The 143,566-nt window shown below is 50.8% G+C and overlaps 1 protein-coding gene and 1 pseudogene across 1 annotated transcript; one reads left to right on the top strand and one right to left on the bottom strand.

Moving 5' to 3' along the window:
• Window positions 1-37,822: 37,822 nt before the first annotated feature.
• KLF13 (KLF transcription factor 13) lies at window positions 37,823-89,346 on the bottom strand. Its single transcript, XM_008017194.3, has 2 exons — window positions 88,002-89,346; window positions 37,823-43,622 (listed from the first exon to the last, which is right to left on the bottom strand). Exons 1-2 carry the CDS (start codon window positions 88,576-88,578, stop codon window positions 43,333-43,335), a joined length of 867 nt encoding a protein of 288 aa, XP_008015385.1. The 5' UTR covers window positions 88,579-89,346; the 3' UTR covers window positions 37,823-43,332.
• LOC140710430 (uncharacterized) lies at window positions 50,017-52,066 on the top strand (annotated as a pseudogene).
• Window positions 89,347-143,566: the final 54,220 nt, after the last annotated feature.

Raw genomic sequence — 143,566 nt, 5'->3', positions numbered from 1 at the left:
TAGTAAGTAGAAGCATGTTTTTTGTAATTCAGTATGACAATTTTTGCCTTTTGAGAATTGTTTAATCCACTCACATTTGATATTATTATCAATATAGTCAGATTTATGTCTATTTAATTTTGTCTTACATATGTCCTGTGTTTTTTCTGTTCTTCCATCGCTGCTTTACTGCTTTTTCTGCAGTAAGTAAATATTTTCTAATGTAGCATTTTTAATTTCATTAGGATTTTTTCCCACTATATTTGTACTACATTTTTTAGTGGTTGCTGTAGGGCCTACCATATATAATTAACTGATCATAATCACCTTGAGATTTAAACGAGTTTAATTCCAGTGATCTATTAAGAACACTATTCCTATAAAGCCCTGTTCCATTTCCCCCATTTCTGTGGTATTATTTTTATACACATTACATCCATTAATTTTACAAACTCAGTGATACATTGTTATAATCATTTTCTTAGCCCATTACATGTTTACTCCCACTTACCTCCTTTGTGATGTTATTGGCAAATATATTTCACATATATGTTATAGGCTCAACAATGCATGATATACATATTATTTTATATAATTGCCTTTAAAATAAGTATGAGACAAAAGAGAAAATATGCATTTATAGTGTCTTTTTAAAGGATAGTAACTTTCACTGATACTGTTTTTGTGGATTCAAATTACCATTTAAGGTAACTTGCTTTAAACCTGAAGTTTTTTTTTTAGTATTTCTTGAAGGCAGGCCTAATAGCAACAAATTCTCTGGGTTTTTGTTTGTTTTGTTTTTTAATCTAGGAATTTCTTTATTTTGTCTTCATTTTTCAAATACAGCTGTGATGTATATAGGATTCTTCCTTGATTTTTTCTTTGAACACTTCAAATATGTTATTTCACTGCCTTCTGACCTGTGTTTTGTTATAAGTCAGCTGCTAATGTATTTGGGGTTCTCTTTTAAGTGATGAGTCATTTTTCTCTTGCTGCCTTTAAGATTTTTTCTTGTCTTTGGTTTTCATCATGATGTTTCTGTTTGTAAATGTTTTCTAATTTATCCTGTTTGGAGTTGATTGACCTTTCTGAATGAGTAGGTTGTTGTTTTCAATAAATTAGAGAAGTTTTCTGCCACTATTTCTTTGAATATTTTTTTCTACTTTCTTTCCTCGCCTTCTGGTACATTGTTATGTATATGTTGTTGTGTTTAATCATGTCCCACATATCTCTGAGGCTGTCTTTTTTTCTTTTCCCCCATTCATTTTCTCTCTGTTCTTCAACTTGAATAATGAGCTGACTGTGGTATTGTTAGGACTCTCTTTCTGTCTCTGGCCACATCCAGATGTGAAACCACTAATTGCTCAATGATTGTACTCTTGTTTTCAAGAGTGCTTTGGGGCATTGATGCCTCTACAAAGACATCCAATCAAATTGTGATTCCTTTGAAGGAACCGTTTCTGAGGTCTAAGCTTCATATTTTTCCCCAGGAACTCAGAAGTGCTCCTCCCAGCTGTCTTGTTCCTCAGTTCTGTCCTGAAAACTAGCCAGCCTGGTTTAGGCTTTCTCTTCATAAATTCATGAATCTCCTTTCAGAAGCCTTTCACTACAATTCACACTGTTCTCTAGAGGCCCTCGGGTTTAAACTTCTCCACATTCTGTTGCACAAGAAGTCAATTCCAATGAGAAGAGATTGGAAATTATCTGTTTTATGGCCTTCTTCTCCAATCAGGCAAAATTTTTAAGCAGGAGCTGGAGGTGTGGAACATGACAAGTTTTTCTTTGAGTGACACCTAAACATGTAGAAGTTCCTCCTCTTCTTTGCTTTTTAAAGTGGTGATTTTAAAATTTTTAATTGCAATTGTGCATGACTAGTAGCAAATATAATTAATTTTTATTTATTCAACTTGTATCCTTGTATCTTGGCTAAACTCCTTTATTAATTCTAGAAGTGTTTTTTTTTCATAGTTTTTTTTTTTTTTTTTTTTTGGACTTTTCTGCATGTACAGTCATGTTATCTGTAACTAGATCTCGGGTCACTGCAAGTTCTGCCTCCTGGGTTCACACCATTCTCCTGCCTCAGCCTCCCGAGTACCTGGGACTACAGGCGCTGGCCACCATGCCTGGCTAAACTTTTTTTTGTATTTTTAGGAGACGGGTTTCACCGTGTTAGCCAGGATGGTCTCGATCTCCTGACCTTGTGATCTACCCACCTCGGCCTTCCAAAGTGCTAGGATTACAGGCGTGAGCCACCACCCCTAGTCCAATATTATTTCATTTCACATGTAGTGTAAGGAGCTTATTATTATATTCCCAATTATTTCCTCCATCCTTTCTGCTATTGTCACACATTTTACTTTTCCATACGCTATAAACACATGATACATTGATCTTATAGTTTGCTTGAGACTGTTGTCTTTTAGAACAATTAAAATTAAGAAAATTTTAAATAGACTTTATTTTATGTACATTTGCTTCATTTCCAGAATACTTTATGTTTTTCTGTAAATTCAGGATTCTGCTGGTATCATATTTTTTTCTGCCTGAAGAAATTCCTTTAACATTTCTTATATTGCAAGGCTGCTAGTAGTAAATTTTCTCAGTTTTTATTTATCTGAGAAAGTATGTCTTCTTCATTTTTTAAAGATATTTTGCTGAATACAGAATGCTGGGATGACACTTTTGTCTTTCAGTAGTTTAAACATGTCACTTTATTGTAATCTGGATTGCATTGCTTCTGAGGTGAAGTGCACTGCAATTCTCGTCTTTGTTTCTCTGTATGTAATGTGTCCTTTTTCTCTGGCTGTCTTCAAGGTCTTTTCTTTATTTTTGGAAATTTGAATATGACATACATAAGTGTGGTTTCTCTCTTCCTTCTTTCCTTCTTCCTCCCTTTTCTTCCTCCTTTCTCTCGCTCTCTTTTCCTGCTTGGTGTTATCTAAGTTTCTTGAATCTATGGCTTGGTGTCTGTCATTATTTTTGGAAAAATTCCCAGCCAACATTTCTTAAATATTTCTTCCCCCTACTCTCTTTCTCTTCTCCTCTTGGGATTTGTATAATGTGTACATTGCATCATTTGGTATTGTCCCACAGCTCTTAGATGAACTGGTTTTTTGTTTTTTTAGACTTTTTTTTTGAGATAGAGTCCTCTGTTGCCCAGGCTGGAGTGCAATGGCACAATTTTGACTCACTGTGAACTCCGCCTCCTGGGTTCAAGAAATTCTCCCACCTCAGCCTCCTGAGTAGCTGAGATTACAGGCATGCACCACCATGCCCAGCAAATTTTTGTATTTTTAGTAGAGACAGGATTTCGCCATGTTGGCCATGCTGGTCTGGAACTCCTGACCTCAGGTGATCCACCACCTCGGGCTCCCAAAGTGCTGGGATTACAAGCATGAGCCACCATGCCTGGCTAGTTTTTTATTTTATTTTATTTTAACTGTTTGTTGCTCTTTGTTTTTCTATTGACTTATCTTCAAGTTCATGTTGATCCTTATCTTCACTGTGTCTAGTCTACTGATGAGCCAGTCAAAGGCATTCTTCATCTCTCTCACTGTGTTTTTCATTTCTAGTATCACCAGTTGATTCTTTCATACAGTTTCTACCTCTCTCCTGAATCATCCACCTGATCTTGTATGTTACCAGCTTTTCCTTTAGAGTCTTTAACACACGAATCATTACAATTTTAAGATCCCTGTCAGTTCCAACATATCTTGGTTTTTCATATGGCTCATAGTTTTTGTTTAAAAACAAACACTTAACAGTAGTAACAGAGGTAAATAATTTTCATACTTGGAAATGAGCACACCTTTCCTTCTACATCTTTAATGTGGGAGTTCTATTAATCTAGTCAGGAGTTGAGTTTGACTTGAGATTTAATGTTGCAATAATCATTCTCATTATATAACAGACTTCAAATTCTAATGTTACCTTGTGTTTAGAATGGGGACTATTTTGCTAGAATTTTAACTTCCCTTTCTCATAAGGATGACACTGTTGGCACTCCTCCATCCCCACATTTTAAGTTTTTTCCCATGGATGGTGAGGGACAGGGGAGGGATAGGGGAGAAGTGACCTGTACCACCACTAGGAAGGAAGCTTTCTTGAGAGTCTCCTTGGTCTTCCCCGTGATTACCTGGTGAAAAAAATTCATCTTTTCACTTCATATGTGCAATTTATATATTATATGCAACATATGAAATCTATTAATTGCTCTATTAATTTTATAACCTCCTGTCTTGCAGAATTCTTTTATTTTTTTCAGGCAGTTTTACCAACTATTTTACAACTTTGTTCTCTAGGGTTTTCCAGATGCACCATTTTGTCATCTGCAAACACAGATGCCTCCTGTTCTTTTCTCTTACCTGATTGCATTGGTTAATATATTAAGTAATAATAGAGCTAAGAAAATGTTTGCCTTGTTCCTAACCTTAGTAGGAATGTTTCTAGTGTTTCCTCATTACATAAATCAGTGATTTTAGCATGAGATATATACATAGTTTATCATGATAAGGATGTATCCATTCATTTTTTCAAGGCTATAAGTACAAATGGGTGTTCAACGTTTCCAAAGGCTTTATTGGCCTCTGTAGAGAGAGTCAAGTGATTTTTTTCTCCTTCAACTTATTATTATTGAATAATCTTTGAGTTCCTGGTATGGAATTGCTTTTCACTGCAATATTGATTTAGTTCTGTAGTTTGGGGAAGTCTTTATTTTTCTTTTTCTTGATTTTCACTTTCTCATGACCAGAGTATTTCTCAAGTGTATGTATTTCCTCAGAATGAGTTCATGGGTGGTTAACTTTTAAAATATTTTCTTACAGATAAAACATTATTTTTGCTTTCATAATTAATAGCTCGGCTTACTGTATCATTTTTGAGACAAGATAGTTTTCCCTCCAGCCTTGAAGGAAGCCTTCTATTTTTCCTTAGCACATCGTGCTGCTGAGCTCGTTTCTCTGCCAGTGACCTGTGCCACCCCCTCCTCTTGTCTTTCTAGTAGTTCATGGCAAAATACCCAGGTATTGATCCCCTCTCTTCCTTTCACTTCTTTTTTATAGAGAAGAGGTCTCCCTATGTTGCCCAGGCTGGTCTTGAACTCCTGGGTTCAAGCGATCCTCCCACCTCAGCCTCTCAAAATAATGGGATTACAGGTGTGAGCTACCACACCCAGCTATCTTTTCTCAATCATCCTATCAAATAACTTGAGAAAGTTTTAATTTAAAAACTGTTCCTCCTTTTTTAGCTCTGGGAAATTATTCCCCCAACATTTCTTTATTTCCCCTGTAGTAGACAAAATAATGGTGCACCAAAGGTGTCACATCCTAATCCCTGGAACCTACGAATATGTTATCTTACATGGAAAGGGACTTTGCAGATGTCATTTAAAATCTTGAAATGGGGAGATTTTTCTGTATTATCCAGGGAGCCCAATGTAATCAGAAGAGTCTTCATAAGAGGGAGGCAAGAGGGCCAAAGTCAGAGAAGATGATGTGACATCAGAAGCAGAGGAGCGGGTGGGGCAATGATGGAGGCAGGGGTCAGAGTCCGAGGGAGAGATCTAAAGGGGATACACTGCTGGCCTTGAAAATGGATGCGTCCACAAGCCAAAGAATGCTCTAGAAGCTAGGAAAGCACAAGGAAACAAATTGTCCCTTAGAGCCTCCAGAAGGAATGCAGTCCTGCTGATACCTTGATTTTAGGACTTCTGGCCATTATAGCTGTTAAGACAATAAATTTATGTTGTTGTAAGCCATTAAATGTGTGGTCATTGCTTACAGCAGCAATAGAGACCACTACACTTCCCTCCATTCTTATTTTTTTCTGTTCATTTTTCTGAACTCCTAGCAGACTTTTTTTTTTTTTTTTTTTTTTTTTTTTTGAGATAAGGTCTCATTCTGTCACCCAGGCTGAAGTGCAGTGGCACAATCTTGACTCACTGCAGCCTCTGCCTCCTGGGTTCAAGCGATTCTCCTGCCTCAGTCTCCTGAGTAGCTAGGATTACAGGTGCCTGCTGCCTCACCTAGCTAATTTTTGTATTTTTAGTAGAGATGGGGGTTTTGCCATGTTGGCCAGGCTGGTCTCGAACTCCTGACCTCAGGTGATCCGCCTGTGTTGGCCTCCCAAAGTGCTAAGATTATAGGTGTGAGCCACCGCGCCAGGCCTATCAGACACGTTTTGACACCCTGGATTGACGCTATGCATCTCTTACCTGCCCTGTCAGACTCTTCATCTTTTTGTCTTCTTGCCCTATAGTCTGGGAAGTTTCTTTAACTTTTCTTTCCTATCCTCCTCTTGATTTGCTTTTAATTTTTGTCATCACATTTGTAATGTCTCTAAACCTTTTTGATTCCCTGATTTGTCCTTTCTCTAGTTTTCCATTCTTGTTTTGTGGATGCAATATCTCCTCAAACATATCTGAGATGTTAATTATGACTATTTTATTCTATTCATTGCCTTTAGTATCTATTTCTTCCAGAGACAACTGTTACTTTTGTTCCTCTTGGTCCTTCTGCCTTGTGACTGTTTTCCTTCGTTGCCTGTTATGTACACAGATGAAAGATAAGATTGAGGCATACAGACAGCTGCCAAGGGTTCCCTTTGTGGTTCCAGGGTCTGTTTACTCAGCAGGCCGCTCCCCTTCCTGGGAAGGCTGGCTTGACTTCTGCTTAGCCGGGTGAGTCATACCTGGCAGCCCTCACCAGAGGGTACCCAGCTTCCTCATCTCTACAAAAAGACCAAACTGACCAGGCTTTACTCCAGCAGATACTAACCCTTCTCCTAAGTTCACTTCAATTTCCTAGCAATATGTTTTCGTCAGTTCAGGTTGTTATAACAGAATCACACAGCCAGGGTTGGTTATAAACAGCAGAAACTCATTTCTCACATTTCCAGAAACTAGAAAGTCTAAAATTAAGGCGCCAGCAGACTTGGTGACTGGCGAGGGCCTCCTCCTGGTTCTTAGACGGCAGTCTTCTTGCTGTGGCCTCACCTGGCAGAAGAAGAGGTGGGGTTCTCCGGGATCTTATTTCCTTTTTCTTTTGAGACGGAATCTCGTTCTGTCGCCCAGACTGGAGTGCAGTGGAACAATCTCAGCTCACTGCAACCTCTGCCTACCGGGTTCACGCAATTCTCCTGCCTCAGCCTCCTGAGTAGCTGGGATGACAAGCGCACAGCACCACGCAGGCTCTTCTTTTCTAAGGGTACTAACCCCACTCACGAGGGCTCTGCTCTCATGACCTGGTCACCACCCAAAGGTTCCTCCCCCTAATACCATCACACTGGGGTGAAACTCAATGTATGAGTTTTGGGGGGAAATGTTTCCATCTACAGCATAAGCATATTATTGGTTCTATCCTACTACAAAACAGTACTCTTAGTCTCTTTGAGGCATGTTGGAGCCTGTGATTAAAGCAAACAGCTCCCCGCACTGTTCCACGCACAATCTCTCCATCCACTCTCCAAGAGTGAAGTCTCCAGCTTCCTCTCTTCCCAAACCGTGGACCCTGAGCTTGCAGCCTTTCTGTGTCCGGAGTTCATTCCTTCCCGTGAGTTTGCGGTACCGCAAGAATGAAGTCACGGACCTTTGCAGTGAATGTTACACCTCTTAAAGGTGGCATGGATCCAAAGAACGAGCAGCAGCAAGATTTATTGCGAAGAGCAAAACAGCGAAGAGCAAAAGAACAAAGTTCCCACAGCACGGAGGTGGACTGGAAAGGATTACCGCGCTGGCTGCACGGTGGCCAGCTTTTATTCTCTTATTTGTCCCCACCCATGTCCTGCTGATTGGCTCATTTTACAGCGTGCTGATTGGTCCATTTTACAGAGCACTGAATGGTCCATTTTACAGTGTGCTGATTGGTCCATTTTACAGTGTGCTGATTGGTCCATTTTACAGAGCACGGATTGGTCCATTTTAGAAACCTCTAGCTTGCCACAGAGAGCTGATTGGTGCGTTTTACAATCCTTTTGTAAGACAGAAAAGTTCTCCAAGTCCCCACCCACTCCAGAAGTCCAGCTGGCTTCACCTCTCATTTCCAGCTGGTAGAGGTACCCTTCTACCCAAGCCTCCTCCTTTCTGCCCTCCTCCCTGCCACATACACTCACTCCTGCACACTTACTGAGCTCCAGTGCCCTTTGCTTTGGTTTATAAATCAACATCATCATGCCTGCTTTTTATTTTCTGGAAGTCCATGATAGCCACGGGCCCACTGGTAACTTGCCTGTGCCCCACTCTCCTTCTCAGCTCTGCTTGGGTTATGCTACTTGGTCATGTCCAGGGAGTTCAGACAGGAGAGGGAAGCAAACGAGGTGTTCAGTCTGCTCTGTGGGCACCTATGTCGACACGCTTAGTTATCATTGTACTTGTGGTAACATGCCAGTGTGCAGCAGGAGTCCTCTCCCTGACAAGGACAGAGCCTTCCCACAGATGAACTGCCTTAGTGCAGCTGGCACTCCAGTCTGGGATCACTTATAACCACTGGCTAACGTTTTTCATGAGAAACATAATTGGCTGTAAACTCTCTGAGGGTGGTGAATCAGTTAGGACTATCTCTGACTATGGGTTAAAACAATCCTAACATAATAGTGGCTTAAGCAAGAGAGCAGTTTACTCAATGTGGGAGGCAGGAAGTCCAGGTCTGTTACAGGGGCTGCACTGTGATGGGGACTCAGGCTCCATCTATCCAGTGCTCATTATCCTTGTGTGGCTTTAAATACCCTTGTGTGACTTCCATTCCCACGATGACCCATGGTCCAATGTGACTGCTGCAGCTCCTGCCGTCATGTCCACACTTCAGCCAGCAGGAAGAGAAAGAAGGAGGAAGGGTTCATCCACTCATTTACAGGTTACTTCCTGGGATAGAAGTTGTTCATGACACCACGGCACACCCCATCAGCCAGAATTGGTCTAGATAGCCACATGCCGAGCTAAAAATCAAGGCTTTCATTATTAAAGATGGGAACATGTATGGTGGGGCCTCTAAAGGAGCCCCAGCCGACAGCGTCTATCTCGTGTGTGATTTTATTCCCCCAGCTAGAGACAAGAATTCTGGAGTCATGATTCGATTATTTGCCGGGCACCCAGTTTCACTGTAGCCTTGGACTTGGACTATGTTGCCCAGAGTTATCCAGACCAGAGCAAAAGATCTTGCCCAAAAACTGCTTCACAGCAGAAAAGACACTAAAAGAATGAGGGGGATCAGCAGACATATCTATACTCAAAACATTTTGGGGATCAAGATAGACTGACAGCTGGAATTGGCAATCAAGCCGTAGAGAGAGAGCCAATGGGAAGCAGCTTGTGTTCCCCAGGCCTGGGCTAGCATGCCCTTCCTGGCATCCATTTTTCCTGCTGGGCCCCAAGGGACCTGGCCCTGTGCGTCAGTTCTGCGGCGGCAAGGGATGCTAGCGAGGCTGCTTACGAAAGAAGAAAACAGTTCATGAGTCCCACTGCCTGTCCCTCCAAGGCAAACACTTTTAAAAGTATTTTTTTTCCCCCACATTTTAGCATTTCATATTCTGATAAGGCCCATATACTGCTGTTGGCTGAGCCAGAACAGCCTACACATCCCAGGGGAAGGAGGACCTTCTCTGACGGAAACAAGTCTAGACTAATGAGCCGCAGAACTCAGTGTCTGGTGATAAGCTGAGAACACTGAGCCTGCCTCCCCAGGCTCCACCTGGGGCTCTGTGCAGCAGCTGCTGCTGGAGACGGCTCCTCCGCGCCTGGCGGTGGGACAGCAGGGCAGCCCCGGGTCCCAGTGCCGCTAACAGCCAGGTGGGACCTGAGCATGAGACCCTGCGCCACAGCGGGGACATTCAGGCTCTGTGGACTTCCTGAGTGTCTTCTTCACATTAAGCTGTCACACATTTCCTGATTGGAACTGTCTCTCTGGGTCTTTGTCACTGGGACCACTTGGGAACCCTCTGACTGAGTCTCAGCCCAGCCTTATCTCCACGGTATCTGAGGTGCCCCAAGCACACAGCTTTCATCTCCTGCCCCTAGAGGTGCCCCTGTGGGGCAGGGTCTCCAACCAAGAGCTCCTTCCAACCTCCCGTCCTCATCTAAACCTCATTCTCCTTTCAGAGGCTGGCAGGGGCACGTCTCCTCCCAGAGGGATCTCCATCCAGGAAGGCCATGGACCCCACCCAGGGTCAAGAGGCAAGGGAACAGCAGAGCCTGGAGCTGAACCCACATCTGCAGCTCCCAGGCCTGGCCCCCACAGTCCTTCTGTGGGCCCCCGGATAGCCTCGCTCAGAGGCTGTGTCCTGGACGTGCGGCGTCTCTCCCACTGGGGCGGACATTGGTGCTGCTCACCCAGACCCCACTTCTCCTCGGGCAAGCTCTGCATCCTGCGAAGTGGATGGCGGCAGGATCTGCCTCCGAACGGGCTCTTCTGACGTGGCGATTCTGGCAGTTCTGCTGAGAGGTGGGATTTCCTTTCTTCCCCTTGACTCTAGGCGGGCATGCGTGCCACTCTGGGTACGCGATGCTGTGTGGCTTCTGAGGCTGGATCACAAATGGTGAGTCAGTGTCTGCTGGTTCTCTCAGGACTGCCCTTGGAGACTCAGCCCTCATGCTGTGGGGAAGCCTAAGTGGGCCATGCAGCCAGAAGACAGTGAGAGACCTTGGAGCTGGACTGCTGAGTTCAGGTCCCTGCATCAGTGTGGCCTTGGGTAAGTCCCACGTCTCTGAACCTCAGTTTCCCCATTTGTAAAATGGGCATAATATAGTCTTTCCCGCTGAGTGTTATTAAGAGGATCAGATTCCAACACGAAGGGCCCAGCCCAGCCCCACACACCAGGTGGACCCACCCAGTGCTGGTTCCTGCTCCAGAACACAGGCTCTCACCCCGAGCACAGGCCTGCGCCCAGAGGGCGGGATGCAAGCCTCAGGCACACCCCTGACCCCTGCTCCCCTCAGAGCAGGCAGCCCACCACCCACTTCGCCCCTGCCCGTGCCTTGCCCTGACTCAAGCCAGCCGGGACGTTACAACCCCCAGGGGACAAAAAGCAGGCCCAAGGGACCCTGGGCAGGTGGGCAAGGACTTCATGAAAAGGGCATAACTCTGCAGTCTAGAAGATTTTGTCTCAGCCGGGTGCAATGGCTCACACCTGTACTCCCAGCACTTTGGGAGGCTGAGGTGGGCGGGTCACCTGAGGTCAGGAGTTTGAGACCAGCCTGGGCAACATGGAGAAACCCCGTCTCTATTAAAATTATCAAGTTAGCTGGGCGTGGTGGCGCATGCCTGTAATCCCAGCTATTTGGGAGGCTGAGGCAGGAGAATCGCTTAACTTGGGAGGCGGAGGTTGCAGTGAGCCACGATTGCGCCATTGCACTCCAGCCTGGGCAACAAAAGCAAAACTCTATCTCAAAAACAAAGAAAAACAATTGTTTCTTCATCTATCCACAGGACACATTGCAGCGCCTGCCTCAGAAGGTCACCTGGTGACATCAAAAGATGATAGCGATGCGACGCTTCCAGGTGCTCAAACCCACATCTTGGGGTGAGTTCATCTTGCCCCTCCCTCCCACATGTCACAGCCATCGCATCCAGCCAGCCAGCCCTTCACAGGCAGTCACCCTGCACCCCCAGCACAATTGACTCTGGTCCAAGGCATGGTCCCTTCTCTCCTGCATCTGCCGTCTGCCTGGTCTCTGGGCTTCCACCCTCTCCCTCAGCCCTCCTCCGTCCTCCCCCACCCTCCACATAGCACAGTCATCCGGGTAAAACCCGAAACCCAAGTTGGGGCCTGCCACCCCTCTGCTAGAAGCCCCAAGGGCTTCCCATTCCCCTGCAGGGCACCTCACCCCAGCTCTGGCCTCCCTGCGCTGCTCCAGCCCCCTGCCTTGCCGCCATCCCAGCTCTGGGACCGGCCACCTTCAGCTCTGGACCTGGGATTTGAGTTCTCCCTGCCTGTGGCACACTTCGTAAGGCTTGCTGACTCACTTTTTAAGGCTTTTATTTAAATGTCATCCACTCACGGAGACCTCCCCGAGCAACCTAATTAAACTGCACACCGCTCCCTCCACGTGGGGTCCCCTTCTGTCCTGCACTGTTTTCTGTTTCGTGGTTGCCATCTGACACGATGCTGAGGATGGTTTCTCGCCTCTCCCCAGTTAAAACACAAGCATGAACACGAAGGCGGGGCTTTCCTGTCATCTGTGTCACTGCTCTCGCTCCGTGGATTCCCTGCAGAAAATGAGAATACCCTTTCCTCACTGATGAAGGCCAGGCGGAGGGCGAGCAGAGTGGGGTGGAGCAGGAGCAGGACTCGTCTCCTGGCAGGATGTCAAGAACCCCATGGGGAGGTTCTAGTCTGGCTTGGCCTGAGACCATGTGCTGTGGCCTCTGTGGGTCCAAGCAGTGCTGACGGCAGCCTGGGGGTTTGAGTCACCCTCCCTAGTGGGAAGGCCCTGGGTGAAGAGCAGAAGTCAAAGTCAAAGGGGCAGCTGAAGCTTTGAAGAGCCACTTCGCAAAGGGGCCTAGGAAAGAAAAAGGCACTAAGGTGTAGGCCCAGCATGGCAGAAGCCCTAGAGCCCAGAGTCAGGCTCTCAGCCCCTCCCTGTGGCCCACCCTGGCAGACGGGGCAAGACAGGTGTGCACATGCACAAAAAAGCCCTAAGCCAGAAGACCCGCCCTCCCAGTGGCTGGTGCCCCTCTGCCCCACAGCGACCCACCCCACCCTGGCACATCCACCCAAGGTGAGCCAGCTCTGACTCTAAGACCACACCCTTTATCCTGCACCCAGCCACGGGGCAGAGGTTAGTGCAGGTTTCAGCGCCCTTGGACTTCATCTGGGAGTAGAGGGGGCAGGTCTAGGCCTGGACCTGGAGCAGTGGGTGTCAAGGAATCCCCAGGGATGGCCTTATCCCCTGTGTGGGCAGGATGGCTCTGGGAAACCAAGGGCAGCGTGTGGTGGTTTGGCACAGCTGACTGCAAAAAACTCAGAGATAGGCTGGGCGCGGTGGCTCACACCTGTAATCCCAGCACTTTGAGAGGTCGAGGCAGGTGGATCACCTGTGGTCAGGAGTTTGAGACCAGCCTGCCCCACATGATGAAACCCTGTCTCTACTAAAAATACAAAAATTATCTGGGCGTGGTGGTGTGCACCTGCAATCCCAGCTACTCAGGAGGCTGAGGCAGAAGAATTGCTTGACCCTGGGAGGCGGAGGTTGCAGTGAGCCAAGATTGCGCCATTGTACTCCAGCCTCTGGCAGAAAACTCCGGAATGCAATTCCCTACCATGTGGGTTGCCCCCCCACCATTTGTGGGGCTAAGGGGCCCCTTGTTTTCAGAGAGAGCTCAGCTTTGCCCAGTGGGGTCTCTGCTCTGCTTCTCCATCTGGTACTGACATCCTCCAGGGCAGCCAGCACCATCCTCTTCACTGAGGCAGGATGAGGGGCTCCCACTCTGCCAGGGACACTCAGGATGCTTGGGGCAGGGTGACACTGAGCTTCCCTGGGCACAGGCTCCAGGGAAAACCTAGTAGATGACACAGCCCCGCCCAGTGGGGCAGATCAAAGGGAGCTGTGTGGGCGAGCACTCGGCGACTGTAGGGCTTGCCCAGGGCTTCTTGGCCTGGCTGCAGGCTCTTGCCGCCCACAGAGTCCTGTAGCTGCTCTGCGGGAGAGGGAGGAGGGCACCGTGCATGGTTGACTCTTCCTGCTTCTGGGCTCCGACAGCCTTGGCCTCCTGCTTGATCTTTCCAGGGTCTAGGGGCCTGCTCCAAAGTGAGACACTCCTGATGTGGTGCTGTGTCTGGGGACAAAGGAGGCTTGGAGGGACCTGGTGGCCACGTGGGCCTCGGAGCCCCACGCTTGAGCCCCGGGATGGGAGGGGTTGCTCCTTCTCCACTGGGGTCCAGGAGCCAGTGGGCTCTTGCTCTGGGGGCACCCTGGGGGCCAGGCAGCAGCACCAAGCATGCCCCTGAAACAGGCGCTGGCCAGAGCCTGGGTGCAGGCTGCGGGGTTGGCCCCGGGCCAAATCGGCTCCCTCTTTGCCCACCATGCTCTGCTCCCTTCCACTACACACAGAATGCCAGTGGCTGCTTTGGTTTGGTAGCTTCTGCCGCCACCCCCACACCCCTTCTAAAATCGTCAGTGCTGCCCTGTCTGGTCTGCTGTGTCCTAGTGCTGCCCTGTCCCCTAACACCTGGGCTGTTTCCTTGCTGTGATGGCCATGGCTGTGCCTCTGAGGCCTGGGCTCCTTTCAACTAAGGGGTTGGGGAATCTCTGAAAACACCACCAATTATGGCCCCGCCCAAGCAGGAGCATCCTGTGCTTTGTGGTGGGAACGTGTCCAGGCAAAGGCCTTATCCGAGAGATCAGGTAAATTACTGGGTAACCATCGCAGCCTGAGCACAGACGCAGGCCTAGGAGGCTCCTTATTAGGCTAATTACCAGCTCCTGGGCTGCCGAAACTGCGTAAAACCCAAGATAAACTCAGGGTCAACCTGGAGAGCAGCTGGGAGGTGGTGTTTTCCTGGAGAGGCACTTGCCAGAGGCCCTCAGGCTGAGGCCTGGGAAAGACAGAAGAATTCCCGGGGAGAGTGGATCACCCCCCAAAACCAGAGAAGTCTGCAGACCCCACATCCAGCTCCTAACTCCGACGCCCTCCACGTCCTTATCTGTAAATTTCGTCCCTCTGACATTTATGATATGCCAGGAGCTGCTGGCCACTGGGTATGGTTGAAAACAACATAATAATAATAATGTTACAAAATCAGCTTCACACTGTACAAAGAGTAGCTCCTTTAGTCCTCAACAAATCCATCTTCATTTTATAGATGGGCAAACTGAGGCTCAGGGATGTTAAAGGACTTGCTAGCAGCTGCGAGAGCTGGAATCAAGAGGCAGCCCTGACCCTAAAGCGGAGACAGGCCCAGGAACTTCCCAGCGCCCCTCCCTTGAGGACAGACGACGTTGGCAGACCACGGACCCTCCTGCTCCGAGGCGTCCGGGCCTCTTGGCCTGCAGCCTTTGCAAGTGCACGTCACTGAGGAGAGGGCGCCACCGCCCCAGGCCTGAGAATGGCTGGCAGTGGGCGGGGTCAGCGGCTCTCTGGGCTGGTAATTATGCTCCGGGTAATTATGCTGGCGCTGGGCGTGGCCTGAGCCGAGAGTGAGGAAGACTGCCTGCTCTGCCACATGCACCCCTGCCCTGCCCTTCCCCGCCCTACCCCACCCTACCCTGAACCTGGATACCCTCTTGGCCTCAGGGCCTCAGACTTGTCCCCAACCCTGCTTTGCCTATTTCCCCCTGGGAAATGACCCCTGGCAAATGTTCCTGTGGCAAAGTCAAAGGAAAAACCTGGACTGGAGGAGGGAAAGTGTCCTCTGGGGGCAGGGTAGGGACAGGCACCAGCCCCTGACCCACTGTTGAAACTGCCACTGCAAAATGATAACCCAGACAGTGGAAGAGATCTGACTTAACTAACTCCATCTTGCTTTGAACCTCCAAGCTGTCCTTGTTCATTCCTGGGCGTAAGTTGAACTAACTTTGGGAGAAACTTGGTTTATAGTTTGTAGTTTAAAACAAAGACAATAACATCCTTTTCCCAAAGCAGACCTCCTTCTTGCCTAGGGACTAGACTGCCTTTGCGGGACTAACAAATTAGCCAAAAGATTAGAAATTATGGTTTAGGAGTCATGCAGCTGGAGGCTACAAGATTCTGACTTTCTCCAAGTTGCTTCTGGGGATAACATCACTATTGTAAAGTCTAAGATCCCTAAGATAAGTGCTTGAGATATTTTGCAGACCCTGCACTCCACGGATCAGCTGGCGCCACCCAGGTCAATAAACTGGTTCATCTGATCCTGTGGCCCCAACCCAGGAACTGACTCAGTGCAAGAAGACAGCTTCGACTCCCTATGATTTCATCCTTGACCAACGAGCACTCCCAACTCACTGGCTGCCCCCTACCCACCAAATTATCCTTAAAAACTCTAGGCCGTGCATGGTGGCTCCAGCCTATAATCCCAGCACTTTGGGAGGCTGAGGCAGGTGGATCACAAGGTCAAGAGATCGGGACCATCCTGGCCAACATGGTGAAATCCCATCTCTACTAAAAATACAAAAATTAGGCCAGGCACGGTGGCTCATGCCCGTAATCCCAGCACTTTGGGAGGCTGAGGCGGGTGGATCACGAGGTCAGGAGATCGAGACCATCCTGGCTAACACAGTAAAACCCCGTCTCTACTAAAAATGTAAAAAACTAGCTGGGCGTGGTGGCGAGCGCCTGTAGTCCCAGCTACTAGGGAGGCTGAGGCAGGAGAATGGCGTGAACCCACGAGGCGGAGTTTGCAGTGAGGCGACATTGTGCCACTGCACTCCAGCCTGAGCGACAGAGTAAGACTCTGTCTCAAAACAAACAAACAAACAAACAAAAACTCTAATTCCCCAGTGCTTGAGGAGACTGATTTGAGTAATAACGAAACTCCAGTCTCCAGCACAGCTGGCTCTGAGAGAATTACTCATTCTCTATTGCAGTTCCCGTCTTGAGAAACCAGCTCTGTTCAGGCAGCGGGCAAGATGAACCCATTAGTGGGTTACCCTGTCTCCCCAAAACATAGCCCAAGGCTTTCACAGGAGACCCTTCTTGCCCCACCAGGCTCTTCTCCGGCCCTACAGCCCCTGGCTCGGCCTGATCCCTCTGCACAGAAGTCCTGCCATGCCCTGTCACCTGGTCCCCCTCTTCTTTAGTGTCCCACATCACCCTCACAGCCCCCAGGCTCTAAGGCCCAGCATCTCACTTGGGGCTTGTGTGTTCCTCATGGGCTGGGAAGCCTGGCGGACAGGGATGGGGACTTAACTGCACCCCTAGGAAAGTCCTGCCAGGCCAAGACAAGGCCAAAGGCAGGAAAAGACAAGGGGCCTCTGCCTAGGGGGCTACCCCCTGAGTCACTCAGAAATTCTACTCTATCCCCAAGGTCCCGTCCCTGCAGCTCTGGTACCACCATCCCAGACCTGGGGTATTAAGAAAAGGAAGGGCCACATCAACTTCCAAACTGGATCCAACCGGCTTAACTAGACTTGCCCATCTCCTTTTGTTCCTTCTCTTTTTCATGAAATAAAAAGAATGAAGAGATGAGCTTTGGTTTTATAGCAGTGATTCTCAGGGTGTTGTGGGGCCCAGCAGTGGCAGCAGTACCTGGGAACCGGCTGGAGTACCCGGGCCCACCGCAAACTCACTGAGTCAGACACTGTTTAATGAGCCCTCCAGAGAAGCCTGATGCTGGCTGCAGTGTGCAAGCTCCTGGCCTCAGCCTCTCTCTCTCTCACCCTCACACATGACCCCACCATTGCTTCCTTCAGACCAGGAGCTCAGGAGTTCGGGGGCCCCGAGGGCATCTCCCACTCAGAATCACTCCAGGGCTTCCCTCCAGGGCCTCCCATCTGTTCCCCTCATCTCTGAAGCACACCCAGGCTGACTCCTGGAGCTCCTGATCTGGCTGAACGTTGCCCTCACCAAAGACCACACCCAGGTGCGTGGGCAGCTTCGGGTCAGACCCCCTACTCAGCTCACGGGCTAGGAGTCCCGGTCCTATGGACACTTGCCTTTTGCCTTTTAACCAGGCTGGGGGTTACAGATCTATCTCAGTGTCTGGTCTTCTTTCTTCAAAGGCACAGCCAAGCATCTGAGCAGGGACAGAATAGGGCGCTCTGCAACCTCTGTCTGCTGGAGACACTGGGAACAGAGAAGGTCACGGAGACATGGGGGTGACTTCCACAGTAAGGTGCCCAGACCAGCACTCCAAGAAGCCACCGTACACTGCTTGGGCACCCTGACCCTCCCTCCACTATCTCAGTTCACATGTCAGTGCTGATGGGATGCCCTTTCAGGGCCCCACTTGTCCCCCATCCAACTAACCAGGCTGAAAATGTAAGCCTAGTTACACAGTATGCAAAAAGCTGCAGGAGCTGCCAGCCCCCCACCCACTCCGCAAGACCCAAGCAGAGCCCCGGAGTCCTTCACTGGGTCCACTGCTTTGCCCACCCTCCCTGTGTCCCCATGTCCAGCCAAGCCAGCCATCAGACAGTGTCAGTCCCCCACACCAGGTGTGCCCCTGCCCCTGAAGCCCACAGACTGTGGTCCTTTCTCTACAACCCAGTGCCAGCTCTGTGCATCTCTTGGGTGGTGTCTTTTCCTTTGGAGTAGTACCTCAAGTCCCTGTGGACTCCCTGACAAAGGAGACCTTCATCCCTTGAGGGCAGAGTCCTCATTCACCTGAATGTGTTCTCCCTCTGCCACCCTCCCGGCACCGGCCACAAGTCCAGGCACACAGGATCCCATGAGTCAGAAAGATTCTTTTTTTTCTGAGACAGAGTCTTGTTGACCAGGCTGGAGTGCAATGGAGTGATCTTGGCTCACTGCAACCTCTGCCTTCCGGGTTCAAGCAATTCTCCTGCCTCAGCCTCCCGAGTAGCTGGGATTACAGGCATGCACCACCACACCCAGCTAATTTTGTATTTTTAGTAGAGATGGGGTTCCTCCATGTTGCCCAGGCTGGTCTCGAACTCCCCACCTCAGGTGATTTGCCCGCCTCAACCTCCCAAAGTGCTGGGATTGTAGGGGTGAGCCACCACGCCTGACCTGAGACTCTTTAAATATAGTAAACTGCATTTGAACATTTAAGTTTTAATTTTCTTTTTAAATAGTTCAATAGTCTAAATAACATTAAAAAAAAAAAACTTTCCCAAGTATGTAATCAATTAAGTATATTAAAATATGATGATTCATATTTTCGAAGTGTTGTGGTATTATATATGAACTCAGATTTGGGGCCAGGCATGGCGTTCATGCCTGTAATCCTAGCACTTTGAAAAGCCAAGGCAGGTGGATTGCTTGAGGCCAGGAGTCTGAGACCAGCCTGGGCAACATGGCAAAGCCCTGTCTCTACAAAAAATAAGCCAGGCCTGGTGGCATGCACCTATAGTCCCAGCTGCATGGGAGGCTGAGGTGGGAAGATCACCTGAGCCTGGGAGGTTAAGGATGCAGTGAGCCATGATCATGCCACTGCACTCCGGATTGGATGACAGTGTGAGACCTTGTCTCAAAAAGAAAAGAAAAGAAAAAAAAAGAACTTAGAAGTTAAAATCTCAAGTCTAAATTAATTCCTCAATTTTAACCTTAAATTCTTATTACATGGTTGGCCTATGACTCTAACGGGCCACATTATCGAAAACATAACAAATGCTGAGAAGACCAGGCGCACGTTTTACAATGTTCAAATTGCGGGTTTGATTCTCCTTAACATCTGGATGAACAATTCTACAATGTTGTCATCAAGATGGTATCAGAGTTACCTTTCCAAGGAATGTTGGGTTAGGTTCCTGGCTGGTGGAGTGTTTAACATCTGGAGTGGCCCTGCTCACAGCCAGGCAAGAGGCTGAGCCTATGTCACGGCTGCTTTGCCAATTTTGTTCACATGGCAGGAGAGGAAGAGCCCTCCTACACAAGTTCCCTGAACACTGGTCACACGTCACCTAATTCCTACCTCTTTTCAATGACATTTTCTAGCTCCACTCTGGTGGCTGCACACTTCTGTGTCCCACTGGGCAATTTACTGCTTCCTTTACTTCCAGTGTGTGTGTGTGTGTGTGTGATTTTTTTTTCCAGGCCTTCCCGTCTGTTAGCAGAGCCAACAGGTATTTAAATGACACTTGTCTGACTCTCTGCAACCTGGTGACACCTGACCATGACCGTGGCTGCTTGGTAATGGTAGGCCCCCGTGCCCTGGTCATCTGTCCCGACAAAGCTGTACCAGCCTCAAGTAGATTGTGCTGTCTGGTGGTTCCAGCTAGGTGTCCAGCAGCATGGACAGGATGACAGGGTGTCCCAGCCCCGCCCTACATCCCCAAAACGAATCTGTGTGAGGAACAAGCCCCATCCACCAGCCACAGGCACCTTCCAAAGCCAGCCTCCCCACAAAACCCCCTGCTCCCCCAGTGTGTTCAGATGGCTCTGCATCCCTCCCTCCAGTCACTCCAGATGTTGAGCTGCGGACCCGAAAAGGGGATCTCCTCAGGCACCGGCCTCTCAGGGGTGTGGGGGAACTGTATGCCCAGGCAAAGAGGCGTGGGAAGCGCCCAAGCCCCAATGTGTTAGACACTGCCTGTGGTGACAAAGAGCAGATGTCCTCCTCGGCTGGAGAAGTGGGCTGGCAACAGAAGGAGGAGGCCTGGGAGAGCTGGTGGCCGACCCACCATCCTCTGTCTTGGTTAAACCAGCCCTCCCTGCTGGGCCTGATGGCTCACACCTGTAATCCCAGCACTTTGGGAGGCTGAAGTGGGCGGATCACCTGAAGTCGGGAGTTTGAGAGCAGCCTGACCAACATGGAGAAACCCCATCTCTATTAAAAATACAAAATGAGCCGGGCGTGATGGCGCATGCCTGTAATCCCAGCTACTCGAGAGGCTGAGGCAGGAGAATCCCTTGAACCTGGGAGGCAGAGGTTGCAGTGAGCCAAGATCATGCCATTGCACTCCAGCCTGGGAAACAAGAGCGAAATTCTGTCTCAAAAAGAAAGAAAGAAAGAAAAAAAACCCCAACCCTCCTAGGGCATGAGTATCACAGGACCTGAGGGGACAACAGCCAGAAAAGCTGGTGAATGTCCAGTAGGCAGAGGATGGAGGGTCGGGGACTCTGAGGCAGACTTCTTGGGCCAGAACCTCAGCTTCACCACCAAGCAGCAGCATGACTTGGGAAACTCAATTCCGTATACTTTGGGGGTTCCCCTCCCCGATTTTTATTTTAACAAATTAATTTTTATGTGATATTATTAAATGAAATTAAATGTCAGAACTGTAGATGAAATGTGCACCCTTGCCATCCAGGAAATGCCAATCAAAACCATAATAAGGTATCGCTTCACATCCATGAGGATGGCTACGAACAAAAAGGTGGACGGTAACAAGTGTCAGGGGATGTGGAGAAGCTGGACCTCTCAGGTATTGCCAGTGGGAATGTAAAACAGTGCAGATGGAAACAGTCTGGCAGCTCCTCAAAACTAAACATAATGTTGCCACATGACCCAGTAATCCCACTCCTAGGTGTATACCCTAGGGAAATGAAAACTTATATCCAAAAATAAATAAATAAGGAAAAAAGAAAACTTATGTCTACACAGAAACTTGTACACACATGTTCATAGCAGCAGCAGTCATAGCAGCTAAGGAGTAGAAATAACCCAAACATCCATCAGTGGACGAATGGACTTTAAAAAATAGTATGCCCATACGACAGAGTACTATTCAGCCATAATAGGGAGTAGGGGCCGGGCACAGTGGCTCACGCCTGTAATCCCAGCACTTTGGGAGGCAGAAGTGGGCAAATCACTTGAGGTCAGGAGTTTGAGACCAGCCTGGTCAATGTGGTGAAACCCAGTCTCTACTAAAAATACAAAAAGTAGCCGGATGTGGTGGCGGGCATCTGCAATCCCAGCTACTCCAGAGGCTGAGACAGGAGAATCCCTTGAATCCAGTAGGTGGAGGCTGCAGTGAGCCGAGATTGCCCCGCTGCACTCCAGCCTGGGCAACAGGGGGAGAGACTCCATCTGGGGAAAAAAAAAAAAAAAACGCAAAGCAAAGGGAGTGGAGTACTAACACATGCTACAACATGGATGAAACTTAAAAATTTATGCTAAGTGAAACGAAACAGACACAAAAAGCCACATATTGTTTGATTGCATTTATATGAGATATTCAGAAAAGGCAAATCCAGAGACAGCACGTAGATGAGTGGCTCCTAGGGCCAGAGCAAATGGGGGAATATCCCGGGGGTGGGAGGGGATAGCTAAAGGGTACAGGGTTTCGTTTTCAGATAGTATTCTATGATTGACTGTGGTAATGATTGCACATGTCTGTGAATATACTAAAAGCCAACGGATTATATACAGTAAAAGGGTGAATTATATGATATGTGAATTATATCTCAAAAATGTCATAGAAAAAATGGCCTAGAGAAATCTCACTTCCACCTCCATCCTCTCTGCCCATATCCACAGGACTTCTTTTTGAAAAAATAAGCAAAGTCTATATAAAATACACACCCACACTCTTTAAAATACTCCCCTCCCCTCCCCTTCCTTTTCTTCTTTCTTTTTTCTTTTTTCTCAATCGCCCAGGCTGGAGGGCACTGGCTTGCCATCTCGGCTTACTGCAAGCTCCGCCTCCCGGGTTCACTTCATTCTCCTGCCTCAGCCTCCGGAGTAGCTGGGACCACAGGCGCCCGTCAACACGCCCGGCTAATTTGTTTTTGCGTTGTTTTAGTAGAGACGGGTTTCACCGTGTTAGTCAGGATGGTCTCCATCTCCTGACCTTGTGATCCGCCCGCCTCTGCCTCCCAAAGTGCTGGGATTACAGGCATGAGCCACCGCGCCCGGCCAAAATACTCCCTCCTTTCTTACTCAGGTAGTATTGTCTTTCATGTGCTGCTTGGCACCTTCCTTTTCTTTTCTTTAACTTAGCAGTGTACCCCAGCGCTGTCAGCATCTCTGTTTGGTGCACAGCGCTTCTCCGTGGAGACCTTAGCCTCATGGACTGTGCCGCCAGGAACAACCTTGCCTGCAGGTTGCTTCCTGTCTGTCCAGGTGATCCCTGTGGGAGGCCCCTGAGATGCAAGGGCAAAGGCAGTCCAGACTTGGCAGGTGCGGCTGCCTGTCCCCCCACCTCCCCACCCACCACCCTCACAGACGGGAGCCCGACCCGGTGCCCTCCAGCCACGCTGCATGCCCTTGACTCTCCACAGAGGCCTCCGTTTGCTCTGTGAACCGGGCTGTGGTAGTAATGAGACGAGTGGATACAGGTCCAGCACTCAGAACGGTGCCTGGGTCATAATGAACACGAGCTCAGTGGGAACTCTCCTCACCACTCCCCTCACCTTCAAGGCCAAAGCAGCGATGCCCGGCTGGGAAAGCTCTGCCTTTGCTTGCTCTCTGGTCTTGGAGCACAGAAGCGGCTGCAGCTGCGACCCCAGAGCACAGCGGGACTGAGCCCCGCGGGGCGGCGTGTAGGGGGTACTAGAGGAGTAGTGGGAGGACCCAGGGACAGGGTGCTGGGATGGGGGCTGGATGGCCGGCACCTTGCCCTGGCTCTGAGACCCCCTGGCGGGTGGGTGCATCCTACGTCTGCGGGGAACGGGGCGACGGGCCGGGGGGTGACGGGGAGGGTACTCTAGCCAGGTTTAGGGAAGGCCTCTCAAGGGAGCACTGCAGCAGAGGCGCACAGGGAGTGCGCAGCACACCTCCGTCACCGTCACCTCTCTCTCTGGACCAGGAAGTGCAAAGGCCGAAGGCCGGGCCGGCGGCTGCTGACTGAACCCCGCATGCTGCTGGGAGGCCCCGGGAGCCCCAGCAGGGTGGGGGCTGGCGGGAAGGTAGGGGCAGGCCGAGTTCTGGGAGAGACCTAGGAGCCAGGTGGGGGAGGATCTAGAGGCCGCTGGAGCAAGAAGGGAAGCCGCTGTGGGTTCTCCTTGGAAAAGGCTCGCGCGCCCGTCTCCAGGCTTGCGGGCTCTCCCAGCCTGCGGTCGGTCTCCGTCCAGGCGGGCATGGTGGGGCTGGAGCGAGCGATGCTGCACAGTCGTGGGAAGGGGATCTGCTTTGCAGGTGGAGCCGGCAGAACTTGCCTCCATGCTCTCCAGGCGTAGCGGACCTGGCCGGAGTCGGACCGCGCACCTAGAGCCGTTCCCGACCCGCCCACTGCAGCCGCCTAGACCTCCCGGAAGCGTCGGGGGCGGGGTGGGGGTCAATCCCAGAAATGGGTGTGGGGCCCCAGATGGGGCTCCTGGCCCAGCCCGGAGCTGACCCGTGTCAGCTCCACCCGACCAGACTCCACTGAATTTCCAAAACGCCACCCAAGTCACTGGGGCTCCTTCCTCGGGGCTATTTACAGGGCGGACCCCCAGGACAGGCCTGAGGGGTCAGGGAGGAAGCACCCTGAAGGCCCCTTCGGGGGCGGGACAGTCGCGCGCGTGGAGGACCCGGGATGCGCGGTCAGGGGCCTGAGGAGCCCAGAGTACTGGGGGGAAAAGGACGCGGGTGGGGAGCGGGGAGAGCGGGGCGGGGCCACGTCAGGAGTGGCGTGGCCTGGGCGGCTCCAGGCTCAGCCCGCCCGGTCCCCGTGACCTGTGACTCGGCGCCTGAGCCCGCGGCCAAGGAGGTGGCGTCTCCCCGGGTCTCACCGAGGGTCGCTGTCCGTGTTACATGAGCTCACGTGAGGAGAAGAAACTTAGAATGCCAGAGTGCAAAGCACAGTGACGATTCTTATCGTTCTCTCCCGGACCACGGCCTCATCCCTGTGTCATCTGAGCTCGCGGTGGGCTGGGGGCATCGCAGTGGACAGAGGGCGCTGCGAAGTGGAGACGACGTCCTGCGGTGGCCGCGAGGGCCTGGGGCTGGCCGGGGTCCGAGCCGGGGTGGAGATGGCGCCGCGGGGGTCGGGGGCGAGGGGGCAGCTGTCGGGTCTGCCCACTCGCTTCGGAGGCAGTGAATGGCCCGGCCCGGCTCAGCGCCCGCGCGGCCAAGGGCTCCCCCGCCCCCGGCCCAGCCGTCCCGGCTGCCCTCCGGGCGCGGCAGTCCGCGCAGGAATCCTCGGCCTCCCCGGGGCCCTCATAGATCCTCCCCCAGGCCGGCAGCTCCCTAATTCCAGGAACTTACTAGAGCCTGGGAAGCCCGGGAAGCGCCTCCCGCCGAGGTCCGCCTCCCCTAGCCCAGCTCCTCTAGGGCTCCTGACTGCCTGAGGAGCGCAGTAACACCCAGACCCCACAGCCCACACAGCCCACACAGCCCCCCCCAGAGTCCCCTCACAGACCTGCCGCCCCACACAGACCCCACAGTCCCCCACAGACCCCACACCCACGCCCCCACACTCAGCCCCCGACAGCCCCACACCTCCTACACCCACAGCCCTACACAGCTCCACATCCAGCTCCACACATCCTCCCTCAGCCCCTCACAGCCCAGCACCCAGCACCACCCCCACAGCCTCCTCAGTCCTATTCCCAGCCCCTCCACAGCACCACACAGCTCCCCCCAAGAGGCCCACACAGCCCCCTCAGCCCCACACAGCCTCCCACGCTCACCGATAGTCCCCCACATTATCCCTCCCCTCCGCCCCATAGTCCCCACAGCCCTCCAACCCATAGAGAAGGCCCATGCAGTTGAGAATGTACGTCCTTTCCTGACTCAACAGCCTAGTAAGGGTCAGGACAAAATGCCATGGCCAAGAGTGCCATGAACAATGCCTGGGGACAGGATGGCCAGAAAGGCTCCCACAGGACATGACCTGTGGTCTGGGTCTTAGGGGATGAGTGAGATTTGAATAAGCAAGCCTGTTTCAGCTCAGGGAGCAGACCAGAAGAGAAGAAGGAAAATAAACACAGGGCTAATGCTGAACACAGAGATAAGGGACACAGAAGCCTGATTCAGTAAATCCACCTTCAACTAATAGGAATTCCAAAAGAAAAGAATGTAGAGGGAGGGCAATTAACAATAGAAGATTGGAGGAAAGCAGTGCAGACCTAAGGAACAGACCTAAGGAGACAAGGGTCTGCGGATGCAGTGCTCCATGGAATGCAGGATCAAGGAAAAAATAACCTGTCTCTAGAAATATCTGAACAAAAGTGCAGAGCGACAGGGAGTAAGATTGGCTGACAGATTTCAAAGATGGTAAAAATAAAATGTTCACTGCAAGGGCTGAGAACTGCAGTGCATCAGATCCCCATCAGTAGCAATAGTTGTAAGAAGATGATTGGGAAGTAATTTTGAACCTTGTTTTCTACACTAGGCCAAATTATGAATCAAGCATGGGGTAGAAAAAAAGATACTGTTAGACCTCCAAGGACTCAAAAAAACAGAAACCCATCCTCCCATGCATCCTTTCTTGGATAGTTACTTGAGGATGTATTCCAGCAAAGTGAGAAAGAAATCTAAGAGAAAGACCTGGGATTGACTCTTGGGTGATCCACCAGGGGGTGATAAAGGGAGTCCAGGGCTGTGCTCCTACCCAGGGACAAGGAGTTGGAGTCGGGGTCCATGGGGTAGGAGAGGGAAGGGGAGGTCTTGAGAACAAAAAGGTGGCAAAACTGAGGCCATGTCAGAGGCACATTATTATTCTGTTATTAATATTATGTGTTAATAAGGAAGAAAGGCAATTTAAAGCTCTAGGGAAAATATATATAACAAAATTCAGCTTCAACTATAAAGCAAACGAACATAGGATAGGATTTTTAGTTCCTGAGGGAGGGCAAAATGAGTTTGCCCCATTTGCTCTGATGCTAAGAATACCTTCCTTGTGTGGCTGGACAGGGTGGTGGTGGTGGTGATGACTTTAGGCCCATAGAGAAGGAAAGGTCCCCCTGGCCCAGCAGGTAGCTGTGCAGTGAGTAACATGTAACAGTGATATGCCCAACTGCCCATGAGTGTAGAGGCTCCCACTGTTGCAGTTTGAATCCACTGGGCTCCACTTTTACTATAGACAAAGCTGCAGAAGTAAAGGCTGAGGAGGATGGTGTTGTGGGACCTAGAGAGAGTGGATAGCAGAGGCCATCCTACTATCACCTTCCATGAAGGGGAGTCAAGACGCAGACCAAAGGTATGGTGGTAAACACAGGGGAGTAAGAGCTAATGTAAAGTTTCAGAGATAACCTGCAGAAGGTTAAAACACTCCTCTAATGTAAACACAGGGGGAGGAGGGAGAAGGTACAGAGGGGAGAGGGGACTGGAGGTAATTACAGTTGATGCTTGAACAACACAGGGGTTGGGACCATTGATCCCCTCCCCCATGAAGTCAAGAATCCCCATAAAACTTTTGACTCCTCAAACATTTAACTACTGATAGCCTGTTGACCAGAAGAAGCCTTGCCGATCACATAAACAGTTAATTAACACATCTTTTGTATGTGAGATATATTATATTCTGCATTCTTACAATACAGTAAGCTAGAGAAAAGGAAATGTTATTAAGAAAATATAAGAAAGAGAAAATATATTTAGTATTTATTAAGTGGAAGTGGATCATTATAAAGGTGTTCATTCTCATTGTCTTCATGCTGAGTAGGCTGAGGAGGAGGAGGAAGAGGAGAAGATGGTCTTGCTGTCTCAGGGGTGGCAGAGGCAGGAGAAAATTTACATAGAAGTGGACCCACGCAGTTCAAACTCGTGTTGTTGAAGGGTCAACGGTATTCATCTTTCATATTAGGAAGCCAGTATATTTTGTCAAATACTCAAAAATCACAAAGTAGGAGGACAAGTATTTTATTGAAGCTGAAGGGAATAACGACAAAAACAAATTAAAAACAGAAGCGATAAAGTTTAGTCCCAAGGTGGTAGAACTGGTGTGTGTGGGGGGGTGGGTAAAGAGACATTCTATCATTCGTTTTTTGTGGGTTTTTTTGGTATTTTTTAACCTTGTTCATATGTATGATTAGAATTCCTGAATTTTAAAAATAAAACCAACAGTCAAATTACTTCCAAAGTCCTTGAACATCATGACTCAATACTCCATAAAATAAACATATTTTACTGTTCCTTTTTCTTTTTCTTTCTTTTTTTTTTTTTTTTTTTTTTTGAGACAGAGTTTCACTCTTGTCGCCCAGCTTGAAATCTTGGCTCACCACAACCTCCACCTCCCGGGTTCAAGTGATTCTCCTGCCTCAGCCTCCTGAGTAGCTGGAAGGGATTACAGGCACGCACCACCATACCCGGCTAATTTTGTATTTTCAGTAGAGACGGGGTTTCTCCATGCTGGTCAGGCTGGTCTCGAACTCCTGACCTCAGGTGATCTGCCCGCCTTGTCCTCCCAAAGTGCTGGGATTACAGGTATGAGCCACCATGCCCAGCCTTACTGTTTCATTTTTTAAATCATTTTCACTGGCACTTTCTCAGTTTTACAACTGCCAGCAACTGTATACAGAGTATGCATTCTTTACCTAGACATGAAGGGAAAACAAACAAAAACAGTTTCTAATGCTTTCCTAAAGGGACAGTGCCAGCTGATAAGAAGAGTAATAACCACCCAGCCCCATCATGTTCAGGCACTTCCAGGTACCAGGGCAGATGACTTCGACTCCTTCCTGACTTGAGGCAGCATCCTTACCTAGTCTCAGATCAATGAAACCTGCTCTTGTTTTAAAGGCCTCCCAGCAGGGAGCTCAGCCTGTCTCCTCTCCAGCTGAAGCAGTTCTATTTTTATTCCACGCTGTTGGATGGCTCGTGTCCAAGCCAGTGGCTGTGCTCCAGGTGCCAGACTCCCTGGCAGCACCCCTATTATGGGACAAAGCTCTGCCTGGTCCAGACAGCAGCCTGGCCACAGCCTGATCACAGGCTAGTCACAGCCCTGTCACAGACATCTGTGCACACTTCAGTCTGCCCATTGTGGGGACAGCCTGCAGGTCTGCCTGAACCTGGCCAAGCCCCGATAACAGGCAGGAACCACATCTGTGAACCAGGTCACAGATTGTCAAATTGTCAAACATTTCACACCTAAAGTGAATACAGAGAAAGGAAAAACAAGCCCCACTTTTCCCACCACCCAGTTCTAGTACAGGCAGACCTCAGGATATTGTGGGTTTGGTTCCAGACCACTGCAATCAGCAAATATCACAATAAAGAGAGTCAAACACGTTTTCTGGTTTCCCAGTGCATATAAAAGTTATGTTTAAACTATACTGTAGCCTATTAAGTGTGCAATAGCATTCTGTCTGTAAAAGCAATGTACATACCTTAATTTAAAAATACTTTTTGCTAACAAATGCTAACAATCATCTAAGCCTTCAGCAAGTTTTTGTCTTTTTCCTGCTGGAAGGTCTTGATTCAATGTTGATGGTTGCAGACTGATCAGGGTGGTGGTTGCTGAGGGTTGGGGTGGCTGTGGCAATTCCTTCAAATAAGACAACAATGAAGTTTGCCACACCAATGGACTAGTCTTTTAGTGATGGACTTCTCCGTAGTGTGCAATGCTGATAGCATTTTACCCATGGTAAAACTTCCTCCGAAATTGGAGTCCGTCCTCTCAAACCCTGACACTGCTTTATCAACTAAGTTTATGGAATATTCTAAATCCTTTGTTGTCATTTCAACAATGCTCACAGCGTCTTCACAAGGAGTAGATTCCATCTCAAGAAACCACTGTTTTTCCTCATCCATAAGAAGCAACTCCTCATTCATTCAAGTTTCATCAGAAAGGAGTCTCAAAGTGGGCTTCAAAATATTCAGTAAGCCATGCTGTAAATAGGTGTGCTGTCCTCCAGGCTTTGTTGTTCCATTTCTAGAGTGTAGGCAGAGTAGATTTAGCGTATTTTTAATGGTCCCAGGATTTTCCGAATGGTAAATGAGCACTGGTTTTAACTTAAAGTCATCAACTGCCTTAGCCTCTAACAAGAAAACCAGCCTGTCCTTTAAAGCCAGCCATTGACTTATCTCTAGCTTTGAAAGTCCTAGATGGGATCTTCCTCAAATAGAAGTCAGTTTCATTTACACTGAAAATCTGTTGTGTAGTGAAGCCACCTTCAGCAATGATCTTGGCGAAGATCTTCTGGATAACTTGCCGCAGCTTCTATAGCAGCGCTTGCTGCTTCGCCTTGCACTTTTATGTTGTGCAGATGCCTCCTTTCTTTCTTCTTTTTTTTAAGATGGAGTTTCACTCTTGTTGCCTAAGGTGGAGTGCAATGGTGCAACCTCCGCCTCCCAGGTTCAAGCAATTCTCCTGCTTCAGCCTCTCAAGTAGCGGGGATTACAGGTGCACACCACCACGCCCGGCTAATTTTTTGTATTTTTAGTAGAAACGGGGTTTCACTGTGTTAGCCAGGCTGGTCTCGAACTCCTGACCTCAGGTGATCCGCCTGCCTCAGCCTCCCAAAATGCTGGGATTACAGGCATGAGCCACTGTGCCCAGCCTAATACCTTCTTTCTTTAAACCTCATGAACAAACCTCTGCTAGCTTCCAACTTTTCTTCTGTAGCTTCGTAGCTTCTCTTAGCCTTTGTAGAATTGAAAGAAAGTTAGGGACCTTGCTCTGAATTAGGCTTTGACTAAAGGGAATGTTGTGGCTGGTTTGATCTTCTATCCAAGCCACTGAAACTTTCTCCATATCAGCAATAAGCCCATTTCACTTTTGTATCATTCATGTGTTCACTGCAGTAGCCCTTTTAAAAGTTTCTTTGAGAACATTTCCTTTGCATTCACAATGTGGTTAACTACTTGGCACAAGGTGCCTAGCTTTCAGCCTACCTCACCTTTTGAAGCTTCCTCGCATGGCTTCCTAAGCTTAACTATTTCTAGCTTTTGATTTAAAGTGAGAGACCTATGACTCTTCCTTTCACTTGAACACTTAGAGGCAATTGTAGGGTTATTAATTGGCCTAATTTCAATATTGTGTCTCAGGGAATAGGGAGGCCTGAGGAGAGAGGGAGAGACAGGGAAAGGCAGGCTGATGGAGCAGTGAGAACACACACATTTATCAATTAAATTTGCCACCTTATAAATGGAAGTGGTTCATGGCACTCCAATTATAAAAGTAACATCAAAGATCACTGATCACAGATCACCATAACAGATGTAATAATAATAAAAATGTTTGAAATATTTTGAGAAATACCAAAATGTGACCAAGACACAAAGTGAGCATGTGCTGTTGGAAAAATTGCACCGATAGACTTGCTCAAGGTAGATTTGCCACAAATCTTCAAGTTCTAAAAAACACAGTATTTGCAAAGTGCAATAAAATGGTGTGCACTAGAACAAGATATACCTGTAAATCCTAAATAAATCTAATGTTGCAACCCCCTTGGGCCCCTCTCAGTCACCTTGTCCTGACTTTGGGATTAACCTTCATCATGTGGTTTCATACTCTTGGTCTATAGATACTCATCAGTTCAGGCTGCTAAAACTAATTACTACAGACTGGATGACTTAAACAACAAACATTTACTTTTCATAGTTCTAGAGACAGGGAAGTCCAAGATCAAGGTGCCGACAGATCCAGTGTCTGGTGAGGGCTCTCCTTGTTTGCAGATGGCCACCACCTCCTTGTATCCTCATATGGCTGACAGAGAGATCATCCCTCTCACATCTCTTCTTGTGAAGGCATCAATCCCATGCGTGAGGATTATGAAATCATGAGATCCACCCTCATGGTCTAATCACCTCCCAAAGGCCTCACCTCCTAATGCCATCCTATTGAGGGTTAGAGTTTAACATGTGAGTTTGGCAGGGACACAAACATTCAGTCCATAGCAGGTATGGATGCATGAGCAGCACATGGCATTGCTTGGTGTGTTTGGTGCTCCTTTAGCAGCTTGCTTTTGTGGTGGAGCATTGTTTTTGGTGACTTTTGGATGACACCCTCAGTTCTACATCATCCCTTTGCACCAATGTGTGGAAAGCCATTGGGTGTGTCTGTCCTTGTGTGGACATGTTGAGGGCATTTGGGGTGTGTCCAAAAGTATGGTCATGAATGTTGGTGGACATCTTTTGGGGGATGGAGTGGGGACACACTGCACCAGCTTACCTTTGGCAAGCTCTTAGCCTCACAAAAGTGCTATTGTGAGTTTTAATGATAAAAGTGATACCTGAGTAGTTTTGAGAATTTAGAGAGCACACGAAAATAAGTAAATAAAAGTCCTCTGTTGTCTTCTACCTAAAGGTTAGGGTTAGGGTTCTGTCTCTTAACCTGTCCTTATGTTTTTGAGAAGGAGCCTCACTCTGTCACCCAGGGTGGAGTGCAGTGGCGCAATCTCGGCTCACTGCAACCTCCACCTCCCGGGTTCAAGCCATTCTCCTGCCTCAGCCTACTGAGTAACTGGGATTACAGGCACCACCACCACACCCGGCTAATTTTTGTATTTTTAGGAGAGAGAGGGTTTCACCATGTTGGCCAGGCGGGTCTTGAGCTCCTGAGCTCAGAGGATCTGCCCACCTCAGACTTCCAAAGTGCTGGGATTACAGGCATGAGCCACCTCACCTGGCCTACCTACCCTTTTTCTATGCATTTAAACATGTAAACACAATATAGCTATAGAGAAAAATTTTTAAAAATAAATCATGATCATACTTCCATACTGTTTTGCAACCTACCTCTTTCACTTAATAATAGACTGGGTATTGGTGATTATGGAGGTTATGTGGTTCATTGAATTAATCTCGTATTCCTGGACATTTAAGCTATTTGAAACAACTTGATATTTTTAAGATAACTTTCTTTTAATGTTGTTCTTATGTGATATTCGCTGCATTCACAAGAACATATGCAATGAAAGTGTAAGTGCGGCCTGTCCTCAGCACTAGGCTGCTCGTCATCGCTGACACTCCTGGGTGTGCCTCTCCTGGCCCTGTGACCCTCACTGCAGAGGCACCTGTTCTCTCAGAATTAGAGTTTGTGTTTCCATTGTAATCCGGGTTCCGCAAACTAGCAGCTGGGCTTCCCAAAGTGGAAGGTTCATGTACAAAGTCCACTGGGCCATGGTGGGAGAGCACTGCAGAGCCCGGGAAGGAGGCCATCCTCCCTGCTTTGAGCATGTCCAGCCCCCACAGGCCAACAGTCAACCTCAGGAAACCCACCAGAGTGTGTTTATGGTGAAAAGACCAGGAGACAGAGAAGAGACAAGGAGTAGCTGTGTTCAGGGTAAGCATGCAATAACCACTTTCCCAAAATACAATGGGTCAGTGACCCTTGTGTCGCTGGTGTTGAGATGACGACTCCTCTTAGGAGGTGCAGAGGAAGTCTGCTGATTATGCAGGCCATCTTGATATTTACTGTCAGTTCTCCCTGGTCCCCTGGCGAATTCATAAGTAAATGATTACCCAATTGTGAGGTTGGGAATGGAAGACATTATGATGGGGTCAAGAATGAGCCCTGGAGCTGGGGTCAGGACACCCAGACTGAGCTCCTCAGGCCTCTCATGTGTTTGCAAATAAGGACAACACCCATCACCACGTTGTACTCTCTGTCTCTAAGTTCCAAGAGGTCTGAGTGGATGCGATATCTACACACATTGGCAGCCTGGGCATGGGAAGTCACAGCTATGCAGGAGAAAAGGCTTTGCCTGGTTGCTTGGCGGGCCCTAAAGGGAGGTCTGAACCTCACAGTGACTGGGACTGGGCCCCCTGAAGGCAGCTTGCTCGTCTTCTTAGAGGACATTGCATTGGACACATGAGGCTGCCAGGTGCAGGCACACAGACTGGCCAGTGTTCAGGCCCCAGAAATGCAGCAGCCAGAAAAACGCTAAGTCACCAGCCCTGTGTCATGGGGCCCGCCAGTCTTCTGGGCCTGTCCCACAATGCCACGGAATAGACAAAGGTACCCCTAGACAGGTTTGAAGCCTTTAGAACTCAGAGCTTAAAAGGCAGCTGTGGCTGGTGGTCCAATCAGACCAGGATCCCTCCGTGACTTCTGCCAGCTGTGTGACCTTGAGAAGACCACTTGACCCCTCTGAGCCTCGTACCCTCTGCAGCCCTAAGTTGGGACTACTCACACCTCCCTCTGAGAGTGCTCAGAGGGCACAGCTCAGCAAGCAAGCACCTGGCCCAGGACCTGGCCAAGTGGCTGCTGCCTGGGAGGCATCTGGGACAGGGAGTGCAGTGTGAGACAGCCTTCCTCGGTGTCCCCGGTCAGTCCCGGTCTCCATCCACAGGGATCATTTCCCAGTGGCATGTGAGAGTAGAGGCCTGGCCTGGGGGCCTGAGTATCTGGCATGGGCACAGTTCCCAGCATCTGACATCTCACAGCCCACTGTGAACTTCACCATGACCCTACACAGACCATGCCAAGCTTGCTTCCCAGGTGAAGGCAAGGCTGCGTGGCAGGCTGCTCAGAGCGGAGACACCAGACCTTTCTCCAACACTGTGTTGTGTGGTCACCACCCTGAGCAACGGCTGTGCAGGCAGCAGCAGGTGAGCTGGGGTGCAGGCCTTCAAGAACTGATCGGCTTTTAAGAACTGTAGTGAAGTGACAATTATTTTGATTATTACTCCTACTTTTTAAAGCTGAATAATTGATGGGGAATGCTATGAAGGACAACAAAACACAGGTGGAAGAGATACTCAGTCCAGTTTAATTCAACTATGTTTTGTGGCCCTTGCTAGGGCCATGGAGAGTGGGATGCAGGCTCCTTCCACTATGCAGGAGTTCATCAAGCCCTGCAGCCTAAGACGCCACTTTGCTCTCCCCAGCCCAGGGGAGTGCAGGAAGGACATGAAGGCTGGGACGGATGGGGGGCTCATCCTGGACTAGCTGGGGGTTGGGGGCGGTCTAATGTGCAGCCACATCTCAGCCTCACAGGGTAATCACAGAGGCCCTTATAAGAGGGAGGTCAGGAGATCAGAGAGGAGATGCTACTCTGCTGGATTTGAAGATAGGGGAGGAGGGCGCAAGCCAAGGAATGTAGGTGGCCTTTACAAGCTGGAAAGGAAAACAGACTCCAGAAGGAAGCAGCCCTGATGACACCTGGATTTTAGCCCTGTAAGACTTGTTTTGCACTTCTGACCTCCAGAGCTATAAGAGAATAAAAGAATAAACTTGTGTTGCTTTAAGCCACTGCTTATGGTAATTTGCTACAGCAGCAACAGGCAATTCTTTTTTATTTTCTTTTTTTGTGAGACAGTCTTGCACTGTTGCCTAGGCTGGAGTGCAATGGCACGATCTCACCTCACTGCAACCTCTGGCTCCTGGGTTCAAGTCATTCTCCTGCCTCAGCCTCCCGAGTAGCTGGGATTACAGGCGCCCACCACCATGCCTGGCTAATTTTTGTATTTTTAGTGGAGATGGGGTTTCATGATGTTAGCCAGGCTGGTCTCAAACCCCTGATCTCATGATCTGCCTGCCTTGGCCTCCCAAAGTGCTGGGATTACAGGCATAAGCCACCGCGCCCGGCCAGCAACTGGCAATTAATACAGACCTTGTGTTTCCAACGCTGTCTTCTGTTGAAACTTGCCTGTCCTATGTACCATTGGAATGCTGGTCTCCGATGCGTAACAGTGGAGAAAAGTTGGTGCAGAGATAGCAGCCCTACCAGGAGTAGCCGCATGTCTTTACTGCTTTCCACATAGAAGACCTTTCAGGAATGGTGCCAATGGCAGGAATTTTATCATGGCCTAGATGAGGTTCGATTGGGGGTGACTGAGCCACCCACGTCCCCAGCATAAGCTACACATTGCCTTATCTGTTATTCAAGGCCTTCAGAAGAGGCTAGTCCACACCCCAACACGACCGACAAGGCTAGGAGCAAGTGTCAGAGGGTCTTGATGATTACACCCCAGTGAGTCCCCTTGGAAAATACTGTGGCCCTTCCTCTGAACGCTAACCAGGCCCCCTTCCAGAACACCAGTCCCTTCATGGAATTCCCGGCAAGCAGTGTTTCAGCTCCTGCTTGAATGCCTCCAGTGACAGGGTGCTCACTGCCTACAGGCCAGCACCAAGGGATGGGAAGTCCTTCTTTATTTATTTATTTGTTTTTGAGACAGAGTTTTGCTCTTGTTGTCCATGCTGAAATGCAGTGGCGTGATCTCGGCTCCCTACAACCTCCGCCTCCTGGGTTCAAACGATTCTCCTGCCTCAGCCTCCCGAGCAGCTAGGACTATAGGAACATGCCACATTTTTGAATTTTTAGTAGAGACAGGGTTTCTCCATGTTGGTCAGGCTGGTCTTGAACTCGAACTCCTGACCTCAGGTGATCCGCCTGCCTTGGCCTCCCGAAGTGCTGGGATTACAGGCATGAACCACCGCGCCAGGCCGGAAGTCTTTCTTTAGAGGGGCAGATGTCACTGTGAGCCTTCGCCAGGCTCTGCCCTCTTGGGGAGTGCACCCCCGCCCTCCACCAGATGCTTGTGTTCACCTGGTCACTATGCAGCCAGACACAGCACTTCACCTAACTGCCACAAACTGACTTCTAATCCAAGTCTTGAGAAATATGGAAAAAGGGTCAGGGCCAGGAGTGTCCTGAGGCTGACCCCTCAGGCCTGCCTCCAGGATGCTGTCATCTCTGCCACAACCTGTCAGCCACAGACCCTCTCTGCCACCCAAAACTGCTTTGTGACCTGGTCCAAAAAGAAACTATGAGAAGAAAATGTGCTCTGCGCATGCCACAGACACTCATACATTTGTTCTTCCGACGCCAGGAAAATCTATTGCTTGCTTTTTTTCTCCCTCTTACATTACTGGGGGCCTCTGAAGGCCTTAGGAGACCCCTCACTCCTGGGACGGGGGCTCCATGAATGGTGGGGACCCCAGTCTTCTGGAAAGAAACCCCAGGAGGGGTTTCAAATCTTGGCAGTGACATCATAACTGACAGGTTTTTTTTTCTGTCAATATTTTTTAAGCATCTGGGATCCTCTCGACACAAACCTATTTATGGAAGTGGATCCACCCTGCAGTTGCTGCTATCTGGGGAAGTTCCTGAGCAATAAATGGCTCTGAGAAGGCGGAACAGTGGCTGTCCTGGGAAAATACTCCAACCAAGAATGGGCTCCAAATGTCTCAGTACCAAAAAGACTTTTGTTTGAAAAATGTGTGCTTGTTTTTATGACTGTTCAGTGTGTGCCTGGGTGCATTCATTTCACGCCTCCCTGCCCCCAATCTGATACAGAAAACAAACGTTCATCAGGCGATGCCAGCTGGTGTCGGGGGAGCTTCGGGAAAACCACGTCTGATCAGCTGCAATGTCTGCATTTGTTAGTAACACTTCACATTTTGTGGTGGTTTTCATTTACCCCATGAGCCGGTCATCACAGGCCGGGTATGGTGGCTCAACCCTGTAATCCCAGCACTTTGGGAGGCCGAGCAGGTGGATCACCTGAGGTCCAGAGTTCGAGACCAGCCTGGCCGATATGGTGAAGCCTCGTTTCTACTGAAAATACAAGTATTACCTGGGCGTGGTGGCAGACGTCTGTAATCCCAGCTACTCAGGAAGCTGAGGCAGGAGAATCGCTTGAACCTGGGAGGCAGAGGTTGCAGTGAGCTGAGACTGCACCACTGCACTCCAGCCTTGGCGACAGTGAAGAGTGGGGCTACAGAGCGAGACTCCATCTCAAAAAAAAACAAACAAAAAACAGGTAATCATGTACAAACAGCGTACGGCCCAGATGCAGTGCTGGTCTACCCCTGGGTGACCCAGAGATGTGGCTGCAACAGCACCTCCCTTCCACATGCTGTAGCTAGAACAGGGTTCAGGCCACACCTCCACCCCAGCAGCCACCTCCTCCACTAGCTGCAGGCTTCCAATTGCCTCTGATGAGGACATCATCTGCCCTGGGGGCAGCCAGGGGCAGTTAGTGTTCCTTGGGGACTTCAACGGGCTCTGCTATCAACACCTGCCTTCCTACTCCCCAGACTCCTAGGGCCCTGGGACCTGTCCTCGCTGCAGCACACTTTGGGGTCTGTGCCTATGGTAGGCTGTAAGAACTTTGGTAGCTAGAAACAGTTGTGTTTTCTAGACTCCAGGCTGAGGGGTAAGGCGAGCAGGGCACATGGGATTGAAAGAAGCGGTGGCTGCTGCCCAGGAAAAGGAAGTCCAGGTGTTTTGGGGAGACTTTGAGGGAAAGGCGCTGTGCCCTTTGAAGGAATCTGCCATCGCCACATCCCTTTCTCCTCCATGCTCTTTCGGATGGACGGAGGGGTGGGAATGTGATGAGCTGAAATAGCCTCCCATGGGCAGGAGGGGAAGCCAGAAGAGCACCCACTCTCTGCAAGAGCTCTTCTGCAAAGCCTTCCTTCCAAAACAGGGCCCGCCAAGTTCCGGGCAAGCTTCAGTCCCTCAGTCAATTGCGACTGCTTGATTTTGTCCATTTCAGTTCCCTTCCCATCCCAGAGCCTCTGCAAGACATGCTCTTCAAACAAACTAGCTCCAGCAAATAAAATAATGAATCATAAATTTTATTTCAAAATGTAAACGTCACTAAACATGCATACACGTTAAAACAATAAAATTTACAATTTCGTTAATTTTTCTTTTTGCATAGGACATCATTACAATATAGAATCTATGCCATACAAAATACATACAAAGTTTTATCCGAGCAAGCCAAGGCCAGACTGGGAACTGTACAACTGTAATACTTCACTGTAGTGATCCAGGAAGATGAAACATGGCCTTCAGAATTATGGTGGGTGCTGGTTAAAAAAAAGTTCCTACAGAAAAGAAAAACATGAGCTCCATGGAAATGGTCTTGGACCCTTGGATTCTGCCTTGGGCTTTTGGCAAACGATTCCAGAGAAGCTCCACCAATGGCTTTGGATGGGAAAGGGTTGCCTGTGTGGGCCTGAGGCAGCTGAGGCCCGGAAGCATGCACCCAACACATGCACACAAGCAATTCCCAGTCACCAAGGAACCACCGCAAGCCCCAAACCCGACAATGACAATGCATAGTTGCTCAGTAGTGCCTCCTTTCTGCTGAGGCTGACCAGCCCCAGAGGCCCCAGCGCTCGGCACCAGGGGTGGAGCCCGCACAGACACTGGGGCTGATGAGCCCGCGGGGTGTCTACAGCCACATGGGAGGTGGCCCTTGCTCCTCTCAGGGCAGCCTACAGGGGCTCCTGTGCCGAGTGTGTGGCCTCGCAGGCATTCGGCTCACACACCTGGTTTCCAAATAAGCAGGCGCTGTGGCCTGTCCACAGGCCCTCCAGAAGAGGCCGGAGAAAGCAGGACCCTGAGGCCTTAAGCAAGCTGTTCTCGCGCCCCCACCCCACCCCCGACTTCCTGCCTCCACCCCCCCCCCCCTCGCAGGAATGTGTGACTTGTAGGGTAGGGGAAGCTACTTCTCTCCCATCCAGTTCGTTTTTAAATAAAAGTAGTAAAGTTTTAAAGCTGTATGAGAAAGAGAGAGGCAGGGCAGGGCTAGGTAGCCGCACTGCAAGTCCGAAATCCGTAGAAACCAAGCGCGGCCCCTCTTCCCTCATGGACACCGGGCTCCCGTCTCCGGCCAGATTCAACTCTTCTGATGCTGAGGGACACGACAGCAGGCAGGCGGCGGCACCTCGCCCTAAAGGGTACTCAGGTGTGTGTCAGTAGTAAGCTGGACTGTGCATCCAAGTTCTGGTACAAAGGTCTCTGGAATGTGTCTCAGACAAGTCTTCAGAGCCTCAGAATCAGGAAAATTAGTAATAGGACCTGGTTCTCCCTGGGGTAATCCTGATTTCAAAAACCATCAGCCCACGCCTCAGATTTTAGCTTTGGAAAATATGGTGACCAGAATTGTATATGGAAACAGTCAGCAAAAGATGTGGATAACCTACAAAGCGTTTCTTACTGGTTGTGATGTGACCAACACATCATACCCTTTAAACCTTCTAGCACTGTGTCTTTGACTAAATGACCTTTTTTAAATGGGGGAAAGAAAATCAGTGACACCTGTCAGAGGTCAAAATAGTCAGGTAGCCCTGTAAACACAGCCACAACCAGAAGTGGAGAAACAAGGCCACACTATTGCTCAGATCACATCTTCCTGTTGGGTGGCACCCCTGCCCAGCTGAGATCCTGAATGGGTCCCTAGGGAGTACCAGGGCCCTGTGCAGTCCATCTTAGCATTTGCTTCTGGCAAGAAAGAGGGTGGTCTTCTGGACACACCAGGTCAGGAGACAGAAGACTTGAGGTCAAGTCTTGAGGCAGAGTGGCCAGCCCTCTCTGCCCATCAACACCTCTGAATCACCCCCCACCGCTCTGAGCTGTGTTCAGGGTGCAGCAAGGCCTGGGATCGCCATTGCCTCAAATCTTTGTACCTGGAGGCTGCACCATGGCGAATCCTGCACCTGCCTTGGTGTGGGGCCTGGGAATAAAGTCAGGATTAGGAGTGAGGCAATCTTGCACTCGAGTGTCGTGGGGGGGGGTGCAGCAGGATGCAGGTAGGGCACCTCCAGGACCATGTTCCCATCTAGGACATCTCCGCTCGTTCCTACGCAGCACCCTGCAGGACAGGATCCCAGGGCTCTTTGAGGAAAGGGCTGTGTCCATCTGTTTTCCTGTATGGCTGTAGGATCCAGTAGGCATTTGGGGAGCTGACAACCGTTCCCCTAATATGGCTGATGTAAAGAGGGGCTTCCTTGTCTGGGACATGAGCAACACCAGCCCCTTGATGGCTGAGACCCAAATCAATTTTAGGCCTTTTATAGGGGAACTCTCCCTTCACTCAGGCAAACTTCATTCTGAGATCTCTGCCCCTATGGACCACTAGAATTGAAGTCCCAGAATAAGGATTTGAGTTTTCACTATTATTTATGAGAGTCCTATGGGTTCCTCAACCCCACCAAAACTGGCAAGCATGGCCATAAACCACAACAATGGAAGACCCTGAAATAGATGCAGTCTGGGAAAACATTCTGCATATTTGAAGAAAATGAAGGCTGTTTCAGGAGGGTCCGCCTTGTGTGCCCACTTCAGTGGAGGCAGCGTTCCAAGGCCCACCACCCTCTTCCACAGGAATCCCTCACTTCATGATGAGATGGACATCTGCCCTTGAGGACCCCTGTGAACTGTGCCTGAGATTCATGGGTTTCTCCCCGCCCTTCAAGTGAGATGAGTTTAAAACCCCAGATGATTCAGGAGGGTCTGGCCAGGAGTACCCAGCAGGATTTCTCTCCTGGTGCCCTACCCACCCCCATTTCCCAGTCCAGGCCGGGGCCTAAGGACCACACCCTGCCATTAAACGAGAACCACTTTGGGAAAGAAGACACACTCTTAAGCCAAAAATAGCCAACGCCTGCATATTTCTGTTTTAAGGCAATGTTACCCTTCCATCTATCAGACGGAACAGCCCTGGGTCATTTAAAGGAAAAATTAAATTAAGTGCTCTCTTTGGAAACAGCCAACACCCGCTTCCCTCCCCCACCCCCCACCCTGCTCTAAAACAAACCAGCTCTTCTTTTTATTCCAAGATGACTAGGTTTAGAGTCCTATCTTTTCCTTCCTATGTGCAGACAGATGTGGAGCTAGAAAATCTCCTTCCATGACACCCTGGGCAGATCACAAGGACGCCTGACCGCTCCCTGGAGAGCGCTTTGCCAGCCTCCCAGGGATGGGCCGCTCCCTCTCCCTGCCTTGGGGAACGGTGGACAGTGAGTGCACCAAAGGACTTTGGAATAAAATTCCTGAACCTGGAATGTGAATTCCTGAGACATAAAATGTAGTCAGAGTGTGGCTTTCTCTGCCTCACACGAAAACAACTTTGGGAGGGACCTCACTTTGGAACTGGGCATGAAGATCTTTGCACCACAAGCACCCAGGGCTCTCTTCTGTCAAGGTCCCTACCGAATATTCCACTCTCTCTCCCAGACCCCACGCAAGCAGGGCTGTCAGGGAGCCTAAACACAGCATGGCAGCCAGAGTGGCCAGTTCCGCATCCAACCAGTGTGGGGGTGACCCTCTCCCTGCCAGTTCTCACCGCAGCAGAAACAATGCTACTGCCCAATTTAGGGCCCATCGTTCTACCTAGAAACCACCACCATGCTGTCGGCCAATCCCAGCTGGCACACAGTGGTGAGAAGCGGGCACCCGACGGCATACTGTGCCTGAGCAGCTGCTGTGGACAGAGGGTACCTGTCCACTCTGGAGCCAGCCACAACAGTGGCCAGCAGCGGTGGGCAGTGGCTAGGCCTGGGTCCCGGGTTTGTGCTGCACCCCACACCATGGCAGGACTGAGTAGAAGCAGGATGGCCACGACCAAGGCACGCTGGGCCCAGGAAGCCCATCTGCGGCCCTCTGAGGTCCCAGAGCCGCTCCTTTGCATCAAAATAGGTACTCATCAAAACAGGTATCTCTGGCAAGATACCCTGAGTCCACCCCAATCCCCCCACCCCCCAACACACACGCGTGTGCTCACACGCGCACGCACGCACGCACTCTGTCCTGGGCCCTTGTATTTACAGGCCCCAACTCTCAGGAGGAAGGGAAGGTGGTACCTGGGCCACAAGCCTGGGGTCGACACTCCAGCCATCTGCAGGAGTTTGCTGGACCACAGCTTGACTGACCCGGCCCAGGGCTCCAATCCCAACCCAGGACCCAGCTCCCTGCTCCTCCTCTCCTGCCAGGAGAAGGCTGGCGATGGGGCACTGGAGCAGCCCCACCAGCTGGGTATGGCCTGGAGCCTCCAGGCAGGACAAGGAGAAGCAGGAGGAAAAGGGAGGAGGAGTCCGGGGACACGGAGAGGCTGGAGGTTTGCTAAGTCTGAGTTGGGGACATGGTGGGTCTGAGAAAAGTGTTGCCCACAACTTTCCATCTGGCACTCCCTGGGGAGGAAATAGAATGCGCGCTCTCCGACAGCATTTCCTGTAACATCCGCGCCACTCCTGAAAAGGTCCAAGTCACAATGTTCCGGTCTCTTGCTACAGAAGTCTCTGTGAAGCACGGTGCGCTGCCACAGGCACAGCCGCTCACACAGGCCATCTGACGAGGAGGCCCCATGACCTGCCCATTGTTTCCAACAACCGCGCCCATGCGGGAGGACTCCGGAACTGGATGTGCCACCAGGAATTTCTAACATCTTTTTACAAGACCAGAATTCCCCATCAGAGGCCCAGGTAGAATAGTGACAGGGTCCTGCGTGCCTTCGGCAGGGACACGGAGAAGCGGAGTCCTGGCAGGTGTGACCCCGACCCCTGACTCGGAGGTCGGACGGTGCAGTGCTACGCTCAGCCAGGGCTGGCACCTCTGCTTCCAGTGCTCCCTAGCGCCGAAGGAGAGGGTTCCCGGAGGCGGGGTGTGAGGCAGGCAGGGTGCAGAGGGCGGAAGGCCCCCTCCACTGTCCCCAAGGTGGAGTGCTCCTCCAGCCGGGGACAGCTTTAAGGCATCCCTCTGCAGGGGCCTGTCTCAGAATCAGCTGCGTTGCAAGCCCGGCCAGGCTTGTTGGGCAGAGGCCAGAGGCTGGGTGGGGGGCTGGGCAGGAAGAGGTCAGGCCCGCTGCTTAGGAATCTGCCATGGAGGCACAAACGTCAGTGACCACATCTGCTCCCAACAGACCCACAGGCTGGCCAGCCAGCCAGACGCTGAGCTCCACCAGACTGGCTGGCCTGCTCTGTCCCCAGCGTGTTCCCGAACCTAACAGAAAACTCCAGAGTGCAAATCTATGTACAGAGTAAGGCGGCAGGAAGGGGTGTTCTCACTGACCTCGTGGAACGTGTCCATCCCTGAGAAAGGGGGTTCAACACCGCTGAATCTCAACTTTGTGGGTTTATCTGTTGTGCAATTGGTGGGTGGTGTTTTTTGAAATTTTTGTGTGTTTTTTTTTTTTTAACAAATTTACTTTGACACCTGAGGTGAAAAAATTGTTTTTTCGTGGACTTCACATCAAGTTCTCTCTCTTCTCTCTTATTACAAAAGGAAAGGCCAGGGACTCACGAGGGGGTGGGAGCGGCTGCTCATGGCTGTGGCGGGCTCAGGGCGAGCTGGCCGGGCTGATGGTGGGGCTGCTGGCGTCGGAGCGGCTGTAGTCGCTGAGGGAGCCGGTCCGCGAGCCCCCGCCGCGCCGCTGCAGCATTCCCGGGTGGAAGTTGGCGTGGCGGCGCGCGTGCTTGGTCAGGTGGTCGCTGCGCATGAAGCGCTTCTCGCAGATGGGGCAGCTGAACTTCTTCTCGCCCGTGTGCGTGCGGTAGTGCCGCGCCAGCTCGTCGGAGCGCGCGAACTTCTTGTTGCAGTCCTGCCAGCTGCAGGCGAAGGGCCTCTCACCTGTGGACACAGGGGCAGAGCGTCAGTATCCGCACCTGGCCCCGCTTTCACACTCTCTCTGGGAAAGGACCCGCAACACCCAACACCCCGATCTCTCATCACCCCTCCCATGTGCCCCACCTCCAAGGGCTCCTGTGACAAATCCATCAGGGCAGAGATGAAGGTGGCCCCTGCCCTCCCACCCACGCCTGGGATGGAGGCAGAGGACACGCCTAGGATAAAACAGCATTTCAGATGCTGAAGCTGCAGTGCCCATGGGTAGGAACGGGTCAGGGCCCCAGGCTCCTGGCAGTGGACCCCCTAAGTACACCACAAAGCAGGCTGCACTACACACCCATGCAGGGCCAGCGGTCTCCAACGCCTGGGGGTTGCAGGCCCACGCCCTGGCTTCACAGGCCTCCGGGAGCCCAGCTGCCCATGTTGCTCCATGGGAGCCACACTCTGGACCCCTGCAGGGCGGGAAGGCAATTCCCATTCGGACCCTCCTCAGTCTAGTCTGTAACATGAGAGGGTCAGCCTAGGTCAGTTCCTGGGCCTGGAATTCTACGAACAGTCTGCTGCTCCTTCTCTCACAGAAGTCCCAAAGTGGCCAACCAGGGATGGCTGGCAGAGCAGGAGAATGAGACAGGCTCTTGCATCCCAAGCGTGGTGACATACAAGGGCAGCAGCCCAGAGCACCCCATTAGGGGCCTGTGCAGGTGGGGAGGAGGCAGAACACAGTGGGGTGGGAGGTAAATCAAGGTAGGTCTGGATGCTGCTCCCTCCTTCCCATCCCTCACTCAGAGCGGGAAACAGACCAGCGTTTACCCAGGCAAACTCTTAACACACAAAACTCTCAATCACAAAAGTGACATCAACGGCTCAGGAAGAACCAGGCTTGGGGCGGGGGGGGGGGGGGGGGGAGGGCGCGCTCTGGCACCCCAGAAAGGAGCCCTTCTGGTATTAGGGGTGGCTGCAGGGCTGCCGTTCCTACCTGGTCACTTCCCCTCTCACCCCCACACAGACCCTAAAGTGACTGCCAGTCATTGAAGCTGGTCTACCCATGTTCAACAGAGGAAACCCACTCACCCACCCACCTTAAACACAAGCAGATACCCAGGGATGGCCAGACAGCCAAGGAGAACCAGCAGCATGGAAGAGAAAGGCCAAGGGCAATGCAACCACCAACTCTAGAGGAAAAGAGTGAAGCCAGGAAACAGAAGACAAAATTGAAACTTCTGTATTCTCTGAGGAATCGGAGACAAAATTTGATGCAAAAGCAAAGAGGATACAATACAAAGGAAGTTCAGAGAGCAAAAACGGCCAGGCACGGTGGCTCATGCCTATAATCTCAGCACTTTGGGAGGCTAAGGCGGGTGGATCACTTGAGATCAGGGGTTTGAGACCAGCCTGGCCAACATGGTGAAACCCTGTCTCTACTAAAAATACAAAAATTAGCCAGGTGTGGTGGTGTGTGCCTGCAATTCCAGCTACTTGGGAGGCTGAAGCAGGAGAATTACTTGAACCTGGGAGGTGGAAGCTGCAGAGTCCAGACTGCATCACTGCACTCTAGCCTGGGCAAGAGAGTGAGGGTCCATCTCAAAAAAAACAAAAAAAAAAAAAAACAAAAAAAAACCCAAAAAAAACCCCAGCAAAACAGCAGCATTTAGAAATTGAAAACAGCATTATGTCCATATAAAACCTTCATATAAAAGCTGGAAATACACTCAAAGCAAATATATGAGAAAAAAACAACAAAAAACAGTTCTGGAAAAGATGTGGATGTCACGGTGTTCCGTCTCCTGGCACTGCTGAAGCAGGGGCCACGTGTGGGTGCCTTTGTTCTCTTTATTGATTTTACATTTTGGGGGAAAAGGTGTTGGGGGGATTCAAAATCAAGTAGCACCACGATTTCCCAAATACATGACAATTACAATCAACTGAGAAAACAGAAAATACGGAGAAGAAATTACAAAAGAAATAACAACAGTCTCTGTCAAAGAGTACAAAAAAAAAAAAAAGAAAGAAAAAGAAAAAGGAGACAGGAGACTAACATGAGACGGGCTGCACTGAGGTGGACCAGGTAAGTGAGTTAAGATCTCTGCTGCAAGAAGCTCTGCAATGTCCGAACACTGAGTAAAAACAGGAGCTCTCACAGCTTAATAGAGAGAAGGGGAAGAAACAAACACCAGATCATCCACAAAGGAACAAGGCTGGGACAGACACGAGACTTTTCCTAAGTCACAGTGGATCCTGAAGACAAAGGAACAGGGTCTTCCAAGTTAATGTCTCACACACTCCAGCTAAAATGAGGTAAGACCAAGGAGCTAGGGACATGACTGTATAGTAAAGGGCCACCTCATGACAAGAGCAAGGCAGAGACCTGGGAGGTCACTGGAGCACAGGACCGGGACTCACGGGGGAAAATTCCAGGAGAAAAGTGAGTTTTGTGCACCACAGAGTACCATCAAAAGGCTGGATAAACTTCAGGATACAGTAAAGACACATCACTCTTCTTTGTTTAAAAGAAAAAAGAGAGGCAGTTAGAAACTCCAGGAAAAATAAAAGACATACAAAAAAACTGTGGTTCAAATTAGATGTAAATGAAAATGCCTCATGATTACGGGTCAAGAGGTCCGAGCCAAGCTCGGTTCTAGGGATTTTTCCTATGCTCTATTATTTATTCTTCACAACTCCATGAGGTGGTGGCAAGAAACGTAATCCCAGCACAGGCCCTGCTGATGGAAGCAAACTTTACACAGCTGTGGTCATGCTAACCTTAGCACTAGTTGTGTTTGAGACCCAATCCTATAAACAAAGGCCATACAACTGACCTGTGGGCCCAGCAGAGAACATGGATTTAAGGGAAAAGTCGGAATGCACACAGTGTGCAAAGAACATACCTAAATCAAACACAGAGATTTAAAATTACAAAGATAGTCAAAATAAGTAAAAAAATACATCCATCAATTTAGGAAGAGTTGGAGGGGAGGGACAGGAGTGAGGTAAATCCTTAAATTTCATGGCAGGGGGGATAACAGAGAATATCTAAATTTGATAAATCAAGAAACAGCAATAAGATACAGTTCATTTATAGCAGTAACCATCAAGACAACTAAAATCAGAAAAGAAATGCTCTCTAGGGAGTGGGGCTGGACTGGTGAGAGGATTTTTTTTGTTGCAAGCTCCTCTGTGTTATGGGTATCTCTACCTATTTACCTATCTATCTAACCTGAGCCAGTCTTGCTCTGCCACTGCAACCTCCATCTCCCAGGTTCAAGTGATTCTTCTGCCTCAGCCTCCCGACTAGCTGGGATTACAGGCGCCCACCCACGCCTGGCTAGTTTTTATATTTTTAGTAGAGACAGGGTTTCACCATGTTGGCTAGGCTGGTCTTGAACTCCTGACCTCAAGTGATCCGTCTTCCTCAGCCTCCCAAAGTGCTGGGATTATAGGTATGAGCCACACGCCCACCTTGGGTCTTTAAAAAAAAAAATCCTATGTATTTGTTTCTTCCATAACAATAAGAAATGTTTAAATATAGTTCCTTAAATATCTAGTCCAACATTTCCCAAAACATGTTCAAAGAAATGTTATCATTGTATAAAACTATACATTGCTTCCAGAATAAAAAATTTTGTCAACCAAAGAGTGAAAATGTTGCACAGTAATTCCATTCTTGGAGATTCACGCCGCACACTAGTCATCAAAAGCTTGGGAAAGTCCAGCATTAAATTAAATGGTTTAGCATTAACCATGTCAGGTCTGACAGATGAGGTTCAGACCCTGTGCCCTGAGCTGTGACACTATGGCCTTGAACAAGCTCCTTGCTGCTTATAGTAGGGTAGATAATGGTCCCCAAAAAGATAGAGCCAAGTCACAACCCCCAGAACCTGTGCATGTGATCTTATCAGGAAAAAGGGTCTTTGCAGATGTAATCAGGTAAGGATCTGGAGATGAGCTCCCAAGTGTGGAGGGTGGGGAAGAGGGGGAAGGGAGCAGGTGAGAAGGGGGAGAAAGGGGGCAGGGGAAGGAAGGGGAGGCATGGAGCAGATTTTCCCTCAGAGCCTCCGGAAGGAATCAACCCTGCCAACACCTTGGTTTCTGGAACTGTGAGACAGTGAGTTTCAGGTGCTTTTCAGCCACCCAGTTTGCAGTATGTGTGACAGCAGCCACAGGAAGTGAGCACACCGCCCCATCCTCACAGGGTGGTCCGTACAGTGATCCCGAGGGGCGGTGCATGACTGGCCTCAGCACAGTGCCTGGCACGTTCCAAAGGTCCACTCCTGAAATCTCAGCTGTTACTGTTGCTGTTAGTCATTAGCCCTGTCAAGTGAGTCTCCCCAGATTTGGGCCTGTTGGTGTGGGGGGAAGCCACATTCAGCCTTGCTTCCTAATAGCTCTTGTGAAGAGCCTTGTCCTTTAGCTCCTTCTGCCTGCAGGCCGGGGAAGCATGTGAGGTACACAGAGCTCCAGATGGGCCGCATGATGTTGGGGCCGCAGAGAAATGCAGCATCCAACGGATGGGGCGCTGGTGCCAGGCAGCCTGGAGTGGAGGAAGGCGGGTGTCTGGTGCAGCCACTCCACCAGCACAGCTCTTGGCCTCCCTGTACATCAGGAGCTTTATGCTTTGACAGGGGACATACTGGGTGCCTGGCCCAGAGACATGGTCCTGACCCAGGCAGATGCAGGCCCCACGGCTCCATTCTCTGCTCCTCCCTCAGCCTGCTGCCGAGAGGTGACAGCCAATGAACTGGCCCACAACAGGAGTTATGGCTCAGGCCAGCAAGGAGCAGCAGCACCAGGTCTGGCTGGGTCCCCTGGTAGTGACACTCAGGCAGCACCCAGGAGGCTGATAAGGAACAGCTCAGAGAAGGGAGAACAGGCTGGGGCGGGAACAGGGAGCAACATGCCCCAGGCCACTTTCACCCACACGGTCCGCAAGGAGCCCCAGGAGCTTTCGTGTACGTGGGTGAGAGCCACTGCTATTCATCATATTAGAAATTAGAAATTAAAATGGAAACAAAGTCTTCAATCCAAGCATGCATTCCAGTCACTGCAGAGGGACACTGCTGTCACACATCTTGTAGCATCTGCATAGCCTACTGTACTCTTTTGGGAGAATGAGGCAAACAGTGATATTGTTATGAAAACAGTTTTGATCTCAAGGCCCCGGTGAAGGGTCTGAGGCACCTGCGGGTGTCTTTCAGCTTCACTCTGAAAACTGCTGTTCTGGAGACAGACTCCAGGGGGGCTGTGTGCAGCCAAGTGCAGTGAGCACAGGGGGGCACCCAGTGAGGTGAGGGGCCAGCCAGGCCTGGCCCTTCAGGGAGTGCGCCCACCTCTCATTCTATGGCAAAAGGGAGCCCATCGGACTAAACAAACCCAAGCACCCTCCTTGCTGGGCTCAAACCCTTCATCTGCCTCCAGCCAGGCATGTCATATGGAGACAGCAACAGGACAGGGACTCAACAGGACAGGGCTCCCTCTAGCTCCAAAATGACAAGAGACTCGGTAGGAGATTCTAGACTCTTGCAGAGGAGCTCCTAGCCTTCCTGCCGGATCCCAGAGCCACTCCAGCTCCCCAGGTGGGAGGGCCCCAGGGGTTCTGGCTGTGTGTGCCTGCGCCTGTGCATGGGATGGGGGTCCTGAGACAAGGTGGGATTAGGCCTTGTGAGGAGACTGGGTGAGAGGAAGGGGCCTGGGGTGGAGCCTGGAGGGACGCTAGGTGCCCTGGAGCCTGGAAGGGCGGCTGTAAGAGGGCTGGGGGAACTGTGGGGAGCGGGGGGAGGGGCTACGCCATGCCGGGGGTTTGGGGGTCCTACGGGTGCCAAGTAGTGGGGGACTCTTCGGGTACCAGGCTGCATGGCCGGGGGGTGCGGGGTAGGGGACCGCATGGAGTTGCGGGAGAGTGGGGGTGGGGATTGGAGTAAGGTTGGGCGGGGCAGCTGCTCAGGGCTGCGCGTTACATAAATGTTCCCTGGCGCCACAGCGAGGCCGCGAGCGGAGCAGCGCCGAGTGAGAGCAATTGCCTCATCTTATCAGGGAACACAGCGTCCCACATGCTGCTCTTGCCCAAGCCGCAGGCCCAGGCGGGGACAGCGTGTTCCCTCAGAGAGCCAGCCGGGAGGGGAGCGCAGGGGCTTTCTCTCCTTCAGCTGAGCCCCCCATCCACCTCAGCAGCCACCTCCCCCTCCCCCACAGCAGCCACGTGCAAATGCAGCCAGCTCAGGAGTGTGCGTGCTCCAGCTCAAAGCCTGAGCTCAGACTCGGGCTGTGGCGCGGACTCCACTCTGCTCTGCCCACCTACGCAAAGGGCACGCTCCAAGTTATCTCCTGCGATCCAGCCTTAGCCAAACTCCTACCCACCACCCCACAGGTGAGTGGGCCCCCCCCCCCCCGCCCTCCACCCGGCTCCAGCTACCCCTGTATGAACCACACTGCAGATCTGTCTGTCTATGAACCTCCTGTGGGCAGCCTGTTGAGGGATCATTTTTCCAATGTTCCCAATGCCCAGCACCAAGCTAGGGCCAGAGCAGCATCTGCCACAAGGGCCTCTTCTTCTGGCCTCCTGCTGGGTCTTCTCTGGGAAGCCTCGCTGAGCTCCCCTTCATGGAAGGGAAAAGGGAAGAAATGCAACTCCTACCGGGAGGTCCTGGAAAGGCAGATGAGCTGAGCACCCTCACAGGGATGTCTTGGATGCAACAGCAGACCTCTGCAGTGCAAAGGTCCACGTGGGTGTGTATCTGGGGGCAATGGCAGGGGCAGGACTGGTCAGACTCAAAGGGAGGCATGGGGAGAGCCTTCCAAAGAGAAACTGCTTCCCCTCAGGCTCCCAGGCCACTGCCCCCAGTCTCCAGCTATTCCCCACCAGTGAGTGGGCTGTCATTCACCGATGGGCAGCTTTGCCCTGTGGGCACTGGTTTGGGGCCACTTCTAGCTCCCAACCTCAAGACTGCCATGTTTTTTCACTCCAGGGAAGCCTGTTCACCTCCTGCTGGAGCAGCTCGGCACACAGCCAAACACAGGGGCTGATCAGCTGCTGGCCTCCAATGAAACTCAGGCATACGGCCTCAGGGCTGGCAGAAAGAAAGGTCTGGCGTCTGTGGTGGGAGGTGGACTTCCTAACTCCTTTGGAGGCCATTTGGCTGCCCTGCTCGTCTCTAGAAATGTTAGTAGTGGTTTATTAAGCCACATGGAGCTGACATGCACATGGCCGCCCAGGAAGTCCAGGCTGGAAGCTCTTACCCACCCATTGAGCAGGTAAGGGAAGTGAGGCCCAAGAGGAGATAGTGAGCTGTCATTCAGCTGGCTGGCGCCAGAGCGAGAGCCACAGCTGGGATCTGCCTGTGGCAAGGAAGCAGCCTGCCCCACCCCCACTTCTTTGTTGATGCCTCAGGGATCGTCATCCAGCCTGTTTCTGTCACTGTGAGGGTTAAGTGGGAGAATACATGGGACACATGCCTGCTGCACAGTGGTGCCTGGAGGAGATAACGATGTTATCACCTATGGGCCAAGGGGCCCCGGGAAGCATGTCTGTGAGCCACGCAGTAAAAAGGACATGGGGGGGCACATGTGCCCTGTCACAGGACGCTGTGGTCTAGTGCCGCTGATCACACACTACTATCCACTCTTCACATGCAAGAGCTGGCAGGGTGCTGAAGCCTGGCTGGAGACGGCCACAGTGTCGGAGGGAACGCTGCTTCAACAAGAGAATCCTCATTGGGCAAATGTGTGTGTGTCTACATTTCTACAATGCATGTGAAGATATTTTTTAAAGTAGGCATTTTTCTTGTCGCTTTGCTTTGTTTTCGAATAGGATAACTTGATCCTAAAAATTCATACAGAAAAACACACAGGAGTAGCCAGAAAAAATCCTGCAAAACAATGATGTTGGGGAAACGAGACCACCAGGATTCAACACAGTTTCGTAAGATGATCACTGGCCAGTGAAGCCCAGAAGAAATGGCAGAATTAGAACGAAAGGCAGTGATAACTGCATAGGATGGAGTGACATTTCCAACCCCTAGGGCAGGAAGCAGTCAATATAAGGGAGGAGACCACCCCTCACACTATCTTATGCCCAATTTCTGCCTCCAAAGAAAGAAGAAGTAAAAACTAAAAGGCAGAAATGAAATCCACAAGCAGACAGCCCGGTGCCACACCCTGGGCCTGGTAGTTAAAGTTTGACCCCTGACCTAATCAGTTATGTTATCTATAGATTACAGACATTGTATAGAAAAGCACTGTGAAAATCCCTGTCCTATTCTGTTCCATTCTAATTACCAGTGCATGCAGCCCCCAGTCATGTACCCCCTGCTTGCTCAACTCATCACGACCCCCTCACGTGCACCCCCTTAGAGTTGTGAGCCCTTAAAAGGGACAGGAATTACTCGGGGAGCTCGGCTGTTGGAGACGTGAGTCTTGCCAAAGCTCCCGGCCGAATAAAGCCCTTCCTTCTTTAACTCGGTGTCTGAGGAGTTTTGTCTGTGGCTTCTCCTGCTACAAATACACATATCAGGACACTTCGGTAGCATCTGGAAAGGTTGGGTTCATTCTTCCCACCCTATACCAGCATAAATTCTAAATGGGTCAAAGATTCAAATGTGAAAAATAAAACCACAAACATTCTAGGAGAAAACTGTAAGACAGAAGTTCCTTCTATGAATCAAAGTCCACAAACCATAAAAGAAAAGACTAAAGGCTGGGCGTGGTGGCTCATGCCTGTAATCCCAGCACTTTGGGAGGCTGAGGCAGGAGGATCACCTGAGGTCAGGAGTTCAAGACCAACCTGGCCAACATGGTGAAACCCTGTCTCTACTAAAAATACAAAATCAGCTAAGTGTGGTGGCGGGTGCCTGTAATTGCAGCTACTCAGGAGGCTGAGACAGGAGAACCACTTGAGCATGGGAGGCAGAGGTTGCAGTGAGCCGAGATCACACCACTGAATTCCAGCCTAGGTGACAAAGTGAGACTCAGTCTCAATCAATCAATCAATCAATGAGTCAATCAACTGCACAAAAAAGTATACTATACTTCTCCATGAACAAAGTCATCATAAACAAAAGCAAGAGATAACTGACAAAACTGAGAGAAAAAATATTTGCAGCTCATATCACAAATGGCTGATCTCCAAACCAGAAAGAGCTCACAGGAATTTTAAAAAGAAAAATATCCAGCAGAAAAATGGGCAAAGCCAATTCATAAAAAAGGAACTACAAATGGCTCTCAAGTGCCTGAAAAGATGCTCCACCTCATCCATTACACACGTTTGCAGCATGTAACGGCAAACGAAACACACTGAAATGCAGCTTGGTAGCCATCACCTCGGTAAGGCTGCAAGTAAGCAGGCATTCTTTGCTGATGGAAGTACAAACTGCTACAACCTCCATGGAGGGCGATTTGGCAATACCTATTAAAATTAGAAATGGGCACACCCTTTTATCCCACATCTGAACTTTTGACATCCTAGCCTATAAACCCATCTGCACATCTCCAAAATGGGATATGGTCCTGATTAGTCAATGCAGCAGGAGCCTGAAAACAACTCATGTCCTTCCACTGGGGCCTGTCAAATAAATTATGGAACGCCCATATAACAAAATACTATCGCAAAGAAGTAGAACGAGTTCTTTGCAAACTGATATGGAAAGATTTCCAGGCTGAGTGAAGAAAACAAGGTTGAGGAGAGATGACCAGCGAGGATCTACGTGCGCCTTGGCCTGTATGTGCAGAGAGAGGGTCCCTAGGAAAGTAAGAACAGAGATCACCCAGGGGAACACTGAGCAGATGGAGGACAAGGAAGGTTGACAGAATTTTCCCTGGGGAAACTACTTAAATCTTTCAGATTCTGAAACACATACATGCATTTCCTACTCAAAAAGTTAAATTCAAAACAAAAAATCCATAGCAAACTAGAAAACGCAGCCATCAATAATGCCAATTTAAAAAGCAGATATTCAACACTCTGAGCACATTACCGGCCCCATTCTGTATTCCCTGTTTCAAAGCACATTTCCTCATATTACCCCAAGAGCTCTCTTAAAATAACAATGGTCGCCCAGACAGATTCTCCTCAGAATGTGCTGGGCAGTGGCTTCCAGGATGAGAAACTCAAAAATAGCAATCAAGTCCAGTCTAGCTTTGTAGGAGATGCTCCCAGGGCAGGGCTCCGGGGCTTGAGAGCCCCTGGGTGACACTGCAAACTGTCCTGTTGGAGGAGGGTGCTCCCTGATAAATTGTTTGACAGGCCCAGCAGTTTAGAACGGGTCAGACTTAAAAGGCTATGGGTGACAAATATTCAGCAAAGGATTTAAACAGAAGCAGTTCCAGGGTTGTAATTACACATCAGAAGCTCCCTTCAGGCTTCTGAGTATCACACTCCTACCATAAGACCACTTTGTGACACCACTGTGGGCTGAAAATTAGCCCAGGTGGATGGGGCAGGTATTGGCAGCTGGGACAGCCACGTCCATCTGGCCACTAGGATGCAGACCCCAAGTGCCGCTGCAGGGGCTCGTGAGGAGTGGGAACCAGGGAATCTGTGGACTACTGGGAAAGGGGTTTCTCTTGCACCAAAACAGAAAAGGAAGGAGGGAGGGAGGGGAAAAAAGAGGGCAGAGCATGTGGTGGGTAGGTAAAGGGACACAGTATGGAAAGGCCTCTTGGGCCTGCCTCTGGCTGTGACGTCTGGGCGGGGGTAGGGGGCACCAGCCTTGGCAGTCACAGAGGAGATCTGCAGAACCTCACAGAGAAGTCCAACTGCTCCTTGACATGAACAAGCACCTGCACAGCCAGCCCCAGCTCTGCACCCCAGGGCCCCGTGCTCCTGGCCGGCAATCTAGGCAACTGAGGGAGGGGCCCCCATCTGCAGAGCCTTCGGCAACCATCGTGGCCCACTTCCTCTTCCTGTGTCTCCCCTCCCCCAGCCTCCATTTCCTCCCCCTGCCCTCTCCTTCTATGTCTCCTGGGGCGGGGGGACCTTGCTGGCAGGGACCCCACCCTGCTAAGCTCTGCTATAGACACTCAATGGCACAAACAGCTGCATGCACACTCTTTACAGGGGCGCAGCTTTTACTTTTGGCCTGCACTGGGCTCACTGGACTCTACCAACCCGGAGAGACAGGCAAGTGTTGATGTGAAACCCATGTCAGAGGTAAGGAGCCAAGTGACCTCACCAAGGTAACACACCCAGAAGAGTAGGGCCTGAGGCGAGGCTCCATCAGGAAGACAGACATTCTCACAGCCCCTCCCCAGCATGGAATAGGAACACTGCTGCCCACATTCACGTTCCAGGAGGAGCAAGCAGGGACGCTCACCCACTGTGCGGTGAGGCTACCCTCTGCACCCCGGGGTCCCTGCGACCCCCACAGTCAGGTTCTACGGGCCTATTTCACTGCAGGCTTGCCCAGGCTGGGGGCATTTGGGCCTGAGGACCTGTGGGGGACCTCCACGTGGGGGACCTCCACGGTCCCCAGCTCCCCTGCAGCAGGAAGCCACAGCTGAGGAACAGGTCAGGCAGTTCCCTGGGAAGGGCCAAGGGCCACCAGGCAGCGCACTCAAAACAATGGCACTCAGAAGCCCTGGAGAAGCCTCGGCGGGCTCCTCTTCCAGGCCCAGCACCTGCCACCTGGCTGGCTCCAGGTGCACAGCAGGCTCAGTTTTCTCAGGAAAAATGTGGCAAGGTTTCCAGCAGAATATAACAAAACAATATATTCTTCAGGGTTGTTTTCACAAAGCAAATACATCCGAATTAAAATGAGCTTGTAATTTGGACGATGGGCCTAAAAAACGCCTTTGGTTTTTGAGGGAGCTGAGGCAAAACAACAACAACAAATGGGACAACGATCTGTTTTTCTCTGGAACAGGTGAACAGTGCCAGGGGCTTCTGCTAGCAACTTCCAGACCCCCAGGAAGGAGCCAGAAAGCCCCCAGGCCTCTCCTGTGGCGGCCCAGGCCCATGGAGCCACCAGGGGCTCTCACCGTCTTGCCCACTGGGAGCAAGTTGCCCCCTATCTTTTGGGAAAGCCCTTGTGTCCAAAAACCCTCTAGCAGAGAACAGGTGACCTGGCAGATCCAGGCCCTGTCCCTCAGCCCTGCCCACAGGTCTAGTAGCCCCCTACATCCTGCTCAGGCTTGTCGCAGCCTAAGTGCATTGGAGAGAGGGCTGCCCTGAAACAGAGCCCCACTGCCTGCCATGTGGGGAGACCAGTGCTCTGGGGGTCACCTCTCCTCGTGAGACAAAGCCCACCCTCTTCCCGCCACACGCCTGCCCACCGCTTGTCTGTGCCCATACCTTCCTCCCTGCATCCTGCTGGCCCTTTTTCCTATGCCCTTCCCTGTCCTAGCCTAGAACAGGGCCCTCACCTTAAGGGAGCTGACCCCAGGGACACCAGCCAGGAAGAAAAGCAGTGCCACACTCTGCACTATCCCATGGCTAGGCCCCCAGAAGCTTCAAGGTTGGAGTGACCCCCTCTGCAACAGCTCTGTATGGGACTCCAAGACCTGAGGCTACCTAGGTCTGCCTGATGCCAAGGGAGGGCAAGCAAGAGCTGGGAGGAGCCACTGGGGCAGGAACACTGTCCTGTGTCCTGCCTGCCTCCCTCCCGGAGGACCACAACATGGCGGGTAGGGGCTCGGCGCTCCTCGAGGTTGTCCCCAAGGTCACTGGAACCAGGCTTCACAATCAGTTGAATGGGGTGGACGAGGGAGAGTAAGCACATGGAGACAGCCCAGCTATCTCTCTCGAATGTTCTTCTGAACCACTGATGTGAGCCACTCATAAACAGCCCCTGGTAATGTGGACAGGGAAGAAAACAGACTATCAAGTGGCTGAGCCCCTCCCTCAAATGCACACATGAAATGCATATGCCAGAGCTCTCATTGCAGGAAGGAAACAGAGATTACCTCAGGAAGATGGGATCTGTGTGTGACTCTCCTTTCTGCATTTCTGCCTTCATCAAATGAATCCATTTGGACAGGTGGAATTAATGCAATAACACTATATAACAAAGTGGTGTATGTACACACACATACCTTTTACCCAAGCTCCAGCTCACAACTGGGACTGCTCCCACGGAACCCAGCACCCCAGCTCCTAAGAAGGGAATAGCGCTAGTTTGCATGCACCAGGACACTGCCTGGAAAGGTTAAAAGGACCACATGCCAGAATTTCATAAAGGTGTTTGCTCTCCTTTTGCTAAGGGTTACAAAACACATTTGCAAATTTCCGTTCTCAAGGTCCGTTTTAAAAACAGCACTAATAGAACACCCATGGTTTCTGCCAACAGAAGGCCAGAAGCCACCTGAGACAAGGGCTCTGGAGCTTCTCTCCTTCACGCACACCCCTGAGTCACAACTCCTGTTGCTCCTGAAGGAATATGTAGGGAGAGGTATATCTGCCTCTTGCCCCAGAAGCTTCCAGATCATGGATTGCTGCAAGTGAAGGCCTTCTCCAGATGAATGGTGCTACCTCTGGACTCGTGAGAGCTGAACCCAAAGAACAGACATTTCCATTTCCTTTCCATTGTGAGAGCCTCATCACTAACTGCCTCCCAAGGGAAGCCAGGAGCATCTTCCCTGAGCACAGTGGGGTGACGCACGTCCAGCTGACCCCCACTGCCCCCACCTTTTCTCTGCCATCTTGAAGGGAACGTTTCCCGGCTTCAGGAGCTAGTGTGCAGTTAGCACCCTCGTTCTGGGCATCGGGAGGCAATGTGACTGCTTGTACACCAACACAGCCTTGATGGCTGGTGACAGCCCAGGGATGACATTGCTATCCACCTCTTCAGAGATTTTCTGAAACACCAAGGCAAGACAGGAACATGAGGCTGGAATCCACAATTACAGAGCCAGGTTTATTTAGCTGATAAAAATGCTCTTCATTTGAGGCTGATTAAAAGTAAAGGCAACTTGTATCTAAAATACATAAAGAACTCAATCTCAACAATAAGCAAACGCCCAATTTAAAAAATGAACAAAAGATCTGAACACTCAAAGAAGATAGAAGGTAAACAACTGTGTGAAAAAGTGCTCAGTGCCATCTGTTATTATGAAAATTCAAATTACAGCAAAGAGATATCACTATACACATTTACGAGAATGGGTAAAATCCAAAACACTGACAATACTAAATGCTGGTGGAGCAACTGGAGCTCCCATCCATTGCCGCAAGCATGTTAACCACGGGGGAGCTGAGCAGCCACTCGAGGAAACGCTGTTTTGATGGAAACTGTAAGAATGCAGACAATTGTGACTGTACTTTAGTCAACCTACCAACCTTAGGTTTGGACTCTCTCCTTCCTCTGCACAACTGTCATCTTGTGAGCTGCCTTCAGTTGCTTCCAGGATATTGCTGGGTGTATCTCTGGCAAACTCCTGGATAACACTGTTGGCCAAGAACCCCTGCCTAGTGCTTACCTTATCCTCTCATCTCTCCCCAGACCTCCTGCACTGGACCAAAGGCCTAATAGGAACTCTGGATAAAGATAGCAGGTCAGGCACAGGCACCCACCACCTTTCCAGCCCCAGATCCCACTACAATGAAAGAAAGTTGATTTTAGCAGACAAAACAAAATATAAAGAGAGTAACAAAAATAATCTGGAAGCAAGAAATTAGAAATACAGCAGAGAAGGCAAGAAAGCAATCCACGTTTCCCCACAAAGGCTCAGGAGTCTCTGGTGGGGGTGGGGGTGCAGTTAGTGGGGGGCACCTGGACACCAGATAAAGCAGCTGTGGACACAAGGTCTTTCCCCACCTTACAGATGGCTGCCTGCCCTTCCTGCACCTGCCAGGGACCAGAGGCTGACTTTCTGGGAGGGTCCACACAGGAGGGAGCTCTGGACCGAGGACTCCAGACCCAGCTCAGAGTGGGGCAGCCTCCAGAACGGGGGTGTGAGGAACAGCCCGCTCACTGAGTACTGCCTCCCAGCTTCTCTCCCAGTGCGGCAGCAGGACCACCCTCCCTCCCCCAGGCAGGAGCGGAACACTCATCTCGGGGGAAAACGCTGAAGGAGATGGCCCAGTAGACCACCCACAGGAGGCCACCAATGCTGAGCCTGCTGGGCACCCAGAGGCCCCCACTCAGCTCAAGGCTCTCTGGGCCATGTCACCAGACACCGAGGATCAGCAGACAACACAGAAGAGCCTGACGTGGGTGGGTGAGAGACCCAGACCAAGGAGCAGAGACAGGTGATGCGGAGGGAGCAGAGGCCACGCAATGAGAAGACCTCCAGAGCTGTCAGTAACATCCTCACCGCACAGACGGCCTGGCGGAAGCAAGAACTGCATGCGCCTTTAACAGGGAGGCCCAGAAACCTGAGTTTGAAAGTAAAGATACAGAAGGGAAAATGTGGCAGAAATAAAAATCCCAATAGCAGGGTTTGGGAGAGAACACTGAGAGAATTTCACAGAAAACAGAGCAAAAATACAAATGGATGGATAAGAGAGAAAAAATACGAAAATGTAAGGATCAGTCCAATAGCTCCAAATAAAAGAAACTGCAAGCAGCCCTGAGAACACAGGAGGTGAAGTGGATCGTGAAGAAAATGGCAAGAATGTTTGCCAGATGGCAGCCGAAGGGCCCGCTGCAGAGGACAGAGCTTGGCCAAGCACCTCCATGCATGTGCCCACCTCCAAGCCCTGGGTAAAGGCACAAGCCCAAAAGGCCCTGAGACGCAAAGAGACCAGCAGGTGCACACAGCCAGAATCAGAACAGCTTCAGTCTTCTCCACAGCAACATCAGAGCTCAGAGACTGCAGCAAAGCCTTCCAAACCCCACGAGGAAACCAATCCCATGATTCAACCCAGAGAAACGTGAATCAACCTCAGACCAGGATCAAGACCTTTCCAGACATGTAAGTCTTAAAATAATAGCCTCCCATTCTCCTAAATAACACAGGAACAGAAAACCAAACACTGTATGTTCTCACTTACTTTTTGAGATGGAGTCTCGCTCTGTCGCCTAGGCTGGAGTGCAGTGGCGCGATCTTGGCTCACTGCAACCTCTGTCTCCCAGGTTCAAGCGAGTCTCCTGCCTCAGTCTCCTGAGCAGCTGGGATTACAGGTGCCCGCCAACACACCCGGCTAATTTTTGTATTTTTAGTAGAGACGGGGTTTCACCATGTTGGTCAGGCTGGTCTTGAACTCCTGACCTCAGGTGATCCACAGGCCTTGGCCTCCCAAAGTGCTGGGATTATAGGTGTGAGCCACTGCGCCTGGCCCGTTCTCACTTATAAGTGGGAGCTACACACTGAGTACACAGGGACACAAAGGAGGGAACAGCAGACACCAGGTCCTACTTGAGCGGGGAGGGAGGAATGTGAAAGACTGAAAAACTACCTATCCGGCACTATGTTTATTACCTGAGTGATGAAACAATAATAACATCAAACCCTGTGACATGTAATTTACCCATGTAACAAACCTGTACATGTAACCCTGAACCTAAAATAAAAGTCAGAAGGAAAGGAAAAATGGCTTCCAGTGCACCCCTTCCAGGAGGCTATGCAGCAGGAGCTCCACCAAGAAGCAGACGGCAGGGGCTCCAGGAAATGGGGCCTAGATGGTAGGGAGGGGTCCCAGGATGACAGCCAACCCCGCAGAGATGTTACCCAGGCCACATGGAACAGGCCACACTGGGGGTGTGGGGACACCTGAGGGGCTGGGGGTGTGGGGACAACAGCACTGGAAAAACCAAGCAGAAATGGCAACTATTGAGCCTCAGGGAAAAAAACACGTGTAATGTATGGGTCACCTGCAACTAGCATTTACTGTCATGATCCCCAAAATACTGCATGCTGGCTCCATCCTAAATATCCAATTATCACACGTGTGGGGGAAGGGTGCCTGCAGGCACTCATGTGCCATCATGGGAAGTCAGGAGATAATGCCCAACACTCTTCTACCATCAAGAAGAGCCCCTATGAGCATGTTACCGAGCTGGGAAAGGTAAATACCAAAGGCAGTAGCTGAAGAAGCTGGCAGAGGGTGGGGGTGACCTGCTTATCACAGTGAGCGTACAGAATGACTGCATCCTTAAGCTATGTGTATTACCACATGCACTACTATAAAACAATTTTTAACATAATTTACAAAATGGGATGGGTGTAGCATTCTCGCCAGTCCAGCCTTTCTTTAGAGCATCACTTTCTTCTCCTAGTAGCTCCTCTTCAGAAGCCATTAGAGGGTGCTGGCCCTGCCATCTCCCCAAGGCATGTGGAGATGACACCCTGCCCTTCTGCTCAGGGGAGGTGAGGGACCGTCCACAGGAGACACTGAGTACCTGGCCTCTTCCTCACCTATCTGTGTTACCTCAGTAGCACTGTCGATCGTTTCGGTTGTTGTTGCTTTTGATCTCATAAACACCTGTGTCCTGGTTGCCTTCTTTTTACCTACGGACTAGTTTTAACTCCAGGCTGAGGGATGGCAAGATGAGCTCTATCACTTCTTTAAATGGTGGCTCCAACCCCAAGCTAGGGGCTTTTAGGGCTGGACCCATACAATTCCCAATACCAAGTCATGTGGGGTGACTTCAGACTTTGGATTCTTCACTCCACACTATTAGCCCAGTATCAAAATTAGACATATCAGGCTTTCATTTGAAGATGTAAGGTGCTAAAATATTTACAGAGAAATTGATACTGCATCTGGGATTTCCTTCAAAACAATTGGAGGGGACGGTGGTGGGGGAGAGGCAGAGATAAGACTGCAGGGGGCTAGCAGGTGCTTAAAATGTGGGTGTCCGGCCGGGCGCGGTGGCTCAAGCCTGTAATCCCAGCATTTTGGGAGGCCGAGACGGGCGGATCACGAGGTCAGGAGATCAAGACCATCCTGGCTAACCCAGTGAAACCCCGTCTCTACTAAAAAATACAAAAATCTAGCCGGGCGAGGTGGCGGGCGCCTGTAGTCCCAGCTACTCGGGAGGCTGAGGCAGGAGAATGGCGTGAACCCGGGAGGCGGAGCTTGCAGTGAGCTGAGATCCGGCCACTGTACTCCAGCCTGGGCGAAGAGCGAAACTCCGCCTCAAAAAAAAAAAAAAAAAATGTGGGTGTCCTGAAGATGTGAGCATCTGTCTGAGGTTCTCCAAACAAAAGTTTAAAAACTATTAATATGGCCGGGTGCGGTGGCTCACGCCTATAATCCCAGCACTTTGGGAGGCCGAGGTGGGCGGAACACTTGAGGTCAAGAGTTTGAGACCAGCCTGGCCAATATTTCGGTGAAACCCCATCTCTATTAAAAATACAAAAAATTGTCTGGGCGTGATGGCGGGTGCCTGTAATCCCAGCTACTTGAGAGGCTGAGGCAGGAGAATGGCTTGAACCCGGGAGGCAGAGGTTGCAGGGAGCTGAGATCGCGCCACTGCACTCCAGCCTGGGCAACAGGAGTGAAATTCGTCTCAAAAACAAAACAAAACAAAAAAAAATAGTTTTTTGTTTTTTGTTTTTGTTTTGAGACGGAGTCTCGCTCTGTCGCCCAGGCTGGAGTACAGTGGCCGGATCTCAGCTCCCTGCAAGCTCTGCCTCCCAGGTTTACGCCATTCTCCTGCCTCAGCCTCCCGAGTAGCTGGGACTACAGGCGCCCGACACCTCGCCCAGCTAGGTTTTTGTATTTTTTTAGTAGAGACGGGGTTTCACTGTGTTAGCCAGGATGGTCTCGATCTCCTGACCTCGTGATCCGCCCGTCTCGGCCTCCCAAAGTGCTGGGATTACAGGCTTGAGCCACCGCGCCCGGCCAAAACACTATTAATATATGGACAGAGGTTGCAACCCTAGGCCCTGCCCGGAGGCCACTCCTAGCTGGATTTCAGCCCATCCCTCCTCTGGCTCTCCCCAGGCCTGCTCACCAGCACACCATGGTTTGGGGTTTGGTCAGCTGCTTCTCTGCCTGCCCCTGGCAGGCAAAGTCCCATCCTGCAGGCCTGGGCTGATGTCCTGGATTGGACATTGCTGTCAGTCAACCGCAGCATGACACTCACTGGGAGGGCAGAGTTGCGCCAGGCTCCGGGCCCATGCTGGGTAGGGACTGGACAGGCCCGAGGCCTCCACACTGACACTGTCTCCAGGGCCCGGCTGTAGTCAAGTGCCACATCTGACCCCACACTACAACCTGGGTCCTGGAGTCGGAAGGGCTCAGGGGAGTCAGGGACTCTCAGGGGTCTTCAAGCTAGGCAGGGCCACGGGGTGTACTTTTTCCCCAGAAGCAGCCTGGTTTCTGTTTAAAACAAGGAACAGCGAGCTCCTCTTCTCCTCTGAGGCCCATGCCTGCAACACAGGCTCCTCGGTGAGAGAGGGAAGGCTGTGGGGGGCTGCCTGCCGAGAGCCCCCTGCCCCAGGCTTGGCCACAGTGAGCCCCCCCACAGCCCTGCCAGCTCACTGTTGGAACTCTGGCCACAGCCACCGCAGCCCCCCTTCCCAGCAGCTATTCTTGGTCTGTGTCTCCCTTTGGGGGGAGGATAAGGGTGGAAATGATCAGCAGCTAAAATTAGCAAGAGGCAAACAATTGAGGCCAGGAATCTGAGGTCAGCTGAGGACAACAGTTTGTTCTCTGCAGCCCCAAGGTGGTTTTAGCAATAAAGGGAATTGAAAATGAAAACAGATCTGGAAGCACCCCAAGCCCTGGTGGGACCAGGCCCAACACGGCCAGCCCCAGGTGGGCAGGCCAGATGGCAGGGACTTTGCCCAGTCCAGACCCCCCAACCTGGGGCTCCCCTCTTCACAAGGGGGCCCTCTACAGCCCGGAGGCAACACCCAGAGCACCTGCAGCTATGGTTACAGAATGCCTGGGACAGGTTTCCCACGCACTTAACGTGGGTGTGACTTCCTCTCCAGGGGAGGCCCAGCACAGGTGGCTGTAAACACCCCCAGTAACTGCTGGATGACCAGGGCCACAAGCCCCTGCTTTGATACCTCCAGGCACTCCCCCTTTAACAGGCCCCAGCAAAACTCCCTAAGTGACAGACCAGGAAATCAGGCCACAAAGTCAGCAGATGTGGAGCCACCCTTGAGCCCAGCCCCCTGGCCCAGGGTCCCTTCCCTGTCACCACCTCTGCAGTCCCTCCTCCCCTGGAAGGCCCGCCCAGAGCAAGCCGCACACTCCGAGGTGGCACCGACAGAGCCCACAGTCTAGGTGGGCTGCATTGTGGCTGCAGACAGACGGGGAGGTGGGTCTGGCCTTGTCATGCTCCACAGTCAAGAAACTGCCCTCCCCACAAAAACTCCAGGTAGCCACCCTGGAGGTCCCAATGCCAGTGGTCTCTGGGTTCTATCTGGTGATGCTCAGTCCTAAGGGAACTTGGCTCAGCCCAGGATGCATGGGATTAAATATAGCCTTTTATTAAGTTTTTATTCACTGATCTCTGCCACCAAACAGTTCGCAAACGTCAGAAGAAATAAATCAGCACAGAGGTCATAATTCAGAGCTCGGAAGCACACAGGAGGCTGGAAATGCACAGACCAGGTTGGTAGACCCACAGCCCTGAAGATATTGCTCCTGTCCCCAGGAGAGAGTAGACGCTGACAGGCCCTTCCATGGGGCCACCATAGGGCCAGGAGCCAGAGGCACACCAAGTGGCACCACATTACAGACACTAATCTCAGCAGCTGCTGAGGCTGCTGGCCGACCTCGTGGCCCATGGAGAAAGCAGGCATGGAGGCCATGGCCAGCCCACACCTGGGCCAGGCAGAGCTCACACAGTCTGTCCTCACTGGTGCCGTCAGAGTCTGTACATTCTGAGCGGGACCAAGGGAGCCTGTAGGGCAGACACTGGGACTGAGGGAGGTAGAAACCCCTGAGCATGGCCTGCAGCAGGCCAGGCCTCTGCTGTGAGACAATCTCACCTTTCCCTGAACTGCAAGATCTCAGGACCCAGCGTCCAAAGCTGGACCACAAAGCCTCCAAGATCTGAGGGTCCAGGGGAGGCCTATTTGGAAGAGTCTGAAGCTCTCAGGTACAGGGCAGCCTGGGGACCCCTCTGTTGTGTAAACTCTACTTAAACAGTGACTTCTGTTCACTGCAAAACCCTTTTTTTTTTTTTTGAGACGGAGTCTCACTCTGCAACCTCCACCTCTCGGGTTCAAGCAATTCTCTGCCTCAGCCTCCTGAGTAGCTGGGATTACAGGTGTCCGTCACCACACCCAGCTAATTTTTGTATTTTTAGTAGAGGCGGGGTTTCACCATGTTGGCCAGGCCAGTAGTCTTAAACTCCTGACCTCATGATCCGCCCACCTCAGCCTCCCAAAGTGCTGGGATTACAGGCATGAGCCACCGCACCTGGCGTGCAAAACCCTTTTAACAGTGTTGACTTGTGAGTGGTGGGATTAAAGTTAATGATTTTCCTCTTTGCTAATGTTTCTGGATACTTTCCTGTTTCCCAAATCATCCTTAATTAACATGTTCCACTTTCATAAGTAGAAATAAAAACAAGTGCCCGGCACTCAAATGATGACGTTTTGGCAAGGCAACTTCTTACAACAACAGGAACACACTGACATCTGACCCCAGCCCAGAGCACCAAGAGCAAGCCCTTGATATGGGCTGAGCAAAGACTTTCCAGCTCCGGTTTCCCAGGCCGTGGCCCAACTCAGAATCTGCCCCAGGTCCAGGGATGGTGGATTTGGCTCATTTTACAAAGCAAGTGGTTCCTGGAGACACTGGGGAACTCTTACTCGGAAGTCCATCCACACTCCCTCCTAGCCTCCCTGCTGTCACCGTCATTATCATGTTCTTACACAAAGGCCATTAAACATTAAGCTCCTTACTCAAAACTGCTGCTGCCCAGAAGGCACCTGGGCAAAGAGTGCCAGGCCTGCATTCTGGCCTGGCCATGGGCGCACCTCACGAGCTTGCTTAGCCTCACCTTCTCCACTGGCATGGCCACCTCTAAGGTGCTTCTCAAGGGCTGTACCCAGACCAAAGCTTCCTTGCAGATCCTTCAAGGTCTGAAAGCTGAGCCAAAGAGCCAGTCATTGTGCAAGTCCCAGACTTCACCAAAAAAGGGGGTGAAGTTGGGCCAGAGACCACCCTACATGCCAAGCTGCTTTCTCTAAATACCCAGTGGATGGAACAGGCACAAAGAACCAAGGCTTGGGTGTCATTTCCTTTATCCTGAACCCTGCAGGGGCATAATTTCCTACATTTCAAATTTTAAGAGTTTGGTGAAGACAGAAGCGAAGGGGAGCATCCTTGCCCAGAACCACACAGACTCCCTCCTTTGAGATCTGTAATGACATGAAGTTCACAGGTGTCCACCTGCTCAGCTGAGAGACCACTGTTCTCATTAGGCCCAGGCAGAGGAGAGCTAGGGCGAGGTTCCGAACAATGGACCGATGTGGTCGGCATCCAGGTGCCCTGCATCCTTGGGGGCCTGCTTGGCCCATCCCCTCCCTCTCCAATCCCAAAGCTTCATCTTTCTGTCCAGGATCCGTGGGTCCAGGGTGCCCAATATCCTACCACGACTGAGGCAGACCCTGGCCCCTTTCTGCCCTGTAATGGGCATATTAGCTTAAAAACAGGGGCCGCATGCTGTACCACTCTCTAAGTCTGGAATGGCCAAGAGTTAGGGGTCATTTTCTCTAGGGCTTCACTCGATGGAGAAAAGCACATCATCTCATGAAATGGGATTCATCCCATGAATCACAAATTCGGCAAAGGCTAGGCTACTCTGAGGACTTGGCAGCTTCAGCAACACTCTGAGTACTTTTGGTTCCGCCAAGAACACATGGCTGGTTACATTATACCATTCAACTTCATGTGGAATTCCAGGGACATCTGAGCTCATCTGCTTTTCATTAATTCACACCCAAGTTCTCACTGGCAGGAGGGGACCTGGGAGCTGTGAACCCCCTCCCCCAGGAAGCCCTCCAGGCCCAGGAGAAACAGGCTTAAAGCAGCCTGAGGACCTGAAGCCCCCTGCTCCCAGCATGGGTCACAGGCACAGGGGCACAACAGGCTTGGCCCATACTGACCTCACATGGGCCCGGAGGACTTCTCCTCCAGACACCAGCCTACTTCCTCCCCACTGCATGCCAGGCACTAAGAGCAGAGCACTGCCCTTGCACTCATGTAGCCAGGAGAGTGAAGTACCAGAGGCAAGGTGACTAACCACAGGCTGGCGCCAGCTGGAGCAGACTGGGTCCCAGAGACTCACGTTGAGAGTCAGTGCAGAACGAGGCAAGCGCCCTGCAGATCCCCAGGTCCCCGGCACGGTGGCCATTCCATCGAGGAAAGCGCTGCTGTACCACTGCTGCCTGATAGGGCACCTGCCTCTCACATGGCCCAGCCAGTGTCCGTCCATCCCAGGCTCCGGGGAAACACGTCATAATCTGCACAGGTGGCTCACAGGGAAAGCAGCGTCAGCCTCCCCTCCCTAAATGGGCAGCAGCATTGCCCTGGGTCCTGGGATTCCCCCAGATGAAGTGACAGTCACAGGCTGTGGCCCTAAAAAGTTAAGGGGCAAAAAAGCTGCCATGAATGGGGGGAGTAGGCCTGCAGAGGATACAGTACCCCACCGCACCTCGCCATCTGCACTCCGTGGTTAGGCAAGAACGCTGAGCACTGTAGGCTGAATGTCCGTGCCTCCTGAAACCCACACCCTGCGGCCCTAACTCCCAGGGTGATGGGTGGCCTTAGGAAGTGGGGCCTTTGGAAGGTGATAAGGTCATGAGGACAGGGCCCTCCTTATGGGATGAGTGCCCTTAGAAAGGAGACCCCAGAGAACCCCCTCACTCCTCTACCAGGTGACGTTATAGTAAGAAAACAGCTGTCTACGAACCAGGAAGAGGTTCCTCACCAGATACACAAGCTGCCAGCGCTCTTGGACTTCCAGCCTCCAGAACTATGAAAATAAACTCGTTGTTTATTGGCCACCCATCTCCAGTATTTCTGTGACAGCAGCACACTGGGCCTCCGCCACGGCTCCGGGGTGGTGCTTAAACTCTACAACGCCAGCACCGAGACACCCCGCTGGAGCCCAAGGCACTGTGGCCTGAGATGCAGTCAGGACTCCAGGGTCTTAAAAATGCGGACATTGGTGGTCAGAGCAGGCAGGCTGCCGTGACTGCAGGGCCACACCCTTGGCTGCCAGGAGGGGCTTCCTGGGCTCCATGTTGGCAGGTTTTCAGTGAGAACAGGGCCAAGCAACAGTCCTGTCTGGGAAGCAAAACTGTGGGTGCCATTTAATTTCTTCTTTTAGCTTTTCTGTACTTAAACGGTCTGTAGCACATGTATACTTCAATAAAAAGTATGTAGTGCGGCGTGCGCGTGTGCCTACGGACCACGCATGGTTTTTTCCTTTCAGAAGGCACTGGAGGCCGGGCTGACATAGCCAGGCCCTCTGGGTTCTGCCGCCCCTTTAGTGCAAAACCAAGATGAAGAGGTGCGCCTGTGCTCCTGTGTACTACTCCCTCTTCTAGACATCACCCTCCATCACCCTCCACAGTCATTCTGACAAGAGTAGCAAGCTTCCTGTCTCAGCTCCACACGCAATCCACGGGAGGAGGAATGGCGTCCTGTCTTCCCACAAAGCCTGTGTGTTTTCCACTTTCCTCCACCAGCAAGTACACCTGGGGTTCGAGGCCTGCCTCCTGCCTTCAGAAAAAAAGTCCCAGAAAGTGCAGGAAGAAGCCTCCACACTGAGGGAGACTCATGTGGAGTGGCCAAGGCGGCCAGGCTGGAGACTATGAAGCCTGAGATCTGGAACGCACTGAGAAGTGCAGCTCTCTCCCTTATGTTGGGAGGGTGTCATCCTCAGGGGGTGTGGTCCAGGAGAAGCCAACAACACACCTCCTGTTCCACCAGCGTTGCAGCCACTATAACAGAGGCAGCCCCCAACCCCTGCAGCCTATATGCCGCCCCAGGGCCCCAGAGGCTGGAGGGCGTGGGAGGGCAGACATAAGAGGTTGGGCCCCCCTCCTGCTGCTGCCACAGGAGGGCAGGATGGGGGCCTTTGGGCCCAGCCACTGAGACACCCGCTTCTCCTTTAACCATTTCTTGCCTTGACTTCCCAAGTCACACTGCCCCTGCCTCTCTCCCCTACCCTGTGGCTCCGCTGGCTAAGCGCCTGCTATAGGAAGCCCCCATCCCTCATGAGCAGCACTTCCAAGGCAGAGTCACCCCGTGGGCCCCACATCCTGCCTCTCATCACCACAGTCAAGGTGGGGCCCCTCCCAGCCCAGCCTGAGGGTCCCCTTTGACGCTAGCACACACAGGTTCTAGAAGGCTTGCCACCCACACGCCGCAAAGCCTGGGTAGCTCCTCTCTGCCGCCAGTCTCCACTGCCCACCCCCAGCCTCACCTCAGGGACAAGCCTGTTCACAGCTCCTCTTCCCCACCACGAGAACCAAGGACAGCCCTTTCCTGAGGTGTGATGTCCCGGTGGGGCTCAGCAAAGAAGCTGGTCGCCCTAATCCCTCCAGGGGGTTCCCAGGCCCTGCCAAAGAAGCCTTTTTCTGGGAAGGCTGGTGCTACCAGCAGAGCAATGAAGGGGGAACGCCTGCTGATCCCAGGAGGGTGTCCAAACCCTGAATTCCCTGCTTGACCTTCTAGCTTCACAGGTCCTCAAATCCTCCTACCTGCTTGGGCTCGGTGCCACGCCCTGTCACAGACCTGACCTCGTCCCAGCCCCGATGACAGCCAGCAGGTGGGGGAACCAAGGTCCTCACCCATGCTTGCTAACACAGTCTGCTCCTGCCCCCAGACTCAGGACCGTACGCTGCCCCTCTCCCCTACTGGCCCACCCAACCCACACGTCCAGTCTGCATCTTCCCAGACCCTCCCTGATGCTGCCAGCACAGAGAGTGCAGAGTGGTGGCAGGCAGGAGCCTGGCCTGCAGGCCAACAGCCCACCTATGGCAAGCAGGAGCCCCGGCCCCACCACCAAGTGCCTGGGATGTCCCTGTCTAGAAACAGAAAGATTTCGAGGCACAGGTGGTATTTTCATTTCTTCTTCCAGTTGAAGGCGATGCCTTTAAAAGAGAAAGAAAGATACGGAAGTAAAGGCTGCTGTGTGACACAAAAGTCAGCCCGAGGGGCCTGCAACGAGGGGACGCCCCATTTCCTGAGAAAGCTGGGGCAGGGGGCAGCAAGAGGCCTTGGGGCTCTGGCCTGGAAGCATGTGAAGAGGAAGAAGAGAACCCAGAGAGGAGCTCCTACCCGGCTGTGGCCTGGGGGCTTTCCACAGCTGTGTGGGTGGCCACAGTTCCAGGGTGGCTGAATACTGCTAACAGGGGTGGGGGGTCCATCATACTCTTTACCAAAGAGGATGGGTCAGGTCAGAGTGGACCAGTCCAGAAGGGGAAGGACAGCAGCTGCTGTGCAGGAGCTCAGGCTTGTGGCCAGGGTGAGGGGCCCATGTGGCAATCTCTCCTTCTGGCCTCAGAGAAAAGCAGAGGACAGGAGGTCGGGGGAGAACGTTGTGAGTTTCAGAAAAAAAGAACAGGTGCTTTCTGGAAGCCACAGATGGGTAATCTTCCCAGAAACAGAGTCAAGATCATTGACCTGGTGTTCTGTGCAGAACAGCTCTGGGTTCCCGTCAGGGTTCGCGGGGGCTCCTGAGAGAAATGCCTGGGCTGTGGGCCTGTCAGCGTGAGGCAGGCATCTGTACAGAGGGGCTCACGCATGCCTGTGCCAGATGCCGGCGCACAGGGGCACACTTGTGGAGCCGCACTCCCTCTGAGCTCAGATACTCTCCCTCTAGAACCAGAACCCCTAATAGTGCCTACAAACGGTACCCTCCAGGCAAAAGAGACAACCAGGGGTGAGAGGTGGGGAGCAGCTGCAGCCCTCCCCAGCAAGTCATTTGCCCCCGGTAAACTGACGGTGCAAATATGACCTCGTGTGGCCCACAGCATCTGACGACTGTACACCAGGCTGGCAGGGCAGACACCCGGGTCAGAACTAAGCGCACTAAGCCCTGGCGTGGTCAGTCTCAGCCTGCGGCCTCACAACTGCAACAGCCAGGCACGATGCTGCCCACGCAGGGCCACTGGGAGACAAGAGCAGGGCAGGGTCCCCTGGTGAGGGGCTGGGGGCCAAAGGAATGGTGCACCTCCTGGACTTTCTCGACCCCACCCAATCCTCACACTCACGGATCTCCTGTCACTTTCAGGAGGGGACCCTGCCACACTCCTGGAGATCCTCTGCTGCTTGCTGCTGGGCACGCGGTGGTCACTCAAGGCAGGATCTGCCCCAAACTCCAGTGCTTTCCAGGCAGGTACCCAAAGGGGCAAGATGCAGGCCAGAGGTACAGGAGGGCAAAGGCAGGCTGGGGTGGGGACACAGGCCTCCAGGCCCCCAGAGCAGCACACATGGCCCTGCTCTCAGACACCACACCCTCAAGGGACAGAAACACCAGCCAAGGCCAGGCCCCTCATGACACTCAGGCAAGGAGTGAGGAATGCCCAAGACCCCGCTCCACCCCTGTCCACCGACACCCCACAGTCCCAGCCCGATGCAGCACGCCCGCCTGTCATCTGTCCTGCTCTTCTCCTGGTTCTGTCCGGGATCTCACAGCTGCCTCCTCCTGACCAGCCCTATGGAGCCCAGACCCACCGCCTGACCTGCTCAAAGGTGGGGAGGCCAGGGTGGCACCCTCAGAAGGGCCAGGAGCGGACCCTGACTCACACAGCCTGGAAGGCACCTGCCCCAAACTGCAACAGCTCACACTCGCTGGCCAGCCCCCAGGGTTGGCTTGTACCTAGCCTGGCTGTCCTGGGCTGAACCCTGGAACCTTGGCCTGCTCCTGGTTACTTGCGGCCCCTCCCTCCCCACTCAGGCAGCTTCCTTGGGGAACCCAGGGAGGATCCCGCACAGCCCCAGGACAAAGTCAAAACCCCTCCCACCCTCATCCTACCCCACCCGGCAATCCTCCCAGCCCTTTCTGCACTGGATTCCAGGAGATTTTGTAAAAAGAAAGGTTCCATTATGTTTTGAATAAAAATCTGAAAATCTGTAAACCCAAGGACCAAAACTCCTTCTCCACATTCTTACAGCAAATTCTATAATGGTCCCTTGGGGGGTCTCTCCCTCCCCATTGGCCCAAACCCCCACAACCCAGAAGAGAAACAGAGCCCTTGGCCTGGCCCAGCCCAGTCTCAACTTCTAAGCAGCAGGTGACCCCTTTTGCCGTGGGCCAGCCACGACAGTGGGGTGAAGTCACCCCCAAAGGCCACCAGCCAAGGCACTGAGAAGCCAAGCTTGGCAAATGTCTGGGGTGGCTGGGGATTCCTGGCCTTGGTGCCTGGCACCCCGGCCACCTCCCCTGGAGCCCCTGCCAGAGCCAGACACATGAAAACGTCCAGCCATGGCATGTTTTCAGAGCATGCCCTGGCTTAAAAGGCAGGTGAAGGAGGCCACTCTCTGCTGACACTCCTTCAGTCCTGCCCCAAAGAGGGGCAAGCCTAGGTGCCCACTATCTTCCTGACACAGGCTGGAGGGGAGAATCTGGGATGTCCGCATCTGCACAGAGATGGGTACGGGTGTGGGGAGAGTCCCACCTCTGGAGCTGGAGTGACAGGCCCCGGGTGGTATATGGGTACCCAGAGCCAGCAGGAGGTAACTGCTAAGTACTGGCAGGTGTTTGCCCCAGGGGGTTGGAGAACATCCCCCAGGGCCAAAGTCACCCGAGAGCCAGGCCATTTGTGCAGAGTAAGTATTTAGGGCAGCAGCCAGGCACGGGTGACTTGCAATGTGTGGCTCTCCTGTCTCTGCGGCGGTCTCACGGGGAGAAACACTGAATACATTATACAAAGACTGACAAGTGATCAAAAGTATGGGTAGGGACAGGGGATCAAGAGGTCTCCCAGGGAAGACTAAGGAGCAGGTTAATTCGTACACCAGAGCCTCAGACCTCTCCAAGGAGACCTTCGCTGTGGAGTCACGGTCACCCGCAGTCAGTGGGAATATGCCCACACCAGGACTCAGCTTGGCCTGAGGGCTGCGTGCGCTGTTGGAAAGCCAGAGCTGACCAGCTCTTAACAACAACAGGCAGTTTAAGTAGAAAACCTTTCCAGGTCATTTCTTGAAGCTGGAAATTACCGCCTAACGTGAAATCCAGTTCTTGCTCCTGTAGTTCCGGAGACTGACAGCAAGGGTGGGCACACAGACTCTGCCAGGGCCCGTGAGCACCCAGGCCCCTGTGGATCCCCACTGAAGGTTGGATGCACCCCTCATGCCTCCGTGCCTTCTCCCTTCAGGTGAGCAGCCTGAAGGCTGGTCTCCTTCCCACTGCTGGGGGCCGACACCTGGTGGGAGGTGTGCAGACTTCAGACTGCCGGAGGCTGTTTGGAAGGCTGTGTGCACCCAGCCTGTCTGCAGGCACTGCGTCCCGCCTTAGGGATGGGGACAAGTCTGAAGTCCCGAAGGCATCTGCCTCTGCAGAACATTCAAATGTGGCCACCCCAGACCCTGCCACTGTTTCTCCCAGGATGGTGTCTGCTGCACACCTGAGCCGGCGGGCCCTGTGCAAGGGTGCAGGACAGTCCCCAGCACAGGCGCCACTCTACACCCAGTCACGAAGAGCAGAAGAGACAAAAGGCCACTCACGACCACAAGAGCAGAGCACGAGACAGTATGTGCCTCAGTGTCCTCCCTTCCCCAAGCACAGGAGCCTGGCCAGTAGGCGGATGTGGAAACCCCATGGCCAGGAGAGGCCCCGACCCCCTCCAGCAGGCTGGCCCTGCCTGGGGAACATGCACAGTGTCTGCAGAGCAATCAGATGCCGGGAGAGCGAAGAAGGCCACGCTCTCCTTAGTCACTCCAAATGTTCACCTCCGACCATAGGAAGCACTTCCATACCAAATACACTCACAGGAAGACGGAAATAAAGCAGGAAAGGGGTGCAAAGGCCCAGCTCAGCAGCCAAGAGGCCAGCCTCTAGAAGGCCTCATGCTTCCCTTTAGGAAACAATCCTCATATTTGCAAACACAGAACTGCTGCCCCAAAAAAGAAGGAAAATAAAGGAAAAAATACATATATCCGCAGATGGCCCAAAGCTCATGAAGGCAATTACTCCTGTAAACAAGAAGTGGAATGCCTGTGGAAACGAGCGAAGCCCAGGCAAGACACAAAAATAGCAAACCTAAGTCCTGAGTGGGATTCTCTGGGCTGCTGATGGCTGAGATGCCGACGGCAGCGATGAGCTCGCCCCACTTGAAGGAGCTGTTATAAAGCGGTCGGGTGAGGCAAGTTTTGCTGCAAACAAGATTTCTGTTGTTCTCTACTGAAGAGCTGTCAGTTAAGAAACCCATCATGGTGCCTGGGCCTCGGGAGGGGAGGCGGGCCACCCAGCAGGGCACTGCGTCCCTGGGAGGGCAGCCGGCATTCTCACCCAAGACTGCCTGGTCTCAGAAAGTCCTTCCCTTGGGGTGGGGTCACTCGGCAGGACTAGCATGGCCACCTGCAGGCACAGTCTCTCCTGTCCCTATGAGACTGCCCAAGACTGCTGACACAGGGTGCAGGGCAACCTTCAAGCCCACCTCAGACAGGTGGACTTGTCCAGAACTGTTCTGACGACTGGGAACTCAGTCTTTCACCTTGAGGTTGAGGTTTCCGTTCAGCTACTTCTGCTGATTAAAGAGTTTGGCCAGGTACAGCTTGTTGGTACCTGAGAGGGGTTGGTTACCTGGTAACACGTGAGGCTCACCTGAGACAGGGTCACCACTCCCTAGTCTGAGCATGCTTGATGCCTAGCAACAGAGTCTCCATAGCAACAACAGGATGCTCACAGAAGCTCACAGACTGTACCACTTTTCTGCAACCAGTCTGGGTTTATCCAGGAGGATACAGACACAGAAGCTGAGGCTGGAGATGCTGGGAGCTTCACCCCACATGCTGTGTCACAGGGTGACTCTGGGAAGTGGGGCTCAGGGCAGGCTGTGAAGATCCTGGAAAGTGACCCAGCACCTGCTTTAACACAGTAGTTCTGGGCTGGGTGTGGTGGCTCACACCTGGAGTCCCAGCACTTTGGCCGGCTGAGGTAGGAGGATAGTGTGAGCCCAGGAGTTTGAGGCTGTGGTGAGCCAAGATCGCACCACTTTGCTTCAGCCTGGGTGACAGACTGAGACCCAGCCTCAAAAAAAAAAAAAAAAAAAAAGAAAAATTCTGATTTGTCCCAGTCTCAAAAGAAAAAAAAAGGTTCTGAATCGTCTGAGAAGACAGCAAACCTGTCTGTTCATTCAGGTGCCCATGAACAATACTGCAGGGGGTGAAATTCTGCTCTTGCAAGTTAATCACTACTTACCTCACCCGACACACACATGAACACACACGCACACATCCCTCCTACTGGGTGCCTCACCCACGTTCTACCCCTCTGCTCCTAGAGGCAGCATGACCAGACCCACTTCACAGTGAAAACCCAGAGCTGGGTTCAGCCTGTCCCACTCCGAGGCCAGGGCTCTTCATCACTACGCCACAGTGCCTCTGTTTAGATAACAAAGAACGATGGGACAAGAAGGCCTTTCTCTGATGAAAAATAAAACACTGAGAGGCTCCCAAGGAAGGTCATGCAGACACAACATCTGTGGAGTCAAACTTCCAAGAGGTGGTCCAATAAGAGAGACACAGCAATGACTCGGGGCTCCAGGTCCAGAGCCCAAATTGTCAGGATGAACACAGTGCACAGGGGCGCTGGGTCCCCCGAGAAACTCCCAAGTGTGCTCATGTTTTGGACTCCTTTAACACGTTCCAATACTATTTCAATACCGTCGACTTGAGATTTTTTTCTTTTGTTTTTAAGACAGGATCTCCCCGTGTCGCCCAGGCTTGAGTGCAGTAGCAAGATCGTGGCTCACTGCAGCTGCCACCTCCTGGGCTCAAGTGATCCTCCTGCCCGCAGGCTCCTGAGCAGCTGGGACTACAGGTGTGTGCACCACCATGCCCAGTGGAGTCTCACTATGTTGCCCAAGCTGGTCTCGAACTTCTGGGTTCAAGCAATTCTCCGGCCTCAGCCTCCTAAAGTGTTGGGATTACAGGCATGAGCCACCATGCCCAGCACGAATTCTTTCTTAAATACTATAAAAAGTATATTCTCCAGGAAAAAAAAAATCAAATTCTGCATACATCTTTGAAAGGGGTGATGTTAGCAGGACTGTTTCTGCTTTACAAAGAGAGAAAGGATGTCAAGAAAGGAGCTGAGCACCCAGGTGAGGAGGGAGGCTGGGGCCCTTGCCACAGCCCTGTGCCACCCAACTGCAGGAGAGTTGCCTGTTCAACAGGGAAACCTGGAAAGGCCAGGGGGCTTGGGGTGTGCACAAGCAACACCAGGGACTCATTCTAAAACAAATGCAGCAAATCTGAACCTTTTTTTTAGTGCTGAGCTCGCTTGGCAACTGCCACAGCAGCTGCTGCAGAGAGAGGCTTTTGAGGCAGGTTCATGCCTGAGGATGGCCGTGAGGGCAGTGGAGAGAGGACCCAGGAGGCAGCCAGCCCAACTCAGCACATCCTCAGCCTGCCTCAGTCGTGAGAAGGGACCCAAATAGATCTGCAGGCCTACAGTGAAGACGAGACCCTGGAAACAGGCCTAGAGGCAGAGAGGCTCACAGGGCACACCACCCACCAGGGCAACCTGGGTCAGCCTTACTGATAGTAAAATAAACAAAGCCACTTCCCTGGATCCTCACCTGGCTCCTCCATGGGGCTGGTGACTCTCTACAAGATAATCCGTGGGTGGGCAGAGCAGGGAAGCCCAGTGAAATCCAAGGTGAAGGGTGAGGCCTGTGCAAGAGCCTGCTGCTGCATCTCCCACAGCAAAGTGCCACCTGGGGCACTCCCATGAGACAGCAGGCGGGGGGGCGGGAGGCCATCCACTGGGCGCAGCCAGCCCAGGCTACCTACGTGAGCAGTTAGAATTTAACAGCAACACCAACAAGGTATAAACAAGCACATGCCCTGACCTGCAGGGAGGGGGCCAGGCCTCTGGCAGGAGAGTCCAGCACTGGGTGGGAGGGCGCTCCTCCGGCTCAGTCAGACTCATCAGCCTTCAGACAGCTTCTGGAAGCACCAGTTATGGGTATCTGAACACCCAACAGGGGAAAGGCATCTCCCCAAAATTTTCCATGGAACTTAATTAGCCTCGAAGCCAATAAAATCCTGGTGTGGTGTTTACGTAAGAACGCCTGGTCCCTGGATTGTGGCCAGTGCTCTCCCAGCCTCCCGTGCCAGCTGTCGGCAGCGGGGGGCCCTCTTTGCTGCCCCCGCACTGCCTCACCAGGGCCTCGCCACCGTCTAAAAGAAAAGTCAATGAATCACTAAAACATTCCTCCTATAAAGGGAAGACAAATGTTTATTAAGAAATTATAGAAACCAGGTCAGACATTTTGGTATCTTAGTCATTCTTGCTAATTTAAAAAAAAAAAAAAAAAAAAAAATCAAAATAGAAACCCATCCTAGAAACTTGAGACAATGGGGACTTCTCTAGCCAGGAGCACTTGGAGCTGTGGTACAGCCCAGTTGCCAAGGCAACCTAGTGTTTACCTCCAGTTCTGCTGTGTAGGAGGACCCTGACCATGAGCAGGGACAGTCAGCCAAGCTACCTCCTCCCAACACCCCAAGGGACAGGCCGCCAGGGCATCCCCAGAGGGCAGAAGGAGGAAGCCACAGCCTCCCCCACAGTGTCTCCCAGGCTGAGCAGCTACAGACAGCACAAAGGAGGGGTACCTTCCCCCTCTCTCCTCAGGCCCCCTGGGGTCTGCTCCCCTGCATACCCACCCACCTGCTTGTCCTGACGGCTGGAAATCCCTCAAGACTCCTAAAGAAATGCTGAGATCCCAGAGTACAAGGGGGAGTAGAGGAAGTGAGAATGGGGCCACACTGAACCTCAGCTGGGCGCCAAGGAGCTCAGTTCCCATGCATTAATCTGGCCAGGGCCAGGATCCCAACAGGTTGCTGGCCCCCCTGGTTTGCAGAGGAGGAGCAGAGAGACCAGGGGAAAGAATGGCCCAAGATGGAATGCCTCATCAGGGACTAATGGTACACACCCTCGGGCGTGGCTCCAGGGTCCCACCCTCCATCCTGAAGGCTGGTTCTGCCTACACAGCCACGGCTGGGCACGCACTGCTGCTTCCTACCCTGCTCTTGTAGAGACGGGCCTTTAAGTGATGCAGCCCCACTGGGGTTCATGGGGCTGGGAGAAACAAACATCGTGCTGCAGACTGCACCACCTGGCCAGACGCCTCCAGACTGGGTTCCTTCCAGTGTAACGATTGTTCTGAGACTTGGCTGCATGGCTGATCACATGTGCATGTGCATACACAAACACACACACACGCACGCAAATACGGGCATATACACACACACACACGCACACACATGCACACACTCACATAAGTATACATCTTCCAAGGTCATGTGCAGTGCTACATGTGCAAAAGAATTCCAATGCTTGGTTCATATCCAGGGCAACTAGGAAGATCAGGGAAACAAACTTTGAAGTTTCTCAAAGGCTGAAGTGAGTGAACTTAAGAATGATACAATTTGTCCAAAGCAAACTGCTAAAGTGTACTACCCAGCCCATCATTAGGGAAACTTCAAATCACAAGCTATAAGTAGCCAAGGCTGTATTTCCCGTAAGACTCTAAAGCCTGACAGTAATTCAGGACAACCACTCGCCAACACGGCAGCTCTACACCTGTGACAGTAGACACTGAAGGGCTCCTGCTCTGTCAGCCGCAAAGGGGACACAGTGTAAAGTGATAAAACTAATTTCAACCTTGATAAAACACGGTAGCCTGCAAAGCCCCTCAGGCTTCCCCAGAGAATGCCCTGGCACCTTAGGCCAAGCAGCAAAATACAGCCATGCACCACATAATGATGTTTCAAACAATGACAGTCCACGTGGGATGAGAGGCTGGTCCCATAAGACGATATCCTGTTTTAATTGTACCTTTTCTATATTTAGATACAAAATGCTTACCACTGTGTTACAGTTGCCCACAGTATTCAGGACAGTACCAGGCTGTACAGGCTTGCAGCCTAGAAGCAATAGGCTACACCGTACAGCCTAGGTGTGCAGTAGGCTATGCCGTCTAGGTGTGCATAATAAGTACATTCTATGATGTTCACATGAGGACGAAACTGCCTAACGACACGTTTCTCAGAACGCACCCCTGTCATTAAGCAACCTATGGCTGTAATTTCAGAAAGGGCCTGCCATGCAAGCAGAAAAAAAGGGCATTCTGGAAAAGATAGTAAAACCTTGGGCATCTTCCCTCTGAACGTACAGCTGCAAGGGGCCAGAGTCCCTGTGGGTCCTCACGTGCTGCTGTGTGAGGCGTCCTCCTGCCACCATCCCTGCTAAGAGACAAAAACGACAACTGGTGGACGAGCACAGCAGAATCCTTCCACGTGTAAGGCGGGCAGAGGAAGGAAGACAGACCCCAGCAATGGGATGGAGGGAATCTGAGTTCCTGCCTGCCCTGCCCCGGGCCACTTAGCATGCCTAGCAGGAAAGGGACATGGGGGCAGATGGCACCCCTATGGATGCCTTCAATGACCAGTAGGCAAACCAGATATGGCCAGTCATGCAGGTGAGGACAACGGGCAGTAAGTTGGGAGAGCAGATAGGCCAAAATATGCAAAGTAAGACCATAGAGAGCCTGCCAAACCCTCAGACTGTGTGTCACATTTACATATCCCAGATTCAGATGTGTGGCAACCATGTCATTAACTCCCATTTATCTGCCCTGGTCTATGACAATGTGTTGGGGTTTGTTGTTGCTATGATGCCCGGGTGCACCCCAAGGTGCTGACTCCGGCTCCCAGATCCTGGCTTTGAGCAGCACCCCCAGCCAATGGCCCGGGTGAACAGCCTTCACCTTTCTGGTAACGCGAGACCAATGACCTGCTGGACCCATGCCCTCTGCCCCACTCCCAGTCGACAAAGGAGGCAGGTTCTGAACTTACATATGCCTTTGCTCTATTTCCAATCTCCTTTCTAACAATTCCTTGCAGACACCCCTATTCATGCTCCGCCATTAACTTTAACTTCCACCAACAGCCCTAAACCAAGTTCCCTTTATTCTTCTTCTTTACAGTGAACATTTAGACAATAAAAGAGTTAAGACAAGTAGAAAGTCCCAGAGAAGGAGTTTATTAGAGGAGGAAATGCTGACTGTATCACAGGCCCTGCACATACTTAGGTGTGGCCCAAGGACTCTCAGATCTCGCTAACCCATGCATACCTGTTAGATCTCCAGGCAGCACCTGACCACCTCCCACATACCAGGACACTTGGCCTCCCCATCCACAGCTTGGACCCACATATGGAAGCACAAGGCCCCTGCCATCCCCAGTGGCCATAGGCCTTGGGGTCACTGCTCTGTTCACAGGCTCTCCTTACTCCAGGAGGAAGGCAGATGAGTCCTCCAACGAGGCCGGACCAGGAAAGGATGGTAGACCCCCAAGGATTAGCTGCCAGTGCTCCAAAAGGGAGTGAGGAGGCCCCAACCAGGGCCCTGGCCACTCGCCAGGCTGCTTAGGCATCACCTCACCTCCCATGTGTGTCCCGTGGACGCTGGGGTCGGGGGAGAAGTCCGTGGTTCCTCTGAGCCCACATCATCCTCTCCCCACTTCCAAGCTTCCTTCTACCTGGCCTGCGCTCACAGGAGACAGGCACGTGCCCCAACTCCACCTTTAGAAGCTTCTCCTGAGACAGGAGGCCGAGGTAGGCTCTGAGCCACATGCTCTTTGGTGAGTGATTTTTGCTTTGGGCCTTCAATTCATGCAGAGCTCTTTCATGCTGCAGCGTGGGCTCCAGCTTCAAGGAGACAAGCCTGTGCCCTGTGCCTGGGGACCCAGGGTCACCCATCCATGCAGAGTAGGCCACACCCCTGTGGCACCAGCACAAGGACATTTAATCTGAGACATCAAGCCTCAGTGCTTCTCCAAACAAGTCACCTTGGGACAGACTGGCCAATGGCCACGGAGTGTAGCCAAGTTTCTGGTTAGCAAGTGTTTTTGTGATGAACTTCAAAAACGGAGAACAATAAACAGAATCCTCCCCCTGCCAAACGCTCTCTCTGTCTTGTTTGTCCAGAATGATGTTGGTAAAAACCAGGGACTGGTCAAGGCTGAGTTTCTGGTGCTTGGTGCCATGCTGTGCCCTCCCCCCGCCCCACCCCTGCCACCACACACACACACACATGCACACACACACACACAATGCCTAACAGTAAATGGTGATCACAGCCTGGCCCCGCATCAGGAGGGGAACTGAAGCAGTGTGGAGGACACAGGAGCCCGGTCCCTCTGCTGGGTGGGGCAGCGGGGTGCGAAGGCAGAGCCCCTTCACCACAGCCCCGGCTTGAACTGAGCAAACTCCATGTCTCACCCAAGAGCCTGACTCACAAACAGCTGATCCACATTGGCTGGGGGTGAAGACGGACTTAAGATCTAAAACTGAATTAGAAATCATAGGTTCCACATAGCCACTATGTTCAGGTGTGCGTGCTCCTCTGTTCAGCAAGCATGAGCAGGGTGCCACATCCACTCACACACACACCCATATGTGTTTATACACATGTACGTGGATATGGAGGCATATGTGTGTGTTCACGGCCAAATGGCAGAGCTTTTGGTTGGGTGAGGATTTCTTCTGTGCCCAGTGCCCAATTGATGCCAAGAGTAAAACAAGTTCAAGTCTCCATCATATTGGCCCAGAAAAGTGTCCAAAGCCTTCTGAACTCAGTATCTCCCACTGCAAGGACTGCACTGGTGGCTGTCTCCATGATCCCAACCCCAGCCACACAGCACAGCGGCTGCTTTTCAATCACCAAGCTGGAGAGAAGTTTATTCCCATCTCGACCGGAAGTTGACTTCTCAAGAAAATAATCCCATTTGGGGCTTTGAAAAGAAAGAAAAACAGGCTCAGGTGCATGGACTTTGGACAATTTTTGTTTATTTCTTGAAAGCACATAAAGACCAGGACTTTGAGGGTGTCACCTGTCGTAGGCCCTCCCCAGCCCTGGGAGACAGGCTGCCTGTGGCACAGGGCCAGCATTCAGGTAGGCTGACCAAGAACACTCTCACAGCTACCTTTGCGCTGGCTATTCATACCACCTGGAGCCATTTTCATTCAAAGGAAAATCAGGGTACCCTGCCTGTTTGGGGAAAGGAGCACCCAGGCCTCCTCCAGTTGGTCCTTTGACTTCGAAAGCCTTCCAAAGCTGAACCCAACCCCCAACATCTGTCCAGTCAAGGAAGTTGGAAGATGGAGTAGAAACCAACCAGCTGGATGGAAGGGGCTGAGCCTGGCCGCCCACCTTAACCATGTGGTCCTGCAGTGGGACAGGCTAATATCCCATGGCCCCGCCCCCGTGACGCAATGGAAGTGCCCAACATCACCTGTGCCATATTTTGGACCAAAATTTGTTTAAACCAGACCTGATCACGGGAAACAATCAGACCAATCCAGATTGTGAGTTGTTCTACAAGACAACTGGCTTCGGGCCTTCAAATGCCAGTGTAATATAATAAAAGACCAAAAGATGGGAAACTATCCTAAGCTAAGGGAAACTGAATAGGACAACCAAACACAACGTGTGATTGACTGGATCCTGAATCCTATAATGGACATTTTAGGAATCACCAGGGGAACTGAATAGGGACTGTGTATCAGATAATATATAATTTAAAGAGAGAGGCGAGATGGAAAAGAGAGAAAAATATAGACAAAAAATTAATTTTTCTTTCTTTAGAAAGAAAAAGGGAAGGAGGAAAGGAGAAAAATGTGGTAAAATATGACCCAAGGACCCTATGGGAAGAGTACTGGAGCGTTCACTGTACTACTCCCTCAATCTTTAAGCAGCAGCAAAAATCTATGAGGGAAGCCGTGTACCAGGGACATCCAGGTTCCTACTACCACAGGGCCCTGCTCACCTGCAGTCACCTGAAACACTGATCCAGACAGAAGGGGCAGTAGACACAGTAGGTACACCCACCTCAGGAGCGCCTGCCCAGGCGCAAGCCCCAGCTCCAATCCCTGTTCCACCCTCACTTACTGTGTGACCTTGGGCATGATTCCTAAGGCATCGAAGCCTTAGCTTATTTGAAATTTAGTAATAATAAGAGAGCCTACTTCACAGGGTCCTTGTGAAGATTAGATAGCTTGATGTAAACTAATACAAACAGAACGATGCCTGGCCCCTAGAGCAAACAGTCTGGAAGTCTTAGGATTGTGAGAGCTGAGTGCACCGTTCTAGAAGTTTTTATTTTTAAAACTATTTTAACTGCTTCCTGAAAGCACAAACTGAACACACTTCACAGTGCCTTGGTATCTCAAGATCCCTGCTAGAGTGTTAGTTATTCCAGGGTCTCTCATGCAGACCTCAGGGACTGCTGCGGAGACACATGTGCCCCTCCACAAATGGCCCCATGCTTGTTCCAGTGCTGGTTGACTGTAGGGCTTCTTCATGACCCATTGAAACACACAGACTTACACATGTATATGTTAACAACCTACTGGTTTGTTTCCTCCCCTGCCTTTAGCTGCTATCCATGTATTTCACCCTTCCCCAGTAACCAATCAGATTAAAACTATGTGTAAAGTGGGAGCCAACAGGACCTAAGGGCAGGAGGCTGTCAGAGCTTGAGAAGTGGGCTTCATGGCACCTATTCAGAAGGATCGGGCCCCCATCTCTGCTGTGTTCCAGACATGTGAAGCCCCAGACACAGGCTACTGGTTGAATGAACTGCCTCCTATCAGTTGGCTCAGGCAGCACACCCTCCAGCCCGCTTTCAGCGGAGTGGGGAGCGGGGGCAGAGACAGCACCACACCAGCCCCCACCCAACTGCTCCGGGGCTGAGAGCCCACCACACACTCTCCATCCAATCTCTGTAAAACCAGAACTGAAGATGGCCAGGAGAGCCAGCCACCAGGCGTGCGGGAGTGACAGTGGTTTTGCTGATACTGTTTTAAATGTTCTCAATGTTCTCACACACAAAAAAGGAGAACTGGGAGAAGTAAACATTTTCAAGAAGGTGGAGTGGTGACACAATAGGTCTCTCCCTCGGGGGAGGGGGGACCAACAACTGCGGTCTACTTCCTTTAAAAACGTAACATAGTAACTCCACAACAAATTTCACCCACACTTATCAACCCTGTTAATACCACCACTAGATCTCAATCCTACAGAAATGCCAGCTCCCCTGCACCAAGACACACACACATCAGAGTCCACTGAAACACAACTTGTAATAGCGAAAAACAAAAAAGGCAATGTAGCTGTCCTGTCCATAAGTGAAGGGTAAATAAGTTACAATACAGCCATATAACCACATCTTGGAATACCACGTGGCTGGGAAAAAGAATGAAGATGCCTCATTTAAGCACACACACCGAACAAAATGCCATCAGTGGGATGTTCGCTAGGATCCTATTTATGCATGTTTCAAAATGTCTATGTGGATACACATGTATGCATACGTGTAAATCCATCTAGAAGGTCGGTAAAGAAAACCACCAATGTGGGGTAACAGTGGTTTGGGGGTGGTGCAGGCTGGCACCTCCCATGCTGCATACACTTCTGCATTGTTTCAGGAGTTTCACAACTAGGGCTACTGGCAGCCTGGGACTGCGAAGGTGTGAGAGGGAGGGGTGGAAGTGCTGAGCCCCTGGCCTGTGTGTGTCTCTGAACAAGGCACAGGCCACCCACAAGCCCGGCTTTACCCTGGGTAAAGGAGATCCCACCCAGATGTCCTCTGCTCTGCTTTCCGAGGCAGCATTAGGGAGCATCTGCAGGGTGCTCAGGGAACAGTGTGCTTGCAAACAAGCCTCTAAAGCCAGAGTGTGCCTTGGGGGAGGGGTCGCGATAATCGGTCAGGATCAAATCCCCGCTTCAGTGGGTAAAGATAAATTTCAGGTTAACCCCACCCAAATTATCACAGGAAATGGCTGACAGAATGTGATCTTACTCTACTTCCCTCCTCCACCCCAAACAGCGCCAGGGGACCACAAACATGCCTCGGGTTCTGCAGGAGGGAAGGCTGTGTACACCACTATGCTCACTTTTCCGTGGAACCCCCAGAACCCAGACAGGGCCCAGCATGCAGAGAGATGTTTTGGCTCCCGCGCTGGAGGGAAAACAGGGCATAGAGCAGTTTTGAAAACAATTATTTTGGGGAACAAATAGGTAGATATGTATTCAGGGTTTCTCTGCCAAAAAGACCAAGTGGCCATCCTGCTGGGAGCCTGCCAAGTCTCCCCATTCAGGACAACACGCAGGACCTCTCCAGAGGCAGGATCTGGGGAACCAGTCTGCCCTCAAGAGGGCCCAGCCTGACCTATCCGAAGGCAAGTCCTTGAATTTCTGCATCAAAGCACCTCAGGCTCCAAGAAAATCTGCTCCTGGTCTTGCTGCTCCCCTATGCCCCTTTTAGCAAACTTTCCAGATCTGGCCTGGGAAGTTCTAACTGGCCAAATAACAAAGTAGCACGAGCTGCAAAGATGCTTTTCTAGGTTTGGTGTTATGCATTCGTTATAACATCAACAATTACCTAAATGTGACAGAGAGCAATATGTCCACAGAATAACTCCTGGGGGAGTGGGGCTGGGAGGCCACGCTGCTACACAGCTAACCAGGACAAAAAGCTCTCAGCATGCAACTGTTCAGAGAGTGGGGCTGGAAAATCAGAGCAGAGCCACGGCCAAGGGACCACAAGTGCCTCCAGAGTCAAGGCTGACCCTTGCATTTCCCAAAGGGTCTTCACATACTTGACCTTATTTCCCTGAAGACTTTGCAGGTGGTCAGGGCAGACATCACCAAGTTGCAGGGAGATCTGGGAACCGGTCCCTGGTCACAGAGGAACAGCACAGAGCAGCTGGCTACCTTCCTGGTTTTGATATTCACCCTCTGCCATGAAATTACTGTGGATCCTGGAGATGCAGGAAGCGGCGGGGGCACCTTCCCGCACCTAATGGAGCACAGGGTTCGGCATGACCTCCGTCACTGACTGCAGAGACCCCACAATGCTGCTAGAGGCCCACAAACCACAGACACCTCAGAGTCCATGGCTGCAGCAAAGCTATCCCCTCGTGGCCTGCCTTCTCAGTCATCCCTGAGGACTGCCTGGGTTTCCTCCTCCTGCAAGATGCTCCTCTTCTTTGAGGAACACCAGTTACTTATGCTCTGCACATCTGGGCAGGAGCTGGAAATGGGCTTCCCGGGGTGCCCTCCGCCAGATGCTGAACCACACTCCCTCCAGAGGCAGGTTTCTGGGCAGTGCAACCCTCATAATGGGTCACCTGGGGTACCGGTAACATGCATTCCCAGCTGCAGGCTGGAACGGGTCGGCATCAGGGGCCTGAAAGTCTGCATTCTTCCCAACTCCCCGCCACCCCGCTGCCGGAGCCCTGTGCACTCCCGACATGGAGGCCGGTTTCCACCCTGGAGGTAGCACTTCTGATGTCTGCACACCTGAAGGGTGGAACAGTTTCTCTGCTTCAGGAATGGACACTAGCACACTGCAAACGCTCAAAGGGTTGGTTCTATTCTCTTTTGCCTGCCTTCGGTTTCCAGGCGCTCCGAGGAAACTGGCCCCACCTACGGCGGGAGGCCCGAGTCTCCAGCGCCCCTGCACCAATATTCTAGTCAAGGGGCTCGCGCGGGGCCAGAGCCTGAAGCCGGAGGTGAACCCACCAGGAAGACATCCCAGGGCTGAGGCCCTGACGAGCCGGCCCCGCCCACCACGGCGAGCCCCTCCCCTCGGCCACCCCCCTCCTCAATTCCCAGCTACCGGTGCTGCCCAGTGGCAAGCCACCCTGACAGGGGCTGTAGAAAAATTTCCCAAACATTAAGTATCCCGCTCAACACGCGCGTCTTCCCCCAAAGCGGATCTCAACCCCAGCCACGCCCCAAGCGCTGCCCCCACCCGATACTCAGGGTCCACCTGGAGCCGAGCCCAGCCTAGCCTTGCCTGGCCCCTCCCCCAGGGCCACACCCACCCTGCAGCCGCGTCCCGAGCTGAACTCTGAGTCCACACTGATCCCCATCCCCAACCTGAGCCCCCATACCCTTAACTGACCCCGAATGCCTAGAAATGGCCCTGCTCTCACTCTCTGTCCCATCACTTGCCACGCGGTTTGGGGCGGCCACAACAGCCTCCGGAGTGAAAGTCAGTCCGAAATTCGAAAGCCTCACCTGCAGACCTCGGGCCCTTTCAGTTCCAAATGTACCGGAAAAAAGGGGGCCTTCAGCTCTACGGTCTCCAAGGCTGCAGGTTCTTTTAATGCCTTTTAATCACTACGTGAACTATTTCACAAATGAGAGACTACCACCCTTGGTCATAAGGCAACAATATTCAGTACATGGGTTTTGAGCCTGCCCCCCGAAGAGGTGAGTGTCACAGAAGAACTCACGTGAGCTCAGGGGAAGCATATAATTCTTCACACCAAAATGGGGGAGGATTGCCGTCCATTAACACGTTTTCATCTTTGTGTTAAAAACGAAACAAAAAGGGGGGGAGGGAACCGCCACAGATGAATCAAGTACGAAGTATCGGGCCGCGCGTGGGAACTGCTGCCGCTGGGCTGGCGGGGGCGGGCGGTGATCCCCAGGCTGGAGGCTCAGCGCCCGCCCTGGCGCAGGTGCCGCTCGCCGCGCACCGGCCCAGGGCAGGTGAGAGGTGGGCAGGCGAGAGGTCAGCACTGAGGACAGGCAGCAGCCAGGGCACTCCTTTCCGGAGAGAGCTGCGAGGCCGAAGAGCCCTAGGGCCGGGCGCGCCCCCACCGGCCGACTGGGCGGGGGCTCCCACAAAGAGCCGCAGGCGGGGAGCGGGAGCCGGGACCGCCCGCCGCATCGCCCAGCGCCGCCGCTGACTCTGGTTACGACAAATTAAACCTTAGAGCGCTGGAAAAATTACAGGAAGAAGACAGCGGAGAATGTGCCGAGTGGCGAAGGAAGCCTTGTCCCTACGTGAACTTCGCCCGCCGCGCGCCAGGGCTGGCCCCTCCCCTCCAGAGCGCGCGCCCGGGCGGCGGGGGAGGAGACTAGGAGGGACCCCGGAGAGCGTCCCCTGCCCCCGCTACCGGGCGCCCCACCGTCACGAGTGCCGCCTGCGGTCCACACCCAGGCTGTCCACACCTGCCCGCACCGCCCCTCCGCCGGGCGGGGTCCCCGCCCCCGACCCAGATGACTACATCCGCCCCCACGGCCCCACCCGAGAGCGCCCGGGGAGGGGGCGTGCCCGGCGGGGGCGCGGTCGCCTGGCGGGCGCCGGCTCCAAGAGCCAGGACCCGCCTCGCACGGCGCGCGGAACCAGCCGCGGGTTAGAGCGGCGGGGGAAGGGGCAAAGCCCTGGGCGTCCCGGCCTGCCCGGCCCCTACCTCGCGCCCCGCCGGCGGCTCCGGGGGCGTGGTCGGGCAGCTCGCGCCGACCCCGTCCGCGCAATCCGGGCGCCCGCGCCGCCCCACTGACCTGTGTGAGTTCTCAGGTGCGCCTTGAGGTGCGAGGATTTCCCGTAAACTTTCTCGCAGCCCGCGTAGTGGCACTTGTGCTTCCTCTGCGGGGACTCGAGGTCGGCGCGACTTCGGCCCCGCCGGCCCCTTTGTCTGAGGCCGGGCTCGCCGCTCCCCGCGGGCCCCGGCTCCCGTTCGGGCTCCAGCCCCGCCTCGGGCTCCGGCTCGCTCCACGCCGGGCTGGGGGGCGCGGCCGCCGCGCCTTCGGCGCCGGGGGAGGCGGGCTCGGGGGCGGGCGGCGGCAGGCGGCAGGGGGTCCTCGCCTTCCGGGCCGCGGCGCCCTCCCTGCGCTCCGCCGGGACGGGCGCCGGTGCTTGCTGGTTGAGGTCCGCTAGGATCCGCGCCACCACGAAGAGCGAGGCGCTGTCCTTACCGTCGCGGCGCTCCTCGACGCGGGGCAGCGTGGGGGTGGCGGCCGCGGCCGCGCCCTCGGGCCGGGACTCCGGCCCCTCACGCGGCCCGTGCACGACCGCGCGGCTCGACATGGACACGAGGCACTCGGCGGCGAAGTGGTCCACATAGGCGGCGGCTGCCATGCTGCGGACTGGGGCCGGCGGCGGTGCTCTTGCTGCGAGGCGTCAGCCGCGCATCCGCACCCACGGCCTCGGGAGAGCGGGCGGGGGGCGGGGGCGCGGCGCGCCCTCTCCTCGGGCTGGGCTGGGCTGGGCGCGCAGCCGCCTCTGCCGTCACCCGCGCGGCTCCGCGTCTGCGAGGCGCCGGCCCGGCCGGGCACCGAAGAGCGAGCGCATGGGGGGCGCGGACGACTGGGGTCCCCGTGCGGCGTCAGGGGCGGCCGGTTCTAAGGATGCCGAGCGGCGACGTTAGGGACCACCACGCCAAGTCGCGGCCGCAGCTTCGCCGCGCATTGTGGCAGGCGGGACAGCTGCCGAGCGCGCCGCGGCTCGGTGTGGGCGGCCCGGCCCCGGGGGTGGGCGGGGCCGGGGCCACATCTGGACCCGACGTCAGCCCCCAGCCACATCCTGGCGGCGCAGGTTACAGGCGGCGGCGGCGGCCGCGGGGAGCTGCGCGCGCGGAGGGGGCGGGGAGCCCAGAGCGCGCACCGGAGGAACGGGGCGGTCGCGTGCCCGCGCCTGGGGAAGGGGGCGTGACCGATTGCCGGGACGGACGCCATTGGTCCGTGAGTGCACGGCCAGGCCAATCCGGGCCGTTAGAGGGGCGTGCCCGGTCCCGGGGCCTGCGCGCGCCAGTGGGCGTGTCCCCTGGGCCGGTGGGAGGAGGGGCGGAAACTGGAGCGGGGCGCGCTGACGCATGACGTCCGGGGGCGGTGGGCCTGGTAGTCGCGGCGCGGAGCTGCTGCCCGTACCCCCCGCGGTGGGGACACAGCGGGCACTTCCCTGCCGGAGCTTTTGTGTGGTGGACAGCCTTCGCCCCCGGCGTGGAGGGGAGTGCTTTCTGGAGGGCGCCATTTGTTCCTCCCGCGATGGGCGCCGGCGGGGAGGCGGGTCTGCTCGGCCGGGCGCGGGGCTGCCTGGGGGCGGAAAGCACTCGCGCCGCGCCCTCAGCCGCCAGCTTGCCGGGTGGCCGCGCCTAGAGCCTCAGGCCGCTCGCTCCACGCCCTTGCCTTGCAGAGCTCCGGGAGTCCGGGCGGGGCAGTTCCTGCGGGAGGGACAGACTCCTCGGGCTCCTTCCTGGCGGCCAGGGTCCGGTGTGCGGCCGCGCTGCCCTTGAGCTCGGGTCAGCCCGAACAGGACTAGTCTCGGCTGGCGGTGAGCCTGGCAGCCCGGGTGGCGCGCCCACCGCGGCTTGTGCCTCCAGAAGCGAACTACGTGCCAGGGCGGCCGGCGCCGCTGCTGAGGGAACGCGGGGCCCCTTCCTCCCCCTCCCGCCTCAGGCCCGCTGCCAACTCTTCTAGGCTGCCCCTCTCCCACCGCGGTCGGGGGGCTTCAAAAGCCACCAGCTGCGAGGACCCCGCCCACCGCGCCCCACCCGCCCGCTGTCTGGGCCTCCCGGAGGAAATGCTCGGCTGCGTCCTGCCCGCGTCTCCCGGCCCGGGCCTGGCCAACTTGCCCTTGACTCTCACCGGTAACCCCTACTCCAGCCCGCAGCCCCAGCCATTCTCCAGGCCTGGGCTGTCTTCGGAGACGTCGGTGAATAACTTCCCACCGCCTCGGAACCGGGCTCAGCAAACCGCCTACTGCCTCTCCCCCGTGCATTGTGCTTAATGGACATTGGAAGGAGTCCGCCACCCTTGCTGTGTTGTGAGAGGAGCCTGGAGAATGAAGGAGCCCGGGCACTCACCCTCAGTGGACCCCAGCTGTGGGAGGGGGGTGTCATTCTTCTCTCAGAATTAAGGTTAATAGCGGAGTTAAGGTTTTCACCAAATTGATTTGGGGTTGGGGTAAGACTGCTTTTCAGGTAACCGACGGGGGACCGAAACAGCCATTCCGGGTTTCGTGTTATGGTGAACAGCAAATTGCATGGATGTTTGAGCACCCTCAGTATCTGTAACTAAAACCCAAAAATGCGGTCTCGCTGACTGAGTTGCTCCCCTCTGGGTTGACTGTAAAGGTGCTGGGCTGGGTCTGGTCCCTCTAGGAGGGTCTGTGCTTGGCAGAAAGTAATCATGTTTCTTCCAGGCAGATTGTGTTGATGACATTTAAGAGACGTGTGTCCTGACCAAGTAATGATTCGGACTGTTCCTCCATTCCCACCACATGTCACAGTCAGTCACTTCTTAAGGAAGGAGTGGTCGTACACCAGCTTATCAGCCACCCATACCTCCTGGCCCCTTTCCAGCCAGCAGAATTCTCCGCAATCTTCAAGGTGCCAAGTCTCTCCACCGGGTCACCCCAGCCAGCATACACAGTGGGAGGCCTCCTAGAGTGTGCACTATTCTAGGTATTGGGCCTCGGCACTGATGCACCCCCTCCAAGAGTTTCCCAAGAATGTGGATGCCAAAGAATTTTGACTGTATTCTGTGGCATTCTGGATAGAAGACTGAGCCCCCGGCCCGTTTCTCAAAAATCCACTCAAGCGTTTGATGGTTGTCGTGGTGTTCATTGACTTTATCCCAAACCTGCATGGAAGTGTCTTCCGCACAGACACAGCTCTTCCCCAGAGAAAATCTCTTAGCTAAGAGTCCATGTTTTCGTTGCTAAGTAAAATTTTGACAGAGATGGCCTATGTATATGTGAGGGCTGGGCCGCCTCATTTCAAATGGAAGCAACAGAAAAGCAGAGCAGATGTGTCTGGGGAGTATAGAGACTAAAGGCTGAAATGGTGGTTGAGTTTCTGGGTAAAGTTGGTGGATGGTTAGTATGTGTTGACTTTAACTTCCTTCTGGAGCATTTGTTAGAAGGCAGAAATCCACAAAGACAGGGAGAACAAGAGAGGAAGTAACAGCAACACAGTTTTTGAAGCTAAAATACTTAGCAGATTCAGGAAAATGAAACCCTGAAACAGTAGCTAGGAAGGAAAGCTAAGAATATACTCCATGGAATCCCCCAGAAGGTTCACTAATGGGTGGCACTACGTACCTCTGAATGTGAGAGTAAACCAGGGTGAAAGTAAGGGTGACAGAACGTCTGCTTGAGGAACACTCAGATGCCCATATTTGCACCCCAATTTCATGCAGCCTGACAAGTGCCCCTTCCTTGTTCTGACAAAAGGCTGGATATTTATGACCTGAAAAAAGTAAAAGGCAGCGTCTGGGGTGGGTGGACACCAGGCACAATTAAGGACAGAAGTACGGTAATAGGATCAGGCGATTAAATGCACACGTGGACACTGGATGCTGAGACCCACAGGCCCCTTTCTGGGATTTCAGAATGCAAGCAGCCAGGAGACTAGAAGGGTCTTTCCTGGGGGAGCCAACCATGCCAAGGGGAAACACCCAGACATTCTGACATGTGTGGCTGCCCAACTACCCTATAGGGAAGGCCACAGTTAACACCGCCACTCATGTGCACAGAAGTTCTTGTCAGTCAGTCCCTCCCGGGCAAAATACAAGCAGGCAGCCAGAGCTGACCGGCATCTCAGGAAACCCTGTGTCATGAAATACAAAGTTAGGATAGAGTTTTTAAAAAGCAAGTTGGAAGAAACAGTCCATGCGGAAGGAAGTAAACATCAACAAAACCATCAATAATGTCATTAAATTTTAAAAGACATAACCTGTGAAGGGAGAACATATATACAGAAACATTCAGGGGAAGAAAAGTGTTCTTGAGATGTTTACAAGGTAGCAGAAATGTAATAGTGAAAAACCTCCCTGAAAGTAGAACCGAAATTTAAAAAAAAAAAAAAAAGGAAAATAGAGAAAAGCGAAATGAGTGGACCAACCAAAAAAATTCATTGATCAACGAATAGGGACCCCAACAGGTGATCAGGGAAAACACAAGAGAGAAAATCATCAATGAATTATTAATTCAAGAGAGGTCTTCACGGACATAAGCTGAAAGGGAGAGAGCCCTACACAGTGGGAAAAAATAGCTCTACGCCAAGACATATGATTGGCGAGTTTCAGAATGCAGGGAACAAAAGTGTCCTGACATTACAACAAGTCACATACGGATAGTCGGGTCAGAATGACCGTGGGCCTCTCCACAACATCCTGTTGAAGTTAGAAGGAAGGGAACAAAGCTGTGGGAAATAAATGAAAAGGAAAATTATTTTCCAACCTTCACCCAGCCAAACCATAAACGAAGTATTTTCAAATGCATGAGATTTCAAAAAATTTATCTCCCATGCATCCTTTCTCATAGTAGGAAGCCACCAGAGATTATACTTCATCAAAACAAAGATGTAAACCAAGAAAGTGGGAGACATGTGATCCGGAAAGCAGGGAAGTCACTGCAGGATGGAAGGGAAAGGAAGTCCCAGGTGATAGCTGCCCAGCCAGGTGCAGAGGGCCAGCAGCCCATGGAGCAGATCGGCAGCTCCAGGAACAGTTTCAAGAGATAAGATGAACAGAGTCCCTGTTATCAGTCAGGAGAGGCTGGGTCACACTGCAAAGCTCAAAGGTTTATTTCTGGCCATGCTGCGTGTCCATAGGGAGGCACTTGGGGACAGCAGGTTGATGGAGCAGCCTCTGTATAGAATGTGCTGGTTGCCACACAGAAGACAAGGGATAGCATGGACCCAAGGTTGTTAGCTATCCCTTCTTTCCCATACACGAAATACATTTTACCCCTCCCCAGGTAGGCCTGACCCATCTCACATGCCTGTTTAGTCTGGGTCTAGAGGCCAGAGACAGGATAACAGGAATTTGAGGTGAGGGACATTCTGTGGCAGCCAGTTCAAAGCCCAGGACCCCCGTGAGAGGAACAGTGGTTTCTTCATGTGGCTCATGTGGTTCCTCTTGGTCTAGAGACCTATGATATAAAGATGAATTGTCTGGGTCCCCGCTGCTCATATGCACACCCAATGCTGGAAGTGCAAAGAGACAGAATAACACAACAAACAGCCTAATTCAGAACAGGGAGGAGGGGGAGACATGCAGTAGACAGTATCTGTAGCAATCCTGAAACCCTGCTGGGCAGATATGGCCCCTGCCCTAAAGTGACACTACTCCTTGAATAACCTCAAATGTGCTTGCTGTGGAGTTTGGGGATGGGGCAACCAGGGGCTTTGCTCCACCCTCGGGAAGTTTTTCCTTTTGCAGTTATCCTCTTTGGCTGCACGTGAAGTGGATATTGGGGAAATATGTCCTTTTGCTTTTGCGGGCTGAGCAGTTTCCTCAGCCCATTTTCTGCCTGTAGAAGGTTGGAGACCAAGAGTTATTTTAAGTTCCAGCCACAGGTTATATTACTCCTAATTTTGGGCACTGCTAGTTTCTTGAAAATGTAGTTAACATCTTACCTAGTCTCTTTGTTTCCACTTGGTTTCATTGTCAGTATCCACTCACAGTACTTTTCAAGACATGCCTCTCTCTCAACTTGATTGCAGATCCTCTGAGCCTCTCAGTCCTTGATGGTAGAGTAACACCCTTAGTCTCTTTTCCCTGAACCTTTTAAGTTACCCAGTGTGACAGTTTACCAAATATGATGCCATTCAATACATGCATGGCCATGCTTCCTGCCTTCAGAATCCATTTTCCCACTGCCTGCTTGATCAGCCACATATCTTGGTTTCTGTTGCAGCAGTGCCCCATTCCTGGTGACTATTCTCTGGATCAGTCAGGATCAGCTAAGTTATGTTACAGTAACAAATAGTTCCTGAAGCTCAGTGGTTTAAAATAGCAAAAGCCTAATTCTCAGTACATTGAGGGTTGGATGGGGACTTTGCTCTCTGTCACTATCATCCTCACCCCACCACTCAGATCAACAAAGCAGCCACTCTCTGACAGTCACCATGGCAGAGGAAAAAGGGACTTTCTGTAAGGTCTTGCATTGGCCCAGAAGTGACACACATCATTTCTGCTCGTAACTGGTCACATGGATCGTCTGCTAAAGACTGAATGTTTGTGTTTCTCCAGGATTCATATGTTGAAATCTTAATTCCAGTGTAACGATAGTTGGAGGAGAGATCTTTGAGAGGTAATTAGGTCGTGAGAGCAGAGCCCTCATGAGTGGAATTAGTGTCCTTAGAAAAGAGACCCCAGGCAGGGCGCAGTGGCTCTTGCCTATAATACCAGCAACTTTGGGATGCCGAGGCAGGTGGATGACTTGAGGTCAGGAGTTCGAGACTAGCCTGGCCAACATGGTGAAACCGTCTCTACTGAAAAAAGTACAAAAATTAGCCAGACTTGGTGGTGCACACCTGTAATCCCAGCTACTTGGGAGGCTGAGGCAGGAGAATCGCTTGGACCTAGGAGGCAGAAGTTGCAGTTAGCTGAGATCGTTCCACTGTACTCCAGCCTAGGTGAGCAAGACTATCTGTAAGTAAGTAAGTAAGTAAGTAAGTAAATAAATAAATAAATAAATAAATAAATAAATAAATAAAAGAGACCCTGGAGTACTCCCAGAGGACTCCCTGGCCCTTCCACCATGTGAGGTTATAGTAAGGAGATGGCCTTCTATGAACCGGAAAGCAGGGCTTTACCAGACACCGGATCTGCCAGCTCCTTGTTCTTGGACTTTCCGGCCTCCAGAACTGTGAGATATAAATTTTTGTTGTTCATAAGCCTCCCAGTTTGTGGTGATTTTGTAATAGCAGCCTGAACAGACTAAGACACCATCTTGTTCATAGGGAGCCAGGAGTAGACCCATGATATCCCCAGAAGGCAAGGAACTGAGTTATTCAGGGACACATCAAGAGTTTCTCCAATACCCAATCTGACTTGAGAAGATTGAGAAAACTGGTGAAGGGTTTGGGATTGAAATAATAAGTAGATAGAAAACTAAATGAAGAGAAAAGACAATAAAGAGCTCCAAAGAAAAGAAAAGGAAAGTCAGTTATAGTTGACTACTTGGCACAGTTGCAAATAGTGTTTTCGTGATGGTAATAGTGAATACTGAACACTGATCTAATAAGCTTTTCTGCATGGATCTGGTAGGGGAATGGGGCACTCAGGTGTACACATGGCAGAGGGGTGGGAGGGAAGTCCCTATCTACATACATAATGGGAAGTCAACAGACACGGCTCCAAACTGAAAAACCGAGAAGCAGCGATGCAATCGTGCTGTGGTTGGCAGAGTTCTAAGATGGCCCCAGCATCCTGCCTGTGGTCTGTGCTCACCTTCTTTCTCCCAGTTAGTCAAACACTCAGTGTTTCTGTGAGGGGTTTTCCAGATGTAATCAAGGTCCCAAATCAGTTGACTGGAAGATAGGGAGAGACAGTATCTGGGTGGGCCTGTGATAATCCCATGAGCCCTTTCAATCTGGGTCAAAGGTCAGAGACAGGGAGCTCAGAGAGAGTAGAAGCATGACAGTGATTTGAAGTGAGAGTCTATTGCTGGCTTTAAAGACAAAGGGGCCACATGGCAAGGAACTCCGGCAGCCTCTGGTAGTTGACACTGGCACCCGGATGGCAGTCAACTGAAATGGAGACCTCAGCCCTCTAACCACAAAGAAGACTCCTACCGTATGGAGCTTGCACAAGGACCCAAGCTGCAGAGAACACAGCCTGGGCAATACCTTGATTTTAGCTTCGTGAGACCCTGAGCAGAAAACCCAGTTGCACCATGCCCAGGCTTCTGATCACAGAACCTCGAGATGCTAAACCGTTGCTGTCTCCAGCCACTAAGCTTGTGCTGTTCTGTTATGCAGCAGTGGAAAACGAATACCCATGCTGTTTGAGTCATGGAAATAATTAGGTAAAAGAGGAAAAAGAGATCATTTCTGGGGAGGGAAAGGGGAGGAAAGGAGGGAAGGACTGCTGTGTTTCCTAACAAACCTCGTTGAACTCTCTGACTCTTCAAGTGATGTGCATGTTTAACTTAGATGTAAGGAAAAACAAAAATCAAAAGATGGGGTCAGAGAGCACTAGCTGCCCAGTGAAATCTCTCCTCTCTTTCCACAGTTGCGACTCAGTTCACTTCCCAGACATTTTTTTTTTTTTTTCCAGACGGAGCCTCGCTCTATTGCTCAGGCTGGAGTACTGTGGCACAATTTCTGCTCACTGCAGCCTTTGCCTCCTGGGTTCAAGTGATTCTCCTGCCTCAGCTTCCTGAGTAGCTAGGATTATAGGTGCCCACCACCACGCCCGGCTAATTTTTGTATTTTTAGGAGAGATGGGGTTTCACCATGTTAGTCAGGTGATCCGCCTGCCTAGGCCTCCCAAAGTTCTGGGATTACAGCCGTAAGCCATAGCACCTGGCCTTCCCAGACACCTTGTATTTAGGTGTGACCAGGTGACTAATTCTCAACATGGGAGTATGGGTGGAGGGGCTGCCTGTCACCTCTGCACTGGGGCTTTTAAGAGAGCAGGTCTCCATGCTGCAGCTTCCCTTCCCTGCCTGCCATCTGCATGCTTATGGCAACAAAGCTCTAGGGGATGATGGAGCCACCAAATAGAACGAGCCTGGGCCCAAAAGTCTTTTGGCCAAGAACATGCTCCCGAACCATCACTGTGTTTGAGCCGCAGTAGACATTGGGGTCCATCTCTTACTGGGACTTAGCCTACAGGAATCAATGTGGAAACTGGGGTGGAAGAAAAACAACAGGTACCAGGTAGAATGGGGCTGGACATTTTTCTGGAGTGTTGCTCTCTAGGCTTCCTGGTGACAGCCAGGCTGTGAGATGCCCACTCTGGGCACTGTCCCCCTTCTTCCCAGGGCAGCCATTGCCTGCAAGCCCTGCTTCTGCTCACAGAGTCCAGCCTGGAGCTGAGGGTGGTTTGGTTTATCCAGGATGTCTCATAATGTCAGCGCTCAGTGCCCCCCAACTCAGAGGGCAGGCAATGTCCTCCTCAGCCCAGGAGTCATGTGTAAGCGCTCAAGCCCCACCCCCCACCCCACACTCTCCTATCTGCTTTTGACCTGTGTCCTGACGTATTTATAATGTCACCAAGGAAGCCTTCCATCCAAGGAGGGCTTAGACCCCAAAGTTTTTACAGCCCTCAAGCCTGACCATGTCAGAATGGGATTGTTGGATGAGGAACTTCTGATAAAAAACCTCATCTCAGTCGCTGACGGTTTGGCGTTTTACAAAGAATAAGCCGTTTTCTGTTGTATGACATGGGGTTGGAGTAGAAAACTCTGTTTTTATGCCCTGTCTCCCAGTAGTCCAGAGTGCAAAATAATTGATCAAGTTCTAAAGGACAAAAGCCAACTTCGCATCTGGTGCACATTTACACGGGGAAAGATTAAAACCAGCAATGCTTCTGAATCTGAGCCATCAAAACACCCGAGAGGTATTTACAGCATCTGCAACAAATGTACGAGGGAAGCATGTTAAAATGACGGACGATCCTTTCTAGGCTTGCCAGAGCAGATGGCTCCCGCTCCTAAACATGACAACTGACATGGGATCCCTGCCCTCCCTCATGATCTGGGAACATCTCCAGGCTTGATGACAATTGTCCATTCTACGTGACCCCTCCCACTCTCACTCCTTGGTTGTCTGCCATTCATAACTGGTGATCCTCTCCCCGCTTGGGTCTCAGGGTCAAGTGCTACATTTTATCCCATTGACTCTCAGATTCCTGCCAAGCTTCTGGTCAATAGCAATAAGCCCCCACCCATCAGTGCTCACCAGGCACATTGACACACACAGGAACTCTACACGGAAGATGCCATTCATTCCCATTTCCAGGTGAGAAAACTGAGCCTCAGTCAGGCCAAGAGACTTCTAGAGCCACATGAAGCAAGACGCAGAGCCCAGGCTCTCGGCCTGGAATCCTTTCACCCCACACTGGTGCCCCCACCGCCAGCCTACAGGAAGTTGGCCAATTAGCGCAGGGACTTACCAGATCGATTCAGGGAGAGCCGGGCTGGTTCATTCTGGGCTGTCACGGGAATCCTGTCTAATGAGTGTTCTCATTAATGGGATTGGGAGGATTTATCATGAACAATGTAGGCTATGACTGCCTTGAATTCTGGGCTGTTTGTATCTAGAGCTGAAAGATGGCAAGGGCTAGCCGTTCTGATACACGTGAAGTGGTTTTTCTTTTTGTTACTGCTAAAGTGAGTACCAGTCGGTAGCATCTAGGCACCATCAAATCACAGGAAGTGAAGCTGGAAATGAACTGCTAGGCCACTCATGGTCAGGTGGAGCTCAGCAATGAGCACACATGGTCTGTTGTTAACCTGGGGCGGCAGGCAGTGAATCCTCAATCTATCATGTTCTTCATGTATTCAGTTAGTTTTATGGGCTCTGGGCTTTCTTTGTAGGACGGTGTATTGAAGAGTCAGGAGCTCTTAGACCTGATTTTATAGTTTGACAAATTGATTTAAAATATAGGTCTGAGTAGTTCTTTCTGTCTGAGCCTCTTTGAACTGGAGCTTTCTGATTTGGTATGAGGTGTGAACTTGTTTTCTATGTAGAGCAGAGAACTGCACAAAGAGGGATGTTAATATTCCAGGAATAAAAGAATGTTTTCTCCTCAGTGAAAGAGAAGTTAAAAATCAGATTTAATCATTTTACAGGAAACTTGAGAGCAGCCACAAGGCTGCCATTTCCAACCTGAAGTCACTTCCGAAAAGTCCAGAAATCATTCCCACTGGAAGCCACTGACTGGGACCCTTTGAGGGGTCTGCATTGGATCTGGTGCGTGAATACAAGGTAGATCCTTAAACAGCTCCTCTCCAGTGGAGTAAGAATGCCCACGGCTCTCAGCCAGCTCTGGGATCAGTCACCAGCCATCTCCCCTCGGTGTCCAGTGCCTTGGGTGAGCAGCCACTCAGGAAATAGGTGCCCAGACAATGGGGGAAACCTCCAGCCACATCTGTGGTCTCCTTGAAGTCTCTCCTCAAAGACCTTTATCTGCCCAGGTGTCGTTGTGAAGCAGTAATCCTGGACTGAGACAGCTCAGCTCAGGGACTGCAGCCTGGATTCCTGGGCCCGCTGACAGTGAGACATCCAGGGGAACTGCCCATGAATGTAACCACCCCAGCGGTGTGCACACACCTCTACCTACAGCAGCTCCACCACATGCCCACAACACAGAGAGGACCAGCTGGCGTGGGGGCTGCCCCTGCTCTCAGGGAGACCTTCAGTGCAAGCAAGGAGGGACCAGGGATCCCCTGAGCCTCGGCTCAGCTCACAGCCATGCTGAGCTAAAGGAACCGCCTGCTTCAAGGTAGAGATTGCTCATACAGTGTTGTTGCAGTGTCTTAAAAAATAGCCAGGCCGGGCACTGTGCCTCACACCTGTAATCCCAGCACTTTAGGAGGCTGAGGCAGGCAAATCATTTGAGGTCAGGAGTTCAAGACCAGCCTGGCCAAAATGGTAAAACCCCATCTCTACTAACAGTACAAGAAAAAAAAAAAAAAAAAAAAATTAACTGAGCATCGTGGTGCACGCCTGTAATCCCAGCTACTCAGGAGGCTGAGGCAGGAGAACTGCTTGAACCTGGGAGACGGAGGTATTTCTAGGCCCTCTTCCTTCATCATGTCCTTCTGCAAATGACCTAGTTTTCTTGATATCTATAAATTAAGTTGCTGAAGGAAACTGACCCATATAATCATACTAATCCATTTTGGCATAACCTCTTGTGCCAGACTAAGTCACAGGCCACCTAAAGATGGGCCAACTTTGAGGTCTGGGGCCCACCCCAGTCCAATCAGCTGTGGCCATTGGGTATAGAGAACTTACATATACTCTAAGATCATTGATATCTGCCTGGAGACAGGGCTGGGTGAGGCAGGGAGGGGCTCTGCTCTAGGATGTGAGAGAGGGAATGGATAGAACAGCTCTTAGCCCAGTCCTGACTCCAAGTTTGCCATTTTGGAAGAAGTCCAGGCCTGCCCTGGAGGACCCTCAGGTAATTAGCAGACCAGAACACCGTCATTGGCATACAGCCCCTCTGATCTCTGAGGGCTTATCTCCAGAAGAGTTAGGTGGTCTTTGGTCCTCTCTACCAGCAGCCAGAATACATATTTCTCTCCTGCCTGGCCATCCTGGAGCACCAGAACTGCAGTCCAGGGTCCTGGAGCCATGTCTCTGCCACCAGCCCTCTGTGGAAATGCATGCACATCACCTCTGCTTTCTACAGCTCAGTTTCCTCATTTGAAATGGCTTACCATTGCTGCGTAAAATCCACCACACACCTAGTGGCTTGAAACAACAACTGCCATTTATTTATTTTTTTCATTTTTTTTTTTTAAACTAGAGATGGGGTCACACTATGTTGCCCAGGCTGGTCTTAAACTCCTGGACTCAAGTGATCCACCCACCTCAACTTCCCAAAGTACTGGGATAACAGGCATGAGCCACCATGCCTGGCCTACTTTTATTTTTTCTTTTTTGAGATGAGGTCTTATTCTGTTGCCCAGGCTGGAGTGCACAGTCACAGCTCACTGGAGCCTCAACCTCCCAGACTCCAATGATCCTCCTGCCTTGGCCTCTCAAAGTACTGAGATTATTTGCATGAGCCACTGCGCCCAGCTATGACTGCCATTTATTTTGCTCATAGCTCTGATATTTGGACAAGGCTTAGAGAGGATGGCTCATCTTGGTTCCATGCAGAGTCAGTTGGGGTGGCTCAGCTGGGACAGGAAGACTCTCTTCCATGATGGTGGGTTCACATTGGTCCTAGTTGTTTAACGGGAGCTCAGCCACAGCTGTGAAATTGGGCATTTTGTCCTTAACCTCTAGATGGGCTGCTGGCACTTCCTCACGGTATGGTGGGCTGTGTTCTAAGAGCGGGCGTCTCAAGAGATCAAGGTGGAAGTGCATGACATTTTTACAACCTGGCATTCAGAAGTCACGTGGGTTAGGCAGATATAGTAACCCACCTAAGTTCAAGGGAATGGGGATGTAGATTCCACCTCTTGGTGGAATAATTACAAGGGACTAGAGGAGCCTGTGGAACTGGAGACAGCGGTGTGGCATTCTTTAGGAAGCACAGCCTGCCACAGAGAGCTGACAGGGCTGAGCCCTCTCCATGCTGACGTTTGATGGTGTCTAATTCATAAGCACTTTGGGGAAGCCCAAGACACCACAACCCAGTCTCCCTACCTCCTTCCAGGAAACCAAATTTCTTTATGAGAATAGAGATTTTTCTTTTAAAAAATAAGCTATAATTTCACAAGTGCCAAGCTGAGATGTGTCTTTTCTTTAGAACCCTGCATGCTGTGCAATTTGTCCTGGCAGAGGAGGAATTTCTGTGATTCAGGAGTCAGCTCCAGAGATTGCAACCAAAGGCCACTTCCCAGAGGGACACATCGAGGATGACCGCTCCTAAGAGCATTGCTTCACTGCGGGTATATCTTCCCAAGGGCCTCTGAGCGGAGACAAGGGGGAAACAAATAAAAATCCCTGACTCGCCAACCTCCCTGGCAGCTGGGTGTGCCACGAGACCACATTTGGGTCCGTAGGATCTAAGGGCCCAGCATGATATCTGTCATTTCCAAGAGATCTCTGAACTGGGAGGTCTTGCTGCCTTCTGTTCTCCCTCCACCCACTGCCCGGGACCCAGAACCTTGCTGGCGGTCCAGGAGCCCCCCACAGGCAGAGGAGATGCTGCACCCACCCTGCTGCATCCTCCGGCTGCATTATGAGAGAGAATAAGGAGGTCCTCTTTTCCTGCAGCAGGGCTGCCCCTCGCACATACAGCCCTCTCCAGTACCACGTCTGGACCCAGTGCAGCTCCTTGCAAGTATGCAGTAAGCAGAGCTCACCAGTGGACCTTGGGAGTTCTGCTGGAGGGACCTGCAGGAACAAGGCCTGGGAAAGGACAACTGGATGCTCGGACAGGAGGACCACCTGGCAGTGACTGCCACGGGCAGCTCCCTTTCCTGGCTCCCATCCTTTCTCCTCCAGATGCTGTGGCTGCCCCTCTCTGCTGGCTTTGCCCCTTTGGCTCTTAGCACCCCAGGGCTTCCTCTCCCAGCAGCCTCCCAGCTCAGCTTCAGCACCCTCTGCTGACTCTCTGAGTCTTCAGGGACAGACCCCTTGGGGGAGACCTGGTGGGCAGCTGGTGGCCCTGCCATTGGTTCTCGCAGCAGGCCACTTTGCAGCCCTGGTCAACAGAGCGGGCTGCCCCGGGGAAGATCTCAGGTCCGGTCTGTCAGGGGAACATGGTGAGAAGCATGCAGCTGCAGTCAAGGAGCTTCTGTGGCCCCCAGGGGCTGCCCAAGGTGCGCTGTGCCGGGGGAGAGGCTGGGCTGGAGTCCTGGCTGGACTGCCCCAAATGCCTGGCGCCCTCATCCTGAAGTGGGGAGCATCCTCCTGCCTCTCATGGGGCTGCCACATAAACACCTCCGGGGTGCTGAAGAGGGCTCCGCGAGGCACTTGATCCACAGGAGACGCCCACCCAGGACTGGAGCAGGGTGGGAGGGCAGTGCCCAGAACGCCAGGACTGTCCAGGACACATGCCTTCAAAGTCAGGGGCTGCAGCAGAGGGCCTAGCAGCTCCTGCTTTTCTCCTCAACATTCTGTTTCAAAACTTTTCAGCTGGGCGCAGTGGCTCACGCCTGTAATCCCAGGACTTTGGGAGGCCAAGGCAGGTGGATCATGAGGCCAGGAATTCAAAACCAGCCTGACCAACATGGTGAAACCCCATCTCTACTAAAAATACAAAAATTTGCCAGGCCTGGTGGTGCGCACCTGTAATCCCAGCTACTTAGGTGGCTGATGCAGGAGAATCTCTTGAACCTGGGAGGCGGGGGTTGCAGTGAGCCGAGATCGCGCCACTGCACTCCAACCTGGGCAACAGAAGGAGAGATTTTGTCTCAAAAATAATAGTAATAGTAATAATAATAATAATTCAACCAGAAGCCAAAACAGTAGTGCAATAAACACACTTTACTCTGATTCGCGAACTCTTCAGTGATTGCCACGTTCATTTTACTTCTCTTTCCATCTCTCTGTCTATATCTCTATATTTTTTTGAAATGATTTGAAAGCAAGCTGCTGACCTCACAACACTTTGCCCTACATATTTGCAAAAAAGGAGGACTTGCTCTTGGATAGCCACAGAGCCTGTATTGGACTGAATAACTTTGTTGTTCATCTATGAATATTGTATAATATGCAGACCATATTTACATTTTTGCAGTGGACTCCTAATCTCTTTTCTAGCCAAATATCTCTCCTTTTTTATGAGATAGAGTCTTGCTCTGTTGCCCAGGCTGGAGTGGAGTGGCGCGATCTTGGCTCACTGCAACTTCCGCCTCCTGGGTTCAAGCAACTCTCCCACCTCAGCCTTCTGAGAAGCTAGGATTACTGGCACCTGCCACCACGCCCGGCTAATTTTTGTATTTTTAGTAGAGACGGAGTTTCACCCTGTTGGCCAGGCTGGTTTCGAACTCCTGATTTCCAGTGATCTGCCTGCATTGGCCTCCCAGACTGTTGGGATTACAGACACGAGCCGCTGCACCTGGCTTAAATATCTCCTTTTTATCAACCAAACTGAGATCTCTGTCTTCAGAATGCTGCACTCTCACCCTGGTTGCACTCCATGTTAGGGCTTTTCTGGAGCCTGCCCACCTCTGCAGGGGGTGTTGGGAGTACCAGTGAGGGTGCAGCAGGGAGCTGCAGGGACCATAACATTTCATCCCCTCACTGCCACCGTTGTCTGTAAAGATACAGCTAAGCTCTGACAAAGGCACCATTGGTTTTCCTGCCTTTAAGAAGTTTGCTTCCAAACTCTACAAGCCAGAAGAGAGTGGGGGCCAATATTCAACATTCTTAAAGAAAAGAATTTTCAACCCAGAATTTCATATCTAGCCAAACTAAGCTTTATAAGTGGAGGAGAAATAAAATCCTTTACAGATAAGCAAATGCTCAGAGATTTTGTCACCACCAGGCCTGCCCTACAAGAGCTCCTGAAGGAAGCACTAAACATGGAAAGGAACAACTGGCACCAGTCATTGCAAAAACATGCCAAATTGTAAAGACCATCGACGCTAGGAAGAAACTGCATCAACAAACGGGCAAAATAACCAGTTAACATCATAATGACAGGATCAAATTCACACATAACAGTATCAACCTTAAATGTAAATGGGCTAAATGCTCCAATTAAAAGACACAGACTGGCAAATTGGATAAAGAGTCAAGACCCATTAGTATGCTGTATTCAGGAGACACATCTCATGTGCAGAGACACACATAGGCAAAAAATAAAGGGATGGAGGAAGATCTACCAAGCAAATGGAAAACAAAAAAGGCAGGGGTTCCAATCCTAGTCTCTGATAAAACAGACTTTAAACCAACAAAGATCAAAAGAGACAAAGAAGGCCATTACATAATGGTAAAGGGATCAATTCAACAAGAAGAGCTAACTGTCCCAAATATATATGCACCCAATACAGGAGCACCCAGATTTATAAAGCAAGTCCTCAGAGACCTACAAAGAGACTTAGACTCCCACACAATAATAATGGGAGACTTTAACACCCCACTGTCAACATTAGACAGATCAATGAGACAGAAAGTTAACAAGGATATCCAGGAATTGAACTCAGCTGTGCACCAAGCGGACCTAATAGACATCTACAGAACTCTCCACCCCAAAGCAACAGAATATACATTCTTCTCAGCACCACATCACACTTATTCCAAAATTGAACACATAGTTGGAAGTAAAGCACTCCTCAGCAAATGTAAAAGAACAGAAATTATAACAAACTGTCTCTCAGACCACAGTGCAATAAAACTAGAACTCAGGATTAAGAAACTCACTCAAAACTGCTCAACTACATGGAAACTGAACAACCTGCTCCTGAATGACTACTGGGTACATAATGAAACGAAGGTAGAAATAAAGATGTTCTTTGAAAACAATGAGAACAAAGATACAACATAGCAGAATCTCTGGGACACATTTAAAGCAGTGTGTAGAGGGAAATTTATAATCCTAAATGCCCACAAGAGAAAGCAGGAAAGATCTAAAATTGACACCCTAACATCACAATGAAAAGAACTAGAGAAACAAGAGCAAACACATTCAAAAGCTATCCGAAGGCAAGAAATAACTAAGATCAGAGCAGAACTGAAGGAGATAGAGACACAAAAAACCCTTCAAAAAATCAATGAATCTTGGAGCTGGTTTTTTGAAAAGATCAACAAAATTGATAGACCGCTAGCAAGACTAATGAAGAAGAAAAGAGAGAAAAATCAAATAGACGTGATAAAAAATGATAAAGGGGATATCACCACTGATCACACAGAAATACAAACTACCATCAGAGAATAATATCAACACCTATACGCAAATAAACTAGAAAATCTAGAAGAAATGGATAAATTCCTGGACACATACACCCTCCCAAGACTAAACCAGGAAGAAGTTGAATCTCTGAATAGACCAATACCAGGCTCTGAAATTGAGGCAACAATTAATAGCCTACCAATCAAAAAAAGTCCAGGACCAGACAGATTCACAGCCAAATTCTACCAGAGGTACAAAGAGGAGCTGGTACCATTCCTTCTAAAACTATTCCAATCAATAGAAAAAGAGGGAATCCTCCCTAACCATTTTATGAAGCCAACATCATCCTGATACTAAAGCCTGGCAGAGACACAACAAAAAAGAGAATTTTAGACCAATATCCCTGATGAACATCGATGCAAAAATCCTCAATAAAACACTGGCAAACTGCATCCAGCAGCACATCAAAAAGCTTATCCACCATGATCAAGTGGGCTTCATCCCTGGGATACAAGACTGGTTCAACATATGCAAATCAATAAACATAATCTAGCATATAAACAGAACCAAAGACAAAAACCACATGATTATCTCAATAGATGCAGAAAAGGCCTTTGACAAAATTCAACAGCCCTTCACGCTAAAAACTCAATAAATTAGGTATTGATGGGATGTATCTCAAAATAATAAGAGCTATTTATGACAAACCCACAGCCAATGTCATACTGAATGGGCAAAAACTGGAAGAATTCCCTTTGAAAACTGGCATAAGACAGGGATGCCCTCTCTCACCACTCCTATTCAACATAGTGTTGGAAGTTCTGGCAAGGGCAATCAGGCAGGAGAAAGAAATAAAGGGTATTCAATTAGGAAAAGAGGAAGTCAAATTGTCCCTGTTTGCAGATGACATGATTGTATATTTAGAAAACCCCATCGTCTCAGCAGTCTCAGGATACAAAATTAGTGTGCAAAAATCAGAAGCATTCTTATACACCAATAACAGAGAGCCAAATCATGAATGAAATCCCATTCACAACTGCTTCAAAGAGAATAAAATAAAACCTAGGAATCCAACTTACAAGGGAAGTGAAGGACCTCTTCAAGGAGAACTACAAACCACTGCTCAACGAAATAAAAGAGGACACAAACAAATGGAAGAACATTCCATGCTCATGGATAGGAAGAATCAATATCATGAAAGGTAATTTATAGATTCAATGCCATCCCCATCAAGTTACCAATGACTTTCTTCACATAATTGAAAAAAACTACTTTAAAGTTCGTGTGGAACCAAAAAAGAGCCCACATTGCCAAGTCAATCCTAAGCAAAAAGAACAAAGCTGGAGGCATCACGCTACCTGACTTCAAACTATACTACAAGGCTACAGTAACCAAAACAGCATGGTACTGATACCAAAACAGAGATATATACCAATGGAACAGAACAGAGCCCTCAGAAATAATACCACACATCTACAAACACCTGATTTTTGACAAACCTGACAAAAACAAGAAATAGGGAAAGGATTCCCTATTTAATAAATGGTGCTAGGAAAACTGGCTAGCCATATGTAGAAAGCTGAAACTGGATCCTTTCCTTACACCTTATACAGAAATTAATTCAAGATGGATTAAAGACTTAAATGTTAGACCTAAAACCATAAAAACCCTAGAAGAAAACCTAGGCAATACCATTCATGACATAGGCACAAGCAAGGACTTCATGTCTAAAACACCAAAAGCAATGGCAACAAAAGCCAAAATTGACAAATGGGATCTAATTAAACTAAATAACTTCTGCACAGCAAAAGAAACTATGATCAGAGTGAACAGGCAACCTACAGAATGGGAGAAAATTTTTGCAATCTACTCATCTGACAAAGGGCTAATATTCAGAATCTATGAAGAACTCAAACAAATTTACAAGAAAAAACAACCCCATCAAAAAGTGGATGAAAGATATGAACAGACACTTCTGAAAAGAAGACATTTATGCAGCCAACAAACACATGAAAAAATGCTCATCATCACTGGCCATCAGAGAAATGCAAATCAAAACCACAATGAGATACCATCTCACACCAGTTAGAATGGCAATCATTAAAAAGTCAGGAAACAACAAGTGCTGGAGAGGATGTGGAGAAATACGAACACTTTTACACTGTTGGTGGGACTGTAAACTAGTTCAACCATTGTGGAAGAAAGTGTGGTGATTCCTCAAGGATCTAGAACTAGAAATACCATTTGACCCAGCCATCCCATTACTGGGTATATGCCCAAAGGATTATAAATCATGCTGCTATAAAGACACACGCACACATATGTTTATTGCAGCACTATTCACGATAGCAAAGACTTGGAACCAACCCAAATGTCCATCAATGATAGACTGGATTAAGAAAATGTGGCACATATACACCATGGAATACTATGCAGCCATAAAAAAAGATGAGTTCATGCCCTTTGTAGGGACATGGATGAAGCTGGAAACCATCATTCTCAGCAAACTATCGCAAGGACAAAAAACCAAACACCACATGTTCTCGCTCATAGGTGGGAATTGAACAATGAGAACACTTGGACACAGGAAGGGGAACATCACACACCGGGGCCTGTCGTGGGCAGGGGCAGGGGGGAGGGATAGCATTAGGAGATATACCTAATGTAAATGACAAGTTAATGGGTGCAGCACACCAACATGGCACATGTATACATATATAACAAACCTGCACGTTGTACACATGTACCTAGAATTTAAAGTATAATAATAAAAAAAAAAGAAGTTTGCTTCCGAGACCACAGACCTCCAGTCCCACTCTCAGTGACCCTAGGCCATGCGGCTGTTCTCAGGCCCACAGCCATCTGTAGCCCTGCCCCCACCTGGTCACCTTTCCTTCCTTCCTTCCCTTCCTTCCCTCCCTCCCTTCTTTCCTTTCCTTCCTTTCCTTCCTTTCCTTCCTTTCCTTCCTTCCTTCCTTCCTTCCTTCCTTCCTTCCTTCCTTCCTTCCTTCCTTCCTTCCTTCCTTCCTTCCTTCTTTCCTTTTTTTTTTGGAGTCTTGCTCTGTCACCCAGGCTGGAGTGCAGTGGCACAATCTCGGCTCACTGCAAGCTCCACCTCCCGGGTTCACACCATTGTTCTGCCTCAGCCTCCCGAGTAACTGGGACTACAGGCACCTGCCACCTCGCCCGGCTAATTTTTTTGTATTTTTAGTAGACATGGAGTTTCACTGTGTTAGCCAGGATGATCTTGATCTCCTGACCTCGTGATCCACCTGCCTCAGCCTCAGTCAGTGCTGGGATTACAGGTGTGAGCCACTGCGCCCAGCCCATCCCATCATTTCTTAGAGATAAGACAAAAAAAAAAAAAAGAGTACTCCTCGTCTTCCCCCAGTGTACTATCCAGAAGACAGGGGGTTATGTCTGAAAGAAATTGGTGATTACTAGGAAATCATCTACATTTGTCCACCCATCATGACACCAAGCACTCAGGCTTCTCGGTCTCCTGTCTGATCCCCACAGACTGAATTTAGTCCCCACATCCCCAAATTTATATGTTGAGGCCCAACCCCCAGTACGATGGTAGGAAGAAGTGTGGCCTTTGGGAGGCGATTAGGTCATAAGTGGGGAGCCTCCATGATAGGATTAGTGACCTTTTTTTTTTTGAGATGGAGTCTTGCTCTGTCACCCAGGCTGGAGTACAGTGGCACAATCATAGCTCAATGAAACCTCTACCTCCTGGGTTCAAGTGATTCTCCTGCCTCAGCCTCCCAAGTAACTGGGACCGCAGGTGCTCACCACCATGCCCGGCTAATTTTTGTGATTTTAGTAGAGTTGGGGTTTCACCATGTTGGCCAGGCTGGTCTCGAACTCCTGACCTCTGATGATCCATCCGCCTCGGTGTCCCAAAGTGCTGGTGTTACAGGCCTGAGTCACGGCGCCCAGCTGGATTTGTGACTTTTTAAGAAGAGAGGGAGGAGAGAGGAGAGAGAAGAGAGAGAGAGAACATCTCCACCACATGCAGAAACACAAGGAAGACAGCCATCTCCATGCCAGGGAGAAAGCCCGCTACTGGCACCCAGATCTTGGACTTCCCAGCCTCCAGAACTGTGAGAAATAAGCCACCCAGTCTGTGCTATTTTGTGATAGCCTCCTGAGCTGATAAGACACTCCGTGATGCAGGAATCAGGCCCACTGCGCAGGAGGGAAACCTGCTGTGAGAGACACAGTGGGCCACACAAAGCCACACAAAGCCACGTCTGGGGCCTACGTTGGAGCCTGTTGATCTGTTAGATCAGTCAACAGTCAGTTAAAAAAACAGGGGTCTCCCATCATAAGAGGTTGGCAGGTGGGCACTTCCCAGGAAGTGGCTCAAGGGTGCCCACAGGGACCTGGCTCCTCTACCATCCTTAAAGTGTTGGCTTTCTGCTCTAGAGACATCTGCCACTGCTCCAGGTCTGCAACTGGAGTCAGAAGCCCGGGGAGGCTGGTAGAAGCCAGCGACCTGTGCCCTCCTTAAGAAGAAGATGCCTTTCTAGAAGACTTCTGTTTCACTTTACTGGCCACAGGGTGCTTGGCCCCGCCAGCACTGAGGGAGATGGGGGAAGCAAGTTTGTGACCTGGCAGCTCTTGTAGGGGAGGCAGCATGAGAGAGGGGCTGGGCACGGCCATTGGATCAGCCCATCCAGTATGGGCCACCCCTGGGGTCTTACTACAGACCCTGAATTCTGATTCAGTTGGATACCTTGGGACAATTTGGGGAACTCATTCAAATTCCAAGTGCCCTTTGAGGTTTAATTGGGTGCCCAGCAAATGACTATGCTCTGAGGAGTAGGCTTTTGCTTTTCCAGTAGAGGGGGAGCAGGGGATGAAATTTTCTAATTCCACATCTCTCCTCTGCCTCTCTGAGATCTCCAGGGTTTCCTGGTGAGGATGGTTAGCCTGTGTGTCTGAGGGTTTTCAAGCTCACTGTAAGCTTGATCAAGGCGGCTCTGACCCCCAGGAACTTCCTCGCAGGTGCGATGGGGGAGTCCCTGGGACCTAAAAGGAGGGCAAGCACAGGTCCTTTTTCCCCGCAGCCTGCAGCTGGCTCTGTCTTCCCCCACAAGCTGAATAGTTGTGCAGTAGGGGTGCAGGCCGGGGAGGGTGGGGCCCAGGCAAGGGCTCAGCTCCTCCTGGGCTGTGACACTGAGGTCCCGTCCATAGCTCTCCTGCTGGCCAAGCCTAGCTGCAGCCTGTCCTTGGGGTCTTCCCACCTCCCTTTCTTGTCAAGGCTGCGGGGTCTTTCTCCTCCTGAGCTCTGGCTTCTGCACCTGCTGCATGTTGATCCTTCCCACGGCCCTGTCTTCCAGTCATGGTGTCACCTCCAGCTGGGCCAAGCTTTCCCCCGGGGGCTGTGCTCCTGGCTCCTCAGAGGACACACCTCTACCCCAGTCCACTGGGTGCATCATGGACTCCTCTGACCTCCCTCTGGTTGGTTTTGGACTTCGGGGAGTCCCAGCAGGAGATCCCCAGGAGAAAGAAGCAGGGAGCCTTCCCTGGAGTCAGGGGGCTGTGAGCAGGCAGTGGCTTTGAGGGCCCCTCTCCTCATGCTGTTTCCAGGTTTGCAGCACAGCCGTCCCACCCCAGGGTGACTCAGTGGTGATGGCCCCCTTCCCTGCTCTGATATCTGGAGGGGATGGCCCTCACCACAGCTTTTCCCACACAGTCCCCGTCTCTGTCAAGGCCTGAGGAAGGGCCGCTGCCTGCAGGTGTGCGGAGGCCTTTGCACCTGCAGCTGGCACCGCCCCAGCCCCTTCAGGTGAGCCAGAGGCAAGCACTAGTTAAGCCTTTCTTCTGTGAGTCAGAGTAGTGACAGCATTTGCATTTGGAATACAGTTGTGAAGTCAATTGAGTTCCATGAGTGCTGGCTTATTGCAGGCGCTAAGGTAGAGCTTCTGGGCTAGGTACGAGGTGCCAAAATGCAGGTTCTCACAGCCGGGACACAGGACCATGCCTGGAGAGAAGGCAGCCGGGCTCAGGAGGGGTTCTGGGGAAGAGGAGGAGTGCACAGGGGCTCGGCAGGCTAACAGGAGCTTGTGGATCCATAAAGGACACAAGGGAGTGGTGTGTAATGGACACACCCCCGGGACCAGCGAGGAAGAGGGCAGTGCTCCGCAAGGAAGGGGATGCTGCTGACGGCAGGCACCCCAGGGGCGCGGCGAGGGCAGAGGGCCCTGTGCTTGCTGCCGAGGCAGCTGGATGCTGTGGCGAGGCCATTGAGGAGACAGAGAAAGTACTGAGAAGCTCAGAAGGGAAAGGGGAAAGGGCCAGGGGAAACTCTGGGGCGGCTGTGAGGAGCATGCCCCGAGGGCCTGGGCCCTTCAAACCTGGGCTCTGCTGTGTGATGCTGGGCTGGCTAGTGAACCTCTCTGATCCTGTTTCCCCATTTGAAGAGTAAGAAAAACACCTGTTGTGAGCAAAGCATCAAATAATGCAATGCTGCGGCGTGGGCGCCACACACTTGGGGTTTATGGTTTTCTCCTCTCTTCCAGCCTACACTGGTGACCTTGGAGTCCTCACCTTGCCACTGGCCAGCCTCGGGCCATCTCCCCAGGCCCTTTGGGAACCAGGCAAGGTTCCCCCACCACCCACCCCACCCCTCACAATGTGTTCTGGATGATGCCCAGGGCCTCCGCGTCTGCCCCTGGCTGTGTCCCTAGCAAAGGCATCAGGTGCCGTGCAGAGCCTCGAGGCAGCGGTGGTGCAGGGAGCAGGTGCTGGCAGCTGCCGTCAGCCCCACAATGTGGCTTTTGTCGGCCGGGGTAGCTGTGGAGCCCAGGAACTACCCCTGTCGGGGAACAATTCCCAAGGCTCAGCCTGAGCGGGGCTGCAGCTCTCAACAAAGCCGCCAGAGCCGTTGGGCAGGCCCTTTTGTCATGCAAATACAGGCAGGGACCGGCGCGCTCCCCTGCATGCTAACCGCTTTGAGAGGAAGCCAGGGCCCTCCCGGGAAAGGCGGTGGCTCCTCGCTTCCCTGGGCCTGCCCTGCCTCTCCCATTGTCCTCTCCTGCACCCGGCTTGGTGAGCATCACGCTGGGCCCGGGACGCAGGCCCTGATTCTCAGAACTCACAGTCTGAACAGGAGTTGACCAGACCTGAGGAAAGATGAGAGGCCAGAGGACATCATCCCAAAGTGTCCAGCTGGCCTGGAGGAAGGAGACCGGGAGCTGGGAGAGGGCTGGGCGGGGAGACCCCTCCGAGCAAGCCAAGCTCCCAAGTTTGGGCCAGCCAGCCCGGCTGAGGACAGCGTCTTATGAGGGAGAGCCTCAGGGGCAGGTCTGTGCATCCTAAGGCCCCAGTGGCGTGGCTGGTGACTGGTTCCAGGAGAGCCTGGCTGGTGTGAGAAGGGCCCGTCCGAGGGTTCCTGGCACACAAGGCTTGCATGCTTGAATGGGGCTTGGAGAACAGGTCAAGGGTCCAGGCCCCCTGGGCGGGGCAGGTGCCCCAGGGCTGGGCCTGTGTGCCCTTAGGAAAGGGCCTGACAAGGGCCTGAAGACTCAGGGTCCATCCCCACCCCACCCCACCAGCCCAGATGGCGATTTGGCATGTTGCTGAGTTTTTCTGAGCATCTGTGTGCTTATCTGTAAAACCAGCATCGGAATAACCTCCATTTTAGGGCCATGGTGAGATGAAATAAAATCATCCAGATAAAATGTTGAGTTCAGTTTTCAGCATGTACTGGGCTCACAATGGATGATATCAACGGACAGCAATTTGCAAAAATTTCCAATCTTCGAAATGCATATACTAATTTCCCGTTAACGCTACTTCTAGGAGTTTATTCTACACATATTCTCACATGTGCGAAATGACATATGTTCAAGGTTATTTTTCACAGATTTGTTTGTGACAACCAGAAATTGGAAACAGCCCAACTGTCCATCTAGAGAGCCTGGCTAAACAGATCATGGTCTGTCCATCCATGTCACAGAGTAGTCTGCAGACGAGACAAGAACGGGCTGCCCTTTGTGCACCGACACAGGGATCTGACCTCACAAGCAGACACGAGGGAAGGCCCCCTGCACAGCCAGTGCCTGTGGCCCAGAGTCGGTGTCCCATGAAAGGAATGGGGCCAGTATCTTGGGGACCCAGGCAGCCTCCTGGGCAGGGACAGAAGGTCCACTGGGCCCAGGGAAAAGGTGGGGGTGGCAGGAAGAGCAGTGTGCAGGGTCCATTTCTCTCTCCCTCTTTCTTTTCTCTCTGTCTTTCTTCTCTCTCTCTCTCTGTCTCTCAAACGCGTGCACACACACACACACACACACACGGACTTGGAGATAGAGACTTTCTCCTGCAAAAACAGACCGTCTTGGGCAAGGTGGGGCACACAGCTCTGTAGGATAGAATAACACAACCAGTCACCATAGCAACAACAGGGAGTTGTAATTTTCAGACTGTGAGCTGCGCCGGAGCCCAGGGAGAGGATGCAGGCCACCAGCAGGGCTCCCTTGGGGCAGGTGCCTCTGTAACCTGAGGAATGGAGGCCTCAGCCACCTCACCTGTAAAAGTAGGATCTGATCTGCACACCGTTGCATTGTGATGCCTTGGAGGAGAAATTGAGAAAGGCTGGGAGGAGCTTTTAAGCAGGCAGAGGGCTCTGCAAAGTGTGAAGGCTGTCAGCCTCCCCCAGCACGCCCAGGGGAGATGCCCGGTCCCCTTCTCTGCTCCCAAATGCCCTCATTAGCGACGCCTACGTGCAGCCCTGAATTTCTATCATAAAAGCATCTTTCAGATAAATAAATAATGACTAGAGAAAAGGAAGAAAGCAGATTGCATTTCACTGGGCAGGAAAGCTGCTTGGCCTCTCGGGGCAATTTGGCCAAGCTGCCGACAGGTGCCCGCTGCGTGAACACAGGTGTGAGTCCCCACCAGGTGCTGTTCATTGCTTTCTAAGCACCCTCGCCCCCACCTCCACCCCAACCCCACCCCAGCCCTTCCAGCTTGCAAACTGTTTGCAAAGTCATTCTATCATGGCTGTCTGTCCAACAGAGAGCAGTTTCCCAGGAAGGCACCACCCTGACCACTGGCCTTGTCCCGTGGCATGAAGCCAACCTCACTCTGGACATCGCTAGCTGAGCTGGTTGGACTATGACCGTGGTGGCCAGCACCTCCCAGGACTGACCCTGCAGAGAAGGGCCACAGATGAACTCTGAGCCTTGGGTGCAGCCACCGCAGCCAGCCCAGCCAGGCCCAGCCGGCAGCCCTCCTCTGTCCCCATGGGCCTGGGATGCAGCATCCCATTTTCCCTGGTGAGACTGGCCTTGTAGGCTATACAGGGGGAAGGAACTAGCAAGGCTATTCAGGGCCTCACCAAGGGGAAGGGTCGCTGTCTGTATGTCTGCCAGTTTCTGGAGACATCCCCTATGGTCTTCCTCCTGCAGGTTCTCAGGCGGTGCCCTCCCACTCCAGGCTGTGCGTGGCTGGGGGGTGGTGTGCAAGCCAGGCTGGCCCCAGGCTGCCACTCACACTAGTGCTATGGGGCTATGGTCACATCCCTCAGCCGGGCTAGAAATGGAGATGGGCTAGGCTTGGGGCTTGGGGAAGGGTCCGTCTTCAATAGCTTAGTTCTCAAACTGTGTTCTGGGGTGGGCAGGGAGGGTGAGCCACACTACATAGGCAGTGGTGAGTGCTTGAAAACGCCTTTTAAAAACCAGGGAAAGCAAACGCAGGAGTATGCTGAATACCACACATCATCCCCATGACGTTTTAAGGCAAAGCAACATCTCATACAGGCAGCTCTGCAGGGAGCCCTCTTGGGCCTTATCACTCTCAGCTGGCGGTGGACAAAAGTCTGAGACCCCCATCGCGTGAATTTGTGTTCCTGTCACTTTTCACATGCATGATCTCTGGTGCGTGATCTCTAATCTTTATAGGAGTCATGTTATCTCTTTTGGAGGGATTTGGGAGTGAGGAGTTGAGAGGCAAGGCTTTAAAGGAGCCTGAGGTCACCTCCCCTCACCCACTCCCAAGTGGAATCAGTCCCTGAAGCCCCTCTTCCAGCCAGGCTGGCTTGGGTGTGGCTCGGGGCTCTGGGACCAGAAGGCTCTGTGGGCAGGGTGGCTGTGTGGACGGGGTGATTCCTCTTGGCTTGGCTCAGGGGCCCAGTGCTGTCCCAATCTTGTTCAGGGTGTGGTCTCTTTTATGCTGTATAATGACTCAAAAAAAAAAAAAAAAAAAAAAAAGACCTTGTTCTTGAACAAACCAAGAATATCTGTCCCAGCATAATGACAGAAATATTGTGAGAAATTAAGCGTCTGTCATTGAGCCATCAGGCTCTATTTTAGGTTACACCTGCTTAGAGATTACGCTCCTTTCAGCTCAGTACTGCCTCTCACAGTGCCCTGTAGGCACTCTGAGGTTCTGGGGACAATGGTGGGGCCTCACTGGGCCCCAGTGGCCCCGTCTGAGGTTCAAGGGGGTGGGCTCAGCCTCTGCTCAGACACTCACGGCTCGGCACATCCAGCCAGCTTAGTTCACTTTCATCCATTTCTCCATAGTCCCCTTCCCCTCCTTGGCACCCCCATCTCCCACCTAGGTCCTAATGGCATGTGGCACTCAGTGAGCTCCAACTCTCGCTAGACTGTGGGAGTTGTAAAGGGAATAAGGTGCTCCCTTGCTTGTCCCTGGCAGAGAGAGCCCAAGGACCCCACGAGGGGTCTAGAGGTCTAGAAACAGGCATGCACCATCTCCTTTTTGGGCCAGGGCCAGAGGGAAACACACGGCAGCTGAGGGGGCTGAGGTCACCTTCAGGCCTCCTGGGATGGTCTGGAGTGTGTCCTGCTGTGTCCCTCAGCCCCCTCCATGCCTGGAACTGCCCCCCAGAAGCCCCCCAATCCTAGAGGAGATTCCAGTCACTCGATTTCCCCAGGGATCTCTGCATCTGCAGTGCTTGGCATTTTTCTCCCCCACCGGTCTCAACTCCACAGAAGAGACAACTGCCTCAGAGAGGCGACCTGCGCGTGCTTCCCCAGCCACTTCTAACCTGCCGACCTCATGCCCTCTTCCCTAGCCTGCAGGTCCTCTGCCAGCCACACCTGGGGCCATGACGTCCCATCTCGGGGAAGAGCCAGAAGCTCATCCCTGGGTGACTTGGACTCAGAGCTGGACCAGGGAGTGCGGAGTGGCCCTCCAGCCGGACGCTGCATTTTGCAGAATGTGCCGATCCGCACGGCCCCCGCACACGCTGCTCCCTGGCCTGGAATACATCCCTGAGCATCCTTTTTTCTGCTCTGGAAGCCTTCTCTGCCCACACACTCTCCTGGCAGCCTGGGCACTGTGCAGTTATTTAGGGCTGTTCCTGTTCGTTTGCCTCCTCGGCTTCCTACCAGACTGTGAGCTTCTTGGGGGGCTGGTCTGGACTCAGGGGACCCAGATGGGCCTCACGGAGTCCAGGGAGGGCGTGCAGACCACCCTCTGTCCCCTCTATGCATACAGAAAGGCCCGGATGGCGGGGAATGTCCCAAGCCCAGAAGCATCAATTCACTGATCCCTCCCTGAGTAGGGGTGTCCATAAGGTGCTGTCCCCTAAGTTCCCAGAGCCCCTCAGGGCCGGGGCCTTTCTCCACTGGTCTGGGAAAGTCAGTCTCAGCAACCAATGGCACCTAATTATTTACAGGACTGAAATGGGTTAGAAATCTTGCAAGATTCAGGCCCAGTAGAAAGGCCCTTTTGCATTTTTTGAAAACCTCAATGCAAATTCAATGCAAAAAGGAAATAAAAATATCTGCGGGTGTTTCTTAAATTAAGTTCGACACGTTACTGTGTCATTCAAAAAAACAGGCCTTCCCTGGATTTGTTTCTTAAACATTTCTGTGAAAGAGAAGCAATTTCCCTGCCAACGCCTCACTCCAGATGGCCTAATCCCCTGGGGACCTGCTTCAGGCCTGATAACATCTCCTGGTGGGCTGGTCACAGGAAGGCCCTGCACTCACTTGGCGGCAGAGTCCCCAAGGGACCTCGCCTCTGGGCAGCCGTGGCAGATGGGCTGTCTCCGCCTGCCCACACACAGCAGCCATCCCCACAAGGCAGGGGGTGGTCCCTGCTGGCTGAAGGACGGCTGTTTTTCTCAGATCCAGGCCAAGTCACTCGGGCAAAAGGTCTGTTCCTTCCTACAGAATGCTCTGTTTGTAGCAATGCTAGGGCAACCCAAAGAGGACGGACTCTGTAGGGAGCCCATTGACACCACCCTCATCTGCCAAGGGAAGAGCTGAGGAGGGGCTTCTTGCCCAGCATCGCCAAGGGTGTTCCTGAGAGCCGGGCTGGACACCAGGGACCGGCCCTTGTCCCACACAGGCTGGAGGGGAGCCATGTAGGGTTGCACAGGTGTGCGTTCTTAAAGTGGACAAAGGCAGTGGGGTCGGGAGGGGCAGGGAAGGGAGGGTCAACGCCATCCCTGGTCCAGAGGGGAGAAGGTCGCAGCTCAGGAGAGCCCCCACCCCCACCCAGCTCTGGGAAACTCTGGGGCATCCCACACAGGGCCCTCCAGACGTGACTTCCCGGCTGCCGCCTGCCAACTGTACCCCACAGCTGCCCAGCTGCGCCTGCACGAGGCGCCCAGCCAGCCCGGCCAGCACCGAGGGGTCAATGTTTGGGGGCTTCAGGAACCACATTTTTATAAAGGCTGAAAATACAGTTGGTGACTTTTAGTTTTGCTGATTAAGGAGGTTGTCATAAAAACAATCTCTATGCACTATAATAATTTCATTTAAAAATAATTTTTTAACATTTAAAAAAACTCATATTAAAAATAATAGAAACATTCAGCATTACAGACATGGGCAAAGCTGTCCTCTTTTTTCTCATTTCACCCGGGACCAGGGAGCTCTGTTGGGAATCCCAAGGCAGGCTGAGTTGGTCCAACCGGTGGCCTGGTGGTCCCAGGGTACCCCACAGGCCCTGCTAGTTGGGGACTAACAGCCAAGCCTCTGTTGAAAGTTTCCTGTTCCCCAGACACAGCCTCCAGGGGTCCTGGGTGTCCCCTGAAGAAGCCTGGCCAGCCCAGGTGTTTCCTGGAGAGCGCCTGGCCCCAGGCCCTGGAGGGGCTGGGCAGGGTGGATCCTCCCTCCCCGGCCTGGCATCTCTGGCTTCCAGGGCTGGCACTGCTGGCCAGGACTGCCCCAGACACTCTGCGTGTGCTCAGAGCCAGCTGCCACACAAAGCCGCATTGTGGGCCTCCTCCTGGCGGGCAGACATGTGACAGCAGAGGGTGGGTGGTGGGCTGGGCGGGTGTGCCCCACCGCCTTCCTCCTGGTCAGGGCTCAGCATCCTCACATCTGACCCCACATAGCAGGAGCCAGGCCAGGCAGGCTCTGGGGCCTGGCAGAGGCAGGAACAAACGCCGAGTTGTAGTCATAGTACCCTGGAGGAGGGCTATCATCCAGGAGCCCCCAACTGCACTCCTTCCAGGGGCGGCCAGCACCCAGGCCACAACTTCACCCAGACCTTGGTCCTTCTGTCTCTGCTCCAGCCCAGCGCCCCCACACTCTCCCTTTCTCTTGCAGGTGATGGATGGACGGCTCTGACTTACAGCCTCAGCCTGGGCCAACTCGGCTGCAAGGAGAAAAGAGAGCCCCTGAACTCAGGGCCTCCAGCCACCCGGAGGTCTGTCACCAGGAGCGCAGCCTTCACGCAAACAAAAATTGCGAGACTGCGCTGCCCATGCCACCCATGCCTTCCTGTAAGACCCCGTCCTGCTCAGGGCTCCCACAAACAAGGATACGAATCAACAAGAAACACCCCAAATGGAGAAGAGACAGCCCTCCATTTGGAGCCTACCCTTGGGTTCCTCTCCTTTCCAAACCTCCCAACAGCACGGCCTGCACCCTGGGGTGACAAGGATGCCCGGGTGTCATGGGGCACCATCTACACTGTGGAATATTATGCCATTAAAAAAATACCAAGACTCCACACAAACATGAAAAGAATGCGTGCCCAGCCATTTCCCTGGCAGGCCCCATGTTGGTGAAGGGGGTACCATGCTCCTCCTGGCCCAGGCCAGGTGCTGCGGTATCCCTCTAGAGTCTTCCCTCTCCTGCTTCCCTTCATTCCCCTGTCACCCCCTATAGGGAGGCCAGTGCCACCTTCAGAGCCGCTATTCCGGGCCCTCCTCCGGTGGTGCCCTCCCCACAGGCGAGGAGCCTGTGGGCCCAGGAGATCTGCCCACCCAGACCTATGCCCCTGCTAGACCATGCAGCTGGCCGTGGGGCCTAGCATTCCCCCCAGACACCTCCACCTGGGCCTCGTGGGCCTCCCTGGGTCTCTTCCTGATAGGGGTGCACAGCTGTGGGCCTTGCGCCACAAGGGGCAGCTGTTTCCAGTGATAATCCCCATATGGGCTGGGCTGGGCTGGGCTGGCGGGGCTGTGGGACGGGCAGGGAGTGGGAGTCGAGGGGAACAGGTGGGGCCTTGGCCACATTTCTGTGCAGAATGGATTCCAGGATCCTACACTTGAGCCTGGCCTTCTGGTCATTGTGAAGACTTAGCTGTCAAGGTAAATGGATAGAAGGTATCCCATCAGCAGTGCCATAGCTGAACCCATCACTTTCCTACATTAGGACGTTGTGATTTTGTGCTATAATGAAGAATATGCATTTGGCCTTTTGTAGTCTCCCCACCCTCTTTCCTGGCACACAGCTTCGAAAACTCTTGAATCTCCAAAGCCATAAGTGTCTGTGTGTGCTCATGAGAGCGACTGCTGGCTGGGGGCTCCTGGGTAGACTCAGGAGTGGGGTTGGTTGCCAGGAGAACCAACCAGTAATTGGAGGGTTGGGATTTCAGCTCCACTACCCCACTACAGAGAGGGGAGAAGAGCTGAAGGTCAAGTTGATCTCCAAAGGCCAATGATGTAATCAATCAGTCTATGTAATGGAGCCTCCATAAAAACCCGAAATGACAGATTGGGAGAACCCCGCGCTGAACACACAGAGGGGCTGGGAGGGCAGCACCCAGAGAGGCCTGGAAGCCCCGACCCCTTTCCACGTTGCCTGCCTGCGCATCTCTTCCATCTGGCTGTGTATCTGTATCTTTTATAAGATCCTTTAAAATAAACCGCTAAACATAAGTAAAGGGTTTCCCTAAGTTCTGTGAGCCATTCTAGTAAATGATTGAACCCAGGGAGGGAGTCGTGGGAACCCCTGATTTACAGCTTGTTTGTCAGAAGCACAGGTGACAACCTGGACCTGCAGTCAGCATGTGACAGGGCAGGGCAGCTCTGTGGGACCGAGCTCAGCCCTTAACCTGTGGGGTCTGATGCTATCTAGGTAGATTGAGTCAGAATTGAGTTACACTGTAGGACACCTGTTTGGCATCTGTAGGGAACTGGAGAACTGCATTGCTTGGTGTGGGAGAAGCAGCCCACACTTCCAGAGACTGGAGTGGTGCACACAGGTACGGAACACACACGGCTTGCCCTTCCTTCACAGGTGTGGAGCCGGTGCGCTTTGGGGTGTGCTCAGCCCTGCAGCCCTGAAAGGTGCCTTGATCTGGCCCCCGCATCACTGCCTGAGCTGGGGCTCGGCCCCTCACTTCTGCTAGTCCCAAACCCACTGCTTTCCCAAGCCTTTCCATGCTGAAGGAGCAGCCCTGACCAGACTCACCCAGCCCCTTTTGGCCCCTTTCCCCACAAGCTCAAGGTCCAGGACTTCTCTTGATTGTCATCACCCACGCCCTTCAACCCATCCCAGGGTTTTAAGGCTGACCTCCCACTAGCTCTGTCTTGTCCCCCCATACCCTTCTCCCCAACCCTGGTGAGCTCAATGGGTGGCCGGTCCATTGGCTGTGACCCTCCTTTCCCCGCTGTTCGAGGCTCACCTTGATGTGCCCCCCTCCTCCCTGCCAGTGACGTGGGGACTGTCCTGGCTGGCCACTACCAGCTGTTTGACTCTCTCCCCACTTGCTGGGGGACTGAGGACCCTGTCCTGCTGATAAGACATAAACAAAAGTTGGCTGGGAATTCCTGGCTAAGGTTTCCTCTCTGATAAAAGAGACCCACAGGAAGAAATAGTCTAGCATGTTCCACGGGATGTCTGCCATTGTCAGGATACCACATCTTTTACCAGCCAAGTGTGAGGCCACACCCTGAGGAGGGCTACACCCAGGGAGACACCCTGGAGCCTGGCATAGGGTGCCCACTGCCACCCTGCCTCTGTACTTTCTGCTACAAGATCCTCAGTCCCTATTGCTCCTTCAGCTTGATCCTGGGTCTTTGTCACTTGTAGCCAAACAAACCCCCTACACCTGGCGCTGCCCTGCAGAGCCTCCTCTGATTCAGTCGCTGGCCTCCTTCCAGGACTCAGTCCCCACTGCCTTTGTGCTCTGGCCTCCTGAGGCAGCACACCACCCGCCAATGTGTACCTGAAGAGCAAAGGTCATCCCGCATCCAGGGCTGCGTCCTGCCCTCTCCAGCCCCTCCCGGCATCCTGGTGGCAGGCCAGATGCCTGTCCAATAGAGTTCAGTAGAGTTTGTTGACACAATGCATTTTTTCTGGTAAAACATCCACTGTGAACCTGCTCATTTTGTTGTGCAATATCTTTAAAGTCCACATGGTCTTACATTTGTGAAGCAGGAAAACATTTCCCCCTCCCTAGAGATTAATTAACAGCTTCTACTACAGGTCTGCAGTCTCTAACACACAGTTCCAAATTCTAAATAATCCTGAAAGCCAACACTTTTTCCATAAGTTCGTGGCAAACTCATTTGGTGGCAAAACCTGACTTGGTCAGATATAAGGATAGTTAAAGTCTTAATGTGAATATTTGCATGTTTCACTGCAAAAATGTATGAATGCACTTGGCAAGGAGTTGCCACCCTAATCCTATTAGGGCGTTACTTAACATACATACGTCGTTTATTACTGGTCTAAAATCCAAATGTTCTGAATCAGAAAAGCATCTACCCCCAAGAGTTTCTAATGAAGAATCATGGAACTGTGTTAGATAGCAAGCGCTTTGTAATGCTATTTTCCTTTTTTTTTTTTTTTTTTGCCTTGACTGCCAAGAAGGTCAAATTTAAATAATTAAGCTTATTCACAGCAACAAGCCTTTGTCTCAGGTTTCTTAATACAATTATCCTTTTTATAACTTGCCTTTAAAAAAATTATTTCCACAATATAGCTTTCTTGAATTGGTGTCTTTTATTTAATTCTGGTTTACAACATTATTTTTTAAATGAGATGAAGATAAACTTACAGCAAATTTATGACTCTAGGAGGCTTCTATGGACTATTGGGACAGATGGCCCATAAGTGTCTCTGTCTGCCATCCTACCTCCTAGGGGGAAGGAGGGACAGGGCTGGTCTGATCATGGATCGATTCTCCCTGTGCATCGATTCTCCCTGTTCATCGATTCTCCCTGTGCCTCACTGCATGTCCAGGGGGAAACAAGCGACACTCCCTTGCCATCCCAGCAGCCACAGTCCTTGGTGGCTTCTCAGTGAACTCATCCATCCCACAGCCATCCTGCCACCATCCACATGCAACAACATGCCTACTTCAGGTCAGTGCAGCAAATAACTGGCTTGCAAATTTGCATCATTAACAACCTCCCTAATTCTTCCATCAGATCCACCCTGCTAGGGAGACTCAAATATAGCATTTGTAGAAGTCATACATTATGAGTTAAGTTTTTCATACAAGACTATTTGTGTGGATATATTGATAACAGAGTACAAATGTTTAGCTGCTACAATAAAAAGAGTGACAAGCACTAACTGATGGGGACTATGGTGATTCTTTTGGGGGACTTACCATTACATTCTACATTCTCAATGATGGGTAAGTATTACTTTTGCAGTAACAATCAGGAGTGCAAGTTTGTATTTAATTGCTTTGCAAATACTATTATAGAGCTGTTTCTTAGAGTATGGCAGCCCTTTTCTAAGAAACAGGCTTCCCTGGATCTCCCTAAGACACTTTCACGGGAATGTGTCAGAAATCTGAAAATACAATCAGGCTGTACAATATTTACTTCAATTACATTTCTGAGGCTATCTCTTTTATCAGGTAACATTTTAATTTTATGTATTTTTTTAGAGACAGGGTCTCACTCTGCCACCCAGATTAGAGTGCAGTGGTGCAATCATAGCTCACTCTAACCTTGAACTCCTGGGCTCAGGCGATCCTCCCTGTTCAGCCTCCCAAAGTGCTGGGATTACAGGTATGAGCCATCATGCTCCACCAGGTAACATATTTAAAAAGCTACTTAGAGCTTTGTCTACATGATGTCAAAGCAGTCCAATAATTCAATAATTCTGATTAAAATAAGCAGACTTTCATTTCTAGTTAAGACAGAGCACTGGCATCAGACTAGCCTTCCTGCTGCAAACAAGTTGGAAACCAGACAAAATATATGAAAAAACTATTTGCAAATAACAGGCAGTGCAGGCACATGATCCCTCAGAGCAGCTAGGCAGAGAGCATGAGCCCTCCAATCGACCTGGCTTCTTGCCTGCAGGCATTTCCCAGCCCTGGTGCAGAGAGAGGATCCAGCAGAGAACAGTGGTCTTGCCAAACTGAGGAAACAGCAACTGGAGTTTGGGGAGGCAGAAAAATGGGTTCATAGGCCAGGCATGGTGGCTTACACCTGTAATCCCAGTACTCTGGGAGGCCAAGGTAGGTGAATCACTTGAGGTCAGGAGTTCAAGACCAGCCTGGTCAACATGGTGAAACCCATCTCTACTAAAATTACATAAATTAGCCAGGCGTGGTGGTGAGTGCCTGTAGTCCCAGCTACTTGGAAGGCTGAGGCAGGAGAATTGCTTGAACCCAGGAGGCAGAGGTTGCAGTGAGCCGGATCACACCAATTGCACTCCACTCCAGCCTTGGCAACAGAGCTAGACTCCACCTCAAAAAAAGAAAAAAAAAAAGAAAAAAAGAAAAAGAAAAAAAAGGCGTTCATGAATCTGCACGGGGTCACCCTGAGTCTCAGATGAAAACAGATGTGTACCTATATAGGGCAAGAGTCCATGGGGCTGGACACGCAACCACAATGCACAGGTAGAGGCAGCTGTAGGCATTGCAGTAACCAGAACTCGCACAGGTTGGGAGGCCTTCGTGTTCTGGTCAGCCAGAGGCGAGAGTCCTCATTGAATTCCAAATTACAGTCATGCACTACATGAAGATGTTTTTGGTCAACGATGGATCACATGTATGACAGGGGTCCCACAAGATTATAATGGAGCTAAAAAATTCCTCTCACCTAGTGACATCATAGCCATGTAACATTATAATACAACACATTACCTTTCCTATGTTTAGATATGTCTAGATACACAAATACTTACCATTGTGTTACAGTTGCCTACAGTATTCAGTAGCACGTTGCACAGGTTTGTAGCCTAAGAGCAATAGGCTGTACCACATAACCTAGGCGTATAGCAAGTTATGCCATCTAGGTTTGCGTAAGCACAGTCAACACTCTCTGTTGTTTATACAACACAATTGCCTAATAATACATTTCTCACAATGTATCCCCCTTCTATAGTGGCATGTGCCTGTAGTCCAATAGAGAACACAGAAAGAAATGACCCTAGATAAAGCCCTAACAAAGTTTTAAAACAAGTCTTGGGAGTTTCAAGTTGATGCACAAAGAAATTAAGTGCCTATCAGAAAAAAATGCAACACTTTCTAAAGGAAGACAACCAAATCCAGATATTCAACAATGCAATATTCTCAAGTCCAGCATTCCATAAAAATTATTAGACATGCAAAAGGCAGGAAAATGTAACCCAAATCAAATAAACAAAAAGAGTCAGTAATAACAGACCAAGAAAAAGCAGAGGTGATAGAACTCGTAATCATGGACTTTAAAACAACTATTATAGATATATTCAAGTCTAGCATTCCATAAAAATTATTATACATGCAAAAGGCAGGAAAATGTAACCCAAAACAAATAAACAAAAAGAGTCAGTAATAACAGACCAAGAAAAAGTAGAGGTGATAGAACTAGTACTCATGGACTTTAAAACAACTATTATAGATATATTCAAGGATTTTTTAAAAAATGCAAATATAACAAGGGGAGACATTAAAATCACAAAAAGAAAAAACAAAAACAAAAACAAAAAACAAATGGAAACTCTAGAGCTGGAAAAATACCCCATCTGAAATAAAAATTCACTAGATGGAGGTAGGTTCCTGATCTGGGTAAGATGAAATAAGCACCTTTTACCTGCCTTTCCGCTGAGTGAAATGATGCTTCGTGGACAGAAGGCAAGGGGCAGCCACCTGAGAACTCTAAAAAAGCAATGGTAAGCTGACAGGAGAATGAGGCCAGAAGCTGAGGGGCCACCAAATTAGTGGTGTATTTCCCGTCTACCTTTCCTCCAGTATTACCCAGCCTGGACTCAAAGCCCCTTTCCCCAAAACCTGGGAGGGCACAACGGGTGTGGACAAAGAGCACTCCAAGAGAAGGCCTCTCTTTCTGCTCGAAGAGCAGGAAAGGGGACTCCTGAGAGTCAGAAAGTCAGAGGAATGCCCTGGTTATTTTTCCATCCTCTCCCTCCCAGCCTCAAGCAACCCCACAGCAGCAGGGGTGACAAGGGCAGTGGCTGTTGGCAGGGTGCCTAAAACTCTAATGGACAGGAATCCTTCTCTCTGACCAGAAGAGTCACGGTACCAGGAGTGTGAGACAATGTTTCATTGTTTTTTCTCTCCCCGGATTCTCCCACAGATTAACCCTGGATGCAGTCACAGTTGTGGGAAGTGTGCAGCAGAGTGAGAAACTAAAGCCTGGGCTCTCTGGCCACAGGATGAGAAAGGGAGGCTCCAGAGAGCAGGAGATAGTGGAAAGAAAAGGTCTCAAGAGAGTAATCCCATAGAATTGTGTATGAATTGCTAGGCTCACTTCTGAGCTGCGTTTGCATGGATCTGTTCCTCAGAGCACACCACAAGCTTTGAGAATTGAGCTTAAAGGTAGACCACAACCCCAGGTCCCAGACAAGCACATGGAGAATGCACAGGCAGAGCAGATTCATACAGTATTGCAAAGCCTTTGAAAACTGAATTGACATTGGAACCACAGCCCACAGATAGTGGGTCAGAACCCGTAGCCCGAACCTAATCAGGTCAATTGTGTATTAAAACAATGTCAACATTCTCTTTGGGATTTAAATAAGACACAGAGCCTTATAATAGCCAAAAGGTCCAGGTACAACCCCAAATGCCTTGTATTTAAAGAACCAGAAAAATCTCAAACTAAAAGGAAAAAGATAATCAAAAGGCATCAACCCTGAAATGACATATGTTGGAATTTTTAAAGACTTAAAGCAGCTATTGTAGCCATGCTGCAATATGTAAGGGGAAACTTTTGAGATGAAAGGATTCAGAATCTTAGCAAAGAAATAGAAAATACAAACAAGAACCAAATGAAAATTTTAGAACTGAAAGCTGCAACAAATGAAATTAAAAATTCCCCGGATGAACTCAATAACAGAATGGAGAACAGAGGAAAGAGTGAGTAAACTTGAAGCTAGAGCAATAGAAATTGAATAGTAGAAAGACAGAAAATCAATGTACAGAGCATCAGGAACCTATGGAATAACATGAAATGATCTAATATTTGTATTATTGAAACACAGAAGAAGAAGAGAAAGACTGTGGTACTGGTATAATATGTGAAGAAATACTGGTTGAGGCTGGGTGTGGTGTCTCACACCTGTAATCCCAGTACTTTAGGAAACCAGTGCAGGCGGATCACATGAGGTCAGGAGTTCAAAAGCAGCCTAGACAACATGGTGAAACCCCGTCTCTACTAAAAATACAAAAATTAGCCGAGTATGGTGACTCATGCCTGTCATCCCAGCTACTCAGGAGACTGAGGCACGAGAATTGCTTGAACCAGGGAGGCAGAGGTTACAGTGAGCTGAGATCACACCACTGCACTCCAGCCTGGGCAACAGAGAAAGACCCTGTCTCAAGAAAGAAAAAGAAAAGGAAAGAAAAAGAAAAAAGAGAGAAACAGAAAAAGAGAGAAAGAGAGAAAGAAAGAGAAAGAAAGGAAGGAAGGAGAAGAAAGGAAGGAAGGAGAAGAAAGGAAGAAAGGAAGGAGAGGCAGAGGTTACAGTGAGCTGAGATCACACCACTGCACTCCAGCCTGGGCAACAGAGAAAGACCCTGTCTCAAGAAAGAAAAAGAAAAGGAAAGAAAAAGAAAAAAGAGAGAAACAGAAAAAGAGAGAAAGAGAGAAAGAAAGAGAAAGAAAGGAAGGAAGGAGAAGAAAGGAAGGAAGGAGAAGAAAGGAAGAAAGGAAGGAAGGAAGGGAAAGAAAAAAGAAAAGAGAAGAAAGAAAGAAACAAAGAAACAAAGAAACAAAGAAAAAGAATGAAAAGAAAAGAAGGAAAGGAAGGAAGGAAAGAAGGAAGGAAAGAAGGAAGGAAAGGAAAGGAAGGAAGAAAGGGAAGGGGAGGGGAGGGGAGGAAGAAAAGAAAGATATGTATGAAGGAAGGAAGGAAGGAAGGAAGGAAGGAAGGAAGGAAGGAAGGAAGGAAAGAGTCTGCTGGCTAAGAATTTCCCAATTTGGTGAAAGACATAAACTTACACATTCAAGAAGCTCAGTGCATCCCAAACAAGATAAACTTAAACAAATTAATGACCAGACACAGGATAATCAAATGTTTAAATATAACGACAAAGAAAAGAATCTTGAAAACAGCCAAAGAGAAATGAAACATTAAATAGAGGATCAAGGATTTGTATGATGATGGATTTCTCATCAGAAATTATGGAGGATAGAAGAAAGTGGCACAACATTTAAAAAAAACTGAAAAAACTCCCAAAACTGTCTGCCCAGAGTTTTCTGTCCAGTGAAAATATTCTTCAGAAATGAAAATGGTATAAATACATTGTAAGATGAAGGAAAATTAAGACAATTCATTGCCAGTAGACCTCCTTTAAGAAAAAAAATCTGAAGGAAGTTTTTTTAGATAGGAGGAAAATGATGCCAGAGGCAAACTTGAAACATTGGGAATTAAAGAAGAAAAACAGAAATGGCAAATATATGGGTAAATATAACACACTACCTTTATCCTCTTAAATTCATTAAAATATGTATGACCATTAAATGTACAAAGTATAACACTGATGTGGTTTTCACTGTGGGTAGATGTAATATATATGGCAACTATATGATAAAGGGAAAAGGGTAAAGCATGACAGTAAGATTTTAAAATTTCAACCAGGTATGTTGGCTCATGCCTGTAATCCCAGCACTTTGGGAGGCTGAGGCGGGCAGATCACTTGAGGTCAGGAGTTCAAGACCAGTCTGGCCAACATAGTGAAATCCTGTTGTAGGGTTTCACCCTACAACATTGTAGAAATGTATTTCTCTACTAAAAATACAAAAATTAGCTGGGCATGGTGGCATGTGCCTGTAGTCCCAGCTTCTTGGGATGCAAAGGCAGCAGAATCACTTGAACCCAGGAGGTGGAGGTTGCAGAGACCTGAGATTATGCCACTGCACTGTAGACTGGGCCACAGAGTGAGACTCTGTCTCAAAAAAAAAAAAAAAAAAAAAAAAAAAGATTTTAAAATTCCACCTGAAGTGGTAAAATACTAATTCTATATAGACTACAAAAAATATATATCTAACAATGAATATTGTAATCCACAGTGTAACCACTTAAAAAAGTATAGAGATACTATAAAAAAAAATCTCAAGAATTAAATACAAATGAAATACTAAATGTATTTAAGTAATCCAAATAAAGGAAGGGAGGGGAAAATACCAGAATAAAAAATCAAGGAACAAATAGGAAACCAACAAAGAAATTGTAGATCTAAACCCAAACTTCAAAAATTACATTAAATGTAAGTGGTTTAAACATATAAATTAAAGGAGAGAGATTATAAGAATGGAATTAGAAAACAAGAACCAATTATATGCTGTCTATAAGAAACCCATTTAGAATATTATTATATGGATAAGATAAAAGTAAAAGGATGCAAAATGATATACCATATAAACAGGTTGGAGTGGGTATATAAATATTAGAAAAAGTAGACATCAGAGCAATGATATAAAGGTCAATTCACTAAGAACACATAAAAGTCCTAAATATTTATACAACTAACAACAGAGCTTCCAAATAAATGAAGCAAAAGCTCAAAAAACTGTAAGAAAAAATGGAAAAACTCACAATTATAATTTGAAACTTTAATACTTTTCTCTCAATTACCAATAGAACAAGCAGACTGAAAATCAGTAAGGATTTGGAAGACCTGAACAAAACACCATCTACCAAAAGAATCCAAATGACACTTTTAGAATACTCGATCTGACAATAGCAGAGCACAGATTTTTTCTTTTCAAGTACATGTGGAATATTCAACAAGATGGATTATATCTCGTGTCATAAAACAACCCTAACTAATTTTTAAAAATTTAAATAATTCAAAGTATGTTCTCTAACAATAATGAAGTTAAATTAGAAATCAGTAACAGAAAGATAAGTGGGAAATCAGCAAACACTTGTAAATTAACACATCTAAATAACTCATTGGACAAGAAGTCTCAAGGGGAATTAGAAAATATTTTTAACTAAATATAATTGAAAATATATCCAAATTTGAGGGTATAGCTAAAGCATTGATTAGAAAATTTTTTTATCACTTAATGTTTTTATTAGAAAAAAATTCAAAATTATTCAATCTAAACTTCTACCTTAATAAAGTAAACAAAGGAAAGCATAATACACCCAAAGCAAGGAGAAGGAAGTAAACAGTAAAAATGAGAGAAGAAATCAGCAGAACTAGAAAAATAAGCGAAAATAAATGAAGCAGAATAATTGTTCTTTGAAAAGATCAGTACAATTAACTAACTTCTAGTCAGACTGATGAAGGAAAAACAGAAAAGATACAAATTACCTATATCAGCAAAGAGGGGATATCACTACACACCATAAACATTAAACAGATAATAAGGGAGTTCCATGTACAACTTCATATACCTATATTTTAAATTTTAGATGAACCAACTTTTTTTTTTTTTTTTTTGAGATAGAGTCTCACTCTGTCACCCAGGCTGGAGTGCAGTGGTGTGCTCTCAGTTCACTGCAACCTCCGCCTCTGGGTTCAAGTGATTCTCCTGCTTCGGCCTCCCGAGTAGCTGAGACTACAGGCTCATGCCACCACACCTGGCTAATTTTTGTATGTTTAGTAGAGACAGGTTTCACTATATTGGTGAGGCTGGTCTCAAACTCCTGACCTCATGAACTGCTCTCCTCGGCCTCCCAAAGTGCTGGGATTACAGGTGTGAGCCACCGCACCTGGCCAAACCAACTCTTTAAAAGCTACAAACTACCAAAACCCACCCAGGAAGAAACAGACAACCTGAATGGTCCTATATCATTTGAAGAAATTAAATTTGCAGTTAAAATTGTTTTGGAACAGAAATTTCTAGGCTCATTGGTGAATTCCACCAAACACTTACAGAAGAAATAACATCAATTTGACACCATAAAACTATTCCAAAGTGCCCAGTTCAGTTGTTTTTAGTATGTTCAGAAGACATGCAAACATTCCCACTGCCTAGTTCCAGATCATTTCCGTCATTCCTGAGATTAAAAAAAAAACAACCTGTATTTATTACCAGTGACTCTCATTGTCCCTTCCTCTAGCCCTTGGAAACCACCAATTTGCTTTCTGTCTGTGGGGATTCACCTCTTCTGAACATTTTGTATAAGTGGAATCATATAATATGTGGCTTTCTGTGTGTGGTTTCTTTCACTTAGCTAAATATTTTCAAGGCTCAGCCATGTTGTCACGTTTCAGTACTTCCTTTCATGGCTGCAGAATGTTTTGTTATATGGGTATACCACATTGTGTTTATCCATTCATGAGTTGTTTCCACTTTTGGCTGTTCGAATAATGCTACTAGGAACATTTGTGTACAAGTTTTTGTGTGGCCATATGTTTTTATTTCTCTTGGGACTATACCTAGGAGTGGAATTACTGGGTCATGTGGTAACTCTATATTTAACTGTTTAAGGAACTGCTAGCCTGTTTTCTAAAGCAGCTGTACCATTTTACAGCCCCACTAGCAGTGCATGAAGGTACTAATACCTCTGCATCCTTGCCACCACTTGCTCTTATCTGTCTGAGATATTTGATTATAGCCACCCTGGTGGGTGTGAACTGTTCTCTCATCATTTTGATTTGCATTTCTCCTGATGGGTAATCACATTGAGAATCTTTTCATGTTCTTATTGATTGTTTGTATATTTTCTCTGGAGAGATGTTTATTCGAATCCTTTGCTCATAATTTAGTTTTTTAAATTATTGTGCTGTAAGAGTTGTATATGTATATTATTTTTCTGGATATTTGACACTTGTCAAATATATTGTTTACAAGTATTTTCTCCCATTCCATTGGGCTGTTTTTTCTTTGCGATAGTGTCCTTTAAAACACATAGGTTTTAGGGCCGGGCGCGGTGGCGCATGCCTGTAATTCTAGCACTTTGGGAGGCTGAAGTGGGCAGATCACCTGAGACTGGGAGTTCGAGACCAGCCTGACCAACATGGAGAAACCCTATCTCTACTAAAAATACAAAATTAGCCAGGCATAATGGCGCAGGCCTGTAGTCCCAGCTACTAGGGAGGCTGAGGCAGGAGAATCGCTTGAACCCGGGAAGCAGAGGTTGTGGTGAGCCGAGATTGCGCCATTGCACTCTAGCCTGGGCAACAGAATGAAACTCTGTCTCAAAAAAAAAAATAAAATAAAATAAAATAAAATAAAATTAAAAATAAAACACATAGGTTTTAAATTTTGATGCCAATTTATCTATTTTTCTTTTAAGCCTTAGGTGTAATATCTAAGAAACCACTGTCTAATCTAAAATGATGGAGATTTATGCCTATGCTTTTTTCTAAAATATTATAGTTTTAGCTCTTATATTTAGGTTTTTGAAACATTTTTAGTTAATTTTTGTAAATAGTATGAGCTAAGGATCCATCTTCATTCTTATGCCATGTGGGTAGCCAGTTGTCCCAGTACCACTTACTAAAGAAACTATTACTTCCTCCATTGAATTGACTTGGCATGCTTGTTGAAGACCAATTGCTCATAAATATGTGGATTTATTTGTGGACTCTCACTTCTGTTACATTGATCTATATGTCTATTACTATTTTACTCCCACATAGTGTTGATTACCGTGACTTTATAGTACGTTTTGAAACTGGGAATTGTGAATCCCCAAATGTGTTATTTATCAAGAATGCGTTGGCTATTTTGGGTTTCTTACGTTTTCCTATGAATTTTAGGATCAGCTTGTCAATTTTGATGGTACATCAAAAAAATAAAAGTTTATTGTACTGTACATTAATTTTAAAAAATAATGTAAGTCTGAAAAAACACCAGATAGGCTTAACAGAAGATGTGATATGACAAAAGAAAAGGCAGTAAAATGGAAGACAAAGTACTCGAACTATCCAAACTAAAGCACAGAGAGAAAAATGGCTGGAAAAAAAATGAACTTGTTAAGGAGCGTAGTACCTCTAAAGATGAACAGTGTCAAGGGGTGTAACTTATCTGTAATTGCAATTCTGGAAGTGGTCAAAGGCAGAGAAAATGGATGAAGAAATGATAACTGAAAATGTTCTAACATTTGATGAAAAACATAAACACACTATTCTAAAGAACGCATTGAAACCTAAGAAGAATTAATGCAAAAAGCATCATGGCCAAGATCATTATATTCAAATTGCTTAAAAAACTGTGCTAAAGAGAAGATCTCAAAATCAGCCAGCAATAAGAGACACATTACGTCCCTCACCAAGGAAGAGGTACAGGTGGCAAATAGGCATACGAAAAGATGCTCCACATCACATGTCGTCAGGGAAATGCAAATTACAACAACAGTGAGCTACCACCACTGCACGCCTATCAGAATGGCCAAAACCCAGGAACTGACACCACCAAATGCTGATGAAGAGGAGGAGCAACAGGAACTCTCATTTACTGTTGGTGGGAATGCTAAATGCTACAACCGTTTTGGAAGACAGTTTGTGGTTTCTCACAAAACTAAACATACTCTTACCGTACAATACAGCACTGTGCTTCTTGGTATTTACCCAAAGGAATTGAAAACTTTAGCTCACATGGATGTTCATTAGCATGTGAAATACCTGCATATGGATGTTTATAACAGCTTTATTCTTAGCAGCAATCATGATGCTCTTCAGTAGGTGAATTAATAAAATGTGGTACATCCCAACAATGAAACATTATTTGGTGATGAAAATAAATGAGATATCAAGCCATGAAAAGACATGGAAGAAACTTAAATGCATATTACCAAGTGAAAGAAGCTGATGTGAAAGGCTACATACAGACTGTGACCCATCTATATGATACTCTGGAAAAGCAAAACTATGGAAACAGTAAAAAGATCAGTGGTTGTCAAGGGTTTCAGGGAGGGAGGGATAGATAGGCAGAGCACAGGTCATTTTTGTAGGGCAGTGAAACTACTCTGCATGATACTATCATTATACATTTGTCTAAACCCAGAGAATTAATGATATCTAGAATAAAAACTAATGTAAACTGTGGATTCTGGGTGATAGTGATGTGTCAGTGTAGGTTGATCAGTTGTAACATATGCACTGCTCTGGCAGGGGATGTGTATGGTGAGGAGGTGATGCGTATGTAAAGGCAGGGAGCATTTGGGAAATCTCTGTGCCTTTCACTCCATTTTGCTGTGACCCCAAAAAGTAAAGTTTCTTTTTAAAAAAGGTACCTTATGTATAGAGAACAAAAATAATAACGACCATCAGAAACAATGCAGGGCAGGAGACAGTCAAGTGGATATTTTTCAAGTGCTGTGGAAGAAAACCTGTTAACTCTTCTCATTCAAAAAAATATAATTATTTACAACAATAATAATATTAATATGCTGTGGAATTTATTACATATGTGGACATAATATATCCGATAACAGTGGGATGGAAGGCTAACAATGGGAAAACAAAGGATGAAAGAAACGAAAGTATATCACTTTAAGGTTTTCCACCTTACATAAGCAAGTATACTATTATTCGATTAGTTAGTGACAGATCTTATAAACTCTAAATTAACTAGTAAAAGAATAAAGATAATACATATAGCTAATAAGCCCATGGAGGAAATAAAAATGGAATATTGAAAAATACACAATTCAAAAAAACAAAAAGAGAAAAAGGAACAGATAGACAAAAAGTAGACAAGTAGCAAGATGGCAAATTTAAAGCCAACTATTTCAACATCTAAAAAAAGGAGAACTAAACTAAAAGCAGCAATGACCATATTGAATTAAAAAAAAAAACCTCCCGAATGCATGTTATCTATAGGAAATACACTTTCAATGTAAATCCCAGGGACATAAACAGTAAAAGGTTTTTAAAAAATGTATAATGTAAACACTAATCATAAATAGTAAAAATTGCTTCATTTATATCAAATAAAATAGACTTCAGAAAAAGGAATACTGCTAGAAATAAGGAGGAGTATTCATATTAGTAAAAGTGTCCATTCATCCAAAGGTGTAACCATCTGCTGTAGATTGAACTGTGTCCCCTACAAATTTATATGTTGAAGCCCTAACCCCTAAGGTGACTGTATTTGAAGGGCCTTTAGGAATTGATTAAAGTTAAATGAGGTTGTAAAAATGGGGCCCTGCTCTGAAAGGATTAGTGTATTTGTAAGACGAGGAAGAGAGAGGCTGGGCGCAGTGACTCACACCTGTAATCCCAGCACTTTGGGAGGCTGAGTGGGGCGGATCACCTGAGATCGGGAGTTCAAAATCAGCCGGGCCAACATGGTGAAACCCCGTCTCTACTAAAAATAAAAAAATTAGCTGGGCATGGTGGCGCACACCTGCAGTCCCAACTACTTGGGAGACTGAGGCAGGAGAATTGCTTGATCCTGGGAGACGGAGGTTGCAGTGAGCCGAGATCATGCCATTGCACTCCAGCCTGGGCAACAAAGTGAGACACCATCTCAAAAAAAAAAAAAAAAAAAAAAAAAAGAAGAGAGAGGGAGTCTCCTTGGGTTGTGCATGCATGCATGCACTGAGGAGAGGCCACTTGAGCACACAGTGAGAAGGCAGCTGTCTGCAAGCCAGGAAGAGAGCCCTCACCAGGACCTGACCATGCTGCCACCCTGATCTTGGACTTCCAGCCTCCAGAACTGTGAGAATACTTTTCTGTTATTTAAGCCCCGCAGCCTATGGGATTTTGTTATGGCGGTTATGTTTAATTATGTTAAACGTGCATGCACATAATAAGAGAGCTTCAAAATATATGAGGCAAAAACGGATAGAACTGAAAGGAGAAACAGACAACTCCACTATTACAGTGGGAGATTTCAACACCCAACAGACAAAATCAGCAAGGATCCAGAAGAATTGAACAACACCATCAACCAGCTTGACCGAATTGACATTTACACAATATTTCATCTCCCACTGCAGATGACACATTATTTCCATGCTGGATCATAAAACAAGTCTCAATACATTTTAAATGGCTGGAAATTATACCAAGAATATCCTCTGACCGCCGTGGAATCAAAGTAGAAATAAATCACATAAAGATGTCTGGATATCCCCCAAATATTTGGAAGTCAAACAGAATACTTCTGAAAATTCCACAGGCCAAAGCAGAAATAACAAGAAGAATTACAAAGTATTTCGAATTGAATGGTAGTGAAAATACAACCTGTCAAAATCTCTGGATACAGTTAAACAGTGCTTGGAGGGAAACGTGTGGCTAGAAACACTTACATTAGAAAGGAGAAAGGTGGGTGGCAGCCAGGACCACAGCAGTGTGTGAATGACGCTTTGGGAGGAGCTCCAGGACAGCACGTGAGGGGCAGCTGGCCAGGCAAGGGATCAGGCTCAGGGTCCTAAGCAAACAGAGCCAGAGAAATGTCAGTGCCTTTTGCACACGTGTGTGTGTGTGTGTGTTTCAGGTTTGGGTGGAAGGTCGCTGAGTACCAGAGGATTCCTTCAATTGCACTTTCTGCCTGAAAATGGAGAAATGCCTTCTGGTGTTCAACGCCACCCAAATACCTGGAAAGCAGTTTGGTCAGTGCAGGTGGAGGAGGGTTAGACCTGGTGGGGGTTGGGCAGCTGAAACCTGAGGGTGCAAGTGTGGGGGCAGGGGGCTCAGGCGCCCCACCCAGGAGTCTGTCTAAATTCCCACAGCCTGGAACTGACTCCCCTGGCATTCTCATTCTCTCTGGGTGGGGACAGGACGGAGCTGCTGTGTTCTGACCTCAGAGTGAAATCTGAATAATTGATGCCCAGTCTAATGTTTCGCCCAATTGTCATAAAGCAAGAAACACAAGCCCAGTGTGCGGCAGATGAAGCCCTGGACAAAGAGCTGTTTTCATTGCCCCCTTTCCGGGCCTCAGGTCTGCGCGGCTCTCCTCCCAGCACATGATCTGTGACAATCATCCTGTGTTCTCCTGTCCCTCCCCGGGGAGCCATGGGAGGGATTATCGGGAGGTGGCTCCCCCAGGGTAGGGGAGGGCTGTGCCCCCACCCCCACATGTCATCTGGAGCGTGTGCCCAACCGTTGCTTGATACCCACTTGGCATGGCCTTCTCTCTGCCAAGGGCTGCCGGCAGAGCTGCTGTCAATACAGAGCTCTCACCCAAACAAACTGCGCAGATGGGTCCCCAGGGGCCTGCGAGCTCCCAGCTCCAGTTCCATGTGCTAGGGGGTGGGACATGAGGAGTGGGTGTTGGGGACAGCAGAGGGACTCCCTGAGCCCCAGGCAGATGGGATGGAGCCCAGCCCTGTTTGGATTTCTGGCACTGTTGTCTGGGGGTAGGGCTCATTAGTCACACCCCAGGGGAACATACACAGTAAATGAACTTCAAACACACTCAGCTCCATGAGCAGGGGACAGGTGACAGACCTCATTTAGCCTGGCACCCGAGGCCATGACACTATGTCTGGGCCAGGACAAGGCAGTGGCACAGGGGTGTTGGTGCCAACCTGGTCACCATAGGCGCTACAGAAACCGGGCCTGCGGGCAGGATGTGGCTTGTGTTCCCTGCAAGTTTTCCTAAAGCGGTCATGTATGCAATCTCGGAAAATCACAGAAATCTTTGGTGAGCTCAAGTTTAACACTCCCACCCTCCCCAAGTTCACAGGACTGGGCCCTGGAGTGTGTTTTTAGGTTTGGGCAGGGAGAAAGGGGCTGAGCCTCTTCCTGATGAAGGGAAGACAGGAGAAGAAGGTGAGATTTGGGGACCAGTGTGTGGGCCACAGTCAGCGGCTTACAGGCCCTCCTGGTGTGTCTACTGAGAAGACACTCTGAGAGCAGGGCAGGCAGCAAATGGAAGTGTGGGCCCTTGTTCAGAAAGCAGGAGGCGTGTTTTCTTCTGCTATTTAAAATCAGCCCTGGGCTCAGGGATCCCTGTGGGGCCTGTGCAGACCTCCCAGGTGCCCAGGGCTTGTCTCATCCTTGGAGTGCCTGTGCTGGACAGCCTGGGCCTGCGGCAGGGCAGGGGGCAGCCCAGAACGCCTAATGGGGGTGGGAAGGAAGCAGGAAAAGGAGTCTTGGGGGACGCTCCATTGTCCCATTGACTTCATTTGCAAACACACATTCAAGGATCAACTCATTAAGAATCCCAAGAGCGGAACCCCAGGGCATGGCCGAAGCGGTGGCATGCATGGGAGCCTTCCTTGCCCGTGAGGCCTGTGAGGCCTTCTTCCTATCCAGGGCAAACCGGCCTCCTGCTGGGGCAGGGTGGAGTGGGGACCATGCCAGGGATGGGGCACCACTGCGGGACTGGAGGTTTGGGACAAGCCTTAGCCCCAGGCAGCCCAAGGCAGCCACAGTGCAGAGGAGAGGGGAGACAGCCAGGGCTGCTGAATGGAGGATGGGAGTGGACACCAGGCGCTCCGCCCCATGCCTTCAGAGCCCTCATGCCCACCCCACCCACTGGGCAGAGACTGGTTCACAGCCTGTCCCTCCCCAGTAATTGTCCTTTGCCTCAGGGAAAGTCCCTCCTGAGACAATGCTGCCACCAGTGGGACAGTGACCCGCCAATGTTATTGGTGCAGAGGCCCAGCGCCTTCAGGGTGCGAGGGCATCACGAGCCTGTCTCTCTCTGTCCCCCGTCCCACCCTCCTCACTGTGTGGAGCACGGGCGGTGAACTGGGGAACTTTACCCAGGGGAAGGGGTCCCACCAGCTGACGCAACATCCTGGTGGGCGAGGGACCTGGAACCGGAGGACGGGGCTGCTCTGAGCACCACTCGGAGGATGACGGAGAATGACAACCAATGAAATCAAAATGGGAAAGTCAGACGGCCTCCCTGGAGCATTCAGAGAAACTGATCTCCGGCATTTGGGGGACTTGGGGGATGGAAGCGAGAGGTGGATCACGCCAAGGCTCAGAAGTTACTGCTAGGCGTGGGGGAGCTCTCAGCCTCCAGGGGTGTCCCAAGCTAGGTCAGGACCTCAGTAGGGAAGGGATCCCGAGACCTCGGATGGAGAGTCTGGGGAGGAACAAGTGAGGACCTAGAGCTTCAAATTCCTATGTACATGTGGGGCCTGTGGAAGTGACCACTCCCCCTTAGGCAATAGTGTCCCTTCCCCCAGCCAGCTTGAAGACTGCACAATGGCCCCAAGCTGGTGGTGTCTGACAAAACAGTGCTTCCTTCAGACCCACCTCCACCGTTCCTCCAGGCAGCCAGACTGATGGGAAGGATCAAACCCCACTGCAGCCCAACTGGAGAGGGCTGGACCTGCTAAGGGAGTAGAGGCCTGGTTTTGCTTTTTAAAAGAATTTGAAGTGAAATACATGTAACATAAAAGTTCTTATTTCTAGATGTAGAGCTCCGTGGCAGTAAGTACACTGACACCTGTCACCACAGCCATCTCCAGAACTTTTTCATCTTCGCAAACTGAAACTCTTCCCCATTCATCACTAAGTCCTCATCACCCCTCCCCACCCAGTAGCCCTGGCAGCCACCATTCTACTCTCTGTCTCTGTGGATTTGGCTCCTCTGGCTCCTTATGTAAGTAGATTCAGACAAGATTTGTCCTTTGGCTACTGGCTTTTCTCACTCAACGTAATGTCCTCAAGTTTCATCCAAATTGGGTCATGGGCAGGGAAGACTTTTATGCCAAAGAAGCTGCAGGCCCAGGCTGGACCAGGAAGACCAGTAGAGTGTGCCTGGGCCTGGGCCTGAGGATGCCAGAGCACAGGATGAGGGAGAGCCTGTCAGTGTGGGCACACCCGCCTGGAGGCAGAATTTCACTGCCAGCCAGGACCCCAGGAGATCCCTGATGCGGAACTTCACAGCCTAGCCAGGACCCCAGGAGATGGTGCTACCGTGAGCTAGAATGATTCTTGGAATGCCCAGGAGGGGTCAGCTCAGGACCAAAGGCTCTGAGTAAGGCTGGAAAACCCAGGAGGGCTGATGGACCCCCCTACACCAATGTGACAAAGAGCACTGGGGAGAGGGTGGCTGGTGGTTGAGAAGCTCAGTGGTGCTGTCCTCTGAGGGTCAGGGCTGACAGTAGAGGTTTCTAGAGGGATCTTAATAGCAACAGGGATGATGACAAGATCTCAATGGGGTAGGGAACAGATGGTGCTGCTTAACCTTCAGAAGCAAGGTGGATGCAATTATCTCAGCAGGTGGCCACTCTGAGTAGCAGCTGGGGCCTATTGTGCAGAGAGCCGTAGAGGGGGTTCCTCAAACCCAGAGTCCACAGAGGCAAGCTGGGTAGGCGGTTACCAAGCGCATGGCTTAATTGTGTGATCAACAGTACCCAGGATGGATGACCAGGAGGCTGAGGGCAGCCACCTCCCACCCCCAAATCGTAATCCCGTGGCTGGTTTCCAGCCGCGAGCCAGTCCTCAGACCCAGAACCCAGACTGAAGGAGATACCAGATCTGTGAAGACTGAGCTGCAAACCCATGGCAAGTGTGGGCAGGAATGAGTCCTCCAGGCCTTCCCCAAGGGGCTTCTCAGCCATGGACTTACATCTCCATGCACAGGGGAAAGGGAGACATCCAGACATTTGTGGGACTGCTGGGCGCAGGATCTGAGTTGACATTGATAAGTGGAGGTCCCAGTATCTCCACAGACCCCTGGTGGGGAGGAGCATGAGGGACCAGGTCTCAGGTCTGGCTCACTGTGGTCGGGATCACCTCTCTACCACCTGCACATATGCTTAGGATGGAGATTTCCAGCAGTCAGTGGAACCCATATGGATTCCTCCACCCGTGGGGGAAGAGCCATCAGAGCAGGAGGGCCAAGTGGAAGCCTCTGGGTCTCCCCTCCCCTGGCACATGGCAGGGGGGAAGCAGCAGAGATTAGTGCCACCCTAAACAAATTCAGTAGTTCAGGGCTGGTGGTCCCTGTCATATTCCCATTTAAGTTACAAGCCTAGTTTCTACAAAAACCAGATACAGGGTGTCAGTGACAGTGGAACATCCAAACTGAAGCAAGTACTGCCCACTGCAGCTGAGGCATCGGAGGCAGTGCCTAGGGTACAGCAGAAGAATGCAGCTCAGGAGCGTGGCATGCGCCCATCCATCTGGGACTGTCGTCCATTCCCATAAGAAGGGGACCAGAAGCAATTTGTACTCCCGTTGGGTGGACAGCAACACACTTTTATCCAGTGGAGCCCGGTCTGGTCATTCCATGAATGGATGATTCATGTCTATTGGGTTCTACCCGTAGATGGCTTGTCTTCCAGGCTCACCACACACTGATGTGGTGGTTTTTTGGCAAGTCCAAAAAATAAAATAAAAATCACTCGTGCCATGGTCATGGTGGGAGCCAGCTGAGGGGTTACGAGTCTAGCAGGCCTGGTCCCTAGACTCAGGGACTGGAGGCCAGCCCCAGGTTAGGGGAACCTGGCAAAGGAAGGGGTGCTGGAGAGTGTCACCATGCATGTCAGAGGACAGGGCACCCGGAGCGGGGTGGGGTTTGTATCTGACACGGGAGCGGGGCAGGCACCGTTCCAGGCCTAGGAGATGGGATCACTTTAGGCAGCAACTGGGCAGATTCTGGAGGGTCTCTGAGACAGGCTGGAGTAGTGGAGCATTGCACACAATAGCCTGGCGGAGCTCCCACAGCCCGTGTGGCCACTCTGCGATCTAATCAGAAATGGCCCCTGCCTGTAGACTGAAGGGCAGGACTCTGAGTGGGACTCAGCCTGCACAGCAGCAGATCCTGTGCCAAGCACCCAAGAGCCGACAGGTACCCGGGGCATGGCATGGAGACTGCAACTGACTCTGAGGCTTACATTCCTCCAGCCCCTCTGCTGCCAGCCCAGCTTTGCCTCTTCTGCCCTATAAGTGTCCAGGCATGAGCCACTGCCCCTCTCTGCCACAGACCCTCATGTGCTGTCCCCAAGTGGAGCAGATGCTACGGATGGGCCAGCCGCACACCCTCAGACACGCAGGTGCCCACCTCAATCCTGCCCTGTGCTTGATCCTCTCCATTCTACTCTATGAGCAGCTCAGGGCAGCAGAGCAGTCGGTTCCAACCAGGTGCCTGGGACCCTCCTTCCACCATGGGGCCTTATCCCGCCATTGCTCCTTCCAAAGGGGAATTCCAGAGCCAAATAGCAGGATAATAAAAATGCTTCCACTTTTTCCTTTGAGAACCAACCAAGAGTAGGGAAGGAGCCTGTGGCGCTGTGAACTGGCCAGCAGGCAGAGGCATCAGTCTGTTCTCCCTGCATCTATAACTAGCCAGTCGCCACCCTTAGGCCTCGTGGTCTCTGAGAAGTGTGGGTAATGAGGCCGACAGTGGACAGGCTCCTCCACCTTCCCCAACAGATGCATCATCCCCTTCTTCAGCTGTTCTGGGAGCTCAGGAAATGCCACTCGATATGGGGGGTGCCTGGGGAGGAGGGGTGCCCCTCCCACATGTGCCCACCTGCTTCCTGTGGGGCCCCTGACTGGAGCTCCACCTGAAGAAAGGAGCAGCCCTTTTGCCTCTGGCCCATGAGGGCCTCAGAAAGGGCCTCACATGCTCAAGGCTGGGTTAGGGTCTGCTGGAGCCTCACAGACACCAGGAACCAAGGGACACCCAGCAGGGGTGAACGAGGGCGGGTCCCAAGCCCTTAACAGCTGCCCTGCAAGTGGAGGACTCCAGGTTCTCGCAACCCTTGACTGTGCCGCGCATCCAGGACACCATTCTGTTGTTTGTTTTCAAAGGAGATCTTATTGAAATTGTGAATAAAGATTATGAGAACAAATAGAGTCATGTTTCCTCAACATCAGCTGTTGCCCTTCTAAGTGTTGGTGTGAAGTTTATTTGTCCAAAAGGTTTAGGAGGCTAAGCCATGCTTTTTTTCTTCTTCTTCTATTTTCTTTTGAGACAGAGTCTCGCTCTGTCGCCCAGGCTGGAGTGCAGTGGCACAATCTGGGCTCACTGCAAGCTCCGCCTCCTGGGTTCAGGCCATTCTCTGGCCTCAGCCTCCTGAGTAGCTGGGACTACAGGCACACGCCACCACGCCCAGCTAATTTTTTGTATTTTTTTTTTTTAGTAGAGACGGGGTTTCACCATGTTGACCAGGATGGTCTCAATCTCCTGACCTCGTGATCCACCCGCCTCAGCCTCCCAAAGTGCTGGGATTACAGGCATGAGCCACTGTGCCCGGCTCATGCTGTTTTCTTGACCGTGCCCCAGACACTTAAGACACACAGTGGGTCACATCCAGGAGAGAACATCCAGGTCACCTGTGTGCCTGAGCAACCCTGAGAACAGGGCTCTGTGCAGGAGGAGGAAGACGCCCGGGTGAGAGACACCGCATACATGGGAGGTTTCTGTCAAGAGGCTCCCCCAGCCTGGGTGGCCCTGGGGGTGAAATTAGCGTCTT

The sequence above is a fragment of the Chlorocebus sabaeus genome, chromosome 26 (genome assembly GCF_047675955.1).
Source record: "Chlorocebus sabaeus isolate Y175 chromosome 26, mChlSab1.0.hap1, whole genome shotgun sequence".
NCBI classification, from domain to species: Eukaryota; Metazoa; Chordata; class Mammalia; order Primates; family Cercopithecidae; genus Chlorocebus; species Chlorocebus sabaeus.
The sequence above is the reverse complement of the archived record's forward strand: the minus strand, read 5'-3'. Positions and strand labels throughout refer to the sequence as shown.

Excerpts from the sequence above, each read along its gene's own strand:
- KLF13 (XM_008017194.3), bottom strand. The coding sequence starts at position 88,578 with ATGGCAGCCGCCGCCTATGTGGACCACTTCGCCGCCGAGTGCCTCGTG. Across the intron at positions 43,623-88,001 it reads GCACCTGAGAACTCACACAG|GTGAGAGGCCCTTCGCCTGC; the intron begins GTCAGTGGGGCG and ends CTGTGTCCACAG.